Source organism: Carica papaya, chromosome 1 (genome assembly GCF_054855325.1).
Source record: "Carica papaya isolate Zhongbai chromosome 1, ASM5485532v1, whole genome shotgun sequence".
NCBI lineage: Eukaryota > Viridiplantae > Streptophyta > Magnoliopsida > Brassicales > Caricaceae > Carica > Carica papaya.
Window position 1 is genome coordinate 25,278,954 of NC_142309.1, and position 103,277 is coordinate 25,382,230.

The 103,277-nt window shown below is 35.7% G+C and overlaps 13 protein-coding genes and 1 long non-coding RNA gene across 25 annotated transcripts; 10 read left to right on the forward strand and 4 right to left on the reverse strand.

Annotated features, from left to right (window-relative positions):
• Positions 1 to 2,981: 2,981 nt before the first annotated feature.
• LOC110816702 (uncharacterized) lies at positions 2,982 to 5,154 on the reverse strand. Of its 2 annotated transcripts, none has more exons than XM_088222665.1 (3): positions 4,976 to 5,154; positions 4,045 to 4,113; positions 2,982 to 3,567 (listed from the first exon to the last, which is right to left on the reverse strand). In XM_088222665.1, the coding sequence occupies exons 1-3, from the start codon at positions 5,015 to 5,017 to the stop codon at positions 3,349 to 3,351; spliced, it is 330 nt and encodes a 109-aa protein (XP_088078791.1). In that variant the 5' UTR covers positions 5,018 to 5,154; the 3' UTR covers positions 2,982 to 3,348. The 2 variants fall into 2 exon arrangements, with proteins under 2 accessions (XP_088078791.1, XP_088078788.1); XM_088222662.1 differs by having other exon boundaries at positions 3,035 to 3,567; positions 4,938 to 5,132.
• Positions 5,155 to 5,286: 132 nt separating this feature from the next.
• On the forward strand, positions 5,287 to 7,894 carry LOC110816730 (uncharacterized). Its single transcript, XR_015821570.1, has 2 exons — positions 5,287 to 7,276; positions 7,364 to 7,894. It is a non-coding gene; the product is annotated as an uncharacterized LOC110816730 (long non-coding RNA).
• A 1,099-nt stretch (positions 7,895 to 8,993) lies between these two features.
• LOC110816642 (Ribonuclease II/R family protein) lies at positions 8,994 to 16,165 on the reverse strand. The gene is made up of 7 exons (XM_022044911.2): positions 15,529 to 16,165; positions 14,051 to 14,469; positions 13,862 to 13,915; positions 13,674 to 13,742; positions 11,210 to 13,435; positions 10,086 to 10,157; positions 8,994 to 9,998 (listed from the first exon to the last, which is right to left on the reverse strand). The coding sequence occupies exons 1-7, from the start codon at positions 15,638 to 15,640 to the stop codon at positions 9,642 to 9,644; spliced, it is 3,309 nt and encodes a 1,102-aa protein (XP_021900603.2). The 5' UTR covers positions 15,641 to 16,165; the 3' UTR covers positions 8,994 to 9,641.
• A 10,370-nt stretch (positions 16,166 to 26,535) lies between these two features.
• LOC110816744 (S-locus lectin protein kinase family protein) lies at positions 26,536 to 31,137 on the forward strand. Of its 3 annotated transcripts, XM_088222687.1 has the most exons (3): positions 26,547 to 26,673; positions 27,205 to 27,326; positions 27,512 to 31,137. In XM_088222687.1, the coding sequence occupies exons 2-3, from the start codon at positions 27,268 to 27,270 to the stop codon at positions 29,961 to 29,963; spliced, it is 2,511 nt and encodes an 836-aa protein (XP_088078813.1). In that variant the 5' UTR covers positions 26,547 to 26,673; positions 27,205 to 27,267; the 3' UTR covers positions 29,964 to 31,137. The 3 variants fall into 3 exon arrangements, with proteins under 3 accessions (XP_088078816.1, XP_088078813.1, XP_088078808.1); XM_088222690.1 differs by lacking the exon at positions 27,205 to 27,326 and having other exon boundaries at positions 26,536 to 26,673; XM_088222682.1 differs by having other exon boundaries at positions 27,205 to 31,137.
• Positions 31,138 to 33,586: 2,449 nt separating this feature from the next.
• On the forward strand, positions 33,587 to 36,109 carry LOC110816795 (glycine-rich protein). Its single transcript, XM_022045119.2, has 4 exons — positions 33,587 to 33,741; positions 35,314 to 35,417; positions 35,521 to 35,680; positions 35,800 to 36,109. Exons 1-4 carry the CDS (start codon positions 33,723 to 33,725, stop codon positions 35,835 to 35,837), a joined length of 321 nt encoding a protein of 106 aa, XP_021900811.2. The 5' UTR covers positions 33,587 to 33,722; the 3' UTR covers positions 35,838 to 36,109.
• Positions 36,110 to 38,361: 2,252 nt separating this feature from the next.
• PRORP1 (proteinaceous RNase P 1) lies at positions 38,362 to 43,616 on the forward strand. Of its 6 annotated transcripts, XM_088222723.1 has the most exons (9): positions 38,362 to 38,667; positions 38,768 to 38,839; positions 39,041 to 39,165; positions 39,379 to 40,645; positions 41,430 to 41,519; positions 41,602 to 41,783; positions 42,534 to 42,678; positions 43,027 to 43,095; positions 43,196 to 43,616. In XM_088222723.1, the coding sequence occupies exons 4-9, from the start codon at positions 39,467 to 39,469 to the stop codon at positions 43,292 to 43,294; spliced, it is 1,764 nt and encodes a 587-aa protein (XP_088078849.1). In that variant the 5' UTR covers positions 38,362 to 38,667; positions 38,768 to 38,839; positions 39,041 to 39,165; positions 39,379 to 39,466; the 3' UTR covers positions 43,295 to 43,616. The 6 variants fall into 6 exon arrangements, with proteins under 6 accessions (XP_088078849.1, XP_088078827.1, XP_088078837.1 ...); XM_088222701.1 differs by having other exon boundaries at positions 38,362 to 38,934; positions 39,010 to 39,165; XM_088222711.1 differs by having other exon boundaries at positions 38,362 to 38,839.
• A 661-nt stretch (positions 43,617 to 44,277) lies between these two features.
• On the forward strand, positions 44,278 to 44,933 carry LOC148270471 (large ribosomal subunit protein eL27x-like). The gene has a single exon (XM_088222739.1). The coding sequence runs from the start codon at positions 44,343 to 44,345 to the stop codon at positions 44,748 to 44,750; it is 408 nt and encodes a 135-aa protein (XP_088078865.1). The 5' UTR covers positions 44,278 to 44,342; the 3' UTR covers positions 44,751 to 44,933.
• A 2,843-nt stretch (positions 44,934 to 47,776) lies between these two features.
• On the forward strand, positions 47,777 to 51,176 carry LOC110816616 (Mitochondrial substrate carrier family protein). 2 transcript variants are annotated; one of them, XM_022044876.2, is made up of 6 exons: positions 47,777 to 48,108; positions 48,248 to 48,323; positions 48,515 to 48,610; positions 49,474 to 49,990; positions 50,482 to 50,621; positions 50,857 to 51,136. In XM_022044876.2, exons 1-6 carry the CDS (start codon positions 47,992 to 47,994, stop codon positions 50,910 to 50,912), a joined length of 1,002 nt encoding a protein of 333 aa, XP_021900568.2. In that variant the 5' UTR covers positions 47,777 to 47,991; the 3' UTR covers positions 50,913 to 51,136. The 2 variants fall into 2 exon arrangements, with proteins under 2 accessions (XP_021900568.2, XP_021900567.2); XM_022044875.2 differs by having other exon boundaries at positions 47,779 to 48,108; positions 50,482 to 50,617; positions 50,857 to 51,176.
• A 430-nt stretch (positions 51,177 to 51,606) lies between these two features.
• LOC110816722 (camphor resistance CrcB family protein) lies at positions 51,607 to 57,006 on the reverse strand. Of its 2 annotated transcripts, none has more exons than XM_088222762.1 (7): positions 56,168 to 57,006; positions 54,503 to 54,920; positions 54,276 to 54,359; positions 54,054 to 54,152; positions 53,098 to 53,290; positions 52,541 to 52,965; positions 51,607 to 52,052 (listed from the first exon to the last, which is right to left on the reverse strand). In XM_088222762.1, the coding sequence occupies exons 2-7, from the start codon at positions 54,911 to 54,913 to the stop codon at positions 51,834 to 51,836; spliced, it is 1,431 nt and encodes a 476-aa protein (XP_088078888.1). In that variant the 5' UTR covers positions 54,914 to 54,920; positions 56,168 to 57,006; the 3' UTR covers positions 51,607 to 51,833. The 2 variants fall into 2 exon arrangements, with proteins under 2 accessions (XP_088078888.1, XP_088078884.1); XM_088222758.1 differs by lacking the exon at positions 56,168 to 57,006 and adding an exon at positions 54,996 to 56,013.
• A 1,166-nt stretch (positions 57,007 to 58,172) lies between these two features.
• On the forward strand, positions 58,173 to 59,429 carry LOC110816723 (uncharacterized). Its single transcript, XM_022045034.2, has 2 exons — positions 58,173 to 58,447; positions 58,557 to 59,429. The coding sequence occupies exons 1-2, from the start codon at positions 58,417 to 58,419 to the stop codon at positions 59,300 to 59,302; spliced, it is 777 nt and encodes a 258-aa protein (XP_021900726.2). The 5' UTR covers positions 58,173 to 58,416; the 3' UTR covers positions 59,303 to 59,429.
• A 1,712-nt stretch (positions 59,430 to 61,141) lies between these two features.
• LOC110816693 (cold shock protein 2-like) lies at positions 61,142 to 62,140 on the forward strand. Its single transcript, XM_022044987.2, has one exon. It carries the CDS (start codon positions 61,303 to 61,305, stop codon positions 61,867 to 61,869), a length of 567 nt encoding a protein of 188 aa, XP_021900679.2. The 5' UTR covers positions 61,142 to 61,302; the 3' UTR covers positions 61,870 to 62,140.
• A 7,060-nt stretch (positions 62,141 to 69,200) lies between these two features.
• Positions 69,201 to 71,740, reverse strand: LOC110816811 (auxin transporter-like protein 3). Its single transcript, XM_022045140.2, has 8 exons — positions 71,432 to 71,740; positions 71,123 to 71,308; positions 70,893 to 71,005; positions 70,624 to 70,807; positions 70,451 to 70,548; positions 70,136 to 70,343; positions 69,798 to 70,055; positions 69,201 to 69,711 (listed from the first exon to the last, which is right to left on the reverse strand). The coding sequence occupies exons 1-8, from the start codon at positions 71,585 to 71,587 to the stop codon at positions 69,517 to 69,519; spliced, it is 1,398 nt and encodes a 465-aa protein (XP_021900832.1). The 5' UTR covers positions 71,588 to 71,740; the 3' UTR covers positions 69,201 to 69,516.
• A 3,507-nt stretch (positions 71,741 to 75,247) lies between these two features.
• LOC110816743 (Pathogenesis-related thaumatin superfamily protein) lies at positions 75,248 to 76,671 on the forward strand. 2 transcript variants are annotated; one of them, XM_088222785.1, is made up of 3 exons: positions 75,248 to 75,449; positions 75,545 to 76,208; positions 76,293 to 76,671. In XM_088222785.1, exons 1-3 carry the CDS (start codon positions 75,389 to 75,391, stop codon positions 76,327 to 76,329), a joined length of 762 nt encoding a protein of 253 aa, XP_088078911.1. In that variant the 5' UTR covers positions 75,248 to 75,388; the 3' UTR covers positions 76,330 to 76,671. The 2 variants fall into 2 exon arrangements, with proteins under 2 accessions (XP_088078911.1, XP_021900751.2); XM_022045059.2 differs by having other exon boundaries at positions 75,314 to 75,449; positions 76,303 to 76,671.
• An 857-nt stretch (positions 76,672 to 77,528) lies between these two features.
• CCP2 (ubiquitin-fold modifier) lies at positions 77,529 to 80,473 on the forward strand. Its single transcript, XM_088222839.1, has 4 exons — positions 77,529 to 77,703; positions 77,811 to 77,908; positions 78,960 to 78,992; positions 80,059 to 80,473. Exons 1-4 carry the CDS (start codon positions 77,636 to 77,638, stop codon positions 80,124 to 80,126), a joined length of 267 nt encoding a protein of 88 aa, XP_088078965.1. The 5' UTR covers positions 77,529 to 77,635; the 3' UTR covers positions 80,127 to 80,473.
• The last annotated feature ends 22,804 nt before the right edge of the window (positions 80,474 to 103,277 follow it).

The following is a 103,277-nucleotide window of genomic DNA, read 5'->3' on the forward strand; positions in this document are numbered from 1 at the left end:
TGTACGGGTGATTTTGAGTATCGTTTATTGAATAATAATAAATTGAGTTTGTATTTGTTTTTTTTGTGGAGAAAAATCTGTGTGTATAATTCTATTTGAAAACAAAAAACTTGTTTATTTTTTTTGTAAAAATACCAATCAGCAATCATCATCCAATTAAAAATGGATGGTGATCGTGATGAAAGCAACCGGATTAAACATTATTTGAAAAATGAAGTCAAAGCACTCTATCATTGGCCAATTTCCAAGAGAAGATATTCAAATTATGATCTCCTAAGTTCCCTTTGATTAGAATTTAATTAATTGAATCAACATATATATATATATATATGTGTGTGTGTGTGTGTCTCTCTCTCTCTCTCTCTCTCTATATATATATATATATATATATTAAAGAGGCTAGTTGGTAAGTTAATTTTGTAATTAAAAATTGAGTGGAATTGATATATTGATGGGTATATACCAAGTCGCCCACGAGATTCTTTTGTCTATTATAATCAACAAAAGATTCCCCTAATTCTCTACTTAATATAAAATTAAATTTGTACTACTAATTATATACATTGAGGTACAGTGTACTACACGTTGTAATTGTAGTAGATAAGGCAAGTCATTGATTTTAGGATATACCATAACAATATTATTAAAGATTTTAGCACAACTTATAAAATAAAATTGCAATTTGAATTTAAAAGAACACGATTAACTCGTTTTTAATTGTTGAAAATTTAACGGTGTTAATTATGAAATATCACATTTATATATATATTTTTAATACAACGTAATATATATTTATTTTTTGTACTATATAAAAAATCATATGTAAATTTTGTGAAGTAGAGAAATAATATCTGACCCAAAGACCTATTATCGCATGTGTAACAAATTATTCTCCAAAATCTCCTTTATTTTATTTTATTTTTTATTTCTCTGTCTTTTTCAGATTTCTCTTGTCCTCTTACTGCCACAGTTTCTCTTCTTTCTAAATTTTCAGCCTACGAAATTTTGTGGTGATAGAAAAAAAATTATACAATATAAAATTAATTTCATTAGAGATTATTATTATTTTTTCTTAAAATGACAAATTATTATTTAAATGTAGCATGTTATATGCATAAAACAGTGTGAAGCATCTGGGTTTTCTTTTTCTATCCAAAAAATATTATGTAATAATTAGATTATCTTATGTAAATTAAAAAATAATTGTTGCGAACGTCTTTAACACCCTAATTTATTATTATTATTATTAGTATTATTTTATTTTAATTTTTTTTAATTTTTTATATGAATATAAAAATCATAGTTTAGAGAATTGAAAGTGAAAATATTAGTAACTACAGTTAAAAGTTTGAGCTTCTAGTAATATTATAATTGTTTCACTCTGGAAGGTAATTTCTCAATTTTATCAATTTGAGTTTTTTTTTTTTGTAAAAGACAAGTGAGAAAGGGAGTTAATTAACATGCCGACCCCGATTCATGTCTCCTCTTGGTGGGACACTTGTAGTCATTAGAAATACATATACATATATATATACACACACACACACACACACACACACACACACACACACACATATATATATATACACACGCACAAAGGAGAGTAGGAGAAAAATAATATTTTGTAGGCATGCATGTTTACGTTATTAGGCACGACTGATAAAACAAAAGCCAAAAGAGCATCTTACCTCGTAAACTTCGGCACTCAAAAAGTTGACGGTGAAACTTGCTAATCCCACAAATATATTTGCAGTTAACAAAACATGTCATGTATTACCCATATTAATTATTCATTATATGCTTTTTTTTTTCTTTTTAATTAACAATAATAATAATGGGATTATCGGCCTAATTAATTAATTAATTAATTAATTCTACAAGTTACTAAGAGATTCCTTTAAATATTTTATTTGAATCATAATTGTTTTTACTTATAATATTATTTTTTAAATAGAGAATCATTTTAGAAAAAAAAAAAACATCATAATAAATTAATTTTTCAAAATTTAAATATATAAGATATTAGTTATAAATTATCACCTCATAGTTAATCATCATTATTATTTTATATGACAATTCAAGTAATTATATAAAAATTTGTTTTTTTTTTCGTAGTAGGTCGAAAGTATAATTAATTTATATTAGATATAAAGAAAATTAGACTTTTCGTACGGTATATAAAAATAGGTTATATATATATATATGAAGTCCATTCCAAAATATAGTTTCTTGGATACAAGCAGATAGCTTAATTGTCCCCCTCACATGGAGCGACAATTTCAATTAAACCTGTCCGCCTCACAATTAGCACCCTTAATTAAGTTGGTGCAACTTTTTGGCAAACGTCATGCTTAATTTTTTGAAAAAACTATTATATATAATATATGTGTATATATAGAGGAAGCGTAAGTTAAATATGAAGGCCAAATTAATTATGATGTAACTGCCTCAGGTTCGTCACTGAAAAGGAGTGGTGGTATAATGAATGGAAATAAAACTGAGTTAGAAAGCTAATAGTATGATTAATACATAATTGTCTTCGTTTAGAGAGAATCAACTAATTTTTTTTTTCTTTTCTCTCTAAAAAAGTGATTAAGAAAGTAGGTTTTCTTGAAAGCATCATTAGGGAGTAATTAATTAATTAATTAATTAATAGTAACATGAGATGGTGACTAAATATTTTTATTGGTAAACCAGAATCAAATTGGCGGCATTAGAGTAGAGAGGTTGTTGATAAGTTGTCTTGTTTTGGAGCTTAGAAGAAGGCTAATTAGTTTGCTTACTTGTTGCTTTCTCTCTTATAGTTATTTGATTATAACAAATGGGTTAGGCCAATTATTGATGATGTGGTAATCATTTATGCTAAACACCGTAATTAAAACTCTTCACCACCACCACCACCACCATCATCAAGTCTCACCTCCCACTCATCCACTTCTTTAATACCAATTATCCTTCATATCCTGCAATATCAAACTTGAAAATAGCTTAAGTTACCAGTTCATTATACTAAAGAAAAAAGAAAAAAAGATTGTCCAACAAAATATTTTTGGAATTGCACAAATCTTTCCTCCAAATTGTTTCTGTGAAAATAATCGTAGTCAAGAAGAGGTGAGAAGCACAACAAGAACGAAGCTGCATCTCCCCTCAACATGGCCTTTATAAGCTAAATTTTGATGCACTGGTGCAAAATGGAGGACAGACGGGTTTGGGCGCTATTTGTGGAGATTGGTGCGGAGGTTCATTTTTTCCGGGACGAGAATTCTAGCTCTTAAGGAGTGTAAAAGTGGCAGAAGTTCTAACCATAACGTATAATATGGAGAAAACGTTAGTCGCGGGATTCAGCAGCTAATGGTTGAGGAAGACTCTGAAAATTATTATCAACTCGCTGAAGTGTCCTGGTCTTACTTTTTGATTTAGGGAGACATGAAGTGTCCTGGCAGCCGGTACTGCAGAATCTCCTCTCTTGACAATTTTCTCCAGTACTGCAGCCTTCTCAGACAGCAATCTAGCATTCACATTTGTGGACTGAACCAGTTTGTTTGCTGTTTCCAGAGCAGTGCGTGGCTGGAAATGATGAGGATAACAATAAGGATTTTAGGAGAAAATAGAGAAGGTCAACAATAAGAGTTTTTTTATAAAAAAAAAATTTGCGGACTTGTCCATAAACAGACTGAGGGTGTAAGCAACAATTCCCCAGCAGTTTGGACAGAAAGGAATGGAGTTCTATGCAAGACAGTGTTCTCTCCAACAATAAAACAAATGCAAACTGAAAACTATATGCTAAAAGCACACATACCAAACACCACACCCAACTCACTCTCTCTTAGGGCATCGTGCATTTTCAGTTCTAGGTTAAAATACACTAAGTTTCCTGTTGGCCGTCAATACATAACGAAGAATCAGCAGGTGAAAAACAAATTTACCCGCCCTTCAACCCGTAAGACAATTGTTGTGCATAGAATTTCTCTAAAATGTACAACACCAGGATAATTGATGCAAAGCTGTCTGCATCTCCATAGCTCTGCAAAGATTAGCCATTACCTTCAAAGTCAAACCTGTCCATGAGTGGTCAGAGCCCGCAAGTGCCTCATTCAAGGTGTTGTAATTTTCCTAAGGAAAAAATATTGGATTTATACTGGTTATACTACAAATAGTAGATGGCTAATATCTTAAGAACACATATTTAACAAAATAGGAAAACAATAAACTTCTCATAAGCTAACTAGTAAAATCAAACTAACTATAGATACAACCAGACTAACCAGTCAAGTAAATCTGCTTATCAGAATTGATCACAAGTCGTTCTGAGAAATATTCTAATTCTACATCAAGAATAAACAACACAAAGGCGGCACCAACTAGCAATCCATTCACCAAAAAAGCCTAGCAATATGTCGGTTACTGCAGATTGGCAACTAGGATGCCTGAGTCTTTAGCTCCTATATTGACTTTAGAGATTGGCCTTGCTTTTGATATAGATTAAAAGCTAATACTCCTCTTAACCTTTTGAGTTTAATTTATATCGAGAAGAGGAAAAATTAACATCTGTAACTTCAGACTATTACCAGATTATCTTCTCCGTGCATTCTATTTGCCCTACAATAAGCAGCAAGATAGATAAAAGAAAAAAAAACTATGTAGTTCAAAGAAACAGAGATATAAAGCCTATATATCATTCAATCCTTTAGCATGTTTCGCAGCATTCGCAATACAAGATTCAAACCAAGGGTAAAAACACTAAGGCAAAAGGATTATTTCTTTAAATTTTGTATGTTGAGCTCCTTAATTCAGCTCTTGGATCCCTAGTACTTAATATTAGCCCTTCAAAAAGTATCTTGATCAGGAAAAGAACTAATAAAAATCGGTCAATTGACTAATTAAATTGCAAAAGGTAATAGGAAGTTGATATAAATATATAAAGGTCAGTGTAGAACTTGAAAGAGTCTGGTAAGATCCACAGATTGATTGGAACCGGAAATTTCCATAGATGGTGATGAAGAATGTTGGGTTTCATAATGGTCTGATGCTGCACCGGATTCTTCGATGACGTCGCTGAGCGGATCTCATATGCACAAAAACGGCCCTCCCACTCCTTTCATCTTCTCCCTCTTCCTCCACTTCTTCCCTCTTCATTTCTGCTATTAAAATGGATTCATGTCTAAGGCCTTCTTGAATTATTACCAATGCGTGAGACTCCAGACCTTTAAAATTAGGCCGTTAGCCTCGATCCATGAGCCTCAAGCCTCCCGCCTTCGGCCATAAGCTTGAGCCGCAAATATTGGGCCTTCGGTCTCAGTCCGTAGCATTAAGCCTTGGGTTCTGGCAAACACTTAGGCCATGGTCTTCGGCACGGGCCCAGGCCTTGGGCTCGGACCGGAAGATGGGCCTTACACTCAGAAACGGGCCCCGAACGTAAGGCTCGAACCTAGTCTCAAGCCTTGGGCTCAGATTCGGGCCTCGGGTCTTTGTCTTGGACCCGGGCCTCAGCCTTGGGCTAAGACGCAGGCTTCGGGTATTGGCCTACAACCAAGGCTCGGACTTAAGCTCGGACCCGGTCCTCCGGCTTGGGCTCAAAATCAGGCCTCGGGCCTTAGGCTCTAACCGGGCCTTGAGCCTTGAGCCTTGAGCGCAAAGCCGGGCCTTGGAAATAGACTCGGACCCGGGTCTCAGGCATGGGCTCGGTCTCGGGCCACGGGCCTTGGGCATTAGGCTCGGACTCGGGTCTCAGTTGGGCTCAGACCTGGGCCTAGGGCTTCGGCTCGGACTCGGTCCTCGGCCATGGGGTCAGACCCGGGGCTCGAGCTTGGGCTTGGACCAGGGGCTTGAGCTTGGTCTCGAACCCAGATCTCAGGGTTGAGCTCGGAACCGGGCATCGGGTCTTGGGCACGGACCCACCTTGGGTCTTGGGCTTAGACTCAGCTACGTCTTGGGCAAAACCCCAGCTATGTTTCCGACTTGAACATACCTTTAGAACTTCCCAGGCTCCAGGCTCCACAACGTCCACTCTTCCATCTTCAGCTGGTTTATTCTTCACTCCCCCAACAATATTCGTCCGTTTGAACATTGGGACAGTAACGAGCAAAATGCCCCACTCCTCCACATTCATAACAGTTACCGGATTTCCTCCGCTGAGCCTTTTCTTATCTCCTTTGCAGCAAGCTCTGCTAGCCTCGCGCTCCAAACTAATAACCTCAGGTCTTGGGCTCAGACCCTATTCGGGATTGGGCTCGGACTCGAGTCTCGGGCTTAGGCTAGGACCAAGGCCTCGGGTTTGGGCTCGGACCCGAACATCGGGCTTGGAGTCGGACCGGGTCTCGGGCTTAGCTCATTGGGCTCAGACTCGGGCATCGGGTTTGGGCCCCGTCCCAGGCATGGGGCTTGGGCTAGGGCACGAGCGCTGGCCTTGTGCTAGGACATAGGCCCCGTGATTAGGCTCGGGTTTGGTCTCGGACCAGGCTTGGGCCAAGACTCGTTGGGCCCAGGTATCGGGCCTTGAGCATTGGGCTCGGGTCTGAGGCTCGAACCCGGAGCCTCGAGCATTCTGCTGTAAGCCGGGCCTCAGGTTCGAGTGCAGACCCAGGCTGGGTCCTGGCCTCGGGCCTTGGGATTGACCGCAAGCCAGGTCTTGGGTCTTGGGGGAGGGGAGCGGGGAGCGGGCCCCTGATTAGGCCTTGGGTGCGAACCCGGATTTAGACCTATTTTCGACCTTGCGCTCAGACCCAATCTGCGGGACTTGTGCTCGGGCCTCGGCACACGAACCTCAGGCCTTTACTCTCGGCCGCCGGTCTTGGGGATTGGGCTTTGTCCCAGGCTCGGCCCGGGTCTGCAGCCTTGGGTGAAGAGTTGGATCGCGATTATGAAGGCGGTTCGGCTGAGTCGGGTCATAGTTGGTCTACTGTATCAGTGACCTTATAGATCAGTTCCCGGACATCCTTGATCTTCTCGCAACGTATCTTCTAGCTATAGTTCGGTTCAAGTAAGCTCTCAATGTCACCTCTACTAATGGCTTCATAAATAATTTACACTCTCATCGTCCCCGTCTTTTGCCTCTCAAAGATTTTCTAGGGTTTTGAAGAATAATCCTTTTCCACGTTTGACACTTTCAAAATATTAGATCAACTTGGTACATTTGTCTGTATGTTAACTGCAACGTTAAACAGGGTCAAGTGCGTTTGCGTTTTCCATATCAGAGAAAGAACGGCTTGCAGGTATGAGTGGCCAAGAGAATGTAAAGCAGCTAGAAGAGTGTTCAGTCCAGCCATCTATTTGACAGGTTATTGACGATGAAACCTTTTTATTGCCCTTTATTTCGAAACTCACTGGCGCATCTCATTTTTCTCCTCTTCCTTCTTTGTTTCAGTTCAACATTTTCCTACTGAGATTGGTCTCTGTTCCACTAAATAAAAAATAGTAAAGGATTGATTTCTCAAGTTCTTAGAAAGGGGTGTTGGAAAAGCTTAGATATGTTTTCTGACAAATGCACTCAAATTAAACATTGAAAATGGTCAAGAGTTGTAAAAAAACACAAGATCATTTCTACACCAACGCATCAATGCATCACACTTTTATGTTGTTTTTCCATTCTACTCTCAATCAAGTCCCTGAATGTAAGGAGTATCAGGTGGGTGACCCTGACCTTATTCGACTGTGTCTGAGAAAGATGCAAGGCTAAGAGGTCACCTGATTGATTGCACAGTATAGTTGCCATGGTTATAGTTGCCATGGTCAAACTCTTAATGTTGTTAAAAGTAACTAGTGTGGTAAACTGTACTTCTGAAAAATATTATGAGAATAAAATTTTATATTTGTATTTGATAATATTGCATTAAGGTATTATGTGAATATATTAATTACATTTACCCTATAAAAAGAATTGCTCACCTTAAGTATATTTAGCCAAGAGTTGATAATATTACACTGTTGGAATTCAAAGTTGTCATCATATTGCCTCATATAACTTCTATATTGCTCTAATAGAAAGTAAACGATGAGTAATGATTTGATTTGATTAAATTTAATCCAATGACGTGTGTGTGTATATACATTAAGTATATATTAAAAAAGTAGACGTGTATAATTAAAAGATGCATAGAAAGCGCCTTGAGGACTCCAGATCAGGTGGGACTACCTGCAGGTTTAAGAAAGATTCTGGTAACCATAACATAAAGCCTCCCTAGTAGCATGTAAGCCACCTCAATAAAATCTCTAGAGATCCAAGTACAACAGAAAGGGCTAAAACAATGTTTAAATGTAAAAAATCGTTGAGCGAAAAACTAAATTTTATAGATAAGATACCACAATGACTTGAGCAATACATTACGTGCGAATCTCCTCACATGTCGTAGTGCCCTCATAAGAGCAATGTCCAAACCCAGAGCAGCTACTTCAATCTCTGCTACCTCTATAGTAGCTGATGAAGGGATACACATACCAACCAATTGCCAAAATTCTCCCGTTGTCATCCCCGCAAATTTCTGCTGTACCTGCCCACCCATCCGATGGACATTAAGTATCGGAATTTATTTTTACCATGTCATATGATGTGGAAACCCAAGCTCGTAATCTCGATAAAAGATCCTCCATGGTTCCATTTTGTGGAGGATAAACTGCAAGCTCATGATTTTATCCCATCTCATTTTACCGAAAGTTCCAAGTTTTTGGATTAACCGAACTGAATTGCTACAATTCATTTATGGATCTCCATTGATTGCTCTTACACCATATCCCTCAAAAGACCAACATGATCCATTTCATTCTATGAATCCATTGATTCCTCTTCCACCATATCCCTCAAAAGACCAACATGTACCATATCAGTGTGAATAAATGAGAATCCTGTGTAAGTTTCTTCACACACTGTAAGAAACATTCCCTCAATAGATGAACAATGGTTTCCTCTGATTCCCTATACATGAGGGCATCGACATCAATCCCCAACCTTTTTATGAACAAATTGAAGATAATTTGTTTAACAAAAATTAACACAAACATTAACATGGAAAAAGCTTTTCATATCTTATTTTGCTTCCTTATGCACGATGGACACAAGTCGTGAGCATCAATACAAGTGAAAAGAAAATACAGTGTCATGAACCCTGAAGAATATGGGAACCTCCATTTCAGCTCCACTTCTTAAAGGTTAAAGAACTACAGGAAGGACGTGTTACAACTTGCTAGTACAATGACTCAGATGGACATTAAGAAACTTCAAAGAAAACTAAACTGAGCGACCCAAAACCAAAAAACCATTTGGGCTGCAGTTCAACAAGATAATTATTTTAAGGGGAAACATGCACATGAAGTTTGCCCCAAGAATCTGTTGCCAAACCCGCATGTAGGTGAGTCATATAATGGCAATAACTGGCCAACAAAAACAAGAGCCAATTCCAGCAAGCAGCTTCTATTAAAAATAGCCACTAAACCGGGAACAACCAGGATCTCACCCTTATCAATGCCTCCTACAACATGTTTCAGCATCAAATATCAGCTGGTCTCAGGCAAACATAAAAACCATGCATCTTCATGCCCTAAAATTCTACTTCAACTATACACTAATTGTTTTTATCTACAAAAAGCTTTCCCCATTCCTTCCAAAGCTCCATTTTACCTTCATTGCTGCAAACATCTTTGTTGACTTATCATCTCAAATATGAACTAATGTAAAGCCTTATACCAATGTCAATGGGCCCATCATCTCCACCAACCGCATGGAGTGCTACTGGTATTGTAGAAAGCTGACGTATTGTTAGGGGGAAAACTTCAGGAGCAATCTCTTGGTTTAATTCAAGAGTGTTATTTGCCTTCGTGCCTGATTCCACACTCAAGTCACAAGGACTTATAATACATGCAGCCTCATTTATTGCCCTGTCATAACCTGGAGCACCTTTCCTAGAAGAACGTCTGTGGGCACATAAACTAAGGACCAATGTAGAAGTAGCCTCAAGCCATTCAACAGTCAAGCCTTCAACATCATCATAATATATTCGACGTTCAATCTGAAAGCAGATACTGAATTAGAAACCAAAAATAATTGTCAATAACAGTTATAATCAACGAGAATACAGGGGCATAGAGCAACTTACAGCTAACTTATGAATATAGATGGACATAAACCTTGGGCCAAGACCCAATACTCTAGCTTCTGAGAACAAAATCTGCAGAAAGGCAAGACAGAAGTTGAACTATCTGTAGCAAATGAAAAACACAGGCAGTAACCAAAAGACCCACATGACGACGATTTTGGGTCAAAACAACTAAAAAGACATTTTTTAAGTCAATGGTTATGTCTACTTCCCCCTTACAATCAAACTCTATTCCGACTTCAGCCCCTAATAAGCTTCCGCAGGTTAATCCATGCACTTGTGCATGTGCATAAGGAGCATGGGGACATTGGGGGAAAGAGAGAGAAGTTAAAAATGACGACTTCATGAGTATACACGTTGGATCAAATATTACATATAAAAACCTACCAAAATAATAGAACCTCAGGATCAAATTCAACAGGGAAAACAATAGCAACAGTAATATGATAGAGAGAGTCAAAAAACCACAACCTTTCTGCATACATAAGAAGGAAACTACATTTGATATCTTTTAGTACCTTACATAATTGCCATCAGAAAAAGAAAATTCCAATTAGTCTTCATATAATACATCCCCTTAATCGTGCATATATTAAGTTCAATAAATAAATGACATGTCTACTCCATCAACTATAACTCCTAACGCATAGATACCACAAATTTATCCTATTATAGAATGTGAAAAATAAGTCTATGTCATAGATACCACATAGTACAAAATTCATAACCAAACATTATATAAATTTCAAATTTTTTTCCAGTCCTAAAAGAAATACATTTACTTCTTTCATTAGCCATGGAAAAAGTACATTTTACTCATCCATGAAAGATTCAGTAAAGAAATTATTTTAACTATGCATTCACTTGTTCAAGTACATTCATAATTTTCTCCGATTAAAACTAAAGTTTTCTGAAAAAAAGCATTGTCCCTCCCTGCCCCAGACACAGAAGAGTTGTTTGCTTTATCGCCACATACAGTAGAGGAGCTTGCATAGAGAAAAATCATGTGATAATGCAGGAATTTTACATTGCAACACTTAGCTTTCAGACGTAGTACATTCTATTCTCAATTGTCAGCTTTTCATGATGCAGAACAGTACCATGCGGGAGTTACGTATACATACCTCTTTTTTCTTCAGCAATACCCATGTATAGAGTTTATCGCAGGCATCTTTAACATGCCTACCCGCTAGCTTCCTCTCATTGCAATAAGCTGCAACATCTGCAAGGATATCTGTGCATGGAACTCCATGCTTTAATGCTGCAGTTGACAATATTTCCCTGCCTTCAACAGATTCTGCTGCATCTTTATCAAATTTGATACTAGTGAAGCATCTTTTCACAACCTGCCCTTGGTTTTCCTTCCATGATGTTTTTCTTCGCTCTAAATACAACTCCTCAGCCTCAATTGCAGCTGCCAGTGTCCGATGCACCACAATATCTGGATAACGACGCAGTGGTGAAGTAAAATGAGTGTAGACTGGAACAGCCAGGGCGTAGTGACCCCAATCAGTCACATTGTCCTTTAAATTACCACTACAAAAGTATGAGGCCAACTGCATTGGTTTCGCAGCATATGAGATAAGAATATCAATAAGCACTGAATCATCCTTTAGCTTTTCCCTAATTCGCTCCAAAGACAGATGAAACTGACCAGAGGAAGAAGTATCTAGCTCTAAACCATGTTTATAACAAAAAGCTTCAAACTCTTTAAGCTTCCTCATATTTGGTTCAGGGTGTCTCCGCAATAATGCACTATCTGGAAAAGCCCTGGATAGAATTTCAGCAGCCGTCCTGTTTGCCAAAAGCATAAACTCCTCAACAAGAAAATTCGAGTCCTTCTGACAAGAAAGCATACTATCATATGGAATTCCATTTTCATCAAATAAAAAAACAGGTTTGGAACTCTCAAGCTGTAAAGCCCCATCATCAAATCTCTTCTTCTTCAAAATTTCTGAAACTTCATGCAGGCTTTTAACAGATCTAATTATGTCTTCCCATTCAACAGGGCCATGCAACTGAGGACACCCATTTACTAAGGTGCTAGGATCCCTCATATCATTCACTCCACCAATTATATCCTGAGCAAAATCATATGAAAGCTTGCAACAAGACCGTATCATGGTGCGACCAATCCAACGATCTATGACATCCCCCACACTGTTTAGGTCCCAAAAGATAGAAAATGCAAGTCTATCTACTCCAGGATTCAAAGAACCTATTTCCTCGGAAAGCACTGCCGGCAACATTGGCAACTTACTTCTCAGCATATAGATACTTGTTGATCGAATCTGTGCTTCCATGTCCAAGGCTGTGTCAGGTAAAACAAAATATGAGACATCAGCAATGTGCACACCAACTCTAGAAATGCCCCCATATAAATGTTCAATGGATAGAGCATCATCAAGATCAGTAGCTGTGGCAGGATCAATAGTAAATACACACAAATTTCTAAGGTCTGTCCTACGCTGAAATTCTTCTTGTGGAACCTCCCAAGGGATAGGTGGAAGACAGGAAAGAGATTCATGAGAGAACTCAGAAGAAATAATTGCATTTTCATATAATATAGCATTGATCTGGGCTTGCAATTCATTGCCACATCCCAAAACATCCATGACACAGGCTCGTGGAAAAGGACTTTCTTCACTCCAATCATCAAGCTGTGCAGCAACCAGCTCCATTTCAACTGTTTCATCCCCACTCTCCAGTCTTTTCTTGATGCAATCAGGCAAGTCTCTAATAAGAACCACCATGTTAGGAAATTTTGGGTCATTTGGCATTAACTGGATGTACTCATTGTCCGAAACTGAAAACAAAGACTGGTTCTTCTTCGTGTCTTTGTGACATTCCCGGTAGAAAAACCACTGTTTGACATTTAGAAACCCAACAATAGCATCCCGACGACGAGACTTTTCAATAATCGCGACGACCCTGCCAGTTGGTCGTTTAGATGGGAATGAACTAATAGTGGCACATAAATTCTCCACAGCATTAACACGTCCATCAATCCCACAAGATGAACCTACATGTGAGGAATCTAACACGGTGGGGTAATAGCTATTGACACAAGTAGAACCTACTTGTCCAACATCTTGAGAATGAGAAGTTTCTCCAGTAAAAGAACCCCCATTGCAATGTAATCGCTTCTCCAAAGACACCCCAGTCCTGAACTGGCCATTCTCATAATGCACATCTGCCTTACCTTTACCCTTGTGGCCACCACTAGCCAGCTCATCTATTTCTGGACGCATACAACAATCTTCTGGCTGTGGAGAAATATTGGAAAATCCCTTCATTTTGGTCCATAAAGATGAAGGATCAACCTTGATGACCACAATATCTCCCTCAACCTACATGACAGAGAAAAAAATGGTATTTCACAACCATTAGAAAAGCCTGGGCCATTCAAATACTTTTTGGAAAGAAAACCAGATTTCTGCATCCTTTAGAAATGACATCCACTGCCCAAAGCATGCACACTTTGTGGGATGATAAAAGAAGCTGTATCCCAGATATATTGCCAATTACTAAGCAAACAGAGAAAAAGCATAAGGAACACAACAAACCATAAAAGGTCTCGATACTTACAGCTCTATTCTGAAATGCCATTCCACTAATCAAAACATCTATTTGTAGTCCTTCAATTTTGCAATAGGCCTATATGAACAAAAGAAAGCATGCACATTATTTAATACATGATATATGATGAGCACTGTCTAACATTGACAGCTTAACTAGAATCTCTAAATTGAAAAAAGAATGAAACTAGCACCAACCTCCATTCGGTTGTGAGCATTCACATGAAACAATGCCTTAAAAACTTCGCCTTTCTGTCATCATTAAGGAAAAATTGCAAAATTAAGTTCAGTGGCACTTGCTCCTTCCTAGACATATCTAATTTCTACATACACAACAATGATAAATAAGTTTGCAAATTAGACATGTTAGAACATATCCAGACAAACCTCTAATGCTTCATTCACAGCATCAATAGACCAGTGAGGAGCAAAAAGTCTACGTAAAGCAGAAGCCTCAACACCAAGCATTTCACCATTTGCAAATGTCCCAGGCAAGCTTCCACATGCAAGTGGTTCAGGACATGACTTTGAAAACATTCTTCCACGAAAATCAGCAGGAAAACCATGCTGATCATCCATCCTTTTCGTACCATCTAGCTCTGGTCGCTCATACACATGCATTGAAGGCATAGAAACGAAAGCAACATTGGACGCTCTGGTCACACCATGGTCATTCAGATTATGCATGCCTGATCCTGACTGCTTTGATGATAAATGATCCATAGATGAGGGCGAAATTTTTGCTTTGCCACCATTTTTTGAGTCCTCTGGAACCTCCCCATGAATTTCATCTACTACACCAGAAGCTGTTCCAAAATACAATATATGAAAAGAAAGCTAAAGTCATTCAGCATTTTGAAAAGCTAGCTGAATGTGCTGGAGAAAAGAAACTAATTCAGAACGAATAAAAACAAATATCGGTGGTACTTATTTAGGTGAAGGGACGTAATGTACAATTTAAGTCACAAGAGTTCTAAATTTCAGGACAAGATATTGTGACTGCCGTTAATTATTCGGACAATCACTGTTACAACAAACGAAAAAGCACATGTTCGGAAACTCCAAGTTGATTGACTTTAATTACTAAAGAACAACCCCAAATCAGCACCATGGAGGAATTGTCTTAACAAACATTACTTCCAACTAATATGCATCTGAAATTCTTGCAGGGCATTCAACTACCTGCCACCTAAAGATAATTTTTAAGATCTCAAATGTGGAAACTGACACCTAAAGGAAACAAAACATTCAGGTCGTCCGTCAATCTCTGAAGAGATTGGATGCACAGAGTACATTACAGACAATCATGGCGTTTAGTACCAATGAGAGGCACCAAATATACGTGACTTTGAAACTGCCACCTAAAGGAAACAAAAACATTCAGGTTGCCCATCAATCTCTTCGGAGATTGAATGTACGGAGAGTACAGAGTAGACAATCATGGCGTCCGGTAAGAATGAGAGGCACCAAATCTACCTGAATTTGAAACTGTGAAGGACTATTTCAGTACCATAGATAAAATATGACAACCGTTCAAGGTGAACAAGCAACTTTCTTCATCATTCCAGTATCTAAATTGTTCTCCACAGCGGTTGAGCAGTAGCTAAATAAACTTTAGGATACCGACAAATGTAAGGGAAGTAAAAAACGACGAAAAGAAAAAAATTCAACGACCTACAGAGTCGAATGTACTTGACTGAAAAAGACGCACTTAAATAATTCACAAGAACAGTGGAATTCACTATTCAAAATAACTATAAACAGTATCAGAACAGCATAAATTTCACATTCAACAGTTAAAAATCACGATTTCTTCCCTCAACCGAAATTAAAAAAAATACCAATATTTCAACAGTACAAGATACCTGAGTTGTGCTTCGATCGGCGATTAGATCGGCGTCTTCTCCTCTTCTCCTTATCACCATCCTCAACCCTCTCAACTACAGCCATGGGTTGCTCATCAGTAACACCCTTCATGACTTAATCCAAGAAATTTAACAAATCAATTATAAATCTCAGTCAACTAAAGAAATGATTAACCCCAACAACAGATCAGATAAAATTGAAGGTTTGGAAAAAAATAAAAAACTGGGTATCTTCCGATTAGAAAAAAAATTACTCGGAAAAACCTCAGTCAAGTAAACAGAAGTACAACTTCCAAAAAAAAATAAAGGAAAATGAAAAACAGTAGGAGAAACTAAGAACAAGAAAGGAACCAGATGAAGAGAAGAGGATTAGGGTTTTATAATAACCAACAAAAAGAAGAAGAAGAAGGAATCTTTTTTCCTTAGAGAGAGAATGAAAGAGAGGGAGCGTTTGGTAGGGGAAATTTCTAGAGAGAGAAAGTAGTGGAGATGGAGAAAAAAAAAAGGATAACTATGATTGGTCGGCGTAGACAAGGGGCGCCGACTATCGATTCCTTTGTCTTCCCTCCTCCTTTTCTTTCCCCTTTTCTTTTTCCTTCTCTCTGAGTCTTGGTTTGGTTTTTCCCCTCTATTAGTCTTCCATTTTCTTTTTACATTTTTCTTTTCGCTTCGCACGTACGAGTTGAGTTCGAGCTGGTTGATGACTGCACCTGGATCTTTAGCCACGTGTCACTGGTACAACCCTTGGGATTTCTATACTCATCGCCGTCGCTTTACTTATGGGCGATGCTAAATTGCGCCGACCGGCGAATTGTTAGGTGCTTGCTTTAAACTGTTTATATGCATTAACTTATTCTTAAATTTTACAACATACAAAAATTTAATTAATATTTTAATTTTAAAAAAATATATATAATTTATTTTTATCAATTAAGTTTTAATTAAACATGTAGTAAAATATCAGCAAAAATAACACTTCTATTTAATAAATTTGATTCAAAATAAAAGTTTGTTTGATCTCGAATTGTAAGGTTTTGAAGGAAATTAAATATTGAAGAACCTAAAGGAGAAAATGGAAGAACTAGGAAAGGGAAACACAAAAGAGGTGACAGCTTAGAAAAACCCTAGTAGGATTAATTTTTTGTTAACGATTTCTTAATGCTTTTTACTACAAAAAATAATCCTTAAATACTTAGGATAAAAAAAGACACACATACTCCTCAATCACATAGTTATTTTTTCTTTTTAACCCTAAATATATATATATATATATGCACGTATACACATACAATAGATATGGACTCTTATTCAAGATACTACTACTTATTTAACACACAAGTTCAGTAAATGATGTTTTCATATCCCTCCACTAGATAGAGAACAAATATTTTATACTCTCATCTCGGTCATGTGAGAATTAAGTAGCCTACTTATAAGTACCTTGATAAGAATGTCTGTCACTTGTTTTTCACTGCTTATATATTTTGTCACAATACTTCCATCCTGAATTTTTTTCTGAATCAAATGGTAGTTCAATTTTATGTGTTTGTTTCTTCACAAAATACATTATTAACTGTAATATGTACCACAATCTTATTATCACAATGCATGATAATAGTTTGTGGATGTTCAATTCATAAATTATTTAAGAGATATTTTACTTAGGTTAACTCACAATAGACCCTGATCATTGTTTCGTATTCAACTTCAATAAAGGAGCAAAATATAATATGTTGTTTTTTTACTTTAAACATATTAAGGAAGACCCAAGAAAAACACAATATTTTATAATAAATCTTCAGTATCTTAGCAAGCTCTCCATAACTATCACTATAAGCATTAAGCTGCAATTTGAAAGTGCTTGAATAAAATAGCCTTGTATAGATGCATGCTTAATATATTTCAAACTCTATATGCGACAGTGAGATGTTATGTAATAACCCGGCCTGAGAGAAACAAACTCAACCCATCTACTTCTTACAAATAGGGAACGCCAAAATGGCATTGTTTTTTGATCTGCTTATGAGAAGCAGATGGGTTGGGTTTGTTTCTCTCGTGTCGGGTTATTACACATTAATCTTTTTATTACTCTATGAATTGACTCATAAGTTATATTGGACAGTGCATGTTTGTCATTGTAAGAGTTAGATGCATGAGTCTTCCAATAAGCCGTATATATATGGTTGGATATGAAATTAGCTCATTATTATCGTTTGACAGTTTGAGATTTTAGCCTAAGAGCCAACATAGAGGTTTTAGCACCCAAATTCCCTATGTCTTTCAACAAATTCGTAATATATTTATGTTTATATATATGATCTCTTTATTGGATCGTGCAATCTTAATACTAATAAAGTACTTGAGGTCTCTTATGCTTTTAATCTTAAATTTATTATTCATCTCATATTATAAGTTATCTATTGTAATCACATTATTTCCTATAATAATTTTATATCATTAATATAAAACAAAAGAAGAGTGAAGTCCTTTATATTTGTCCATATAAAAAAATAATAAGCATTACATTGTGTAAACCTTTGCTAAATGATAAAGACTAAGAATTTCGTATACCACTATCGTGAATCTTGCTTGAGATCATCAATGTTTTTAAGCAGTTATACACTTTTAGTTTTTTCTTATTATGATAGTCTGACAGTAATTCTATATGAACTTTTTCATTCAAAAAATATTTTTTAACATTAAATTGACGGAACTAACCTTTGATAAGTGTCAAAGAAATAAGTAATATCATTAAACTTGAATTTATTTATCCATTTGCACGATATAACTCTTTTTCTACATGGTAAATTAGTAAATATCTTTATTTTATTATGTTATAATACATTAATTTAATCTCTTATTGTTTTCACCTAATTTGCATGTAGCGCCCGGGAAATTGAAGAAGAAAAAAAAAAAAGAGGCCACGTCAGCATACCCAGTCAGCAGTCCCGGCCAACCGGGACCTACCACGTGGCAAGACCACGTCGATCCGGGACCGGCCACGTTGGCGATCCGCGTGTGCTCGATCGGACGGCCCAGATCAAGCGTGCGATCGGACGGCCCAGATGCAATCGCACGGACGGCCCATATTCAATCAAAAACGGACGACCCAGATTAAATCAAAATGGACGGCTGAGATCAAAAGGCAAAAGGGTATAAATAGAACCCCCACACCAGACCACAAAACCCTAGCCGCCTGCCCTCACCGGAGAAGACGAACCAGAAGCCGGCCGCCGCCACCCGCCGCCGCACCGGGGAGATTTCCGACCGCCGATCGAGGTAAATTTCATACCCCCGACTCGTTTTTCCACGCTGATTTCCCATGTGGCCAAGTCGGAGCCAAAATCCCGGCCAAAAGGCCGGAAAATACGGCCGAAACCCAGCGGTGCTGCCGCACCCCTCCTCGATTTTTGCCTCCGATGAGGCCCTTCCCGGCCTCCGTTTAATGCAATTTTTATATCACCGTGATCACCATTCTTTTCTCTACAGGTTGATCGGAGCCGAATCACCAAAACACGAACTTCACGGGAGAGCCGCCGCACCCGAGAGCACCGCCGCCGGTAAGCTTCGGTTTTTCGTAATTTTTTGGCCCCCCGAGGGCCCTAGGGTTGTTTAATCTCGAGGATCGATGCAAGTGCGGCCGAATTCGGCCGGAAACGGCCAAACCGAAGCGAATCGCCGCCGCAAGCAGCGGCGCCGTCGCCGGAGCACGGCGGAGCCGCCGTGCCGGAATTGCGATATTGGCCAAAAAGGGGCCCTGGGCCTAATTTAGAATTTTTTGGAACACGTGCAGGTACCAGTAGTGCGTTTCAGTTCCCCGGAAAAAATTCAGGAAAAATTAGGAACAGCTCGTAGGCGCACTGTGAAGTCGTGTTCGGACCCCGAAACGAGTAAGGACCCCTCACCCTATTTCCTATCATGGTATTAAAGTTCAATAAATGATAAAATGGTATTTCATGAATCAACAAATGTGTAAAATTGCTTAAGGTCGCTAATGGAGCCCGAGTCTAGTGTGTTTGTCGGTTAACTGTTATTTGGCCTGTTTTACAGTTTTAAATGCAGTATGAAGTTTGATGTTTTCATTTTATAGTTTCGTGTGCATATTTTACTGTTTTACTGATTATGGATTGAATGATTGGGATATTGATGCTGTATGTTGTCTGTTTGGCATAAATTACCGTTTTGCTTGTTTGTATGTAGATTGATGATGCTGACTGAGAAAAAAGAGAATGAAAGATTATGTAAATGGGTAATTGTATAATGTGGTCAGCCTGACTAGATATCCTGGGAGATGGTGGACGGACCGGGTCCGTAGGGAACCCTACCGGGATTGTGGTCTCCCATACCGGATGGGGTATGAAGATCTTATGTGTTTTGGCGCCCATACCGGACGGGGTATGGGGACAGCCCGTTTCACCCTCATACCGGACGGGATAATGGAGTTTATAGTTTTGGCGCCCATACCAGACGGGGTATGGAGACGGCCCTGGAATCTGATTTCAAGTGTTAAGGGTTAACGGGTAGCGGGACCCCTATGGATCCCCATGGATACTAGTAGGCTGGTAAATGAGGAAAATATGTTGTATAACGGTTGAATTACAAAAGGCTTGATAAGTATTATGTTATACAGTTCATATATGATTTCATGATGATGATAATGTTATTGCTTTCGTATACTGTTTTATGGATTCCATCGAGGTAAGTGAATTGTGAAGGATTTATTATTGATAAAATAATTTGTTGTAAATTATGCTCCATTGGTCTTTTTGTGTTTTCTATCCATTTTTACCTCCGTGACGGTGAGATATCGTGATGTCTTTACTGGGCTAGTGTAGCTCATTCCTTATTTAATCATTTCAGATCAAGAAGACATCGTTCCCGAGCCGGTTCCGCAGGAGGACGACAAATGGGACGCCTAAAGACTCCGTAGTCATATTCGTAGCTTTTACTTTCAAGTTTCTCCTTTAGGTAGTTTGATCTTTTATATTTTGTGAGCACGTTTTTTGTTTTAGTGTAAGGGATGTTAATCGAATTTTGACTTCACTTCCGCATTTAATATTTTTAATACACATTTCATTTTAAATTTCCGGGGCCGTTACATTGTATTATGGCCAACCTTTTGGTATGAGATTGGCTCACTATGTGAATTGATAGCCAATATATGTCTTTTTTATTTGTCATTATTTACAACATATGAAACATTAGAGGTTAAAGAATAACATTACTTGCCATTTGATTAACTACATAAGGTAAGTGTGGGCGTGTGATTGGAAGTTCAACCTATTTACACATAAAGTCTTTTAGATAAGAGGGAGGTCTTCAAAATTTGGTTCATTTTTCTTACCATATAAGGATGGTTAGTGTTGCGTTCATCTTGCATTGAAGTCTCAAATACTTTATTTCCACCAAGTATAGGTATTTAGGTTGATGAGCTTAATTTGATATCATCTAGGTGGTCAATATGATTGTTTGTGTCCTTAAAATCAAGTTTTATGTTCGTATTCGAGTAAAACAATATGTGCGTTTTATGGTTCAAGGTAATTCATTATTGGATTATTATCACTAGTGAGATTGTTGGTTGTATTATTGTAATGAAATATGTTGTTTACGAGATTTGTACTAAACATGGTGTAGATACAATATGATCGAGGTATCAGTGTCAATAATCCAAAAGACAAGTGTGTAATTTTCTTGGTCTACTGAATTAACATAAAGTTAAATAAATATACTAGATAAACCTCACACATTAATATTTTGACATGGAGCATGATGTGATATTGGTTTATAATTTTTTTGTAATCTCCCACAAATGTGGAAGACTTCTAGTTATAAATATTACTATAAGCCTACGATTTATTTATGAATGGTGGTAAACAAGAGCTATATATAAACGTGCATATAAAAGTATATAATTTATCCAGGCCCTCTAAGTTATGGATCAAATACGTCGGTACTATCTTGATGGACCAGTTCTGGATCCATCCAAAATTCAGCAACACAATGACACTGTACTAACGAGAGTATATTTCTGAATTAGTTGTGTGTTAGAACTAAGCTTTTTTAGTTAACAATTTTAATGCATTTCTTTTACGTGGAATGTCTTAAAAGTTTTAGTTGCGAGATATATAAATTAATTAGAAAACGCATTAATACAAACCAAAATTATTTATAATAAATTGTCAAATTAGTTTTAAAATTTTGTATTTATTATAATTTAATTTTAAATTTTTTATATACTTAAAAAACATTAAGTTTTATTTTGTACCACGATGGGAAAGACTAAAATAATTAATTTATATTTGGATATTTTAAAAGTTAACTCAGAATGAGATTTTAATTAGTTAATTACTCATTAACATTTTTATTAGATTAATTTTTAAGGCATCAAAATATAATTTAATTACATTAATATTTTTTTGTTAAAAATATAAAGAAAAAAAATCAGACATTTGAGATAAATAAAATATATTAAAAACTAGATTACAATAAAAAAAATATTATGAATTAAATTATAATAAATATCATATTTTAAAAAAATTAATGTAATAATTTGAAATTATTTTTATTATAGTATTATTATTTTAGTTCAAATTTTTATTATTTATATTATTCTTTCAAAAATAAATCATTATCCCACCTATTATTATTATTATTATTATTATATATTTTTTTTAAGTTGACAGTTGCAAGTCAAACTCAGTGAAAAGATTAGCGTGATATATGACGTACGGTCCAATAAAGTTGCTGCTAATCACCAACTAACACAAATAGAATAAATTAAAATAACCAAATTACGGCAATTAACAATTTCTCTCACATAAATAAATAAATAAATAAAAATGACCCAACTGAAATTGTTGTCTATTAAAACAAACACTCACATTGCTCGCCATTATTAGTAAATATATATATATAAAAATTAAAAATAATTATATTTATTGATGATATATTCGATGTGATACTATATGTGTGTATATATATATATATATCTTTCTCTAATTCTTGTGGGATAGAGAAAAAAAAGCCAAGTTCCATGCTACCACGAGGTCAACTTGGTAGTCATCATCATCATCATCATCATCGTTCATCACTGCCGGTTTTTATTACCATTAATAAATTAATCACTTCTTAATTATTAAATAAAAATTAAATATTTATATTGATGATATAATATTCGGCATTAATAAAATACATGTGCTAACCAATAATACTCGCAATAAATATAATTTAATTCCACTTTGTTGCATCATGGACAATTAATAAATCAAAAACTTTTAATTTATGGACCATACTACACATATGTAGAAGTTCATAATAATCAAGTCAATGAATCTGTAACATACATACATACATACATTGTATATATACACATTGGTGACAATAACTTGCACCGTGAAGTTGCCCTTTCGATAATATTAAATACACCCATATATATATATATATATATATATATATATTCCTATTTTGAATTTATAATATTTATAATTCAAATGTAAACGGAATTTGATTTTTTAAAACGATCCAACTCCGTCCAACTTGATGCTCTTATATAAGGAGGCATGGGTAAGTTGATTAATGAAATCGATGGTGATGAGGATTTAATATTATGTTGTTATAAAAATAAAATTAGATATTTATTTTTTATTACACACGAATTATAATTTTAGAAATTAATTACATCGGGTATAAGTTGTAATTAATTGAAATTAATTATATTGTTATATTTAAAAAATTAAATAAATAATTATTATATACTATCGTTATTATTTATATATTAAAAAAAAAATCAAGAGTGTATTATTTATGATCAGTTAAAAACCATATTTTATTTTTATATTTTAACAAGTTGGATAGATAATTACTTTGTATATTATTATACTAATTTTATTTTCATATTTTAAAAGTTGAGCTGGTAATTAGATTTTATTTGTAACAACCAACATTTAATTTTTTATTTTTTATTATTTTATAACTATAATTATTTATTAATTGAATTAAATTTATTTTAATTTAATAATAATAATAAAAGGGTAAAGAAATTAGTTAAGAATTAAATTGAAAATAACTTTGGGAAAAAGATGTGAAAATTTAGGTTTTGAGTATATTTTTGAAAGAAAAATTAGAAATCGGAGTTCAAAACGCAATTTAGAAAAATTATGTCACGTCAAATGTCCGGTCAGCAACCCCGACCAACCAGGACGCGCCAGGTGGCAGAGGCGCTGATGCAGGAGGCCACACGGGAGGAAGCCACGTGAGTGATCCGCATGCGCGCGATCGAACGGCTGAGGTTCGTTCTCGCTCGCACGGACGACCCAGATTGAAATCGCGCACAGACGACCCAGATTGAATCACGGACGGACGATCCAGATTGAATCGCGATGAACGGTCCAGATTCACTCTATATTTAATCGCGATCGGACAGTCCATATCAAAAACGATAGATGGCCCAGATCAAAAGCGAATGGGTATAAATAACCTCATCCGCACCCAAACCCTAACCTTAGCCGTCAGAATCCCTCGCCGGAGAAGACAGCCCAGCCGTTGGGGAGCCAACTATCGCCACCCGCCATTGCACTAGAACCTTTTTCGACCGTCAAAAGAGGTAAAAATTTATCCTCTTGCACAAAATTCAATTTTAAACCCTTTAATGGCTAAATCATAGTGAAAGAATCGGCCAATTGGCCGAAAAACGCCGCCAAAGCCTAGCGGCGCCGCCGCAGGAAATTTCACAAACCGCATCTGATGAGATCATTCCCGATTCCCGTTTCGCGTAATTTTTCTACCGTTGTAATTATCGTTTCCTTATCTACAGGTTGACCAGAGCAAAATGCCCAACCGCAATGTGAGTCGAATGAGTCGCTGCACTAGAGAGCCCCGTCGCCTGTGAATTTCAGTTTTCTATATTTTTCCGTCCAATCGAGGGCCCTAAGTGTATTTTTTCACATGAACTGATGCAAATTTGGCTGAATTTTGTCAAAAACGGTCGAAAACAGCCAACCCGATGTGGATCGCTGCCGGAGGACGGCAGAGCCACAGTGCCGAATTTTTAAAATTGGCCGAGTAGGCCCTGGGACTTATTTTTTGATTATGTGGGACATTTGTAGGTACCATAAGCGCGTTTCAGTTCCAAAAAAAAATTAGGGAACTAGGGACCGCCCGTAAACGCAGTAAATCATTTAACTTTTCAGTGTTAAATCAGGTAAGGACTCCCCTATTTCCTATCATGGAATTAAAGTTTGAATAAATAATAATACAATATTTTGTACAAATTAAATATATGTGCATAATTAATTTCGGATTGCTAATGGAGCCTAAACCAGACATTATTATCTGTTAATTTATTTTACAGTCTAAAAATATGATGGTTTCTGGTTCGTCTATTTTATGGTTTAAATGCATGTATTATTCCCTTACTTGACCACTGCTTGATTTTGAGATTTAAGATATGATTGCATTACCGGATGCATGTTTATTTGTTTATATAATTATGTTTGATTTGATAACGGAGACTAAGGAAAAACAGGAAAGGGGTGTGATATAATAAACAAATAAGATGACAGCCTCACTATATATCATAGGATATAGTGGACGGATCGGGTTCATAGGGAACCCTATCGTGAACGTTGCCTCATACCGGACGGGGTATGGAGAATTTGTCATTTGGCGCTTATACCGGACGGGGTATGGAGACGGCCCGCTTCACCATCATATCAGACGAGGTATTGCGGTTTAATATCTTGGCGCTCATACTGGATAGAGAATGAAGACGACTCTGTAATTAAGATTGTTAAGAGAAATGGTTCACGTGTAGCGGAGACACTACTATGGATTCTTATGGATACTAGTGGGCTAGTAAAATAAGAAATGGTTATGATTTAGTTATTGTTAATGAATATGAATTTATGATATGTTATGTGTTACTGATTGTGAATGAAGTTATGATCTGTATGATGTTATTATATTTATAGGTTGTTTTCATAAATCTCACAATGGTAAGTAAATGGTAAATGGTTTTATTTTTAATAAATGCATTGGTTTACATTTAGTACTCCATTAGTAGTTTTTATTTTTATACTCACATTTACTTATGTACCGGTGATATAATGTGATGTCCTTACTGGGTTAATGTAGCTCACCTCTTATTTAACCATTTCAGATCAAGAGAACCTGATTCTCAAGTCCGATCCGCAAGAAAATTGCGAGTAGATGTTAGATACTTTATATATTTTTTTACTTTTTTCATTTCTCATGTTTCTTTCAGAGATTTCATTCCATAATATTTGTTTAGTACTTTTAAATTATTGTATAAATGATGTAAAGTTTAATTTTTTATTTTACTTACGTACTTAAATTATTATATATTTTATTTTGAATTTATAAAGTCGTTATATTATTTGTATTCATATATATAATTATAGTTATTATATTAAATTTTATTTTTACATTTTAAAATTTGAACAAATAACATTTAAAATTTATTGCCATATACAAACAAATATTTACCTAATTGTTATGTACAAGAATTTGAAACGTTGCGGACCGTTTCGCCGGAGAAATTTTCGCGTTCCGTCCGCCTGCTGTTGGCTGGCTTCTTTCGTTAATCTTTCTTCACTTACGGCGGCAACCAGTCTCTCTTCATTTTCTACTGCAAACTGCTGGTTAGGAATGTTTAGCACCTTCGCAAAGATTTCAATTTTCCCGCTCAAAACATACCCACCAAATCACACTGTCATAAATCCAACTCGCATTCTCAATTTCCCACACCCGTATCTCTCACGCAAGTCTCCGATTCTTCTCAACTCATGCTACCAGCGAAGGAGTTCAAAATCATCCTCATCGCAGAACCCATCAAAGGACCTCCCCATACACGGTCTAATTCTCTTCACATTCTCGTTGATCCTTCTTTGTTTTAGGCTATTCTCCAATGCCTTTTTACCCAATTTCCATTATTGTTGGCGAGATCTCATTGCTTTATCTCAAGAAGCTGAGGTGAAAGCCAGAACCTATCCCAAGCATTTATGTCAAGCCATTGTTGCTTATGAGGATCGCAGGTTTTTCAGCCATTTTGGGATCGACCCACTTGGAATTTCCCGGGCAGTTTTGTCGTTTGGAGCTCTGGGAGGTGGTAGCACCATAACCCAGCAGGTGAATTGAATGTTGGTTGTTGGGTGTTATTTTCGTGCAGACAATGTGTTTGTTGATTTTACTCTCAGTCAAAATTGCTTAATTTTATTATTTAAAAAGTATGATTAGTATCTTGTGATTGTTTATTTTTAAATGTTTGTTTAACGTCGTTGGTGCTTGAACGTGGTTTACAAAGTTTGATTAATGTTGGTTGAATGAATTCTTTATGAATAACTCGTAAGAACTACCGATTCTATTGTTACTTGAGAAATCATTTATTAAAATAAAACTTCGGCAGGCAAAAATGGTATCAAACATTTATTTTTTAGGATGGTAATCTTCTTCCTTGATGGACATATATCACATAAAATAGTTGGTTATGTTGTAGGTTTTGATTTTTCAAGTGAGAAAAAAAATGTAGGGAGAGAATTTGGGGCTTCTTGTCTTGGATAAACACTTCCTTGGGTATGACCAATGCTGGAATTTCATTTCATATCTTACGTTCCCAGCTGATGTTAGCAATAATTAAAAGATTGTCTGCACACCTACTAGGAGAGAGAGAGAGACAGTTTCAATGGTCAACGCTAAACTCACAACCAGAATTGAAGAGAAGAAATGGAGAAAACCAGAGCAGACCAATTCAATCCTCATTCATCCCCCTCATATCAAAACTTGTACTTTCTCTTTTCTGTTATTCTTTCTGTCAAACCTCTATGGGATCCTTCCTCTTCTTCTTCACAAGTTTCTTGTTCCTTACTCCCATTTCTGGTATTTCTTTCTTGGAGTTCATACATCCAGATTTCACTGCTTCCTACTTTCAATTCATTGATAACCATGGCACCTTCTTATCCTCTCGCAGCGGAATGTTTAAAGCTTCTATCTTCAATCCTGGGGCTCAACAGATGAACTTTTACTTGTGTGTCATCCATGTTGCATCAAACACCATTATTTGGTCTGCTAATCACGATGCACCCATCTCAAGTTCTGGTAAAATGAATCTTACTGTCAAAGGAATTACCATTGCTGATCAAAATGGCAATTCCAGATGGTCCACGCCACCATTGCAGTCATCAGTACATGCATTACTGTTGACTGAGATGGGAAATCTTGTTTTACTCGATCAATTTAATGCTTCTCTATGGGAGAGTTTCCATCATCCAACAGACACACTCGTAATTGGACAACATCTACCAGCTGGGTCTTTTCTGTCAAGTGCTCTATCAGCTGATAACTTATCAACTGGGGATTATAGACTCATAATCACCGGATCTGATGCAGTAATGCAGTGGCATGAACAGACATATTGGAAATTGTCGATGCAAGTCATAGCATTTGTGAACTCGAATTATGCAGTGGAATATATGGCGATAAACAGAACAGGTCTTTACCTGTTCGGTCAAAATGATTCACTAATTGTAATTCAGGTTCCCCTGCCTCCAACATCATCCAACATCCGAATAGCCAAGCTGACTTCATCTGGCCAATTTACAGTTACTACCTTTTCTGCTGATGGCTGGAAACAGGAATTTGTGGGGCCAGTTGATGGTTGTCAAATACCGTTTATCTGTGGCAGGGTTGGACTATGTACTAATGATGCTACATACAGCAACCCAACCTGCTCATGTCCTGCAAACTTCCATTCAGCTTCAGACAACATCAGGGGTTGTGTGCCAAGCGATCAATCCTTTTCTTTGCCATTTGCTTGCAATTCAACCCATGATGGCAGCAAGTTGAATATGTCTGATGTTTCATATCTGACACTTGGCTATGGAGTGAATTACTTTGCCAATCGTTTCTCTGAGCCCGTAAAACAAGGAGTAAGCTTCTCCACTTGTAAGGAACTTTGCTCAATGGATTGTTCATGCTTGGGAATTTTCTATGGAAATCCATCCAATTCGTGCCATATAGTAGAAAAAGAGCTGGGTTCTATTACATTGAACAGTGCAGATGAAAATGTCTTGCAGGGCTATATTAAAGCTCTTGTCCTACCAACTGATGCAAACGGTCCAATCAACCATAGGCCAGAATTTCCTGTGGCTGCTCTGGTTCTCTTACCTTTCACTGGTTTCTTTCTATTAGCTGCACTAGGTTTTCTTTGTTGGAGAAGAGGAATATTCAAAAAGAATAGGAAGCTAAAATTTGGGCACTCAGTCTCTTCACAAGACCTGGATGCATTCTGCATCCCTGGGTTACCTCAAAGGTTTGACTACGAAGAGCTAGAGGTGGCTACTGATAACTTTAAGACCCAGATAGGGTCAGGTGGGTTTGGTTCTGTCTACAAAGGTATACTGCCTGATAAATCTGTTGTGGCAGTGAAGAAGATAACAAATTTAGGTGTCCAAGGGAAAAAAGATTTCTGTACTGAGATTGCGGTCATTGGAAATATACACCATGTCAATTTGGTCAAGTTGAGAGGGTTTTGTGCCCAAGGGGGACGGAGACTATTGGTTTATGAGTATATGAACCGTGGTTCACTGGACCGTACTCTCTTTGGCAGTGGACCTGTCATAGAATGGCAAGAAAGGTTCGATATAGCACTTGGGACAGCACGTGCACTTGCATACTTGCACTGTGGCTGTGAACAAAAGATTATCCATTGTGACGTCAAACCAGAGAACATTCTCTTGCATGATCATTTTCAGCCAAAAATCTCTGATTTCGGGCTTTCAAAGCTCCTAAGCCCTGAACAATCTAGCCTGTTCACGACAATGAGAGGTACTCGGGGGTATCTTGCCCCTGAATGGCTTACTAACTCAGCAATTTCAGAGAAAACTGATGTTTATAGTTTCGGGATGGTATTGCTTGAACTCGTGAGTGGTAGGAAAAACTGCCTACTGCGATCACAAAGCCATTGCATGGATGATGAGAACAGTAGTGGCTCCCAATCTTCATCATCAGGATCCAGATTTATTTATTTTCCACTATATGCATTGGAGATGCACGAGCAAGGAAGATACCTGGAGCTTGCTGACACAAAGTTGGAAGGACGAGTAATGAGTGAAGAGGTGGAGAAATTGGTGTGTATTGCTTTGTGTTGCGTTCATGAAGAACCATCATTAAGGCCAAATATGGTTACTGTTGTTGGTATGTTGGAAGGTAGGATTCCAGTAACCCGGCCAAGAATGGAGTCTTTGAATTTCTTACGCTTCTATGGCCGCAGGTTTTCTGAGGCTTCTACAATAGAAGAAGAAGAACGGGAAAGTGATGTTATGTTGTATCAGCAAGCAAATGCCTCCTGTACAAGTTCAGCAAGTGGCTCTCAACATTACTTTTCTTACATCTCCTCACAGCAGATCTCTGGCCCTAGATAGTATTGATTAATGGCTGAGATTTTTGTAGCTCTTGTGGTTTTTGGAATGGATATACAACCATAAATTGTATGTGATATAGAATTCTTGTTTGTTTATTCTCTTTGAACTAAAGTTAAATATGTAATTATCATCTTTCAAAGTCCAATGGAGTATTGTAGCAGTCATTTATCTACCTTACATATTACTATTAACTGTTCATTTGAGTCAATAACTAGGTGTACTTGTATGTAAATTGGATTTGTAGTTTGTCTCAGCAATATCAATGCTGGATTAACTTTTTTACACAGTTTTGTAATCGAACACTTTGTCTCTGGTGTGAAAAGATGCTGAAAATTTTAGTCAATATGGATTTATAGGTGTGTGCTATGATGGTTGGTCATTGTATATCCAGGGCTCCAAATCGAGATTTATTCCTCTTTCTGTATCTTCATTGTCTTGTTCTTTCTGTATATCCATTGCGATTACTTCATTGTCTTGTTCTTTCTCGAGTTAGTTGATGTTCACGACTTGTTAGATAATGCTGACTTTTCCAAAAGTAAGTTCAGAGCTATTATCTAAAATTTAGCATGTAATATCTGTTGATAGTTGGTTTTTGATGGGTATTCAACTGACGACATTTGAGACAAAGTTCCTCAGCCCCGATAGTGGTCTCCATTCTGGAAGAGGAATGCATAGCATGAAAACAAAAAAATTAGTAAGGAAAGGACTTATTGGGATTTTTTTTTTCTCTCTCTTCGCTTAGGCTTCTAGGACTTTTGTTATATTGGAACTGCAATGAGGTTATGAAGGTTGATGACTCTTTTGATATGTTGGGGCAAAAATCTAATCCATACAGTGAAGAAGGTTATCCGGCTCTTTTTCAGATACCTTATTGGAATAAGTTATTCTATACCAGAGTGATTATATCCTGAAGATTATTTTTGTGCACACATATTATTTGCATACTTTCTTAATGAGTATAAGAACATTCTGTTGCTTTTTATTTCCTAGAAATTCTTATTTTTTTGTTGAGCCAAACTTTGTAGTAGCTGTTTTGGAACTGAAATCATTACAAGCTTCCAAAGTTCTGGAAGGAAGACTAAATTAAGTCTTACTGTAGTTTTTTTTGTTTTATATTGATTTTGAAAGCTTTTGATTTTTTATTACAACTGTTTAATTTTGTTTTCTTTCTCACCCTGGCAGCTAGTCAAGAACTCTTTTCTTAGAAATGAGCCCACCTTCTCAAGAAAGATTGTTGAGATGGTGTTGGCAGTAGCACTTGAAAGGAAAGTGTCAAAACAAGGAATATTAAGCACATACCTGAGTAAGGTCTCTTTTCTTGCCTTATGCTTCTTTCATCATCCCTTATTTGTTTATTTATTTATTTTTTAATTAAAAGGAAGTCATATCCCTTAGTTTAAGGGGCACTACATATATTTGTTTCCAATACTTATGTGAATGGTTTTTTTTTTTTAATTTGTTTTCTGTTTGACAAAATGCATTCTTCAAATTCATTTTTAGAAAAATATAATTTGTGGTTGTAGGAAAAATCCAACTACAATATTTCTAGCTGCATTTAGATTTCCAATTTTTGTGCTGGTTTTTCTTCTTCACTGTTCACCCTGAGTTATAAGAAGTTCACACTTGCTAAAAGTTATAAGACTTCTTCATTGTTGCTCTTTTGATATATTATCCTATTTTAACTTATTATTTCGTGCAACATGAAACAATGTTCGAGCAGAAAATTGTTTGAGATAAATGGCTATTGAACGAACATAGATAAGAACATAAGATGAAGTGTAACCAGGATATTATGGGTATAGCCTACTTAGCTTCTGGCTTTCTTTCCGCTTGATGACCGTTGGACTCATTTTGACTTTTGGGCTCATGTTATATGTTAAACCGAGCTACATTAGCCACATGTCTCCTTGTGGAATATGTTGTCTGGTTGCTCTTTTGGGATACCATCATTGACTGGGTGCTCGCCAATAAGTTGGAAGAGAAGATAAAAAGCATTTGAAATAAAGTTAATCATAATGTGGACAATGGCTAGATAAAAGTAACATGCCAATATTGGGAACTAGTTTATTTTTGTTTTTCCTGAATCATGTGTCTAGTGACAATAAGCATACATGATTGATGTCACAGATATACTGGGGACATGGTATTTATGGAATCGAGTCAGCATCGCTTTTCTATTTCGGAAAGCATCCTTCTCTTCTGAGTTTGGGAGAGTCAGCAATGCTTGCTGGGATCATACCTGCACCGGAACTTCGATCACCATTCAGGGACCCTAGCAGGTACGTTTTCTGTTGTTGAATTACTCCTTTTACTTGTTCTTGCTTGCTATTGTGTCTATTCACTAATATTGCTTAGTTCATAGGCTGTGTTAGAATTTAAAGCCTTTTGCAATTCACTCATTGTACTCGTCCAGTACTTCTTTTGTTAGTTAGATACTCTATCCAGTATTTTATAGGATAAATAGGTGCTTATGGAAAAACAGATAAAACTAGAAGATAAGTTCTTACTTTGTTGCAGAGGGAAGACATTCCAAGCTAGAGTTCTGAAAAGGATGGTGAAAGTTGGATATCTTGATATAGAGACAGCACTTTCCGTTGTGAAACAATGTCTTCATCTACGTCATGATAGGCGGGAGCGTGCGGATGGATTGCTCTACCTGTTTCCTTTAACCATGGAGGTTAGTGAAATTTTCATGTGCTATCAGCCTCTTTTGATTACCATGTCCCCGATTGCCCATCATCCTCAAGGACATAAAGAGTAAATTAGTTCACAAACTTCTATATACTAAGAGTAAATCACCTGGAGACCTCCATTTTTTTCAATCTTCATTTTCCACAACTGTTAATTCTGAAATACAAACATATGTGAATTCTAAAAAGTAAAAATTCGAAGTACGTTTCTACAGCTAACTCATGTTCTGAATGCGTTCTCCTGTATTTTTCATTTGATATATTTAGCTCTGTTGTCTATTCATTTGATTGTCTATATTGAAATGTGTTTTATCCGTCTTATCTGATTGTTGGATTCTGTTTCATTTTTATTCTCTAGAAATTTGAAGGGTCCAATAAACTGAACAATTTCTGCAACTTCTCAACTTTCAAGTGTATATGGGACTGGAAAAAGGAAAGCAAGACATGGGAAGCATTTGAGGACATGGAAACATGGGCGGCTAAGATACAGCATGAAACCCAACCAAAATCTTTCAATTTGAAGGTGAAAATGAATATGTTCATGATGCAAATGGAAAGGAACAAAAATGCCCTTATTAAAGATTGCCATAATTCATGAACTGCTTTCAGTATTTTTACAGAGTTCCACCTTAAGGTGGATTATTTTGAAAATTTGTATGGGACTAGACATGATCTTTCTTTCTTCTAAAATTGAAATTAACTCAAATGTAAAAGAATAGCAAATATAACCATTGCACCAAACTCGGTTGTTCTCTTACATTGGATATGATTAATCATTTTAGGTTGTTGCAAGAAAAGAACTTTTACGAGACCAAGAGTGGTCTGTGCCAGTATGACACCTAACGGTCTGACATGTCATTAAAAGTAATATAAATGCCATACCAATAGCCAATAAAAATGTGACACGTGTCTTTCCACGTCAAGCTTGACGTGTCCCTGCCAATGAAAATCAAAAGAAGTAACTTGCCGTTAAAGATCACGGTTAAATCAATGAATCGTTCACAAGCCTCGGTACCCAATATAAAGACCAGAATTCTGCCATTTTTCGGAAGTCTCCAGAAGTACTCTCATGGCCTACGTTGAGCGAGGTCAGCTCTCTCTCTCTCTCTCTCTCTCTCTCTCTCTCTCTCTCTCTCCAATTAACATTTTTCTCGATGATGTGGGGAAAATTCTTGATTAAGAAGTTAGTTTATCATCTTCCATTTCATTTAATAATGACCGGATTCGGACTTTTTCTATGTTGGATTGATTTGTATTTCGATTTTTAGGGTTCCTTTTCTAGCAATTAAAAGGAGATTAAGCAGTTCGTATTTCGCTTCTTTGTTTGTGACTGATCATGTCTATCCCGCTAACTTTTGGTTTGCGATTCTCTTCCGTTGTTTTCTTAATATGATCATGAAGTTCTTTTTATTTGGGGGTAGACCTTCGTTAATTGCCGCTTGAATGAATATGTGAGGATAGCAATGCTTACTAGAAATCGCAGCAATTTGAGATCATTCTAATCGAACGCAAAATGATGTTCTTCAGCAGTGACAGCTGCTAAGTTTGGGCGTTTGTAATGTGATTGCTCCTTTAGTCATCTGGTAATGTGCTCCGCGTTGTTTTGGATCAATATTTAATGTTTGCTAGGTTTGGGGAATTTATTTGTTAAGAAAAATTGATTCATTCATTTTGTTAATTTTTTTTCCTTTATCCTTGCAAATGTATCAAGACATATGACTGCAAGTTATTGGAAAGTTAAAAAACGCAATATTGAGCTATAAAAATTTAATAACGCTTCAATTTAAGGTGTAGTTTTTCTTTAATTTATGCCCTGTAACAAATTGATGAGTTTGTGCCTACTTGCGTTGGATGCATTTTCTCTTTTTCAGAAGCTTCTTTACCCTCTTCTTCAGCCTTTTTCCCCTCTCTCTTAACCCAAAAAGATAGTTTTCTCTTTTCCTTTGCAACTGAACCTAACGCAATTAAACCTTGATTTTAGTTTGTTGCAATCAGCTACAAGAATCTTTCCCTAACATGTATCAAGACCATACTCTTGGACGGCTCCTTTTTCCCACTTCACTCTTTTGAAAATTTTGCAACTTGGAAGTTATCACTTGTTAATCATAATTGTGCAAAGCCAAATATGATTTAGAAAATTGTAGGAATTATTATATATTGAGTTTGGATGTTATAAAGTAATGTTAGGAGGGATATTCCTAAGATTTACAGCTATCTAAGGTAAGTTTCAAGAATGATAGAATTGTTTTCTATGTATTCTTCATTCCATTACATCTTTGCGGATATTTTATTCATTTTGTTTTCTGTATATTACTTGATTGAAATATCTGAGATAAGTTTAAGAATGATAGAATTGTTTTCTATGTATTCTTCATTCCATTACATCTTTGCGGATATTTTATTCATTTTGTTTTCTGTATATTACTTGATTGAAATATCTTGTGCATTATGTACCTTTCACTATTGACAGTTAAGTGGTATAACCAGCTGAACCGCTACTTTAGCCTGTCTTTTTTACCAATTGATAGACGTTTTCAGTGTAATCTACATAATTGCTTGTGATTTTTTAATGAATACCTGTGTGGCTGAAAATAAACTACGGACAATATCTCTGCCATATTTCTTCTTTTTCCAGTTGTTAACTTGCTTGGTTTGTCCAGGTGTAGTGAAATCCAAGCGATCAATATGGCGTCTAAGGACAATCACGGATTTCTTCTGGGCCATTGTCAATTTTATTGGAGCATTTTTTGCAACAATGTTCTCGGTAAGACAGTAATCTTTTTGGTTAGTTGTTGGTAATGCAAGCAATTTATTCGCAACAAATTGAGACTTGATGTTCCTAACTCTTCCCTTCCTCCATGCTTTAGATGGAGAAGTCAAATGCTTACAAGAAAGGCTCTGGTTCAAGCAAGAAATGGGATGGTGGACCTGGAGGTCCTGGTAGTGGTCCATATGGTGGTGGTGGTGGTGGTGGGGGTCCACGTCGTCCACCTCGTGGTCTAGACAATGTTCGGGGAATTGACCATAGTAAGTTCATCTATTTCCCTTTGTTTCTTTTGAACTTCGACCCACCAAAGTGTTTAATCTGTTACAGACAGCAAAAAATTGAACATGTATAATATTTATGTTTTGTGGTTAAATTCCAGATGCCCTACCAGCTTGCGGTTCCTGCTGTGGTGGCTAAGAGTCTGAGGTATCACTATGAAGGTTGCTGTCACATCTTTATATGCTTAGGCTGCAATGTATTCTTTTCTGAGTTGGAACTTGTTAATGTGTTGATGTATAGCTTAAAGACCATGTAAAACAAGAGAATGTTTGTGCAGTCTCTTCTCTTGGATGTATTTTCCGACTGGTAGATATTTTACTAAAATAATATTTTTTTTTTTGGGAATGTTACTTAAATAAGTATAAGAGGTGGAGTAATCTTCGTTAAATAAAAGAATATTTCATGAGTAACTACTGTTTGGGGACCGCAGTTACCGCAACCTACTTCCTACGACTCTGCATGAGCTTCCTTGGTTCTATTAAAAGGTTGAAGAAATCTACCTTGAGGATGTGTCCGTTCTACGACCCTTGAATCCACTGACTGCTAACTAGCCACGGTCAGAATATAATTAATTCATCATCTAATTTTCCTTTTCAGGTCGTTAATTGCATTTATGTAAGAGAGAATAAAATTTTTTGATTCCTATACTCTTAAGATCTACATTCTGAATAGGAAATCGAATAATATAGTTATATGGAAAAAAAAAACACTAATAAAGTCCTAAGCTCGAGGAAATTAAAATCTTGCCATGCCTAAATAAATTGGAAATTTAGTTGATTTTTCTTTCCAAACCTGTATCTTCTTATTTTGCATCACCTGCGCTATAAATGTATTTCGAGAGAAACGAATTAACCTCGTCAGTTGGAAAAAAAAAAAAAGAAAAAGAAAAATATTCCGCTTACAAGTTTTCCACTAATTGGTAGATTATTTATTAATTAGAACGTTGTGGTATCTCTTTCTTAAGATTTTATTGAGCTACTTATATACTGTTGCAGCCTAATTATCGTAGTAGCTGGCAATGTGATTTACTTTTCTTATGTGTGTTATATTAGCTTATTAATATTAATTAGTAGAAAGAAAATTTATTTTTCGAAATTTTCATCTTGTTTCAGTGAAATTCTTGTTGATCGAAGAGCGTTGGAAGGATGGAACACTGGATAGTGACGGCGCTCGTGGTGTTTGCTGTAGTTGCGTTGGGACTATTTGCCGGTTGTCACCATTTGTGTTTTGGCTCAAGAAGATCGGTGCAGAGGTCTGAACCTGCCTCTGCATCTCATCCTGAACCTGAAGCTGCCGCCGATGATGCAGCTGATGATGCCGCTCGTACTCCCTCTAATTCTGCATAAATTAATAGCAAATTTTATAGCCTAGTCAAGCCTTTATTTATTTTTCTCTAGTTACATAATTTTTCATATGATATTTTTATTTAATTGGATTAATACCAATGTATTAACTATCAAATAAATAACCAGTGGTCTTCGCTGCTGGATTTTAATTGATGGTAATTTTATACAATGCTTAAATTTACTTTTAAATAATTATATTTACATTTTATAATTTGCATTTGACATTCACACTTTTAATTTCTTCAATCATCGATTTACTTTAAAATTCCAACTTTAAAGTAATCCTTTTTAACCGAATATAAATAATTGATGTAGCAAAAGAAAATTATTGCAGCTATGTCCTCTAGCACAACTCTCTACAGGAGTAAAAAGAACGCTCAGTTTCTACCATAAAATTTAGCTCCTGCAAGTCTTAAACTGAGTATGTAAATATATTTGTATGGTTTAATATTCTAACCACTAATTAAACCACTAACATTTTTTTATCCCTACTCATAAAATGTCAAAACTATCAAAATAAAAACTCGAAACATACATAACTAATTTAAGTTAACATTTTCTCCCAAAAAAAAAAAATAAAAAAAGACACTTTTATATTTGGAGTTATACACTTATTTTCTAAATTAATAAAACATATTAAATAAGATTAAAAAGACCTGAGTAGTCTTAATTTTTTTTGTGTTCAAACAATACATTAAAATACCACATCCTTTTCCTCATTATATTACAAAGTTAAGTTATTTAATAATAAATAAACAAATAAATTTCAATATACATAATATATATAAATCAACATATGTTATATTAATAAAACAAATATTAATTTACTTTGCATCAAAGATTAATATATTAATATTTAAAATTTTAATTAATTAATTTTTGTAAAAAATATATCGTCTAACTTTTAGTAGAAGATGTTCTTGAAAGAAAAAATTGCTAAAAAGCAAATGATAATAAAAAACAATATAATTAATTAAAATAATTAAATAAATTTTAAATATGTTTAGTTAATTATATGATAATTTTTTTTATCAAATATTTTTTATTATTTAATATTGATAGATAAATATACTTAATTTTTAAAATATGAAATGACATATAATAAAAAAATATTTTAGGCATTTTCTAAAAATATGCTGATTTTGATTATATTACCAAAATGAGAAGTTTGTATATACATTTTCATAATACAAAATAAATTTAATATAGATTAAATTATGAGGTCAGTTTTGTAATTTACTGACAAATTTGCAAATACCAACTTTCTGATACATCTTATTTTATTCTTATTTTTAGTATTATATCTATTTTCGAGTGAAAAATAAAAAATACAAAAAGAAGAGAAAAACTCTAGCAGAACAGAAATATCATTCGCTCTTACTACACTATTTGGACAAGCGTGTTTCCCATAGGTGGAGCTGTCTGAAGGGGAAGAGCCAAAACTTCCGCCTCTTCAGTCAATCCGAACGAATCAGTGGATTAGTCAGGAAGATGCTGATGGCTTTGGGCCACGCTCTAATTGTTGACTGCTTGGGCGAGCATTTGAAAGGAGCAGCAGTGGCTTCCGTCGTGGACCAAAGCTGCTTCGCATGATTGCCGACTACGTGTTCGACATAATGCCGGTGAGTCAAATGGCATCTTTCAGCTTCTCCTGCCATGCGCGCTTTAGTAGAGTATCAAATGTCGATATCATCCTCTAATTTCCAGTTTCTCCACGTCAAGATGTCGGCAGTTGACACCCACGGAAAATGTTGAAGTGAAAATCAATCTATGGAGAATCAGTTGAAGTCAGAAGTATCCAAGTGCATGATTGAAGGGATCTTAGCCCCCCTCCAAAAAAAAAAAGAAAGAAAGAAAGAAGTAGTAAAATTAAAGCAAATACGAAATATGTATGTTTATTCATGTATATATAGTTATATAGCCTTAGATTTTAATGCTCATAGTTTAGAGGCTTGCATGTCCAGAATTTTCAAGAAATTTGCCTTGAATTGGTAGACTACCAGCTCATACGGTTACTCATGTGTTCGACCAACTGCCCCACTGAAAACTATGGAGATGACCGCAGTATCTACATGGAATTAGCAAGAAACATCAAGCCCACAAAAGAATAGTAATGAAAGGTCATTGAATATCGGAAACTATGCACGAGTTTTTGTTTCGTCGTGTAGTACTCAAGCTGGGTTATTTGTATAGTTCATTTGTGGAGTTTTCATTTTTATTTTCGTCCTCTTATTTGGATTTTCTTTTCCAACTTTGTATTGTTCATTTCTGTAGCCTTTCGTCTTCTTTTTCTTTTTTCTTTCTCGCCAACTTTGTGTTCTTCTTTCTCGCAGAGGATGCGCTCTGAGTTAATATAACCCACGAATTGCGCATTGAGTGAGTCCCACGTACAAGTAACAGTGACGCACTACGCAAGGAGGGATGCTGCACGCAACCTGTTTCGCTCCCTCACTCAGTAGAGCGACTTCTCCATTCTTATCGTTAATGTTCAAGTTTCCATTGCAGTTATTTCCCCGCAATAGCCGTCGCCTGTTTCTCCGCCATAGTTATCGATCTTCGGTTGCTTCTTCAGCCACGTGGGTCCATCGCTTTCCCATGGACGGACGTGCCCATCTGTGTACCGCAGCTATAGCTGCTAAGAAATTTGCCGTACCCGCGTCCGATCAAATTTCCAACAAGGCAAAGAAGAAAGCAAGGCGAGAATCTCCTGAGGGAGTGCTGAGGTACAAACTGGATATGTGCTCGAAGCACGGAGACCTCGTTGAGGCCCTTCACCTATACGATGAGGCACGGAGGGAGGGAGTACAACTTAGCCAGTACCATTACAATGTAATACTCTACTTGTGCTCTTCGGGTGGTTCTTCCGTTGAAGTAAGTGGAGATTGGGATGGTGAAAAGGACTCGGTTTTGGGGCTTAAGAGGGGCTTTGACATTTTCGGACAGATGGTTGCGGATAAAGTTGCTCCTAATGAGGCTACATTTACGAGTATAGCGAGGCTGGCTGTTGCAATGGACGATCCAGATAAAGCATTTGATTTAGTGAAGCAGATGACAAGTTTCGGTATCCCACCAAAACTGAGGTCATATGGACCAGCCCTCTTTGGTTTCTGTAAGAAGGGGAAGGTTGATAATGCTTATGAAGTTGATGCTCACATGGTTGAAGCTGGAGTAATGGCAGAAGAACCAGAACTTTCTGCTCTTCTGAAAGTTAGTGCTGACGGAAAGAAGGCAGACAAAGTGTATGAGATGTTGCAACGGCTGCGAGCCACTGTAAGGCAGGTCTCTGAATCAACTGCTGAGATTGTTGAAGATTGGTTTAAATCTGATGATGCTGCAACAGTTGGTGTGGATAATTGGGATGAAAACTTGGTAAAGGAGGGAATTGTAAAGGGAGGAGGAGGGTGGCACGGGCAGGGGTGGCTAGGGACTGGCAAATGGAACGTTGTCAGAACTCAGATGAATGAGAAGGGTGTATGCCGTTCTTGTGGTGAAAAGCTTGTTTGTATTGATATCAACCCAACAGAGACCGAAAATTTTGCTACCTCATTAACAAATTTGGCTTGCCAAAGAGAGGTCAGGGCTGACTTTACTTGCTTCCAGGTACAAGATCATTTTCCATTTGTTTTCCGTTTCTGAACCAATAAATGCAGTTTCTTTTTCTTTTCTGTGTTGCACTTGAATTTATAAATGCACGTTTCTTTCACTCTTTTATTTTTTCAATGACATGCAATTATGTATTTTATGGTGTTAACAAATAGTTTCCTATACAGGAAAAATATCAGTAAGTCCCTTTTTTTTCATTAAAATAGTATGGAAAAGCATCTAAAACTATCCCAAAGTCCAGGTAAGAAATATTGCCTGGTGGAGGAATGCCTTGAGTTATGGATTTCATAAATGACATTTGTTTTCTGTAGTTGGAAACATAATGATGCTAGAAGTTAACTCAACATTGATTTTTGACTCCTACAATAATTATGATTTATCAAAACATTCTTCCCTAGCTGGTTACAAATGGAATAACATGTTGATTATTTCATTTTCTATCAAAGAGGTTTTACTTCCTAATTAACTTTGTAAGTCCTTATTGAGATATGCTTGATGTGGATGCTGTAGACAAGAAGATCTGGTGGTGTTTTTGTTGATACCCATGGATGCAGGGTATTTTTACACTGTTACTTCTTTGAATGATACTAGACTTACAATGATTCTGTTCATATTCACATTCCATCCTTTGTCATCATTACTTATTACTTTTTTTTATAAAGAAATCATTAGTTACTTATATTATAAAAAAGTAATCCAGTTTTTGCTACTTTCAATTGCTATTGCTATGTTAAAATTATTGTCAGTGATGACTTGCTGATTTGAAGGTGAACTCGTGCAGGAGTGGCTGGAAACACATGGTCCATTTGATGCTGTTATAGATGGTGCTAATGTTGGCCTTATTAATCAACATACTCTCAGCTTTAACCAGGTAAGCAAGACTCCGCGAGTACACTTTAGGAGACTCCACATTCTGTTCCTTGTGACACTAATTGGATATCATTTGATTGTAGCTTAATAACGTGGTCAATCAATTACGTGAAATGAGCCCATCAAAGAGATTGCCACTTGTTATTTTGCATAAAAGTCGTGCAACTGGAGGTCCTGCTCAGAAGCCTAAAAACAAGTACTTGTTAGAAAGCTGGAAAAAGTCTGGTGCACTATATGCTACTCCTCCTGGTTCAAATGATGATTGGTTGGTCTCTATATCATGAACTATTGATGAATTGGGTTAAATTTATGAACTAAGCCATATTCATATTGCTATCTTTTTCTTTCTTTAATGTGCTCTCGACTTCTGATACTCTGTCTTGGCGTGTGCTTTGAAATGAACCAGAGGGTGCTAAGCCTACAGTGGATATTTGCTTCCTCACAAATATATGTTCCTAGGAATATTGTTAGTCTGATCTTTTCAGCACGTCTATGATTTCCTCTTGCTTTCCATGTTAAGCTATGCATACTGATCTTATCTCTGTGAAATTATTTCATTTGGGGGTTGAGAAGGATGTTCAGCCCCCTCAGAAATGTGGAACTCTAATCATATCGAAAGTCCTTTGCTCCAAATCCTAATGTTAGACTGGCCGATTATGGAACCTTATTTGTTGCCCAAATGGTATAATAACCTGGGATCACATTTTCTATCATGTATATGATCTTTTGACCATGACATTGACAGACATCATCAGATAGCCACACTTTTGGAGTTCTCAGTGAGATTAATCAACCATGAAAATCTGAATGTAGATATATGTGATAATCCATGACTGGGTTACAGGTTAAGATTGTACTATATATTTGTTGTTAGTCTTTTTGTATTCATTGCGGCTGTTTTAGCAGTTGTAGCAATTGACTGAAATTTGTTAACAGTCAATTTAGAGTTAATCTTCATTTAGAGTTTCTACTGCAACTGTACGATTATGATCTTCTCAATCCATCATTTGCAAAGTTTGCTTGGAACTTTCCTTTACAGGTATTGGCTATACGCCTCTGTTAGTTGCAAGTGTTTATTGGTTACAAATGATGAAATGAGGGACCACTTGTTCCAGTTGCTAGGGACTAGTTTTTTCCCAAGATGGAAGGAAAAACATCAGGTACTTTTCCTCTTCCTTCTCCTCTTTTCAACCCAAGATGAACTTGGCCTGAATTACTGGTCTAGAAAACATTGAACCGTTACAATCCATGACGAACCATAATGATAACAATTTAAGGAGGTCCGGATGCCCGAGAAAATTTGCTGCTGTAGGAGCATATATTTTATCCATGTGAAAATGATTCCCTGTTGCCCCATCTTAATAGGAGCTGTCAGTAGTTGAACCTTCAAGAAGAATAACATCTTTACAAACATGGGAATCCATGATTATGGACGTTATGTTACTAAAGCATGTATGCAATTTGAAGAAAAAGGAATTCTAAACTATGCTTGGCTCTCTAATTTGCAGATTCGACTGTCGGTTTCAAGGAATGGACTTAAACTCCACATGCCTCCCCCTTATTCAATTGTTATTCAGGTGAGGATTGCTCTAGTTAATTACTACTGGTATACATTATTCCTTTTTTCATATGGAACTCCTTTCATAGTTACTTTAATAATGCTGTGAGGTACTGCAGGAATCAGAAAATGGTAGTTGGCATGTGCCAACCACCACAGGTGATGATCTTCAGACATCCAGGCAATGGTTATGTGCCACCAGAACCAGGTTGAGATAATTGGTTTTTGGCTAATCTGGCAGAGGAATGGGAAGAGAGAGCCTGGCCATGAGAGGCAGGAGTAAAGAAAGGTGATATCTTTATACTATTTGCTGTGTATGCTTTATACTCATTGGCAATTTAAGGTCCTGAAATAACTTTTTGCATTTGTTTAATTTATAAAAGGGTCAATTAATTTAATTATACTTTGTATTATGTTTAGAACAAATTTAAAAATCTCGTGAAATTTGTGTGTATCTCATCTAGAATATAATGTAAAATTGGAGAATGTATTTTAAATTCTTTTAGAAATGACAATTTCTGTATTATGTCTTCTTAATGACACTGCTGATCATGTTTAATCAAGACTATCTTCATTCCATCATCTCTTAGTTTCTCATCTAAAACTATTTTGCACAAAAAAAAAAAAAAAAAAGAATTGAAGAAATGTGTTGGAAATAAATGAATTATTTTTTCTAGAATTTATTTAAAAAGTATCATGTCAATTCTTTTAAAGTTTACTTATAATTAAATTTTCATTATTTTACAATTAAATTATAAATAATTTTTATATATTTAAATAATTTATTTGTACTCTCATACCTTTAGTCCTTTTAATGCTACGATGCGAGTCGTTTTAATATTACAATGCGTGTTTGAGAAATTTTTATTAGACGTTAATAAAATAATAATAATAATAAATCTCACAACAAAATTATAAGATTCAACGAAAAAATTGAATTTTTAGATAAAAAATATTCTCAATAAATTTATTTTATAGAAAATATTTTAAAACACATAAGTCAATTAAAATAGAAAAAAAAAAGTGATGTTCATTGTTAAAACACTTCAAGTTTAATCCCTTGCGTGTTTGCATTATGTGAAAATATTATAGGAGGAAACGGACCTAGAAAAGCCCGCAAGTCGCAGCCCATATTTCTCCAGCCCAAACTAGAGATTTCTAGGGTTTCACTGTGTGTGCCAGTGCTATAAATATATTTCTGTTTATCCCAAAACGCATTTAGGGTTTACGGAGAGGCGAAGTCGGGAGAGAGGAGAGAGGGAGAAAATGGTGAAGTTCCTGAAGCCAAATAAGGCCGTCATCGTCCTCCAGGGCCGCTATGCCGGCCGAAAGGCGGTTATTGTCAAGTCATTCGATGAGGGAAACAGAGACCGTCCCTATGGCCATTGCTTAGTTGCAGGGATCAAGAAGTACCCGAGCAAGGTCATCAGGAAGGACTCGACCAAAAAGACTGCCAAAAAATCCAGAGTGAAGGCCTTCATCAAGCTCGTTAACTATCAGCACTTGATGCCGACCCGTTATACCTTCGACGTGGACTTGAAGGATGTGGTCGCCGTCGATGCTCTTCAATCTAAGGATAAGAAGGTGACTGCTCTCAAGGAGACGAAAGCCAGATTCGAGGAGAGGTTTAAGACTGGGAAGAACAGGTGGTTTTTCACTAAGCTCAGGTTTTAGTTCTTTATTTTGTTTCAGTTTTAGTACCGACAATTAAGACGATCGAACTATTTTGAAATTTGTTGGATCTATGTTTTTTTGGGTTTATGCTTATTGAATTTTATAATGCTTATTGTTGCGTATGTTTATTGTTTTAATTTAGACTCTGATAGTTTTAAATTAGAAATATATTTGAATTTTGAATTTAAGCTGTTCATCTGCATTCAATTCGGATAATGAAATTTTAGATTTTGATTCAATTTGTCAGGATCTGATCAGGTTGTTTCAATCATATACATTTGAAATTAAATGTTTGTTACTAAAAGAAATTTAATTAATTCCTGCCAGTGCTGTTCCCTTTGTATGAGTAGAAAAATAAAGGTATGCTGACCTGATTGATAAATACTGCATCAATTATGATTTACAAATTTTTATAATTTGATAAATTGAAAAAGAAAAACCAATGCAAATCTGATTTGATTTTTGAGTATGGATCGATTCATTGATGGATGACAACATTGTTTAGGTCAGCAATCAAATAAAATTTCAGTTCAAGAACCAACATCTCTCTGCATTTCATGTATGTTGGGCAAAGGGTAAGGATAGATTTTGATGGTTGAGACTTAGGATTATGATTATCTGCATATGCATTTTTATTACTATCATGCATTTTGATCACGATTGGAATTAGGCATGCTAATTTGATCTGTTTGTGCATCTCTTTATGATGCAAATGCTAAAATCAAACTTGATTGGAATTAGGTCTTATTTTTTCGGGGTTTGGTCTTGGATTTGCTATTCAAATACTATGATTTTCAAACACGTTATAGGCTTTGTTGAGGGTAAGTAAGAGAATGGAATGAAGTAAATTGTTGGGGATTTTACTCTGCACAAGTTATTATTTAAATTTAAGTCTATGAATTATCTGAAATATTACCAAAATTTTTTTCTCTTACTATTTGGTAGCAGAAGCTATAAAATTACTTATATTCAGAATATTTTGATATGCCGTAAAAATTTTGACAAAGATAGTAATTATATTTTTCGTTTTGCTTATTGTTTATGACAGTTCGATAGAGTTTAAAAATTAAAATAATTGAATATTAAAATTAGTACAAATAGTCAATTTGTTTTATTTAGATGGAAAAATTAAAATTTTTAATTATTTTTATGCTCTTTTAAGTGATATGAGACAAACATGTCTTAATTATATTGTAATATTAAATTGGTTTTGTATTTTTAAATGCAGTGTTTAATTTTGAATGGAAAATTCTTTTAACGTTTATAAATGCAAAATAAACCATTAAGAATAAAGATGAATTTAATGAATCAATTTACAGGTCAGTCCATTCGTTAGAATATATCTAATTTTGCTTCTTCCTTATATTTTAAATTTCACCTCTTTTATCTTTTTATTTCAATGATAAATGGCATGGCATTCCAAAATTCTCATTCCATTTTCTTCCTCTTTTAAACTAGTAGTTTTGTGACTGAGCTGTTAATTTTAACAGAAATTTTTTTTATTGATCTATAATATAATAAAACGTAGAAATTAGAAAAATGGGATCATGGAATGGAGATATTAATTGATTTTATTGTGTAAATTTAAATTGAACCAAATAAATCCCTGGTTACAATACAATTATAGTGTAAAGACTAAGAGTGAAAAAAAAAAAAAAAAAGTAAAAAGTAAAATGTTCAATTGTTGTCTAAAATTTTCTGTTGCATCGTTCGTTTCAATTTTAATAGTATTGTATTTAGTTTTGATCATTTAGAAAATTAGAGAGAAAAAAGAGAAAAGAGATAATGGCATTTAAAGGCATAGGCGTCGGTCATAAAAAAAAGATGTCAAGTAAAACAAAGGCAAACCCCTTATTATTATTATTTTGCTAAATAAATGGAAAATACAACAAAAGTGTAATTAGTGATTCGTAATAAATATTAGTTCATTTCGTATTACAATTCTCTAGATAAAGTAAATTTTGAAAATTCTTAAACTTCAAAAGTTTGATAGTTTCTCTAGGAACAAGATGAGTCCAAGAAATAAGATGGTTGCTACGATCGTTATCTTTCTTTATAAATATGAAAAATTTTGACATTTCAATTTCGATTTAAAAAATTTCATGAGTTTATCTATCTATTTTTATTATGATTTTAATATGCTTGAGCTTTTTTAAATATTGATAAAGATGTAAAAAATTTATTTAGAAAATGATATTACGAAAACTATTTTTCGAAACTAGTTGTAAACCTTTTAACAACCTTGTGAAATTTAATTGAAGGAGAGGTACTATTCTAATATTGCATATAAACCAACAATCCAAGCACTATTGGACAATTTCATCACGCTATCATACCTAGTCTATAAAAGTATTCCTGCAACTCATACAAGAAAATCTAGTCACGTTATGTTATGATTCAACGTGTCTACATTATTTGCATATTATCTGAATCTCAAGATTCATCTTGAAGATCTCATAAGTACTCAGATACTAAACATCCGAGCCATTATTATACATAAACTTGTTGTAATTTTTACGTAAAGATCTATATAATTGTTGTAAAGATAGTTTTCTAACTCGTAATATCATGAATGTTAATATTTTGTCTATAAATTTCATATAATTCATCTATTAAAAGGAAGAGAAAAACAAATACATTGGTGAGTTGATGATTAATTAAAAATCATACCATACATATTTGGAAGCAACATAATTTTGAGAGCGTATTATTAAAAAAATTATTGGTATTTTATTATTTATATTAAATTATTCAGTTAATAATTTTATTAAATTAAATACTAACTTATTTAGTGTTTCAAACAGAAAAAAGATACGTGATTAAAATTATTATATAATTGGAAAAGTTTAGGAAAGAAAAAATTCAATTAATTTGTAGAACCCATTATTTTCGACCACCTCAACAATTGACGCAACAGCTGAACTCACATTACAACTGTACATTCAGCCTGCGTGATATGTGTTGGTATCATTTTATTTTATTCATATGTACATAATAATAATATATATCCAAACAAAATTTTACATTAAAAAAAAAAAAAGAAAAAGAAAAAACCCGTAGCGGCTAGGTTCTGGAGACGAAAGCCTCTATCCCTCTTCTACGTTTTGATTGAGGCATTTTGTCAAATAGTTGTAGTACATTAACAATTTCCACAATTTACTCATTTAACCCGCCTCTTGCTTCTGCTGTTTACTGCGTGGAAACTTAACTCTTGCTTTGATTTCTTATTCTTCCATTAAAAATGAATGAATTGTTACAGAATCATCTGTTCGCGACCCATGCAATTGCTGCCTCTGCTTCAGTCACTCTTGCCACTGCTCTTACCTATCCTCTTGACACCATCAAAACACTTATCCAGGTGACTTCTCCTTCCCTCTCATCTTTCTTCTTGTGTCTGTAGACTCTGTACCATGTATAATAGCCAAACCCAGTGAGTACTTTGCCAGTAATTTCATTAGCAATCTGTTCGTGTTGTCGCTTCTTGATGCGGAATCCAGGTTGGTTCAGGACCCAGTAAGCAATTAACAGCAACTCAACTCTTAAACAGAGTGCAAAATTTGTCTGGCAATTCCGGTCAGTCCCTCTTGATATCTCTCTCATTTCTCGCTCTTGCCAATCTGGTTTAAGTTATTCTTTTGAGGGATTTGTTTTTCTTCATTTTTCTTTATGTTTTTCTGCTTTGTCTTTGATCGAACTTCATGGTTTTCCGTAAGATTACGTGCCAACAACTCTTGTAAACTATTTGCTGGTTCTCAATACTTCAGGTCTCTACTCTGGACTTGGGTGGTTAACTTATGGAAGAATTCTGGGCCTTGGTTCTCGCTTTGGGGTCTATGAAATTTTGTCAGCATTTTATAAAGGTATTTCTCTTCATTTTGCATATCTTTGACCGTATAGGCTTAGGGTCTTATTCACGATCAACACTTTCAATCTAGGAGAAAATAATTTGAGAGAATAGCTCAAAAATGAAGAATGAGCTACTGATCTTCTTTCTCTTCATTTACTAACGTTTCATTTATATCCGGTTACAACAATGATATGAAAAAATCTAGTCTGCTGAGCTGCACTAACAGTTAACAACTAATTTACAACTAATTTCTAACTAGCTAACTGATTAACTAACTAAGTTTACACACTACAACTTACTTCTTCTCGTCTATGGTGTTACAGTGTTTGTATGCTTGGTGCGCGGTTATATTTCATTGTTTTCAATTCCCATCTTATTCTTTTTGCTTAATGGTTGGCATATCCATTACATGTAGATTAAGATAATAAATTTTCATGCTTGAACCACTCAGTCCCTGGCTTCAATTCCTCAGAAAGAAACCTAATTCCTACTTAAGATTTAAGAACTTTAAACACATTTTCCTAGCCTACATCTCGGATGTTATAAGGTGATGGGTGTTTTCCTGACTCCCTAACAAAAAAAGAATAGGCTAGTGACTTTCCTCAACGAGAAGGCTAAATAGAAAGCTTATGCTGTTGCAACAATGAATTTCAAGTCCAATATTACTAAAAAGGTGTTGCCTTCTGGGACCAGAGATTACTAATTATTGTCTGTCACTATCCTCTTAATATTGACAAAGTTGTTTAGTGCCTCTTGCTTCTTCTTATTAGTTTGCTCACGGGATTGTAACTTCAGTAGGATTAGTATATTTTTGCAAAACATTGCATCCAGTGCGCCCAGGACATTTAAAGGTGGTGACAATTTGCTTTTTGGCAGATGGCAGAGAAGACAACTATGTTTATGTTTCAGAGGCCTTTATGGCTGGAATGGCAGCTGGTGTGGCAGAATCAGTATTAAGCTCTCCATTTGAAATCCTTAAAGTTCGTAGCCAGGTGAACTCTGCCTCTCGTGTTACAAGCACTACCCCAATTACAGAAAAGAGAATTGTTGCCCCTGTGGTTACAAGATTACTACATGGATATACTCCTGATATGAAGGCATTAAACCATTCTGTTGGTCTTCTATCGATCCTAAATGCCAAACATCCCAATATGATTGGTGCATTACAAGAGTACCCATGGATGATGACTGGGTCTGGTAGGCTGCCATCAGTTTGCGATGTTAGGAAAGCATCAGATATTATCTCTCTTGAAGGATGGGGTGCATTATGGAGAGGCTTGCGTTCAGGAATTGCAAGAGATTCTGTCTTCTGTGGCATATTCTTTTCCAGCTGGCAATTTCTCCACCAAGCAATGCTGAACTGGAAGGCAGTTGGGATGGATCCTCCACCCAGGTATTCATATATTGTTAGGTGACTAGTGTTAGAAGATTTTAATTGGACAAGATTCAAGCTCCTTCTAATGAAATTAAATTCATTCATTACATCCTCTTGTTATTGTAGTTCCTATTTGGTTGGAGCTATTTTCAATTAGTAGGGACAACTTGAGCAAAGATTATAGAAAATAAATAGAGTTAAACCTATATTTTTATATCTGGTGATGTGTATCACTGAGTTGTTATCTCTTGTTAAGCACTGATTGACAAGACTATTTCCTAAATCCCATGCGGCACCTTTTCCAAAACGATTTTGTTTAAAAATGTTCTGTTTGAAGACTTTCATCTCATTTTAATAAATAGTGTTGACATTCACAAGGTTGTGTATGTGGCTATGTTGACAGCTGAGCTTACAGATACCTGCTGCTCTACCCACATTTTAGTGTCTGATGTATCAGCTACAGTTGGATACTCACATCTTGCTTTTAACGTCTTTGTCTGATCCTTCAGGTCCGATGAAGAAATAGGCCCACTGTCTCCTTTGGCTGTTAGTCTTGCAGCTGGAGTTTCGGGTACGCTTGCTGCTGCTGCATCTCACAGTTTCGACACTGCCAAAAGTCGATCAGAGTGTACAGTGCTGCCCAAGGTTTGTAAGTTCTTATTATATCTTTATTACCAGAAGAAAAGTTCATATAATTTTGAGTACAAAAAAAATTGTTCCTGTTCGTGCTTAATCCCTTGCAGCCTTGTGGTTGTTACTAATTTCACTTATGTCAATGGAGTTGGCGTGAAGATCCCATAGGCAATGATTTTTTAGTAGAAGTTTATGATGGCATGATTAACGGTTAAGAGTCATTACCTGAAAGTATTTGGGTTTTATTGCAGTTTATTTCCATGGAAAGAAGGCTTTTAAAATGGAAAGTACCAGGGAAGAGGTTTGAGAAATTGACAGGGATCCACCCTGCAGATAGAAACCTCTTGTACCGCGGCATTTGGGTTAGGACGGCTCGCAGTGGGCTTGCCTCATTTCTGATTGTCGGGAGTTATTTTTTGGCTATTGATCACTTTGTTTCATACTGAATTATCAGCAGAAGTCAAATATTTTAGATGGCATAACATTTTCAATGTAAAGCTGATAATTTTAGTTCAAATTTTACTCTCATCCTGACTTAAAGAATACTAAATAAAATTAAGTTATAACCTTATTTGTGAGTATTAAATTTGAAGATTTTTGAGAGTAGGAAAAACTCTTTTTTCATTTTATTACATCAATAATTAGTGCTTCATTTTATAGGCAAAACAGAGGGAGAAAAAAAAAATTAATAACTTTCCCCAAGTGAAAGGAATAATCAACAAATGATAGCTAGTATTCTGTTACATGCTTGATCCTAACAATAAGTTGTCTAACAAATATGAAAACTGAAAGCATTAACAATAATTGTAAATACAATTTATTCTTAATATTTCTACAAAATCTTTCAATTTGATATTTATAATTTTAAAACAACAATTTACTGTTTAAATAGGATATTTTTATGTTTGATATTATGAACTCTGAGTAAATAAACTAGTTTAGAGGTCGCGTTGGTTAAAAAAATAATAATTTAAAAAAATGAAAAAAATAAAACCTGAAACTTGAAACAAAAATGTTCTGTTCCAGTCTTAGACTACTTTCTTATTCAGTCCTCAGCAGTCTGGCTCTGTCAAGTCCAATTCTAGACAGAAGAAAACCCCTGGCTAAACATCACAATTTACAAGTGACCAAGACGAGGCATGTTACAAATGGATAAATGGAGCTCCATGTCAACTCCATATCAAAATCTGATTATAGAAATGACAGACAACACTGGTTGCAACCTGCTTTAATTGTATCCTTTCGTCCAAACAGGCACATTGTATATCAAAATTCCCAAGCCAAATGATATCCCTATTGTGATTGTTGAATACATATATGCTCTCCAAGGATGTTTGCTTTCTCTCATTGCATTGAACTCCGCAACAAAAGTAGAAACGGTACTCAGACAACCCAACAGGCCTAACTGTATCCCCGTTGCCAAGGTATTGCAAGTATTAGTCTTCACCTGTACCACACACATCATCAGAATTTCCCATAATACATATCTAGTTGAGCATGATAGCATGGTGGAATAAATAATCATAGGAAACAACGATACTTAATCCATGATGATTTATGTGGTTTTGGCGCTTGGGCCTACTTCACACCTGCCAACTACCTAGAGACTGATCTACCACACTTATCTTGCTCAACTATTCTAGGTCAAAGCTACTACACGCCTAAATTTTAGAACAGAATAGCAATCTTTATCCTTCCAACAAAAAAGCTACAGAGTCCCTACAGATATGAGCTCAATAAGGACCCATATACAGATTTCTCAAAATGCCAATAATATTGATTTACTACACACTAAAGCCAGACAGATGGGTTGGTTTTCTCTCTAGTTTTTTATTTTGTCTTTTTTCTTCTTCTGTGAACGTTGAGGGAAGATGCAGATATGGCTGGTGGACTCTAGGATTTCAGCACGGAAAACATCATATAAAAGAACCTTACCGCTTTTTTAAAAGTAGCCAGTGCCGCCATGACACAAGCTGCAGAAACATTGGCAATTAGAGTCCCAAATGGAATCCATTTCAAATATCTTCCGTTCCCCAGCCCACGTCCATTAAGACGGGCTAAGAACCACCTGATCCAGACACCTAGAGGCCCAACTATGCAACCCAACCACAGCTCAGCTGCACTGCTGCCGCTGTTGAATTCTCTTTTGATCAATATTGCACTAACAGTCCACATAACTGCAAGCATCAGCAACATCACAAGAACTACAACCACATGATGCCTGTGGCTGTCCAGCCTCCAATTGCTACAAGAGCTAAATGTTCCTCTTTTTGAGCTTGTACCCAGCCTGAAAACGAGCCATCTGAAACCCTTGGCAGTCTCAACCCCAAAAATGATCGAATAGGCTACCAGAAACAAGCCTGCAAGAAACTATAATGGTTTTAACAACCAGGCCAACACTTGTCTATATATAGTAATATAGATCAGTAATAATACAGTAATTTTTTCAAGGGCACCTTACCATAGACTATACATCGAGAATGCCACATTACCTATAAGAAAGCCAAGCACAGCAAACACCCACTGGCCGTTAACACTAAGATCAAGCATCTTTTGGTTCCAACCACTGAAAGTCGTCAGGCTTCCCAAATAGCCAGTTGTCAATCCTATAGCCAAAAAATCAGATATCCTGGATATATCTTCTTTGAAAACAACACCCCACCACCCCATCAAGAAAGAACCGACCTAACAGAATTAAAAAGATTTTTATGAAATGTAACTCACACATGTAATTTCTATGTACATTAATGAGGGGAAGAGAGAATACATATAAATGCAAACACATCCATTGCCAATTTGCATGAGGTTGGAGGGGACTGCTTTTTCTTATTTAGTCAGTGGGGAAAATATTCCCGCCGACATTCCATACACTTATCTCAACAATAAACTAGGATGCCAAGTCTCCAGCTTAAGCCATATCTTTAGTTCACAAGTAACTAGATTTTCATCTTTTCAGAGTTCAATGGATACAGATTCAGATTCATATTCATATAGCATACCAATTACATATACCTCAAAATACTTTCAAAGGGGATACATATGGTTTCCCATGCATATAGGAATGAATTGTTTCTGGGTTGCTTAAGTAGCATTGAATCATCTACAAATGCACAATGCCAACAAGAAGTAATAGACACTTAAAAGAGTACAACCTAGCAACTCTTTGGCAGATTGGTTCTTTTGTTTAAAGCATGACGACCCAGAAATCAATATGCAAAAGGATCCAGAACCACTGAGACAGTACATTAAAAAAGAAACAAAAAAGTTAAAAGAAAAGGAAGCCAACCAGTGCCCCCAACAATAGACCATTTTGAAAATGATGGAAGTTCCCTATCTAGAATGTACGATAATGGAAGATTGGTAAACAAATTTTAAACAAACGGCCATCACATTGTAGATACGTTATATATGATTAATGTGTATTTTTGAGAGGAAGAGAGAGAGAAACCATATTAGAAGGAAGATCAAGGTAAAGAATGCTCTGATCACTTGTCAATCTAGCAACACCAGGGCCAAATAGTTTCTGTAATAGGTATCTTGTCAAAACCTGCGCATTTTAACATATGAAAGTTAAACATTCTAGCAATTCAATGACTGAAAAATGTGCATTCCAACACAGAATCTCCTATTACGGACAAGAGTTTTTCAAGTTAAGGATTAAGCACGTTACCCCAAGAATTCCAAAAACTGCCAAATGGATCAGACATGATAAGTATTCAAACGAATGTGGCAAAACTTTATCTTCCCCTTGTCCCTGATGTGAACCATGAAAAATATGGTCAATTAGATACACTTAATCATCCAGAAAAAAAAAAAAAAGAAAACCCCACCATCGCACTATTTAGCCGCTTCTCTGGACAAAAAGAAAATAGCTAAGATCTATTAGCTCAAGCTCACTTGCTTTTTGTCCTTGGACTGGACAAGTGCCTCAGTGGAGATAGGAGATATAATTTCATCTGGCAATGGTGTCACTGCAGAGATGGTATTTTGTGCTGAAGGATCATGAAGCCAAGATCCATATGACTGAAATATGTGATTTTCTGGAATAGGAAGAGCTAATTCATTCTCTAAAGCATTATCAAAGGAAAAACGAAGACTGCCACTCTCACTGTGTCTTTTGCTCTGAAGAGCCCGATCACCAATATCTCCTGCCTCGGAAACAGTCTCACTCTCAATGTCATCATCTATTTCAAGAGGCAAAGCACCAGGTAAACTTAGGGAACGCCTTCTCAGTGAAGAACCTTCACTGCTAGTCCTACTAAATGATCCAGTTTGTCTGTGTTCAGCGTCATTAGTTCCATGACCCATGACCTTCCTGCAAGAACACAGAATTCATTTCTTCCAAATAGACAAATAAATTAGTAGAAACATATAGAGTGGACTCACGTACAATAAGGGTGCAGAAGCTGATGCAATTATTAACGATGATGTCATTGCTTAAAATTTCTGGAAGTGTCTCAACAACTCTGCTTTAGATAAAAATTTTGAACCAAGGATAGACTTATAAATGAGCACAAAATCTCTAGATTTATTCCAAATATATTGTCAGGTGTCTCTTGTTTGTAGGAGCCAGCACGTGGGAAAGAAATAGACATCATTTGGGACCAGCCAAACCTGCAGCCTATTATTTCTGCTAAAACAAAAGGGTTTCACCCACTAGCACATCTACAAGGCTCTCCACTAAAAGTTACATTGACTATCTTAATGGAGAGGCATATCTCAAGAATAATGAAGTAAGGTACCAGTAAATATGATAATAACGATGACGTCTGCAAACTAGTCTTCTGATTTCCAAACAGTTCATTTAACTCAAGAATGAATCTGTAATACCAACACTATCGACAAATTATAGCTACTAGCCATGTATGGCCAGATAGGTTCCTTCCAATTTCCACCCTTTTCAATAGACAGTAAAATATACGCTTTCGAAGATTGAATTAAGCTAGCATGACAAGACCGTTGTCTGCTTTCAATAATTCAATTGGTAACATAATACAAAATGTCGCCTGCCAGTTCCGAAGTCATAGAACCAATATTTATGAATTTAAAGGAAGTTTCGTTTTGGGGATAAGAAAATTGAACATCAATCTGTACGTATGTAAACAGGTGCAAGCCAATCGTAATTGATTTAAGCCCAAAAAACGACAAAAGTAACAAGGACAATAGGGTTTGCTTATATTTCACAGTTCCTGAAGATCTGCCCTCCACTAACACATCCACATAAAAAAGGGAAAAGGGAAAGGTACATTATGGAAGCCCCACTTCAATCCAATTGGTTTTCCAACTAAGAAAAACTAAAAAAGGAATCTCTGTTCTATTTCGCCTTGGCTTTTATGCTAAAATACTCTCCATCTGGCCGTGAATAATTCTTTCGCTATATAAGATTGTAAGCGAAACGTATGCAGGAGCTAGCAAAAAAAAAACCATAGACCAATAAAGTGTAAAAGGCTGAAAAGGGAGAAATAATTTAATTAAAACTGCACCAGAAAGCAAACTCTACATGACTTTTAAGTATTAAGAAATAGCAATATTATTGAGAGAGGGATAGAGAGAGAGATGTACCAGAAAAAGGAAAAGAAGCCTTTAAACTTCGCCGAACCGAGCACTCAGATTCACACCAAGCAAACGTGTCGATTCAACAGGAAAGAAAGCAGCCGAGGCCCGAAAGGAACAGCGATATCAATCAAAGAATTGGTGAAATAAATCGCAGACGAAAAGAGAAAGTCTGGGAACCAAGACTCAATGAGACTCCAAATCAAACTTGTTTTAAATAATAATATCAACAATAAACGGAGGTCAAAGGGGAAAAAAACTAAGAAGAAATGAGGATCAGAAGCGTATAAGAACAATAAGGGTCTTGCGGAGGGACAAAAGCGGTGTCAAATTGCACCTCCCTGCAATTAATAGAGAAGCCGCCCAGGCCATTAGTCGACCACGTTTCTTTTATTCGTTACTGTTTCAGTTTTTTGACCGTCGAAAATGAACACAGTGCAAGTAAAAAAGAAATAAAAAGCTAAATACCCCAAAATTCTGTTCTACTACAGTAAAAAAAAAAAAAAAGATGAAGCTGAATAATTATTTTGATCGTCTAGCTAACAGCTGTATGGGCAAGAAGTGAATCGAAGTTCGATAGCCGTTGATTTCTGACGGTTCCAGATCTGGTGTTTGATCGATTGATAGGGCATAAAAAAAAAAAGAATGGATTTTTAGTTGAGTTAGAATGTAGAGGGCTCAGCCTCACGGAGAATGAGATGGTTGAGATGAACGTGCCGACCAAGGCACAACTCACCGTAAGTGCTGGTTCAGGTTGCTGTGTTTCAGAGCCGCAGGGGTTGCTGGTCTTTACAAAATAATAACAATAATACTAAAAGCATGATTTGTAACTCCTCCATTCACTGTGGGCATCACACCCCCATGAAAAAGAGATAGAAAGGCCAAAATTTAGGGGGATGTTATACAATGAAAAAAAATTAGGAAGATAAACATTTAATTTTGTTAGAAAATTTTATTTGTTACGAATTTTTTGTTATCTGTTTTCTCTCGGCAATTCAATTTTTTATGTCCTAAATTAGAGAAAAACTGATGGTATGAAAATAGGTAAAATATCTAATTAACATTATAATTTTATTATATTCTTAAATACCCATAATGTATGTATTCTGATAACATAATTAATATTTTACTTTTATTAACGTCTCATGAATTTTTTTAAAAAAAATATGCTTTTGAGTTATTAAAATATCTAAATAAGAAAATATGTATTTACATATTTAAAACATTAAAAAATGTACACGTGCATTTTTAAATAGTTATAAATACATTCAAACAGTAAATATAAAAGAATCGCTAGAATATTATAATTATATTCAAGTATATTAAATAATAAAAAATATATAAAAATAATTAAAATGTAACATATATATATATGAAGTATTTTAAAATATATTTAAACACGCGTAAAATATCGTAATATATAGAATATGAGAATGCTCAAAATTACATTTAATTATCTAAAAAGTTTAAATACACTTTTGAGTGTTTTAAAAGTTAATAATTATTAAAGTACTTGAAACTCTCTTTTTATGTATTTAGAATTTTTTTTAAAAAAAAATGTATTTTAATACTCATAGTGCTCGAAGACTCGATCGGGGTACTTGAAAGTATTGGAAACATGCTTGAGTAATTGGGGCCCCTTACAAAATGAGCCAATATAATACATGCCTTAATATTCGCTCATTTTTTAAAAAAATGTATTTTAATACTCATAAATATGATTAAGGATCTAAATTTATTAAGTCTTTTAAATTACAAATTTTATATGCAATCATCGATGAAGAAAACATAAAATTTTATGGACCAATTTCAATGTTAAAAGTAGTTCTATTTTGGTAGTAAAAATGTCAGAATCTATTAGTTTAAGATTAAGAGTTTCTTGAACTTAAAATTAAATTTAACACTGGATTCGATTATTATTAACAAAACTAATAATTCAGTTCATGTTGTCTTTAAAAAAAATAGAACATGAGAGTCGGAGTCAAAATACAAGAGGATGACCCAAACCAAGAAAAACAAAAATAGAAAGGAGAGGCCGGGAAGTTGACTTTTGACGTTTTGACAAGCAGCGAATTGAAAATTAGAGAGACCAAGTCCGGTAGCTCAGCCGCTAGCGTGGCGTGGAACTGAAGCTAGTGCTGTGGCCAGGTCTGCGTAAGAAAGACGCCCTACGCTGCTCTATATATAAACCCCTTTAATGGAACACCAATCCAAACTAGTACTTTTCAAGGAATTCAAAAGAGTGTGAAAAACCAAATATGCAAATTGATGAACCCGCCGCCACTCCGGGTATATATTCTTTGTTCTTTTTCTTTTTATTATGTGCACATACACAGATATACTCATATATATTGGAAAGATTAGCAATTTTAACCTTGGTTTTTTTTTTTTTTTGCAGGGAAGAATGAAGAACCCGTTAGCTTTGGTTGTTCAAAAATTGAAAAGCAGATACCCTTTGTGTTTTCTCCACCAAACAACACAACCCTTTTCGGTACTACAAATGGAGCTTCCTCCTCTGTCTCATTTTCTCCGTTATTTGCTTCTTCTGGAGATTCTATTCCTGCTTTTGGTTGTGGCCTGAAGCTCCCTACTACACATCCTCTTAACCCCTCTCCCCAACCCTTCAAAAATTCCCCTAATCCTTTCTCTTCTTTTTCCAGTTCTTCATTCCCATCTAGTTTCAATTCTGGATGCACTTCTTTCGATTTTTCAGCCACTCCTCTCCATTGCTTCTCCAACATTCCACAACTCCAAACTCCCAAATGGGGAACCAAACTTGCTGCTTACTCACCAACCATTGATCCTAACCATAATCAATCCCTAACTGGCAACTGCAGCTTTCTCTTTTCCATATCAGCTATGCCTGCTTACGGAAACAAAACCCATGAAGAACTCAGGTGGGAGGACCATCAAACTCAACCTAGAGCTGCTGTCTCTCTGCAGTGGCCCCAAATGGGTGCACTTGGTTTTCCAGTTTTATCTGGTGCTGGTGGATGGGGAAATTCACTGCCTCCATTTGCTGTCGTACCCCTCCTTCCTCAACCGCCCACCACCTTTTTTGGCCTCACTCCTCTTAACCCCTCTCGCTATACACCGTCAAATGTTTCGTGGTCTATCACTTTTTCCCCTTCCCTTTCTTTTTGACATCTTTAATAGTTTCAATATCTGGAAAGAATTCTTGTTTCTTCTCTTTGCTGCTTTTATTGTCTCCTGAAAATAGTTCCAATACTTGGAGCAATTTGTGCAAAGAATAAAGAGTGTTTGTTTCTAATGTACTGTGGAGAATTGAGTAATTATCTTTTACTTAGATTTTGTTTGCTGGGTTCAATACAATCAATGTTAAACTGCGAAATTCATATACATATTCATATGTTTTTGTTCGTGTTAATCACTAGGAGGGAGGATTCCCAAAAAGTCAAACAAAAAAATACGTTTATTAAATTAGGTGATATTCAAGTTCCTATATAGAGAGAGCAATTTCCTTTATAACAATTCTTTTTAAGGACTGAATCGGATTAAGATAATCTACTTATTTAAATTCAAAATTAACATTAGAGTTTGTTACTATATTTAGTAGAAATTATATTTTTTAAATAATATATATATAAAAAAGCAGAATAAAAAAATGAGACACAAAGTACAGAGAAAAAAAAACACAGTCTCTCTCTCTCTCAAAAAGTCCTGAAGAAGAAGAAGAAAAGAATTTTAGTTGTTTTTTTCTTCAAATGTTTGAATTTGTACAAGAAATATTTATATTTTAAAAATAGTTTGTTATGCATTAATATAATTATATGTGATACTATGTAAAATAATTTTAAAAAATTAATTACATAATTAATTTATTAATTATATATTCATTTCACGAATTTCAAATACTTTTAATTTTTAGAATAAAGTTTTAGCCCATTTGATCATATTTTTTTACCAACATACTCCTCTCAAAATATAAACTTAATTAAGACAATTTTTTTTTAATTAAAAGAGCAACTGGTTTTTTTTCTTTTTTTCTTTTTTGGTCTTTAAATTAAAATTCCAGCTTAAACATTTTAATTTTACTAAATGCTAAGCAAATTCTTAAGTTTAAAAGTCATGAAAAATATCAGTTAATTCAAATATTTTTAAAACTTAAAAATACTATTAGTTTAAATTTTATTAGACTAAAAGCAAAATGAGAATAAAATACCTACAGTCTGATAATCAAAATGACTTATAAATTAAATAACTTAGAGAAAATTTATTTAAATGCCATTGAAAATCTATATTAAGTAAAAGATCTCACTTTAAATCCAAATGTCTACTTCAATCCCCTTTATAAATTTTTAAGTAACGTAATATTTTTTTAGAATAACAATAATTAACATAATATAACTTACATATTCATAAGTTTTTTTTAGCTTAATTATAAAAGTAGTTTATTTTCTAACGTAGTTATTATTTTTTTAGTTACTGCATATCATTTTTGTAATTAGACCAACATGAATTACATAAAAATAATAATAAATTTTATATGATTTAAATTAAAAATTGAAGTTGTTTCAAAATATAAATTATAATTAAAAGGTTCTGAAATTATAAATTTGTATATTCTAATATATAAATTATAACATTTAATACTTAATCTAAAAATATACATCAATTTTATTTTGAAATGTAGTGATAGAGGATCTTATAGGAACCAACAAAATAAAATAGGTTTTAGATACGGTAATTAAATTTTGTTCTTTATAAAGAAAATTATGTTTGATAATAATTTAATTATGGTAAATACTCGGTTGGTAAATTTATATACTATCTTTGCTTTCATAAACCTGCAGTGGTTAATTCGTGTTGGCGTATTAAAACCAAAAAAGTAAGCTGTTGACGTGGATGCGCCTAATTCAGTCAAAGCCCAAAACCGATAAACCTCGAAAGCATCTGCGCCGTTGGATAGGATCAAATCCTCGATCTCCATATCTTGGCCGTCAGATCTCCTTCTCATATGGTCCCCGCACAAACCCAACTAAATAAACCGCCCAATCCCAGCTCTTAAGCCTCCGACGCACACCTCCGACACTCCACTCATTCCACCTTGGCGTTGCCACACCTCAGAGTTCCAGAACATTCTAGAACGAGTGGAAGGGACAGGAGACAGAAGTCAGATTCTCATGGCTGATACAATCACCCAGAGATCCACTGGAACAGTGAAATGGTTTAGCGCACAGAAGGGATTCGGGTTCATAGCCCCCGACGACGGCGGCGACGACCTGTTTGTCCACCAGACGGCCATCCGATCTGACGGCTTCCGCACTCTGTCAGATGGTCAGCTTGTTGAGTTCACCGTCGATCTAGGCGATGACGGCCGTACCAAGGCCATCGAAGTCGCTGCCCTCCGCAGGTCCCGTCGCGGAGGCGGTAGAGGGAGAGGATCATACGCTTCTAGAGGCAGAGGTGGCCCAGGCGGTGGAAGAGGTGAACGTGGTGGATACGGCGCTTATGGTGGCTATGGTGGGTATGGTAGCGGTGGAGGTGGTGGTGCGTGTTATAATTGTGGAAGGATGGGGCATTTGGCGAGGGATTGCTACCAAAGCAGTGGCGGCGGTGGTGGAGGCGGCAGTAGTGGAAGGAGGAAATACGGCAGCGCTCCTGGTGGTAGAGGCGGCGGTGCGTGTTACAATTGTGGAGAGGAAGGACATTTTGCGAGGGATTGCCCTAACGGTGTCGATCAGAAATGAGAAGATTTCGGGTCCACCTTTTCTTTATAGTCCTGTTTTGCATTGTGGATGTCTGCTTCGGGATTAGCTAGAGTGGATCAGACGCTTGATTCTTCATCAATTGGTTTTGATTGACAGAATTTGGGTATTTTGTCACTCACTATTTGGTAATGTTGGTGATTATTTTCTTAAATACATGATTATTCTTTTCTTTTAGTAATTATTCTTCATTATTTGTTATCTTTTACTTATTGTGCAAATATGAAATGAAAAGTTGTACTTAGTGATCCAATTGAGTCTAGTTTTACCTTTTGTTTACTCTGTTTGGCTAATTCATTGAAATTTAATTGATCGTTATTCCTGATTTCCGCAATGGTCCTGCTTTTGAAAGGGATGGCTAGCTATTTTCTCAATTTGATATTTTTCATGGATAAAATGCTTTGTCTTTTGCAATCTTTTATTCTGAAGCATAAAAGTTGTTGTGGTTTTAGTCATAAGGTGTAGCATGGCAAGAAGCCTGGGTCAGGGGGGCCACTTCAATCTCTAGCTTTTATTAGGCTTCTCTAATCTCTCTTTGTATGGTCGCTACATGTTGTGTTATCACAATCTCAGAGGTCAATAGCCACGCAAAAATCAATTTAATAGCTATAACATACAATCTTCACTTATCCGATTCCCCCAGGAAGCACAAGGACCAAATTGTACACCTACATGGGCCTTGAATTCTTGTTATCCTTATCCATGTTTTGTAACCTGAGGTTATTGTTAGATGTTGTTAGATTGCATTTCCTCCTTTGGGCTTGGTCAGTCACTTCTTGATGATCTAGTGCAGTGTCCTATCCTGCAGACCCTTTTGTGTTTCACTCTCTGTTCATCATTGTCAACCTAGATTTCTTTGTTCTTAATGAAAAATTTATTATTGAGAAACAATTTGAGCAAGTAACGAAAGATACACTCTGCAGACAATTATGTAGGAAATAGGAAGACATAGATGACATAAAAGTGCCAAAATTCCTTCTATGGTGTGTGGTAAAGTATATGGTTCTAGATTCTACAAGATTAATGATGTAAATACTTCATTAATTAATTTGTATTTTGAATTGGTAATTGAACTTATTTTATAGTCCTTAAAGTTAATGTTATATTTCCTAGAAAGAAAACAATAAATGTACCTTTGTTTAGTTTAATAAGCTACCATGAAGATCGCAGAATGGATAGATAATAGATAACACTGGCAAAGGGTGCTATATAAAATTAGAATTTTGAATTGCTCAGGAGCTAATTTGGCGGACCGTAGCCTACAGGGGTATTTGTTCATCCAAGAACAACACTTAGTATATATTATGATCTTATATTCATTTGTCTGTTCTCATGGAAGACTTGGTAACATTCATTCGTAATTTATTGTTCACTTGCTTAGAAATTCATACTTTATTAGGTGTGACCTACATAGTGCGTTGTGAATAATATTTTTGCCTGCACTTTAGGATTTTTTGCATCTGGCTTGTGTCTTACGTGATTCATTTAGAAATGAATGCTTTTATTTTTATACACGTTAACAGAAGGATTAGGATTTCTTTTCATGAACCAAAGAAAATAATATACTGATGGTTGGCCATTTAGGTTAAGAAACATAATTACTATTTATGCTGCATAGTAGTGGAATTCTCAGTTTTCAAACTTGTGAAACAAAATTTAAAGCATCCTCTACTATTAAATAGGGTCATGCTATGCATTGTGGATGTTGTGGAAGAGTTTTCCCACCATAAAAGTGGACAAGACTCTCTAGCATGGGCATTTCTTGAAAGGTGAAATATAATGGGCTATGGACAATATTGATAAGAGTTTTTATTTTTTGTTTTTGTTTGTTTATGTGTCTTTTCCTTTTCTTTTCTTGTGCAGACAGTTGTAGAACTTTCTAATTCCCGTGGTTTGAGTTGAAATATTCGCTTAACCTGTGATTGTCTTTGATAAGTCCTTCCACATGTGTTCCAGTTTTAATCAAGATAGATATTATGTATGTCAATTGCTAATTTCAGTTAAAGGGGTCCATCAGATCTCTCCTTTCACTCTTCTTCCTGAATCAAATCGCCTATGCCAAATTCTTTTCAACTTTTATCTAGAAGTACGAAGTCCGGTGACTGTATTTTCCTTTTCTCTTTCCAGTCTAAGAATATGGAAAATACATTCTTTTGCAGATGCTCACATGAATTAATTTATGTTACAGCTTCTGAATGGTGCTCCGCTGAGTACAAGTTACTAGAAAAATATTTCTAAAAATTCATTTTCAGGGAATCTTTATGTAAATGCATCCTTCTAACTTGAAAGTTAAATGTTTCAATTTTAACCATGAATTAGATATCATTAATAAATATGCATTTGCATATAGGTAGGCAGATCCTGTTACTAGTTTACTAGAAAAATGTTCCTAAAAAGTCATTTACAGGGAATCTTTATGTAATTACGTTCTTCTAACTTGAAATTTAGATGCTCAAGTTTACCCATGAATTAGATATCATTATTAAATATGCATTTGCATATAGGTAGGCAGATCCTGAATGGAATGTTAGAAATGCTAACCATCAACTACACATATAGGTAAGGCTGCTGAGTTTGCATCTGACTTGCACGAGCTCCATCATCAAGTTGCCAGTTTGCAGCATGTACCTAATGAGATGGGTAAATTTTGTAATGTAGTCATTAAAGAGACTACTAGTTATCAAATTGTTCCACGTCATCTTTTCCCTTCTGCTTTCTCTCAACCCTTATACTCACGTCCCAAGCATAAAAAATAACTTGTACATTTTAGCTATCTAGGCTGCACCTAATTTATTCTCGAGCAGCATGAACTGCATCTTATTCTGTGGAATGACCTCTCATTACCTAAAAGTAAGAATGAGAATGAACGGCTCTCTCTTAGATTTAGGGTTTTGATCAGAAGCCAGGATGAAAATGTTTCTCTTCCTGTTTTCTTGTTCTATTCGGTGTATATAGAGTCCATGTAGTTTTACCCAAGTAGAAGTTGTATGTTAATTTGTGCAAAGCAACCACCCTCTTGTTCTTGGTGGCAACTTCAGCACAACCTGAAGGAGCAAGGAAACAATCCATTGCGAGATAGAGTTCGTAGAACAAAATCCTGCGTCTCATGTTGGTAGTACTACGAAATGATATGTATACATATACATATATATTGGGTTTCGACTGTGTGAACTAACAGTCTTGAAAATGGTCATTGAGCTGATTCATGTCTGCTATTATGTTTGGTTATCGTTTAAGTCAGACAAATTCTGTTTGGGTTTACAAAGGATTGTGGAAATAGATGTAAAGTCTTGGATACCATATTGGCAATGGTTTAGAGAAAAATATGGTGTACATATTTTATCAAATGTTAAAATAATAATAAAAGACATTTTTTTGCTGAATGAAGTTAAAGTTTTGACAAATTGGTGATCACGTTATCAGGGCTTGAGCAGACTTGATAGTTTATAGCCCAGTTGAAGATTGATTAAAGGGTTGACGTGTTGAAGAGTTCTACGCTGAAGTAGGTAGAAAATTCTACTTGTGGTAAACTATGAGATGGCCTTCGAAAGTAGAAGAAAAATTCTATCATTTTTACCCCTGGATATCTTTTCCCTCTTTTAGTGATTAAAGAGTTAAATAAGGTTACGTCTTCATGGACTCTTAGAACTAGAAACTTACTAAACTTGTATTTGAAACATTAAAATAAACAAGCCCATCTACGGACTTAAATTCCCTAGACTCACGACTGAGCTTTCTGCCGTGCCATTAGTCATGTAACTTGGTTCCTCTTGGAAGAAGGTGCCGCTCCATAATTTGTAGAGCTTCGGTCACCTGAGCTGGAAACGTGTAGCTGGGCGGAAGTCGCTTAGTCTGAGGTTTGGCCGACTGAGGTGGGCCTCCCATTTATTACCCACAGCCTACTGTTCCAATCTCTTATCGTGCACGCAGCCTTTGAGTAAAAGTTGCAATGCATCAACCAGCAAAAAAACACCAAGAAAAGTCTTTCTTTTTCATTTTTTTTCAGAAACGAAGAAAGAATGCTACGTGACACCACAAAACCATCTGACGAAGACAAATCCTGCAGAATCAGATACTGGAGACCATGCCCCAAATATTTCAGTGTTAAAATGGCAGCTTTGTAGAAACTTCTAAAGTCTTTTGACTAGTTACCTCCATTGATACTCCGTGAATTCACATTTACATCCTCTGGACTCTCTCTCTCTCTCTCTCTCTCTCTCTCTCTGTTTTCGGACTAAAGTGGTTAAAGGGGGGGAAAAAGAAAGGGAAAACGAGAAACATAACAGAGATCCATAATAGTTCATATTTTGGATTGAAAAGTCACTTCAGCTGAAAAGAAAAGAAATATGCTTTTTCGGCCAACTCTAGATGAGCATCAAACAAGTACGAATTATTTATCCATCATCGAAATCTCAAGTCAAACTCTTAACAATGCACCAATTTATTAAGCCATTATTAGATATTTACTCTTTATCAAAAAGAAAAGATTATACTGAGAAAAACTTTAGCCTCAGCAATCAACTGAAAATCAAAATCTACAGTATTACCAGTGGTAGATAATATCTGCTAGATAGAAGTGGGCAAAAATGAATGTACATCAGACCGTGCGTGCGAATTATTGTGAGAGGTAGGTTACATTATTTTATTTAATTCTTTTCACACCCTTCAATTCAGTACATGTGAGCTTTTCTTTAACAATAGACATTTAAAGCTACCCCCATACCTTTACTTCTTATCATCTTTAAAATTCTAGAATCAAATGTTAATTCATTTATTTCTGCTCAATGCACTTGGTATGTAAGCATCAAGATATGGTGGGTTCCTCTTTTTTTTAAAAAAAAAAAATTTTTTAAAGACTAAAACAGGATATACAGATATTTCTCAAATTTGATAATTACCTGAGGATGTCCAAGCACAAGGCGACGCACACATAATCTACCAATCACATGACCTGTATGTATGTACGTATATATGTGTGTGTTTATATATAAATAAATATGTATGTATGTATGTATGTATATATATAATGGGACGATCAAAAGAGACGTGGATGGATAGGACACCATACATGTGTATCCCTACCAAGTTTCCTTAATTGATTATTCAGGAACCCTCATCAACATTCTGATTCCCCTTTCCACAACACAACAACCCGCAAGCAACACAGTTTCTCATCTTATGATTGTTTTTTTTGGGCTTATTTTGATCGTCTCGCTAATATATAATATATATATACATTTATACATAATATATATACTCTGTTTTATTCTCTGCTCAGCTTGTTGGATGTTGTTTTGTGATGAGAGAAAGGCATTATTGGTTTTCCTGTCTTCATCCTCATAATTATTTCTGATCATCAATTTTAACTAATTATAATTACACTTCCTACCTGCAAAAACTGACTACTACCAAATAATTAATAAATCACCGTTCATAACTTGAAACATCACTACTTGCTTGCTTGCTCGCATGCATGCATGCATGATATGTTACACTCCCATTACATGATAGATCCCGGACATCAATTTTAGATTAGGAAGTCAAACAGTTCAGCAATCTTGTTAAAATTAAGATATATATTTCCTCGTCAACTTTTTTCTGATAATATCATGAATAAAAGTTGCACGCAATCTGCCAAAGATGTATTATGTGAATCGGATTTCACATTTGCCGTTTGTTAGAAGACATTTACATGTGATCATTATTTTTCAAAGGTCAGATCTCTTTTCCCATCTCATGAACAGTTCATAATTAGTGTGTAAGTAATGTTTATTTATAACTTAATTTAGTAACGTACTCGTTATAAAATAAGTTATTTTACTTGTAGTAACTACTAATTAACTGAACGAAATGTGTATACTTTCTTTTATAATAGATTATAAATTCGAGTTTGATAGTGTATTTTTGTGTACATATTTATTTAAAGATTATTTTTATTACATTACAATTAATGTATAAATTAATATTTAATTAATAAATATATAAATTTATTAAAAAAGAAAAGTTTTGCTTGTGCTAAAGATCATAATCATAATTAAAACAAATAACTACATATATATATATATACTTATTTTATCGGCTACCAATTAAATATAAATGAATCAATGCATACAATATCCAACAAAGTAACAAGCAAGTAATAGATATACTCGTAGTGGGTACGACCGAGTGTTGGATTGGTTTTGACCAAATTTTCTTTTCACAGACAAAGACCGAAGTCGCTTTACTTTACCAATTAACATGGCAACACTAACCACCCCCCCCCCCCCCCCCCATTCCTCCATTTGCTTTAGGTTCCACATACGAAACCACTTTTTTAAAGCTGATAAATAAATGTTTTGACGCTCATCTTATCTATACACACGCCCTAAAGACATGCGCAGTATTATATTTCTGTGTAACATCTGCACGACATTGAGAAATTAAATTAAAACGAGAGGTGAGTGAAAATGACATGTCGAAATATATCGGTGGAATTATGAAACAGATTTGATGAAGTTACAAAAGAAGTAGGAAAAGAAAGACAACAAATTAGGCAAGCGTCCAAATAGACAAGTAATTGATAAACACCACATGCCTACTTACGCCTTAAACTCATTTTAGCCAACTGGTTTGTACCACTGTGCCATGATCATGATCTATCACATGTTATTTTATTTTAGTGGGTATCTTTTAGCATCATCCTCAAATTTTTGTATATTACTAATTTATATATATATACTAGTTCAATGTTTTTATATTTTAATTTTTTTATAAAGAATTTGTGGGTCTATTTAGATTGTGTTTTTGTATATATTTTTATATATCGAATAATTAAAATGATAATTAACAATTTTAACACCCACCCATGTTGACATTACGTGTTTTCTTAAGAAAAACAATAAAAAAAGAAGAAAAGAAAAAGTTGGGTGGAAATCTCAAAATGTAAGAACCAAATCAATGTGGAAAAAGTGAAGAGAAAAGCAAAGCAAACACTTTGGGTTTGGCCACACTGTGGACCATCGTTTCGTCATCATCAACTCAAACATCCTCATTTAATGTACTAATTTCTTTGAATCATGATTATTCTTGATGGTGCGCGAGAGAGAAAGCCCGATTCACACACACACACACAAGCACACTCTGTGCCTGTCATCATTATCTCATTAGTTTATAATTAGCTAATGGGTCGTGTCAATCCTGAATTAGCTAAAGAGATTAGTTTTGTAGGAGAGTCCGCATCATATATTGTTGTTGGACATGACCTGATATGTACAAATGTATTGTATTATAATTTAATTTAATTCATTTCATTTCAATTTGGGAAACTCAAATTCATTTCAATTTGGGTGCATGATTGATGACGAAGTAAATCGCAAAGTTACAAGAAAGAAGTGTAGAATCGGTATGGGGTTGGGCATGATGAACGCCACCAAACCTTAACAATAAAACCAAAACCCATCAACTTTGGCACTCCACCCATCTAAGATTAAATAATAAAAAACCCCCCTCCCTCCTCCCAAAAAGAAAAATAAAAAGAACTAGAAAAGCCAATCTCTTTACACACTTAAAGAAATTAACACTGTATCTTAATCTGTTAATTAACTTGTTTGAAAAAAAAAGAAAAAAAAAGAAAGAGAGCAATAATATTTAAGGCTTGTGAGATGGGCACTGGTAGCACTTGGTGAATAAGCCAAAATTATGAATTTGATGAACGAAATTCAGCATGCTCGCCCATCCTCCAAACCCAAATCCAATCACAAACACCCATACCACCACAAATATGTTGATCGAGTATAATCCCGTCCATCCTCCAACCATTTTCGGTGGTCGCTCCACTGCGTTCTGTTCAAAATTAACGTTCATTATTTAATATATATTAGTAATACCCATTATTGAAGATGTAATTAGGAATGAAAACTTTGACTGACCTCTCGTGCAGCTGCAGGAGCAAAAGTGACCATGTGAGCCAAAGCAGGGATTATATAGACGGTGAAGCTGACGAGAAGAGAGCCAACTGTGGAGTTTATAGGACCGAAGAATGGGAAAATGATAGCCAGGAACCAAATGGGTATGACCACTGGTAATCTACCCACTGCTCTCTTCAACACACTTTTTGTCTCGTGTACTCCGATGAATTTTTCCCAGACGAAGTAAAGTGGAGTACACGCAAACCCAAATGTTATGAACTGTATACAAACACAAACCGATATGATCTCTCTATATATCTGTAAATATTAATTTAATCAATCATATTGTTCGTAATTACCTGGTGAATGAGCATGAGGACGACAGCAGTGTCTCTAAAACCAGACCTTGGGAGCAAGGAGAAGGCATTGGAGTGAGTGAGGAGTAAGTCTCCAAATGCCCAGTAAACAGCAGAAGCTGACGGAAGTGTGAGAGTTAACACATAAAGTGTTGCTAAAAAGTAGATTAGCTTGAACTTTTGTGGCTTCCACATCGCATGCATTATCTCCCTATCAATTTAATCACATACATATATATACACCCGTCAGAAATTATATACATATAGTATTAGCTAGCCGAAAATATAGAGGTGGGAAGTTGTTGAATGCATGCTCACACTGTCACAGCATGTCCACCAAAGGTGTATAGAATGTTGGTAGCTCCGGTAAAATACAGAACCATTTTGGCTGGCCCAGAGTGCTTCACTCCTTCCACCTAATTAATTCATAATATTGTAAATATCAATTATATAAGCATATTATATAATCCATATATATGTATATTATATACCTGGCCATGGAGGAGAGAAGCAACAGTGAGATACCAAGCAGTGTAAGTGGTCATCATGAGGCCTAAAAAAGACCACATTCGATAATTATGAAATGAAGGTATGAAAACAGTTGTTGCGCAGCAGGCGCCAAATATGTAAGTCCACGTTCTCTTGTCCAGATTGTCGTTAATGTAGTAAATATTGCTGCATGCATGCACCACCTTAATTATATTAATTAACTTAATCCAAATTAATTACAATTATAAATTAATTAATGAGATAAACATACCTTGCACAAGCAATTAGTTGAATCACGGATCCGAACAGAAGGAAAGTGCAGTTGAAAAATAAGCCTAAATTCCTCCAGTGCTTTCCCAGCAGCCCATCAAGAACTTCAAACCACTAATTATAACCCATCAAGTAACAAAACGTTAAATTATTGATTAATCGCAAAATCATTTACATAAGTAGCTAAAATTAACAAGAAATGGAAATTATGTAAGTTTGATTATAGATCACCTGAATAACATGGTTCCTGAAATCAACCTTCTCTCTCTCCTTCCTAGTTCTGTACTCAACATAAAGGACACTAATGAGATAAGCAGTCCAGCTTCCCATCAACCCATAAAACAGCTGAAATATAATCCCAGATAACATCCCCAGTTGTGAAAATGAATACGGCAACGTAAGCAGCACTTGTGCAACCTGCATAACTCATTGATTTCCAATAATCAGATTTTTGTGGGTGCGGGTCTCTCTCTCTCTCTCTCTATATATATATATATATATATATGTGTGTGTGTGTGTGTGTGTATCATGCATGCGTACCTGGTTAGAGGCACAGCTAAACCATGCATCATAGACGGATCCACCATGCCAAAACAGCTTAGATAATCTACTCTTTGACGAACGTGAATTGTCTTCTTCTCTTTCCATTTCAATGTAGTTTCCAGCAATCACAGTCTCAACCTTCTCAGAAGCCATTGTTACGGACTGAGTCTGTGGACTGTGACGGTGGTTGCTGGCGACTAATATCGACTCTTTAAATAGATAAAGAAAAGTGGGTTTCTTTCTTTTCTATCTTTATAAAGTTTCTTGGTCAATAATTGAGTCGCCCAAGTGGGGACCTGCCTTCTTCATATCCCTTAAAACATCGATATCATTGTATAATGTATTGGATTTCAACACAAGTTCCCCGATCACATGTTCATTTTTTTTTATTTATTTTTTTTTTTTCCGGATGTTGGGTATGGCTTCAGCCTTAAGCTTTTGAATTGGCGGGTGATATATCTCTCTCCCCTACGGGTGACTAAAGCTCATCTCACTCTTCTTTGTTTTTATGGGCTTGACAGGAAGGTCACGGGCCCAACCTCTCATGCAATGCACGAACGGGATGGCCCACAAAGGGAGATACCTTCTCATCACCAAAGCAACCCATGTACGCTCGTTTCATCTTCACCGCTACTAGTTCAATATATATATATATTTTTTTGTTCTTCTAATAATAATAATAATGAGATGAAGAAAAAGTTGGGTCTTTGGGAGGGGGAGGGATGGGGTGAATGATTGCTTTGAGTCGGGGGACTTTGGTGGTAAACATGATTAGCACCGCACGTGTACCAACTGGCTTTACAAAAAGATTTAACACCTTTTTCCCTCCTTTCCTCCTTTTTAATCTCTATTACCTTATTATTAGGGTTAAGGAATCAAAATTTATTAGCCTTTTCTTTTCTTTCCTTTCCTTTTGGATTGGGTTAAATTAGTCTCTTCACTTTGGCCATTAATTAATTATTAGAGAGAGGATCCCAATCATGGTTTGGTTTGGTACGTTTCCAAGACCTAATTTGGAACTCGGGCGACATGTCTAAACCATCCTCATCTATACCGTGCTTCTCCTCCGTCAAATTTGGCCATTCTATTACAGCAACAATATTTACGAAGACTGAACTTTTTTTTCCAACATTTTTCTTTCTTTCTCTACTTCCTTTATCATAATTGAATCCATTTAGTCCGTCGAACACACTCTCGAGTCGAGTCACAACTAAATTTTTAAATGGGTTTGTTTTTCAATTTAAATAAGTATCTCATTATCTCATAATTTGTAAAATTGAAGTATGTTTCCATCACTCAGCATGTCATAATCATTCCATTGGAGACTTTTTTTTTTTTTTTTTTTTTCTTTTTTTTTTTTCTTTTTATTTCTAAATTATGTGCTGTAGCTTTCTATTGGATTCTAAATATCTTTTTTTTTAATAAAGAAATAATAAGTTAAAGCAAGAAATAAGAGGGCAGATTTGAAGTCAACATTGAATACTATTAAAATCGATGGGAGGGTTATAATCATTTCATGTAGGCCAATGTTAATTATTCTGACCTTACATGTGCGGTGCAACTATGTCAAGATAATAGACTACTGTTGGATGCAGCGAAAGAAGAAAAGGAGAAGAAAATTGAGGGGACCTGAGGAGGAGAAATAGCCAGCTATGAGATGAAAGCAAGTAGCAAAATTGTACCCTCCACTTTTGACTCACGAAAATACATTTCATCCTATCTTATGGAGAAACAGATGAATCTGGTTTGCTTACCAAGTTTTTGACAACGATATATCATGTCTGTTTAATATATTTTGAAATAATGGTAACATTATTTAGCATGTGTTTGGTGGTGAATAGGATGAAATGTATAATTCTACTGTGTGAAAAAAAAAAAAAAAAAAAAAAAAAAAAATTGAATGAAAAGGTATTCAGTCTGGTGGGTCCTGGGCTTTTTAGGTTAACCTGGGTTCGATGTCAATGGAGAAAAGAAAATATTAGGGTTAGTTGGAGTGGACCTCAAGAGTTGGCCCTGTACCCAACTACACCAGATCTGGGCCAACCTCACCAGGCCTGACCATGATGAAACATAGTGTATAACAGTAAAAACAGGGAACATCTTGTAGTACAAGTTTTTGTGCGTTCTTGTTTGGAAATAGTTCATATATATATATATATATATATATATATATCTCTTGGTTTTGAAATTATATAAAGAATTTTCTTAGTTTAGTTGAATTCTCATTAAAAAATTTCACTTTTTAATTTAAATATTTCAAAGTGAATTGGCTTAGAGAATTTAATCCACATCCCTAAATAATTACATTACTTAAAAACATATCTTATTTAGATGGTTCTACAATAATTATTGAGATATAACTTAAGAGTTACTAACAATTGTGTAGTTTAACTTAATAGTTAATATAAATTTTTCTATGAGTTTGAATTAGATTATTTTTTTTATACGCATATTTATTTAAATATTATTTATGTTGTATTATAGTTAATATATATGTATACAAGATAAATTTTTATTAAAAAATTTTAATAATTATAAAATATAATAATTATGACCGAATGATTGAATAATAATGGATAATTAAAAGTTATGACAAAATTAATTTATGATAGGAAAAATATGAGTACGTTTACGTTTAGTTATTAGATGCTAAAATTATTTTTGTAACTATTTGATTTTAATTTTGGATTACCAAAAATCTTCATATAAGTGGAATTTTTGGTTAAAAAAACTACATTTATCCATAAATTAAAATTTTTATAAGCGTGGAGATGGTCAAGCATACAGTGTATCCGACACTTCTTGTGATTGATCCTTAGGAGAGGGTTACTTACCAGTGCAGAGAGGGTCTAAAGGCACATGATGGAGGATCCGGGTTGCATGGTATGTGGATGTGGCATTGAAGACGCCAATCATGTCTTGAGGGAGTGACATTAGACGAAGGCTCTTTGGCAAAAGATTATTCCTTTTAACGGTTTCCCACACTTCCTTTAGTATGCCTTTTAACAATTGGGTCTGTGCCAACTTATAAAATCAATACAATTAATATCTTTCCTTTTAGGATCGGAGGACGATATTTGGTGTTACATACTGGTTATTATGGAAGCAGCGAAACACCCTGATTTTTTATGGTTAACCGCTCAACGTGGATAAATTGATACATGACATTTTTAGAATGACTAAGTATACGTTTCAATTCTCAAGCCTTAAATCAACAATGTCGAATCGCCACAGCCAAAAGCAGGAGACACTTGTTGATCAAGATTAACACGGATGGAATCCGTCACGAGAGCAATGGCATTACCTGTGCAGGTGCGCTGAGTAAGGATAGTGATGAACATTGGCCCGGCGGACAGTTCAAGAAAATTAAATCTTGATCTGTTCTTTAGGCGGAGTTATGGGGAGCCTTAAAGGGACTCGAGCTTACTTGGATTCTTGGATCACACCATATTATCTTAAAAATAAATAGTGCACTCGTTGTTCAACTTTTAAACAAGGTGATCAATAACGAGAGACGATTGTCACAAATAGTAACTCCAACTTTTTATTAGTACTTAGAGCTTAACTCATGAAAGACTATACTGTAAAAATATAATATATACTTTGGAAAGGTAATTGAAATGGTGACTACCTGGCAAACCTGGTTTGCTTTCTTGTATTAAAAAAAAAAAAGAAAATGGTGGTAATTGGTAAAGAATAGGAGAGGTTGGCGAATGAAAGAGGAGCACGTGGGGATTGAGTGGGTCCAGATTCTATTGAAAGGTGAAACCAAAAGAGGAAGGTTGGAATCTGAATAAGCTTGCAGGAAGGGATTAGGAAAGGAATCAACAAGATTGCATTTCCCCATAATAATCACTAAACTAAACACGTATTCTTTTGCTTTATATTCTTCCTTTCCTAAATTTTCACTGCCTTCAATCTCCCTCCTTCACATAACACCGAACAGGAAACCAGATGGCCACACATTTTCATCTCCTCTCACCACTTCTCCTCCTCCTCTTTACCATTTCTTCAGGTATATCAGTTACACTTATATATATATATATATATATCTTGCACTGTTATACATAAAGGATTTATTACACTAATATTGTGTTATTAAATTAACAGGACCCAAATTATCAGAATGTGCAAGAATTTTCACAATAGTAAACAACTGTAGATACACAATCTGGCCGGCAATTACACCGGGCGAAAACTTCAACGGTGGAGGTTTTGCATTAAAATCCGGCCAATCTATCGTCTTCAATGCACCAGTTGGATGGAGCGGACGCATTTGGGGCCGAACCGGCTGCAAGTTTGACAAAAACGGCAACGGTTCATGCCAGACAGGTGCATGCGGCACGTCTCTCAAGTGTAAAGCCTCAGGCGAACCTCCAGCTTCACTTGCCGAATTTACGCTCGCAGTTCTCGATTTTTACGACGTTAGTCTAGTTGATGGGTTTAATTTGCCTGTAGTTGTTACACCCATTAACGGTAGGGGAAACTGTACGATCGCCGGCTGCGACACTGACCTCCGACCAAATTGTCCGCCGGAGCTCGCCGTTAAATCTAACGGAAAGATTATAGCTTGCCGGAGTGCTTGCGACGTTTTCGACACCGATGCATATTGCTGTAGGGGTGTTTATGGAAATCCAGTAGTTTGTCAACCTACGTATTACTCCAAGAAGTTCAAGCAATCTTGTCCAACTGCGTATAGTTATGCATATGATGATCCTACCAGTATTTTTACATGTTCAGGAACTGATTACGTTGTTTCTTTCTGCTCTTCCAGGTATGAAATAATTGGTTTTTGATGCATTTTTCTTAGTGGGTTAAATTAATTATTGGTTTAAATTTATTGAACAAGTGTTTGTAGTTGGTTTCAGGAAGCAGACGGTTTGTACTTACCATAATCAGAGGTTGGCCTGCAGCAACAATGGATCACATAGCTTCAACCAATTGAATGGAAGATGGTGGCTTCTGATGCTCGCTGCGTTGTTAATGCTTCATATGCCACTTGATTTGTGATATTGAGAAGAAAAAGAAAGGACATTGAACATTCTTTTCCTAGTGAAACTCACTCTCAGAGACTTTTATGGCCTAATTATTTCAGAGGAATATATATACATATGTGTATATATATATATATGCACACATACAGATATATGTAACCATGTCTTTGGGTAGGCCTCACAATTGGGTGAAGATAAGAATTCATTTCCTTTACTCCAATAATCAATTATTTTTAGAGCCAACAGTGATAACTTCTTGCTTGGTTTAAATCTGTATTATTTTTTTATCTTAATTATTTCATATATAAAATTAATCATAATTTACATATCTGGAATACAATCCAATTAATTTTATCTGAATATTTCCATTTAATTAAATATAAAATGATTTACAATATTATTGTCATTCAAATATTTGTTTATTTTACATTCTATTTTTATTTTGGTTGCATTAAATTAAAATCTAAATGAAACTCAATCAGTATATCAGGAAATGGGGAGAAAGACATTAAACTCAAGTTTTCCAAGAAATATAAATTTTTATTGTGCCAATTTATAAAGTCTTTTGTAGTTAGATATATTGTGATTAGAAGCATAAATACTTTAACAGAAATTGAAAAAAAAAAATTCAATTTTAAATAATAACTTGTTGTCATTATTTTATTATTATATTTACTGTTTTAATTTTTTTAAATAAAAATATATATGTTTCATTAATTAGATAATATATATATATATCAATTATAATAAATTTTATTAATAAAAAATATTAAAAATACATAACTCAGACTCGAATTTATAAATCTTTATAAAATAAGAAAAATACTAACTATTCCATTAAAGAATGTGAACGTGAACGAAGCGAATTATTAAGATCTATATTCGTACAACTAACCTCTAAGTTATATATTGAACACAGGCCTTAGAAAGTATAGGATCGGCCCAGCCCGATAATATGGGCCTAAGACTACGGAAAACTGGCTCTCCCTCTTCCAGTCACAAGCCCAGTAATAAATGACTGAAAATTCTTTTTTGATAAATAAAATTAAAAAAAAAAAATCAGCGTCATAAGTACGCAAATACGATAGGGAGACAACTGATGTACTGCTGTCTCCTCCGCTGTATATATAATTGATCCCCCCGGTTCCGTTTTCTCTGTTGGAAGGAGAAAAGATCTGTCGAATTTTACAACCCTAGAATTACAAAGATGGCGACTGGTGGAAAGGTCTCCTTCAAAGTTACTCTCACTTCAGATCCAAAGCTCCCTTTCAAAGTGTCAGTATACCATTATAAACTATCATCTCCCAATTTACCCCTCCTATTTCTCTCTATCAATTTTCGTTAAGATTCACTTCCTTTTGCCTTCAATCGCCAAATTGCAGATTTAGCGTGCCAGAGGCAGCTCCATTCACCGCTGTTCTGAAATTCGCGGCCGAGGAATTCAAGGTCCCTCCCCAAACCAGCGCCATCATCACCAACGGTAATTTCGATGCCCTTCTCCTTCTATCTTATATTTATTTGGGTTTTTTATTTTGTTTTCCCATTTTCATATCTAGTTTACATTATATATATATATATATAAATCTACCCAAACTGTCTGTAAATTTTGAAGCTCCGTTTCACTTTTGGATGTCTCTGCACCCTGCATGCTGCCAGGAAATTTGTTGTTTCTTCGGAGCCATATAAATCTTCACATTGTCTAGTTTAACGTTCAACTAGTTGGTGTGTCATGGTAATCGTTCTTATAAACATAAATACTTTTTGGTCGTGTAAAATTATGATTTATAGTTGCTTCAGTCATCTGTATATTACAAATATTTATCCCGACTATAATTGAGAACGGTGAGGGGGCTTATACGCTTGTTTTATTGAAATTGAATAGCTTATTGGCCTCCATATTTATTAGCGCTGGTTCCTCATGTAATGATTTTTTTTTTTGTTGAAATGGAGTTGTGGAATGTTAGTTTCGGCAATCAGTGTGGAAATAAATAGTTGATGGTAAGTGAGAGAATTTAACCTAATTGTGGAGTTCATGAATTGTTTTTCAAGATTGGTAAAACTCCGGCCATGAAAAGTATAGGGTGTTCTAGTTAGCGGGTTTTTCAAAAGAATCGGGGTCTGATTTCTTAATAATCAGGCAAGATATTGTGGTTGAATCCAATACAAAGAACATCTATAGTAGGTTCTCTAGTTAGCCTCTGAGTCGGAAAGCTTGAGACAACTTTGAACTGTATGTATGTCCGCCTCAATATTTGAATGCACTGCTAGTTATTAAGGAGCAAGGTATATGCAGCTGTATTTCTCGTACTCAGTCAACTTTCTTCCTTACGACAATCAAGTTTTGAAGTATTCAGTCAATTGCTGTAAGAAGCATGTGCCAACTATGTTGTCTTTTGAGTTGTCTATCTCTGTTGTTCTTTTTGAGTAAGGGAATATTCATACATACACATACAGTCACGTGAGTGCGAATATATATTGGTTATTATCACCTAAGTTCTTTTTTTCTAAATTGTTATGGACTCTTCATGCAGATGGGGTTGGAATTAATCCTCAGCAAAGTGCAGGTGAGCCGTTGATTAAACTTCACAAGTTTTTTTCACCCTCATTATATTTTTCCATCTGCTTTTTTTTTCTTTTTCTTTTTCTTTTCTTTTGGAATTTTTTTTGTGGGGTGGAGGGAAAGGAGGGTGTGCCTGCATCTATAGTAGGAGCACCAGTTTAGTGTCAATGTGTATAAAAATTATGTTTGAAGTAAGAGATAGTAACTAATGATCTGTAGCTGTTGCAAGTGAAATGTCATCGCTAAAAGAACCCACATATTTCAGCTATATAGAAAACCTTTAAACCTAGAATTTTAATATTTATTTAACAGGTTCCATAGGACGAGTTCAATGTTCTGAGATCTGAGACAATGAGTATAACGATCAGGAGTTTTTTCACTATATCTTGAAGTGGAGACTCTTTTCCAAGGGGAGCCTGTCATGGGAATATAAATTAATTTTTCTTGTCCCTTCAAATTCTGTTATATACGCTCTATTTCATTTGCTATTCTTACCATGCTTTTACACAGTTGATGGGATAATAATACCAGTTCTTTCTCTTTGATGGATGTTTTTCCCATCAAAATCCAAAATTCATTTGTTTATAGTTTAAGAAATGGGGTTTGTTAGCTTACAGCCTCCCCCTCTCTCGTGCTTTTATCTTTATATAGATTGCAGATATTGCAATCTGTATGAATATTAGATTACAAAAACATGCCCGATCATGGCTAGTCAGCCATGATTGGCTGCCATCTCCATTCCGTGATTGGCTGCAAGCTCTAATTGCTTTTGTAACTTGTCAGTCTCAGGTAGGTCATATGATGAACTTTATTATTTCTTACTTTTTGTTTGTTTTCCTGTTCAAATGGGAGAAAGCAAATTTCCCGGTGACCTCAACCCCATTCTTAAGTTTCATGTGCTATCTCAGAAGTCTTTGAAATTTTGCTGTTAGTTTATACTGCAAATATGACCTTAACTCTATGTACTGTGATTCAAGTTGTTTATGATATAGTTTTTCATTTCCCTCACATTTTAATGGTATTTAATTTTTTTTTTATATAAATTAATGGTATTTAATGAACTATCTCAGGCAATGTCTTTCTCAAACATGGCTCTGAGCTACGTCTCATTCCGCGAGACAGGGTTGGAGCTGCTTGAGTGGTGGAAGCTACATCAGTGGTAGAGGGAAGAAGATACTTTACCCTCTTTACCTAATGATTTGGACTAAATTACACCCCCTTTTTTTCATCTAAAGTTTTCTTTAAGTTAGAATGTTATAGAATCTCCTTTTTTATCATGCCTGCACAGCCATCGTCATAATCTCATAAAATACCATATAAAAGGTGACTACAATGAAATAGCGAATTTGTTTTTATTGTGGATGAGAGCATGCAATGTTGTAGATAGTACTGTCAGATTTGCTTGTCAAAAAGCTTAAACCAAAGATTCCTTGTGAGTTCTAGTCTGGCTCAGTTAATGTCCAAGATTTCCTGTTTGTTTGGTCAGTTTTTGTACTTACGAATCTTCTTTCTTGTGTTTTATGGTGTCATAAGTAGAAGTAGATTGACCCTTTTAAGGATGCTTGACTATGCACCGCTTACATGATGATGTTCTCTTCTACTGATGACCTTGAAGAGAAATGCAAGTGTTCCAACAACCTATTTTTCTCTCTCTTTTTCTCTCCTATATCATCAAAATTTTTCTTCAAATTTTTATACTGTATTTTGTACCTATATTGGTACCACAATCCAGATGTACCGGTAGAAATAGATTGACCTTTTTAAGGATGCTTGACTATGCACCGCATACATAGTGATGTTCTCTTCTACTGATGACCTTGAAGAGAAATGCAAGTGTTCCAACAACCTATTTTTCTTGCTCTTTTTCTCTTCTATATCATCAAAATTTTTCTTCAAATTTTTATACTGTATTTTGTACCTATACTGGTACCACAATCCAGATGTACCAGTAGAAATAGATTGACCCTTTTAAGGATGCTTGACTATGCACCGCATACATGCTGATGTTCTCTTCTACTGATGACGTTGAAGAGAAATGTAGTGTTTGAACAGCCTATTTTTCTTTTTCTTTTTCTCTCCTATATCATCAAAATTTTTCTTGAAATTTTTATACTGTATTTTGTACCTATACTGGTACACCAATCCAGATGTAACATGTTTTAGGTAAATTGTGCTTTAAATTATCCTATTTGTAGTTTTTGATGGTGGTATATAATCGTGTATTACAACATATTGAAAATGTAGCTATTAAGTGCTTGTGTATTCACTGGACATGTTCAATATATGATTTAAAAATGATAGAGGATGACTTGATTTTGAAGATACAAGTTGAACTTGCTGATTAGGTTAGAACCTTCTTATGTCTATGTTTTTTTTACTGTTTTATAAGTGTCTATAACGATTTAATTAAACTGAAACATAGCGTGCTAGTGTGGGTAGGGTCATTTAGCGCTAAACAAAGCTAATGTATTGATATTACATACACAGATTACTTGTGGTTTTTTTTTTTGGTAGTTTATGGGGATTGAAGATTATTGTGAGGTGAATTGAAGGAATGAGAATGAGAGGTGAGGAAACATTGTGAGATGAGAGGAGATATTTGTTGTGAAAATTGGCAATATCAGAGGTGGTGATTCATGTCTTCGACCTTTTTGCATATAAATTCTTACTTTTCTTTTCTCCTATCTTTATGTCATGATCAATTTGCATCAATTATGCATTTTAACTCAAGCAAACAAGTCGGTAAAATATAGTTTCTCATCAAGATTTGTGATTGAACTAGTAACACGTCTAGCTAGCGTCATCATAATACTAGTTGGAAAGGTAAAATATATAGTAAGGTAAAATATATTGTAGTTCTTTATTCTTTTTTGTAATCAAGTTGTAAAAGCAATGTCCTATATTTGATTGTTTGCTTGTACCTCTAAAGCATTGCTATTGTGAAGATTTGGAGCAAGTTTTAAAAATGATCAATTCTACTTTTGTTCTGGTGATCGTGTTAATATTGTCCATCTATAACAACCAATTCCCTCATTGTAAATGTCTGTCTCTTCTCCTAATTTAAAAGTAAGAATATTTTTATTTGCAGAAACATGATGGACGATACTCTTACTTCAATGAAAAGGTTATTGCTATGTTTTATCTTAATTAGAGCACTCTGTGAATTCAATTAACAAGCTCTCTTTAATGGTTGTCGTTATTTAGGAATTTATGCTGTCTTTATGAATTACAAATGAACATTGAAAACCTTTGTATTTTTTCTTAAAATAAACAAGATTTGTATGTGTTTTTCTAATATAACTCAAGAGTTGTATTTTTGTTGCATTAGTGAATAAGTATGTAATATTATTCCTAGTGGGCAAAATTATGTTGCTTCTGGCCTTATTGCCACTGAAATTTTTTCGAGAATAAGTTTTGAGGCCCTCAAATTGTAGCAATTGATTTTAGTACATGAATTTTTTGGTGGGTGGTATCTAAATGCTCTTTTCAATAAGTGTTAAGAGTAAATTTCTATCCAATTAGTTAATATTTGGTCTGGCCTATTGTTTTGACTAACTTGAAGATTTCCTCTTTGTATGCATCTAGTGTCCCTTTACATTGTTTATAATATTTTATTTTCTGGCTTACAAAAAAAAAAAAATTACCTGCTTAATTATTAAGGGATTTTGAAAACCAAGTTTTCAATTTTTATTTTTTATTTTTTAATCTAAGGACTTGTCAGAGGTTATTTATCGACTATAACGTGATAAATATTATCAATAAGAAATTAATTATTCTATTAAAATTATTTAATGTTAGTTATTCTATATTAACAATAAATTTAGTTGTCTCCAAATTATGCAAACTAATTTTTTATCTTGTGTTACACATATATTACGAATTTATTAATATTTTTCATTAATTGTATAATTTTAATTTTAGTACAAATTTTTATTAAATAAAAATATAAATTTTATTATATAGAAATAATTAAAATAGATTAAATAACGACTCAGAAAATTAAAAAAAAAAAAAAATGGAAACACTTTGGATTTTGGGAGAATGTGTAAGTTCCATCCATATTCATACATCTAACTTCTAAGTTACATATTGAACACAGGCCTTAAAAAGTATAGGATCGGCCTAGCCCGATTATATGGGCCTAAGACTATCGAAAGCTGGCTCTCCTTCTTCCAGTGACAAGCCCAGTAATAAATGACTGAAAATTCTTTTTTGATAAAACAAAAAAAAAAAAAAATCAGCGTCATAAGTACGCGACAACTGATATACTGCCGTCTCCTCCGCTGTATGTATAACTGATCCCCCAGGTTCCTTTTTCTTTGTTGGAAGGAGAAAGGACCGGTCGAATTTTACAACCCTAGAATTACAAAGATTGCGACTGGTGGAAAGGTCTCCTTCAAAGTTACTCTCACTTCAGATCCAAAGCTCCCTTTCAAAGTGTCAGTATACCATTATAAACCATCATCTCCCAATCTACCCCTCCTGTTTCTCTATCAATTTTCGTTGAGATTCACTTCCTTTTGCCTTCAAGCGCCAAATTGAAGATTTAGCGTGCCAGAGGCAGCTCCATTCACCGCTGTTCTTAAATTCACGGCCGAGAAATTCCCAACACGAGAAGAGGGAATCAGTGCATAGCTTTCACCGGCCAAGGGTAGGCAGTCGTTCCAACTAAAGAGGCAGAAATAGGGAGGGGATGGATAAGTAGGGATCAATCGGAAGGTTACCATGTTCCATCAATAGCACCTAATCTATGCCGATTTTGGCGGACCGTGCTCCACCCCGGTGAACTCATGCGGTTCCGACGTGCCCAGAGGCCAGAGGCTAAATCCGTTCACGGTCCGATGGACCAAGACCATTCGAAGGTGGGTGGCCCGCCCCTCCTAGAACAGTCATGTTTGACTGGGCTTACACACATTCGCTCACTTACGCTGTCCCCCCTCAGCTCACCCTAGCCCCGGGCCTTTTGCTCCAAGGTCCCTCCCCAAACCAGCGCCATCATCACCAACAGTAATTTCGATGCCCTTCTCCTTCTATCTTATATTTATTTGGGTTTTTTTATTTTGTTTTCCCATTTTCATATCTAGTTTACATTACATATATATAAATCTACCCAAACTGTATGTAAATTTTGAAGCTCCGTTTCACTTTTGGATGTCTCTGCACCCTGCATGCTGCCAGGAAATTTGTTGTTTCTTCGGCGCCATATAAATCTGCACACTGTCTAGTTTAACGTTCAACTAGTTGGTGTGTCATGGTAATCATTCTTATAAACATCGATATTTTTTGGTCGTGTAAAATTATGATTTATAGTTGCTTCAGTCATCTGTGTCTTACAAATATTTATCCCGACTATAATTGAGAACGGTGAGGGGGCATATACGCTTGTTTTATTGAAATTGAATAGCTTATTGGCCTCCATATTTATTACTTGGTTCCTCATGTAATGATTTTTTTTTTAATTGAAATGGAGTTGTGGAATGTTAGTTTCGGCAATCAGTGTGGAAATAAATAGTTGATGGTAAGTTAGAGAATTTAACCTAATTGTGGAGTTCATGAATTGTCTTTGAAGATTGGTAAAACTCCGGCCATGAAAAGTATAGGGTGTTCTAGTTAGCGGGTTTTTCAAGAGAATCGGGGTCTGGTTTCTTAATAATCTGGCAAGATATTGTGGTTGAATCCAATACAAAGAACATCTATAGTAGGTTCTCTAGTTAGCCTCTGAGTCGGAAAGCTTGAGACAACTTTGAACTGTATTTAGGTCCGCCTCAATATTTGAATGCACTGTTAGTTATTAAGGAGCAAGATATATGCAGCTGTATTTCTCGTACTCAGTCAACTTTCTTCCTTAAGACACCAGGTTTTGCAGTATTCAGTCAATTGCTGTAAGAAGCATGTGCCAACTATGTTGTCTTTTGAGTTGTCTATCTTTGTTGTTCTTATTGAGTAAGGGAATATTCATTCATACACATAGAGTCGCGTGCGTGTGCATATATATTGATTATTATCACCTAAGTTCTTTTTTTTCTAAATTGTCATGGACTCTTCATGCAGATGGGGTTGGAATTAATCCTCAGCAAAGTGCAGGTAAGCTGTCGATTAAACTTCACAAGTTTGTTTCATCTTCATTATATTTTTCCATCTGTTTTTTTTTTTCTTTTTCTTTTTCTTTTCTTTTGAAATTAAAAAAAAAAAAAGAAATGGCAACACTTTGGATTTTGTGGCAATGTGATGATGATGAGAGAGAAAAAAACTAATAAAAGTGTTAAGCTACATATTTCTGTCACAGAACGTGGGGATAAAATAGCTATTGCGGCGGAATCGGTCAACAGGCAGTTGCTGCACTATCCCATTTCCTCCATTATCTTTAGTTGCTTAAAAGTAGGAGTTTGCGGTTGTATTTTTATATATTTAAACCATTCCCAAGCAGCAAGGAAAGCAGACAATTATTGAATCTAAAATTTTGTGGTTTATTCTCACCCGAAGAGAATTTCTTTATTAATTTTCTTTTGGCTTCTGATCGGGACCTATCAAAAAGCGCCCTTGTTTTTCTTTCCAGAGGCGGCGAAAAGGTTTTACATAAATGCACACGTGTACGTGTATATATATATATATATATCTCTTCAACCACTGTTTCTTCTTTAAAGCGCTCCCTTCTCTTTCTTGTTCTCTCTTCTTGAACGGACACAGCCTCTGTAGAGGTTTCTTGTTCTCTCTTCTTGCACGGACACACAGCCTGCCTATGTTCTCTTCTCGAGCCTGGTTATCCTCGATCTGTTCTTTCAGAAGCGCAGATTCTCTGAATCCTACTTTCAGACATTGGTAAGAATCTTAAGCCAAAGATCCAGTTCTTTAAAGGAGTAGGTCTTGTGGGTTCTGATCTTGCTCGATTATTTTCTTTGTCTCGAGTTTCAGTTGCCTGAGTGGAAAAAGATTCAAGAAAAGTTTTGATTTTACCATAAGTTATGGGTTACCAGAGAAATTAAAGCGCGATGATGTTTAGAAGGGTTGGCTTCTCCTTATGACCTCCAAGGTATGTATCTCCTTTGTTCTCTTTCTCTTTTCATCTCCTGCGTCATCGACTTCGAATTTATCCAAATCTCAAGAATAGTATTTGATTTGGTTCTTTTATATGCTGTTATCACTTCTCTCGTTGTCTTTCCTGCATTGGCTATTTCATTTTGATTCGTTTCATATATTTTCTTGATTAAGACCGTACGTACCAGATCTTGAATCTTTTTCTTGTCTTTTCAAATTTATCATTGTCTTGTTTTGTTTTTTATTATATCATCATTTGTCATAACATATCTATCTCCTTTTTTACCCTTCTCTTTTTTTTTATTGTAGGTCATCAACTTCGTCATGTTTTACCGCTTTTTGTTTGCATTTGATGTTATTATATGAGTTCTTTTCTTGCCTTTCATTGATCGCTTACATTATCCTGTGTTTTTGCGTGCTCCATTGAGTCTATCTATAGGAGTATTGGAAACTCAAAAGTGTGTGAGTTGATTTGAATGTATTTTGAGTTACTGGAAAATTTGCTTATGCAAAGGCTAAATACCTTTAGGCCTTTTGGTTGCTAGTTGATTATATTTTGGATTGTAAGAATGCGTGCTTAATACCTCACGTTTTGTTCCTAGGAAAGCAAGAGCATGCAAAAAAAGCTAGGTGAAAGACTGTTTAAATACCTTTAGGCCTTTTGGTTGCTAGTTGATTATATTTTGGACTGTTAGAATGCATGCTTAATACCTCACGTTTTGTTCCTAGGAAAGCAAGAGCATGCAAAAAAAGCTAGGTGAAAGACTGTTTAATGATCCTCACTTGCTGGATAATTTGGTTTCTAAAAGGAACCTCTTTGTTGGTTCTTGGTCATGATTGTTCTAACAATTGCTTCTCATTTGGCTATTTAGTTGTTATTAAATGGCATTTTGCAGCTTGTTACCTCAGCCATTATATGGTTTGTTTAACTTTTTGCAATGTTTTTTTCTGATTTTTTTTCTTTCCTTTTCAAATTTATCATTATTTTGCTATGTATTGTATCATTGAGATAGAATTGTTCATTGGATCCTAATGTATCTATCTCCTTTGTTTTTTTTTGTCTTTTAATCTCCTACATCATCGACTTCGAATTTATCCAAATCTCAAGAATAGTATCTGATTTGGTTCCTTTATATGCTGTTATCACTTCTCTCTTTGTCTTTACTGCTTTGGCTATTTCATTTTGATTCGTTTCATATATTTTCTTGATTAAAACCGTACATACCAGATCTTGAATCTTTTTTTTTTATTTTCTAATTTATCATTGTCTTGTTTTGTTTTGTTTATATCATCCTTTGTCAAAACATATCTATCTCCTTTTTTACCCTTCTCTTTTTCTATTGTAGGTCATCAACTTTGTCATATTTGACCGCTTTTTGTTTCAATTTTATGTTATTATATGGGTTCTTTTCTCGCCTTTCATTGATTGCTTACATTATGCTGTGTGTTTGCATGCTTCATTGACTCTGTCTAATAGGAGTATAGGAAACTCAGAAGTGTGTGAGTTGATTTGAATGTATTATGAGTTATTGGAAAATTTGCCTATGCAAAGGCTACCTTTAGGCCTTTTGGTACTAGTTGATTATGTTTTGGACTGTTAGAATGCACGCTTAATACCTCACTTTTTGTTCCTAGGAAAGCAAGAACATGCAAAAAAACCCAGGTGAGAGACTGTATAATGATCCTTTTTTGCTGGAAGATTTGGTTTCTAAAAAGAACCTCTTTGTTGGTTCTTGGTATGATTGTTCTAACAATTTCCTCTCATTTGGCTTTTTAATGGATATTTAACAGCATTTGCAGCTTGTTACCTCAGCCATTATATGGTTTGTTTAGCTTTTTGCATGTTTAATTTGCAGCTTGCTACCTCAGCCATTATATGGTCTGTTTAACTTTTTGCAATGTGTTATTTTGATTTTTTTCTTTCCTTTTCAAAGTTATCATTATTTTGCTATGTATTGTATCATTGAGATAGAATTGGTCATTGGATCCTAATGTATCTATCTCCTTTGTTCTCTTTCTCTTTTCATCTCCTATGTCATCGACTTCGAATTTCTCCAAATCTCAAGAATAGTATCTGATTGGTTTCTTTTATATACTTTTATTACTTCTCTCTCTCTCTCTCTCTCTCTCTCTCTCTCTCTCTTTCCTGCTTTGACTGTTTCATTTTGATTCGTTTCATATATTTTCTTGATTAAGACCGCACGTACCAGAACTTGAATCTTTTTTTTTTTTCTTTCAAATTTATCATTGTCTTGTAATGTTTTGTATTATATCATCATTCATCATAACATGGCTATCTCCTTTTTTTATCTTTCTCTTTTTCTATTGGAGGTCATCGGCTTCATCATACTTGACCACTTTTTGTTTGCATTTGATGTTATTATATGAGCTCTTTTCTGGCCTTTCATTAATCTCTTACATTATTCTGTTTGTTTGCGTGCTCCATTGAGTCTATCTAATTGGTGTACAGGAAAGTCAAAAGTGTGTGAGTTGGTTTGAATGTATTCTGAGTTACTGGAAAATCTGCCTATGCAAAGGCTAAATACCTTTAGGCCTTTTGGTTGCTAGTTGATTATGTTTTGGACTGTTAGAATGCATGCTTAATACCTTACTTTTTGTTCCTAGGGAAGCAAGAGCATGCAAAAAAAACCAGGTGAAAGACTGTTTAATGATCCCATCCTCGTTTGATTTGGTTTCCAAAAAGAACCTCTTTGTTGGTTCTTGGTCATGATTGTTCTAACAATGTCTTCTCATTTTTCTGTTTAATGGATATTAAACAGCATTTGCAGCTTGCTACCTCAGCCATTATTTGATTTGTTTAACTTTTTGCATGTTTGATTTGCTGCTTGCTACCTTGGCCATTATATGGTTTGTTTAACTTTTTGCAATGTGTTATTTTGATTTTTTTCCTTTCCTTTTCAAATTTATCAGTATTTTGCTATGTGTTACATCATTGAGATAGAATTGTTCTTTGGATCCTAACATATCTATCTCCTTTGTTTCTCTTTCTCTTTTCATCTCCTAAGTCATCGACTTCGAATTTCTCCAAATCTCAAGAATAGTATCTGATTTGGTTTTTTTATATGCTGTTATCACTTCTCTCTTTCTCTTTCCTGCATTGGCTATTTCATTTTGATTCGTTTCACATATTTTCTTAATTAAGACTGCACGTACCTGATCTTGAATCTTAATTTATCATTGTGTTGTTTTGTTTTGTATTATATCATCCTTCTTCATAACATATCTATCTCCTTTTTTATCTTTCTCTTTTTCTTTTGGAGGTCATCAACTTTGAGTTGCTCCACATCTCATGGAAAGACTCTAATTTGGATATATAATATGTTGTTACCACTTCTCGCTTTCTACTACCTTCATTGACTCTTTCGTTATAATTCCTCTCATTTTTTTTCTTGGTCAAGACTGTACGTATATGGACCTTGAATATTTATTCTTTTTTAGAAAAAAAAAAATTTATCAATGTCTTGTTTTGTTTTTGTCTCATTAAGATGAGATTTTTTGTTGAATCCTAATATATCTACCTCCAAAAATCCTCTTTAATATGCTTTATTTCCTCTGTTGACTGTTTTGTTTGATTGATTTCATATATTTTCTTGATCAATTCTGCAGGTACTTTTTTTTTTCATATACTCTTTTCTCTTTAACATTAAAACATCAAATAAGCATTCTATCACAACTCAAGGTTAAGATCCAATGTTATAGTGTGTGTATGGTCATATGGCGATGTGGGGAAAGGTCATATGTGGTAGTGCATGCCTGATTGGTTGTGTTGAAGGAATGAGAGTGAGATGTGTGGAAACAATGAGATGAGAAAAAAATATTTGTTGCTAGAATTGGCAAGATCGAAAGTTGTAATTTACGTGTCTGACCTTTGCTATTGCGGGTGCACTCACATGACAGGTCAAACAGTGCAATAAAATTCATGTGTTTTTTGTTTTGGGGGGGATGGGGAGATGGGACGGGATATTAATATATTATTTTGGTCCGGCTTTCCCTATCTCCCATTTGTCTACTTGTGTACCTCTTTTTCTTTCCTGTCTCTTATATTTATTTTCTATCCAGCGGCATAAATTATATATGTGTTTTAACTCAAGCGAGGTTAATTCATTTATTCATATCCTAGAGTTTATTTATTTACTTTTTCAATAAGCAAGTTTTAAAAGCAACTTAATATATAACAAATTGTCTGATGCCTTAAAGCAATTGCAGTTTTGAAGGCTTGGAGCAAGTCTCGTGATTATCAGCCCTATTTTTGTTAGTTTTAGTAAATGACTTAGTTTTATAATTTGCCAACTGTCTGTGATAGCTAACGCTCTTGGACCTGTTGGATAACTAATTATCAATTTTCGATTGAGCAATACAATATTGGTGCAGTTTAGGATCTTTCAATTAACAAATTGTTTGTAGGAGGCGTTGCTCTTTAATACATATTACATGTTTTTATATTTGCATTACAGGTATTGAAAGCTGGGTATTCAACGGCATTTTGCAACTAGCTATCTCAGCCATTATAGGGTTTCATATCTTTGTGCAATCTGTTATTGTGAGTTTTGTTTTTCTTATCTTTTTGAAATTTATCGTTATTTTGTATCTTTAACATGAATTGTTCGTCAAATATTAATATATTTATCTCCCTTTTTCTCTTTTTCTTTTCCTCTCCGATGTCATTGACCTCAAGTTTCTCCACATTTCAAGAGTAGTATCTGGTTTGGTTCATTGTTATGCTGTTATTGCTCCTCGTTTTCTCGTTGCCATTGGTTGTTTCATTTTGATCAATTTCATCCATTTTGTTGATCAGGAACATAGATACGTAAATCTTGAATTTCTTTTTTCTTTTCCAATTTATCATATCTATATCTCTTTTTGTGTAGAAGTTCGCCGAATCCTAACATATATATCTATCCTTTTGTGTTTCTCTTTTCCTGCAAGAATAGATGTTTCATAAACTTCGGGTCGCTTCACATTGCAATCACAGTTTTTATTCGGTTGTTTCATAAGCTTTTATTACTCCTTGCTTTTTCTTCTCCTATGCTGATTGTTTCATTTTGATTCATTTTATAGATTTTCTTGATCCATACTATAGGTACATGAATCTTAAATCTTTATTTTTCTTTTCAAAATGTATTGCCCTTTGTTGTTTGTTTTTTGTTTTTTGTTTTGTATCATTGTGATGAAATTGTTCGTTGAGTCCTAAAGTTTCTATTTCCAAAAATTCTCTTAACTATATTTTTGTTTCCCACAACTCACTTGAATTTTGCAAACTGGATTTAACGCCCTATATGCTACTGTAACTGCTCTTGCATTGTCTTTCATGTGTTGGATGTTTTGTTTTGATTCATTTCACATATTTTCTTGATCAATTCTACAGTTACTTTTTCTTTTTTTTTATATACGCTTTTTTCTTTAAAATTATAACATCAAATAAGCGTTTTATCAGAATTCAAGATTAAGACTACAAATTTCTTGAGCTAGGCCAGAAGAGAAATTCAGATAAATGTACTAACAACCTCTTTCTCTTTCTTTGTGTTTGCTGTCATGCATTTTTTCCTTCAAGTTTCTATACCATATTCCATGCTAGGTACCATGTTTTTGGTAAACCATGACTTAAATTATCCTGTTATGTATTACATTGTAGCTTCTGACTGTTGTATTTGAATTGTGCGCTACAATATTAGTTTTTAGTAGACAGCTATTAATTGATTGTATAGTTCCTAGAAATAATTGATATATGATTTAAGAATGATAGAGAAGGAGTTGATTTCTGAATACTGAAGTTGAATTTATCTTATTGATTGGTGTGCGGGATTCTGTTGGATGGCTGTCCATATTGGTCTTATTGATTTAGTGGTTATCTTCTTGAAGACACATATTCAGATTCTTGGATAATTCCTTGATATTATTTGCTAGTTTATCTTGTTATTGTGCATCAACTAGTAACTATATACATTTATGTGAAACCCATTTATTCAGCTAGGCCTGTGAAAAAGCAAATTTGAGGTGATTTTTGTTTATTGGATCCTAACAAATCTATCTCCTTTGTTCTCTTTCTCTTTTCATCTCCTACGTCATCAACTTCAAATCTATTCAAATCTCAAGAATAATATCTTATTTGGTTCTTTTATATGCTGTTATCACTTCTCTCTTTCTCGTTCTCGCATTGGCTATTTCATTTTGATTCGTTTGATATATTTTCTTGATTAAGATCGTATGTACCAGATCTTGAATCTTTTTTTTTTCTTTTCAAATTTATCATTGTCTTGTTTTGTTTTGTATTATATCATCCTTCGTTATAATATATCTATCTCCTTTTTTACCCTTCTCTTTTTCTATTGGAAGTCATCAACTTCATCATACACCACTTGATTGATATGTAATTAGTTTGTTTTCAAGTGGTACCCCCTTGGTACCTTGTGCATAATAATATTTTCCTTTTATTTCAAAAAGAAAAAATCAACTTCATCATACTTAACCACTTTTTGTTGCATCTGATTATTATATAAGCTCTTTTCTGGCCTTTTATTGTTCACTTACATTATCCCGTGTGTTTGCATGCTCCATTGAGTCTATCCAATGGGAGTATAGGAAACTCAAAAGTGTGTGAGTTGGTTTGAATGTTTTCCGAGTTACTGGAAAATCTGCCTATGCAAAGGCTAAATACCTTTAGGCCTTTTGGTTGCTAGTTGATTATGTTTTGGACTGTTAGAATGCATGCTTAATACCTCACTTTTTGTTCCTAGGAAAGCAAGAGCATGCAAAAAAAGCCAGGTGAAAGACTGTTTAATGATACTCGCTGGATGATTTCGTTTTTGAAAACAACATCTTTGCTGGTTTTTGGTTATGATTGTTCTAACAATTTCTTCTCATTTGGCTGTTTAGTGGATATTAAATGGCATTTTGCAGCTTGTTACCTCAGCCATTATATGATTTGTTTAACTTTTTGCAATGTGTTATACTAAAAATACTATATAATGGCTATTTTGATTTATATTGAAATCCACTTCAAATAAGAATGAACTTTTCCTCTTTTTCATGCAGAATTATAATGCGTTCAGAGGAAGAGTGATAGCTAACATGATGTAGGACAAAATTAGGGTTAATAAGACTATTTAAGAATTTGAAAATAAAAACATAGACATTACAATTAGATTTTTTTAAATATAACGCCAAATATATTTTACACGTCATACTAGAAAATTGAGAAAATCATGTAAGTATTTTATTAGATAACTGAATTTTGTCTTAAGAAAGGAAATTATAAAAAGTATTCACAATACTCTCTAAATAACTGTCACCAAATAAAATTAAATTAAAAAAAAAAACAGAACTCATATAAATAGAATTAAATTAAAAGTTATTATATTTACACTATTGCTCATACTGATTTGGATGTCGGCCCAGCTCCAGGAACTTACGGGCATACTCCGACACTGTCATGTTTCCCTGGACCAATTGAGCAAACTCCATTTCCTTTAGGTGTTGGATGTGTTTAGGGAGATACTCCGCGTGGAAGGCCGCTAGGAACTGCTCCCAAGTAGCTGGTGTAGGCAGGGTGGTCCGCTTGAGCTCCCACCAGCGTACTGCTTCCCCTACCAGCATGTAGGAGGCAATGGCAGCCCTCTGCTCAGGAACTACTCCCAAGGTCTCGAAAGCTCTCTCAGTCTCTGCCAGCCAGTATTGGGCCTCTTCAAAAGAGGATCCCCCTGCAAAAGTAGAAGGGTTCAGTCTTCTGTACCTCTCTATGAAGCCGGGGTCGATCAAGGAAGGAGCGGGGTCCCGAGGTAGAGGGACTGGGGCCGGCTGAGGGTGAACTGGGGGACCCTGTGGTGGCACCTGCTGATGTGGTGGGGGTACTGGAATGTGCTGTGGCGGCGCCTGCTGGTACCGTGGCTGTGGTACCGGGTCGTACCGCGGCTGTGGTGGTACTGTGGAGGAACAGGCTCCTGCCGGGGTGGCTCGGGATCAGCCTGCTGTAGCGGGGGCTCAACCTGCGCTAGCGGAGGAGGTCCGGGTAACTCCCTTCTCTCCTCTTGCCTTTGCTGGGCAGCCACGAGAGCCTCCACCATCTCAAATAGTCTGTCTAAATCCTCCCGAAGCGAATTATCTTGGGCCGCTCGGTTTAGTGGGGGCCTTCCTCTCCTCATTCCCGTGTACCTGCATTCACAAGGAATGATTGAGTAACGATATATCGGTGAGTATTTCTCTAAGGCACTATTGTGTAAGGGATGGGTCCGAGGAAATGCGGCTCTGATACCAACTGTAACGACCCCTCACCCTATTTCCTATCACGGTATTAAAGTTCAGAAATGATAAAACGGTATTTCTTGAATCAACGAATGTGTGAAATTGCTTAAGGTCGCTAATGGAGCCCGAGTCTAGTTGGTATCAGAGCCGCATTTCCTCGGACCCATCCCTTACACAATAGTGCCTTAGAGAAATACTCACCGATATATCGTTACTCAATCATTCCTTGTGAATGCAGGTACACGGGAATGAGGAGAGGAAGGCCCCCACTAAACCGAGCGGCCCAAGATAATTCGCTTCGGGAGGATTTAGACAGACTATTTGAGATGATGGAGGCTCTCGTGGCTGCCCAGCAAAAGCAAGAGGAGAGAAGGGAGTTACCCGGACCTCCTCCGCTAGCGCAGGTTGAGCCCCCGCTACAGCAGGCTGATCCCGAGCCACCCCGGCAGGAGCCTGTTCCTCCACAGTACCACCACAGCCGCGGTACGACCCGGTACCACAGCCACGGTACCAGCAGGCGCCGCCACAACACATTCCAGTACCCCCACCACATCAGCAGGTGCCACCACAGGGTCCCCCAGTTCACCCTCAGCCGGCCCCAGTCCCTCTACCTCGAGACCCTTCTACTTTTGCAGGGGGATCCTCTTTTGAAGAGGCCCAATACTGGCTGGCAGAGACTGAGAGAGCTTTCGAGACCTTGGGAGTAGTTCCTGAGCAGAGGGCTGCCATTGCCTCCTACATGCTGGTAGGGGAAGCAGTACGCTGGTGGGAGCTCAAGCGGACCACCCTGCTACACCAGCTATTTGGGAGCAGTTCCTAGCGGCCTTCCACGCGGAGTATCTCCCTAAACACATCCAACACCTAAAGGAAATGGAGTTTGCTCAATTGGTCCAGGGAAACATGACAGTGTCGGAGTATGTCCGTAAGTTCCTGGAGCTGGGCCGACATCCAAATCAGTATGAGCAATAGTGTAAATATAATAACTTTTAATTTAATTCTATTTATATGAGTTCTGTTTTTTTTTTAATTTAATTTTATTTGGTGACAGTTATTTAGAGAGTATTATGAATACTTTTTATAATTTCCTTTCTTAAGAAAAAATTCAGTTATCTAATAAAATACTTACATGATTTTCTCAATTTTCTAGTATGACGTGTAAAATATATTTGGCGTTATATTTAAAAAAATCTAATTGTAATGTCTATGTTTTTATTTTCAAATTCTTAAATAGTCTTATTAACCCTAATTTTGTCCTACATCATGTTAGCTATCACTCTTCCTCTGAACGCATTATAATTCTGCATGAAGGATGCAGAACAGGGAGTGAGCTCAGAATTTCAGATCTCTGCCGACGGATTGATTCATTTCAAGGACAGAGTGTGTGTCCCAGACGACAGTGAGTTAAAAAGAGACATCATGACAGAGTCCCATAGTTCAAGGTTTGCCATGCATCCAGGAAGTACAAAAATGTACCAAACTATGCGACCTCGGTTATGGTGGAATGGGATGAAGAGAGATATAGCCGATTTTGTATCTAAGTGCTTGGTATGTCAGCAGGTCAAAGCAGAACATCAACGCCCAGGTGGGTTACTTTAGCCTTTACCGATTCCAGAGTAGAAGTGGGAACACATCACCATGGACTTCGTATCGGGACTACCCAAGGCACGATCGGGACATGATGCTATATGGGTAATTGTTGACCGACTCACTAAGTCTTCCCACTTCCTGGCCATCAGAATGACTGATTCTTTGGACAAGTTGGCAAGAATGTATATCCGGGAGATAGTCAGACTGCATGGAGTCCCAGTAACAGTGGTATCCGACAGGGATCCCAGATTCACTTCTCGGTTTTGGAATAGTTTCCAGCAAGCTATGGGAACAAAGCTGTCTCTTAGTACTGCCTTCCACCCCCAAACTGATGGACAATCAGAGAGGACAATTCGTACGCTTGAGGATATGCTCCGAGCTTGTGTCCTTGACTCCGGGGGCCATTGGGACGACCATCTACCCCTGATAGAGTTTGCCTACAACAACAGCTACCAAGCAAGCATCGGCATGGCCCCATACGAGGCGCTATACGGGCGTCCGTGCAGGTCACCGATTTGTTGGGAGGAAGTGGGCGATAGAAGATTGTTTGGCCCGGATTTGGTAGAAGAGACCACGTCCAAGATAGTTAAAATCAAGAAGAACATTCAGACAGCTCAGAGTAGGCAGAAGAGTTATGCTGATACCCGGAGGAGAGACCTGGCTTTTGAGAAAGGCGACCGGGTGTTTCTTAAAGTCACCCCCTTCAAGGGAATTAGTAGGTTCGGCAGGAGGGGAAAATTAAACCCCAGATATATTGGACCCTTTGAAATCTTAGACAAGATTGGTACCACTGCCTACAGACTTGCACTGCCTCCTGAGCTCTCCCGGGTTCATAATGTGTTTCACGTATCTATGCTACGTAAGTACAACCCGGACCCTTCTCATGTCTTGGCTCATGAACCGCTTCCACTCCAAGAGGACTTGTCTTATGAAGAAGTACCGGTCGGTATCACGGACCGAGAGAGCAGAATACTCCGCAACCGGGAAATATCATTTGTAAAAGTCATGTGGCAGAACCACACGTCCAGGGAGGCTACTTGGGAACTGGAATCAGAATTTAGGGCCCAATATCCCCATCTGTTCGATCAAGAGTAAGAAGCAAATTTGGGGACCAAATTTCTTTAAGGGGGGGAGAGTTGTAACGCCCGAAAAATTTGGAAAAATTTATTATTTTATTATTAAATATTTTTATTAAGTTAAAAAAAAAAACAGAGAGCGCCACGTCAGCAGCCACGTCAGCAGACCCAGTCAGCAGTCCTGGCCAACCAGGATCTGCCACGTGGCAAAACCACGTCGACCGGGGACGGGCCACGTTGGCGATCTGCGTACGCGCGATCGGACGGCCCAGATCAAGCGTGCGCACGGACGGCCCAGATTCAATCAAAAACGGACGGCCCAGATTAAATCAAAATGGACGGCTGAGATCAAAGGGCAAAAGGGTATAAATAGAACCCCCACACCTGACCACAAAAACCCTAGCCGCCTGCCCTCGCCGGAGAAGACGAACCAGACGCCAGAGAAGTCGGCCGCCGCCACCCGCCACCGCACCGGGGAGATTTCCGACCGCCGATCGAGGTAAATTTCATACCCCCGACTCGTTTTTCCACGCTGATTTCCCCTGTGGCCAAATCGGAGCAAAAATTCCGGCCAAACGGCCGGAAAACACGGCCGAAACCCAGCGGTGCTGCCGCGCCCCTCCTCGGTTTTTGCCTCCGATGAGGCCCTTCCCGGCCTCCGTTTGATGCAATTTTTATATCATCGTGATCACCATTCTTTTCTTCACAGGTTGATCGGAGCCGAATCACCAAAACATAAACCTCACCGGAGAGCCGTCGCACCCGAGAGCACCGCCGCCGGTAAGCTTCGGTTTTCCGTAATTTTTTGGCCCCCCGAGGGCCCTAGGGTTGTTTTATCGCAAGGACCGATGCAAGTGTGGCCGAATTCGGCCGGAAACGGCCGAAAACGGCCAAACCGAGGCGAATCGCCGCCGCAAGCAGCGGTGCAGTCGCCGAAGCATGGCGGAGCCGCTGTGCCGAAATTGCGATATTGGCCAAAAAGGGGCCCTGGGCCTAATTTGGGATTTTTTGGAACACGTACAGGTACCAGTAGTGCGTTTCAGTTCCCCGGGAAAAATTCAGAGAAAATTAGGGACAGCCTGTAGGCGCACTGTGAAGCCGTGTTCGGACCCCGAAACGAGTAAGGACCCCTCACCCTATTTCGTATCACGGTATTAAAGTTCAGAAATGATAAAACGGTATTTCTTGAATTAACGAATGTGTGAAATTGCTTAAGGTCGCTAATGGAGCCCGAGTCTAGTGTATTTGTCGGTTAACTGTTATTTGGCATATTTTACAGTTTTAAATGCAGTATGAGGTCTGATGTTTTCATTTCATTGTTTCGCGTGCATATTTTACTGTTTTATTGATTATGGGTTGAATGACTGAGAAACCGATGCTGTATGTTGTCTTGTTTGGCATAAATTACTGTTTGCTTGTTTGTATGTAAATTGATGATGCTGACTGAGGAAAATGAGAATAAAAGATTATGTAAATTGATAATTGTATAATGTGGTCAGCCTGACTAGATATCCTAGGAGATGGTGGACGGACCGGGTCCGTAGGGAACCCTACCGGGATGGTGGGCCTCATACCGGACGGGGTATGGAGACCTTATGTGTTTTGGCGCCCATACCGGACGGGGTATGGGGACGGCCCGTTTCACCCTTATACCGGACGGGGTAATGAGGTTTATAGTTTTGGCGCCCATACCGGACGGGGTATGGGGACGGCCCTGGAATCTGGTTTCAAGTATTAAGGGTTAACGGGTAGCGGGACCCCTATGGATCCCCATGGATACTAGTAGGCTAGTAAATGAGGAAAATATGTTGTGTAATGATTAAATTACAAAAGGCGTGATAAATATTATGTTATACAGTTTATATGATTTCATGATGATGATAATGTTATTGCTTTCGTATATTGTTTTATGAATTTCACCGAGATGAGTGGATGGTAAAGGATTTATTATTGGCAAAAGGATTTATTATTGGCAAAAGGATTTGTTGTAAATTATGCTCAATTGGTCTTTTTGTGTTTTCTACCCACCTTTACCTCCGTGACGGTGAGATATCGTGATGTCTTTACTGGGTTAGTGTAGCTCATTCCTTATTTAATTATTTCAGATCAGGAAGACATTGTTCCCGAGCCCGTTCCGCAGGAGGATGACGAAGAGGACGCCTAAAGACTACATAGTTATATTTATAGTTCTTATCTCGATTATCTCTCTTAGTTAGTTTGTAATTTCATGTTTTGAGTACGTTTTGGTTATTGTGTAAGGGATGTTAATCAAAATTTTGACTTCGCTTCCGCATTTGATATTTTTAATACACATTTCATTTTAAATTTTCGGGGTCGTTACATTTAGAGCACGGTCTAAAGATGTGTAGGTTTGGTTATGGTATCTGGCAGTTTACGCAAGAACTTTTGCTGCTTGTTTCTTTCACATCTCATCACCACAAACTACAGACTTGTATACTCAGTTGTGTGTTACATTTAAGGAAAGGGTGTTTTCGTTTCTCTCTATAGCATCCTATGTATTAAGTGATACAATGAAGGTACTGAGACTTGGTGGAAAATGATGTCATCTTGGTCACTGATTCCACAAGTTTCTATCAGATTTTTTTTTTACCGTTGTACATTTTATTTTATATTAAATGATATGAGGAAGTAAAAATTTAATGTCTTTTTAAGTTTCGAAACAAAAGTTCCTTTTGCCTCTGGCCCAAAGTACTTGCAGCTTACTTTTATGTCTCTACTTAGGTATGCCATTATCTTTTTTTTTATTTGCTGGTAGGTTATATCAAAAATTTTAATTCTTGAAATTGGTTGAGCTATCATACATGTCTGGGTTACAACGAATACTGCCGTTATGTTACCACTATTCGGAACCTACAACTTTGCACCAAACTTCAACACTGTCAGTTGATCTCTTAGACTTGTACGTTTACTTTTCAAGTTTTTCGTTTAAAATCTTTATTCAGCAGCAATTCAAGGATTAAAATAAAGAGTAGAATATTTTACTACAAATACTTGGAGAATAACTATATGTTGAATTTATCTTAGTTCTAATAATTGTTCTAATGTAGATCTTCATAAATTTGTCGAGAAAACTATTTGAAAGAACTAAACCTTCGAAGTATATTGGACCCAAAGAGTAGTAGTCTAACCAAACTTCAAATCTTGTAAGATCTTTCTTCTTTTTCCTTTTTGTTTGAGCAATATCTGTGGTTAAAAGAGATTGATACGTTTAATATGCAAGACAACTACGAAGCATGGCATAACAGCATCAATATTATGTTGCTGACTTTTCTTTGCTGTAGGTATTTACTGGAGACTTGTTTAAGTGGAAAAAATGGAGTTTCTTCCAGTTGCTATCTACACAAACAATTGTATTATGTTACCCTGAATTTTCTTGAAAATATTTCTCTCGCTGTTATTTTGTTTAAGAAACATTTATAGTTATACAAAATTAATGTTTATAATATGCAAGATAGTTAAAAAGCTACAGATAATAGGGTATACTCATTTTGCCAGCTTTTCCTTGGTGCAGTAAATTGGAGTGAGGGTTAAACCTTCCTAAGTGCAGAGCTACAGATTAAAGGTTTTTGAACCCTACTTTATTTAATTGAATGGTGGAACTTATCTTTCTTGTAAAATAGTAAAAGAGGTAATCGGACTTGCCTTGTTGTTGGTTACTAGAGACTTGTTATTGAAAGGAACAAATGAGGTTTCTTCCTGTTGCTGGTTATGCAGGCGACCAGTGCAGCTGTGCGGATGTGTGGCTTTTGAGTATGATTTTACTCCATATACTTTATTAGAAATGGAATTTTTATTCTTACTGGGTTTTATAGGGTTGTCATCTCATATTTGTATGTGCAATTTGTGTACTGTTGATACGGAAGTTTATAGCTTGAATTTCCATTTTGGTGGATTTTCGTCTTGGGAAATAAGTCATTTAGCATAGTCCAGTTTCAATGGAGTTCATAGTAACCACGTGGCTCTTCATAAACGGATTGATCCATTGAATATCCTACAAATTTTGTGCTTGACTAGGAATCTTTTGTTGATAAATAGATCTTTATAAATGTTGGCTGGAGTTATTTTTATTTTACCCACAAATAGTCTTATTCTTTTTATCTTTAATGTTAAACGCCTTCTTTCCTTGGAGAAGTAGTTGTCTTTGTTCTATTTGTGTTTTTTTGTTTACTTAACCTCCTGTGGTTCGTAATTTTTTTCGTGCTTCAAATAATGATCTAATGTATTTGGTGATTCGTATTATTTCTCTTGCAAAATCAAGAGTCAGTATTCTGCTTATTAGTGAATATTATTTATACTTTGTGATGCTCTTGGAAGTCCTTTAACTATAACTTGATCCTTCTTCATGTCTGATTTATGGTGACTATATCGTAGCTAAATGATATCCTTCGTACAGTTAAAGTTGGTGATTTTTATTTCAAGAGGTACCCAATATCTGGCTACATTTATAGCTATTGGTGCAGACAACATTGCATTTTAATTTTGTCTCGTAAGTTCATTTTATTTTGAGTACTCTTTTATGCAGGAAACAAAGGCACTACTGCCAATATGTCGTCTTTTAAGAATACGTCAGTCCTTGTTAATACGTAGTTTGGGTCCAAATTGTTCCTCAGTTGGTTTTATGGTAATTCTATTTTGTTTCTTTATATTTTTTTAAGAATTAGATAAAAATGCTCATGGGTTTTCCTCTCTCTAGATATTTGTTGTTTATTATCCCTTTGAAGATAAAATTCAAGAATTTTAAAGTTGTAAAGGCACTTTTTTCTGATAGATTGCAAGACATGCCTGCATTATACAAGTCGCCACTTGTTTATTATAAGAAAGGCCTGCATTATTCGAAGATGTTTGTTATATAGGAATCTAGAATGCTAAGTGTAGAGCTACAGATTGAAGGTTTTGGAACCCTACTTTATTTAATTGAATAGTGGAACTTTTCTTTCTTATAAAATAGTAAAATAAGTAATTGGACTTGCCTTGTTGTTGTTTACTAGAGACTTGTTATTGAAAGGAACAAATGAGGTTTCTTCCTGTTGCTGGTTATGCAGGCAACCAGTGCAGCTGTGCGGATGTGTGGCTTTTGAGTATGATTTTACTCCATATACTTTATTAGAAATGGAATTTTTACTCTTACTGGGTTTTATAGGGTTGTCATCTCATATTTGTATCTGCAATTTGTGTATTTATAGCTTGAATTTCCATTTTGGTGGATTTTTGTCTTGGGAAATAAGTCATTTAGCATAGTCCAGTTTCAATGGAGTTCATGGTAACCACGCTGGCTCTTCATAAACGGATTGATTCATTGAATATCCTACAAATTTTGTGCTTGACTAGGAATCTTTTGTTGATAAATAGATCTTTATAAATGTTGGCTGGAGTTATTTTTATTTTACCCACAAATAGTCTTTTTTTTTTTTTTTTCTTTGATGTTAAACCCCTTCTTTCTTTGGATAAGCAGCTGTCTTTGTTCTATTTGTGTATTTTTGTCTACTTAAGCTCCTGTGGTTAGTAATTTTTTTCGTGCTTCAAATAATGATCTAATGTATTTGGTAATTTTTATTGTTATTCTTGCAAAATCAAGAGTCAGTATTCTGTTTGTTAGTGAATATTATTTATACTTTGTGATGCTCTTAGAAGTCCTTCAACTATAATTTGATCCTTTTTCATGTCTATTTATGTGGACTATATCGTAGCTAAATGATATCCTTCGTACAGTTAAAGTTGGTGATTTTTATTTCAAAAAGTGCCCAATATCTGGCTACATTTATAGCTATTGGTGCAGACAACACTGCATTCTAATTTTGTCTCGCAAGTTCATTTTATTTTGTGTACTCTTTTATGCAGGAAACAAAGGCACTACTGTCAATATGTCGTCTTTTTAGAATGTCTTGTCCTTGTTAATTCGTAGTTTGGGTACAAATTGTTCCTCAGTTGGTTTTATGGTAATTCTATTTTGTTTTTTTATATTTTTTTAACCAACTTTTAAGAATTAGATAAAAATGCTCATGGGTTTTCCTCTCTCTAGTTATTTGTTGTTTATTATCCCTTTGAAGATAAAATTCAAGAATTTTAAAGTTGTAAAGGCACTTTTTTCTGATAGATTGCAAGACATGCCTGCGTTATTCAAGAAAGACCTGTATTATTCGAAGATGTTTGTTATGTAGGAATATAGAATGCTGCTTGGATTTTCCTAGGATAAAGGGTTCTTGGAAAGTCTCCCCGGCTCAACATGTGCAAGAGATGGTGAGAATTCTCGAGCTGTAGAAGCTACCACTCGTGCATAAATAATTTAAAATTAGATAACACTTCAAAATTTT

Bases quoted from the DNA above. Each gene is read 5' to 3' on its own strand.
- LOC110816642 (XM_022044911.2), bottom strand. From the start codon at position 15,640: ATGAAGGGTGTTACTGATGAGCAACCCATGGCTGTAGTTGAGAGGGTT. The intron at 13,916-14,050 runs GTTTGTCTGGAT...TAATGATGACAG, and splicing joins CTGTGAATGAAGCATTAGAG to AAAGGCGAAGTTTTTAAGGC. The intron at 13,436-13,673 runs GTAAGTATCGAG...TCTGTCATGTAG, and splicing joins TGGCATTTCAGAATAGAGCT to GTTGAGGGAGATATTGTGGT.
- CCP2 (XM_088222839.1), top strand. From the start codon at position 77,636: ATGGCGACTGGTGGAAAGGTCTCCTTCAAAGTTACTCTCACTTCAGAT. The intron at 77,909-78,959 runs GTAATTTCGATG...CTCTTCATGCAG, and splicing joins CAGCGCCATCATCACCAACG to ATGGGGTTGGAATTAATCCT. The intron at 78,993-80,058 runs GTGAGCCGTTGA...GAACTATCTCAG, and splicing joins TAATCCTCAGCAAAGTGCAG to GCAATGTCTTTCTCAAACAT.
- LOC110816811 (XM_022045140.2), bottom strand. From the start codon at position 71,587: ATGGCTTCTGAGAAGGTTGAGACTGTGATTGCTGGAAACTACATTGAA. The intron at 71,006-71,122 runs GTGATCTATAAT...GGTTATAATTAG, and splicing joins TCAGGAACCATGTTATTCAG to TGGTTTGAAGTTCTTGATGG. The intron at 70,549-70,623 runs GTATATAATATA...TGAATTAATTAG, and splicing joins CTTCTCTCCTCCATGGCCAG to GTGGAAGGAGTGAAGCACTC.
- LOC110816744 (XM_088222682.1), top strand. From the start codon at position 27,366: ATGGGATCCTTCCTCTTCTTCTTCACAAGTTTCTTGTTCCTTACTCCC.
- LOC110816723 (XM_022045034.2), top strand. From the start codon at position 58,417: ATGCAAATTGATGAACCCGCCGCCACTCCGG. The intron at 58,448-58,556 runs GTATATATTCTT...TTTTTTTTGCAG, and splicing joins TGAACCCGCCGCCACTCCGG to GGAAGAATGAAGAACCCGTT.
- LOC148270471 (XM_088222739.1), top strand. From the start codon at position 44,343: ATGGTGAAGTTCCTGAAGCCAAATAAGGCCGTCATCGTCCTCCAGGGC.
- PRORP1 (XM_088222701.1), top strand. From the start codon at position 39,467: ATGCTGCACGCAACCTGTTTCGCTCCCTCACTCAGTAGAGCGACTTCT. The intron at 40,646-41,429 runs GTACAAGATCAT...GAACTCGTGCAG, and splicing joins CTGACTTTACTTGCTTCCAG to GAGTGGCTGGAAACACATGG. The intron at 41,784-42,533 runs GTTGGTCTCTAT...TCATTTGCAAAG, and splicing joins CCTGGTTCAAATGATGATTG to TTTGCTTGGAACTTTCCTTT.
- LOC110816795 (XM_022045119.2), top strand. The intron at 35,418-35,520 runs GTAAGACAGTAA...TCCATGCTTTAG, and splicing joins TTTTTGCAACAATGTTCTCG to ATGGAGAAGTCAAATGCTTA. The intron at 35,681-35,799 runs GTAAGTTCATCT...GTTAAATTCCAG, and splicing joins TGTTCGGGGAATTGACCATA to ATGCCCTACCAGCTTGCGGT.
- LOC110816616 (XM_022044875.2), top strand. From the start codon at position 47,992: ATGAATGAATTGTTACAGAATCATCTGTTCGCGACCCATGCAATTGCT. The intron at 49,991-50,481 runs GTATTCATATAT...CTGATCCTTCAG, and splicing joins GGGATGGATCCTCCACCCAG to GTCCGATGAAGAAATAGGCC. The intron at 50,618-50,856 runs GTTTGTAAGTTC...GTTTTATTGCAG, and splicing joins AGTGTACAGTGCTGCCCAAG to TTTATTTCCATGGAAAGAAG.
- LOC110816693 (XM_022044987.2), top strand. From the start codon at position 61,303: ATGGCTGATACAATCACCCAGAGATCCACTGGAACAGTGAAATGGTTT.
- LOC110816743 (XM_022045059.2), top strand. From the start codon at position 75,389: ATGGCCACACATTTTCATCTCCTCTCACCACTTCTCCTCCTCCTCTTT. The intron at 75,450-75,544 runs GTATATCAGTTA...TTAAATTAACAG, and splicing joins CCTCTTTACCATTTCTTCAG to GACCCAAATTATCAGAATGT. The intron at 76,209-76,302 runs GTATGAAATAAT...AGTTGGTTTCAG, and splicing joins GTTTCTTTCTGCTCTTCCAG to GAAGCAGACGGTTTGTACTT.
- LOC110816702 (XM_088222662.1), bottom strand. From the start codon at position 4,988: ATGGAAATTTCCGGTTCCAATCAATCTGTGGATCTTACCAGACTCTTT. The intron at 4,114-4,937 runs GTTCTACACTGA...TTTTTTCCTTAG, and splicing joins ATCTTACCAGACTCTTTCAA to GAAAATTACAACACCTTGAA. The intron at 3,568-4,044 runs GTAATGGCTAAT...CATCATTTCCAG, and splicing joins GGACAGGTTTGACTTTGAAG to CCACGCACTGCTCTGGAAAC.
- LOC110816722 (XM_088222758.1), bottom strand. From the start codon at position 55,039: ATGACATCATCGTTAATAATTGCATCAGCTTCTGCACCCTTATT. The intron at 54,153-54,275 runs GTAACGTGCTTA...TAAAATGCGCAG, and splicing joins CAGTTTTTGGAATTCTTGGG to GTTTTGACAAGATACCTATT. The intron at 53,291-54,053 runs GTTTCTCTCTCT...TAATTCTGTTAG, and splicing joins TTGATCTTCCTTCTAATATG to GTCGGTTCTTTCTTGATGGG.